The sequence below is a fragment of the Homarus americanus genome, unplaced genomic scaffold, assembly GCF_018991925.1.
Source record: "Homarus americanus isolate GMGI-L3 unplaced genomic scaffold, GMGI_Hamer_2.0 scaffold44579, whole genome shotgun sequence".
Classification (NCBI taxonomy): domain Eukaryota; kingdom Metazoa; phylum Arthropoda; class Malacostraca; order Decapoda; family Nephropidae; genus Homarus; species Homarus americanus.
In genome coordinates, this window is record NW_024740787.1 from 117,585 (window position 1) to 261,763 (window position 144,179).

The 144,179-nt window shown below is 39.5% G+C and overlaps 4 protein-coding genes across 16 annotated transcripts in view; 2 read left to right on the plus strand and 2 right to left on the minus strand.

Annotated features, from left to right (window-relative positions):
- Nucleotides 1–8,190: 8,190 nt before the first annotated feature.
- Nucleotides 8,191–38,632, minus strand: LOC121875528 (beta-1,3-galactosyltransferase 1-like). 3 transcript variants are annotated; one of them, XM_042380098.1, is made up of 7 exons: nucleotides 38,525–38,632; nucleotides 13,135–13,441; nucleotides 11,920–12,075; nucleotides 11,383–11,599; nucleotides 9,799–9,891; nucleotides 8,980–9,164; nucleotides 8,191–8,607 (listed from the first exon to the last, which is right to left on the minus strand). In XM_042380098.1, exons 1-7 carry the CDS (start codon nucleotides 38,563–38,565, stop codon nucleotides 8,512–8,514), a joined length of 1,095 nt encoding a protein of 364 aa, XP_042236032.1. In that variant the 5' UTR covers nucleotides 38,566–38,632; the 3' UTR covers nucleotides 8,191–8,511. The 3 variants fall into 3 exon arrangements, with proteins under 3 accessions (XP_042236032.1, XP_042236034.1, XP_042236033.1); XM_042380100.1 differs by having other exon boundaries at nucleotides 38,515–38,590; XM_042380099.1 differs by having other exon boundaries at nucleotides 38,477–38,579.
- A 2,357-nt stretch (nucleotides 38,633–40,989) lies between these two features.
- On the plus strand, nucleotides 40,990–52,346 carry LOC121875529. The gene is made up of 4 exons (XM_042380101.1): nucleotides 40,990–41,104; nucleotides 41,523–41,907; nucleotides 44,347–44,562; nucleotides 52,268–52,346. The coding sequence occupies exons 1-4, from the start codon at nucleotides 41,076–41,078 to the stop codon at nucleotides 52,310–52,312; spliced, it is 675 nt and encodes a 224-aa protein (XP_042236035.1). The 5' UTR covers nucleotides 40,990–41,075; the 3' UTR covers nucleotides 52,313–52,346.
- Nucleotides 52,347–59,050: 6,704 nt separating this feature from the next.
- LOC121875525 (germinal-center associated nuclear protein-like) lies at nucleotides 59,051–70,661 on the minus strand. 2 transcript variants are annotated; one of them, XM_042380093.1, is made up of 3 exons: nucleotides 70,534–70,661; nucleotides 66,523–66,649; nucleotides 59,051–64,284 (listed from the first exon to the last, which is right to left on the minus strand). In XM_042380093.1, exon 3 carries the CDS (start codon nucleotides 64,256–64,258, stop codon nucleotides 59,114–59,116), a length of 5,145 nt encoding a protein of 1,714 aa, XP_042236027.1. In that variant the 5' UTR covers nucleotides 64,259–64,284; nucleotides 66,523–66,649; nucleotides 70,534–70,661; the 3' UTR covers nucleotides 59,051–59,113. The 2 variants fall into 2 exon arrangements, with proteins under 2 accessions (XP_042236027.1, XP_042236026.1); XM_042380092.1 differs by lacking the exon at nucleotides 70,534–70,661 and adding an exon at nucleotides 70,257–70,356.
- Nucleotides 70,662–77,840: 7,179 nt separating this feature from the next.
- The window catches only part of LOC121875530 (protein transport protein Sec16A-like), a 107,350-nt gene continuing 41,011 nt past the window's right edge, over nucleotides 77,841–144,179 (plus strand). For 5 of the 10 annotated variants that reach the window (XM_042380108.1, XM_042380110.1, XM_042380102.1 and 2 more), the window contains exons 1-14: nucleotides 77,845–77,978; nucleotides 84,899–85,006; nucleotides 88,078–90,970; nucleotides 94,662–96,468; nucleotides 100,787–101,040; nucleotides 111,198–111,414; nucleotides 115,068–115,136; nucleotides 127,753–127,854; nucleotides 131,978–132,241; nucleotides 134,412–134,973; nucleotides 135,575–135,817; nucleotides 138,468–138,622; nucleotides 140,712–141,306; nucleotides 143,361–143,535. In XM_042380108.1, the coding sequence (XP_042236042.1) occupies nucleotides 84,911–85,006; nucleotides 88,078–90,970; nucleotides 94,662–96,468; nucleotides 100,787–101,040; nucleotides 111,198–111,414; nucleotides 115,068–115,136; nucleotides 127,753–127,854; nucleotides 131,978–132,241; nucleotides 134,412–134,973; nucleotides 135,575–135,817; nucleotides 138,468–138,622; nucleotides 140,712–141,306; nucleotides 143,361–143,535 (7,432 nt within the window). In that variant the 5' untranslated portion in view covers nucleotides 77,845–77,978; nucleotides 84,899–84,910. Of the gene's footprint in view, nucleotides 77,979–84,898; nucleotides 85,007–88,077; nucleotides 90,971–94,661; nucleotides 96,469–100,786; nucleotides 101,041–111,197; nucleotides 111,415–115,067; nucleotides 115,137–127,752; nucleotides 127,855–131,977; nucleotides 132,242–134,411; nucleotides 134,974–135,574; nucleotides 135,818–138,467; nucleotides 138,623–140,711; nucleotides 141,307–143,360; nucleotides 143,536–144,179 lie in introns of all 10 variants that reach the window. The other 5 variants (XM_042380103.1, XM_042380112.1, XM_042380106.1 and 2 more) reach the window with 5 other exon arrangements.

The window sequence follows — 144,179 nt, forward strand, 5'->3', positions numbered from 1 at the left end:
AGTAGGAGCTGGTGTCGAGGATGGTGTAGAAGCTTCACCAAATTTGCAGATGAGGTCGTGGTGAGGTATAAAGTGAGAGTCGAAAGGGTCATGTGTTGAGCGCTTCTTTTGATATGTGGAGTAGAAGGAGAGGAATTAATCTCATGCTCCCTTTTTGCACTTTTTCTAGGTGTTTACGTTGTGTGGCATTTAGGGAGGAAGACCAGGGGGTGTATAGGTGTGTTCAATAAAGCTGTGTGGGTTCCTCGTCGATGTAAGAACAGGAGGAGGAGGTGTCTGTGTGGCGATTTCAACTATACCTGCACACTGTCATCTAATCCATTATCATTTTATCATTTTCTCTCCTTATTTGTCTTTCACTTTATCTTCGTCTTTTATTATTTTATCCTCATCGACTTATTACTCAACCCAACTCAGCTCAGCCCAGCCTAACCAAATCTAACTTACCTAACCTAACTTGTTCCTCTCCTTATTTTTATCCCTGCTATCCTTCTTTCATTTCTCTGTCTCTCTTGTCTTTTATCATTATACTTCTGGTTAGTTAACTTATCAGACCTGGGGCTGTTTGTTTCAGGAGTCGGTATTGTGTGGAGTTTATATCCACCAAGGTGTTATTAATATACTGTACTGTACACAGATATATGCTACACCTGAGCTTATTTATTAGTGACGGTGGTCACAGGTGGTCTTAGTATGTTAATACAATTTTTCTTATATGTGCATTAATACATTCTTAGTATATGTGCATTAACACACCTTCTTAGTATGTGTTGACATATTTTCTTAGTATGTGCTTAATACACTTCTTAGTATGTGCGCTATACACTCTTAGTATGTGCGTTAATACACCTTCTAGTATGTTATTACACCTCTTAGTATGCATAATACACTTTCTTAGTATGTGCGTTAATTCACCTTTCTAGTATGTGCATTATCACACCTTCTTAGTATGTGCGTTAATACACTCTTCTTAGTATGTGAGTTATCACACTCTTAGTATGCACACACACCTTTAGTATGTGCATTACACACCTCTTAGTATGTGCGTTAATACACCCTTCTTAGTGTGTGCGTTAATACACTTTTCTTGTATGTGCATTACACACTTAGTGTGTGCATTAATATATCCTTCTTAGTATGTGTTATTACACCTTCTTAGTATAATACACCTTCTTAGTATGTATGCTAATACACCTTTCTTAGTATGTGCAGTGTTAATACACCTTTCTTAGTATATGTGCGTTAATACACTTTTCTTAGTATGTGCGTTAATACACACCTTTCTTAGTATGTGTGAGTTAATACACCTTCTTAGTATGTGAGCACACACCCTTTCTTAGTATGTAAGTACATTACACTTTTCTTAGTATGTGTGTTATTACACTCTTCTTAGTATGTGTTAATACATCTCTAGTGTTAATACATCCTTCTTAGTATGTGAGTAATACACCCTTCTTAGTGTTATCATCTCTTTATGTGAGTTATCACACTTTCTTAGTGTGTGAGTTAATACACCTCTTCGTATGAATGTTAATACACTTCTTAGTATGTGCGTTAATACACCTTTCTTAGTATGTGAGTTACACACCCTCTTAGTATGTGAGTTAATACACTTTCTAGTATGTGAGTTATTACACTTTCTTAGTATGTGAGTTATTGGATACACTCTTCTTAGTATGTGCGTTAATACACCTTCTTAGTATGTGTTATCAGCACACTTCTTAGTATGTGAGTTAATACACCTTTCTTAGTATGTGTTATTACACCTTTCTTAGTATGTGTGTTAACACCCTTCTTAGTATGTGTGTTAATACACCCTTCTTAGTATGTGGTAATTACACCCTTTCTATATGTGCGTTAATACACCCTTTCTTAGTATAAGCTTACACCTTCTAGTATGTGCGTTAATACCTTCTTAGTATGTGAGTTAATACACCCTTTTCTTAGTAGTATATGTGCGTTAATACACTTTCTTAGTATGTGTGTTAATACACCTTTCTTAGTATGTGAGTTAATACACCCTTCTTAGTATTGTGCGTTTAATATGTTCTTTTTGTATGTTGTGTTAATACAATTCTTCTTAGTATGTGCGTTATTACACCCTTCTTAGTATGTGCGTTAATACAATCCTGTACATATAATTCTGTCCCTGTACTTGTTTTATTATTGCCCATCTAAAAGGATTACTTTCTAAACAGAGTATAGATTTTTTTGAGAATATAAGTCTTTTCCTCCTGCTCCAGAGGTAGTGGGTTACTCGGCCCTCTTAGTGGTCAACAGGTAGTGGGTTACTCTCTTAGTGGTCAACAGGTAGTGGGTTATTCGGCCCTTTTGGTGGTCTACAGGTGGTGGTTTACTGGGCCTCTTAGTGGTCAACAGAGTAGTGTTACTCCGTTTCTTAGTGGTCAACAGGTAGTGGTTACTCGGCCTTTTGGTGGTCAACAGGTGGTGGGTTATTCAGCCTCTTAGTGGTCCAACAGGTAGTGGGGTTACTGGCCCTCTTAGTGGTCCAACAGGTAGTGGGTTACTCGGCCTCCTCTAGTGGTCAACAGGTAGTGGGTTACTCGGCCCTCTTAGTGGTCAGGGTAGTGGGTTACTCGGCCTCTTAGTGGTCAACAGGTAGTGGGTCACTGGGCCCTCTTAGTGGTCCAACAGGTAGTGTGTTACTCGGCCCTCTAGTGGTCAACAGGTAGTGGTTACTCGGCCTCTTAGTGGTCAACAGGTAGTGGGTTACTCGGCCTCTGGTGGTCAACAGGAAGTGGGTTACTCGGCCCTCTTAGTGGTCAACAGGTAGTGGGTTACTCGGCCTCTAGCAAGATACAGGTACACTGGCAGGCAGCTTCTCCATGGCCATCTCCACTCACCAAACATTGTGTTCATTTATTGGTGAACACACAGCATGGGAGCCCAGTCCTTGACTCCAGCCGGGAATAGAATATACATTTTTATACTTGTTAAATGCATGAAAGTTGGCAACGAGGTTGGGCTGCCATGGTTTGTGAATTTTGTATACTGAGGTTTAATACGGCTGGGTTAACTACAGATCCTTGCCACATTACTGAAATATAGACATTTTTGTTGTTGGTAATTAGTCAGTCCTGAGGAAAGTGCCGACAGTCATCACGTTATTCTTATATCTTCAATATAACTAAATAGTTGGAAACCTAAGTGAAAAATATTTTTTCTTAATGTCTTTTAATTCCTTCGTCCTTGACAGTGTTGTTTGTCACAAGTTTGTGACAAATCACTTTATTTCCTTCTTGATGTGTCTGGTCATCTGACATAGTTATTATCTTCTCTCTACACACTCGATGATTTACTTGTCCGGGCTGATTCATCTCTGTCAATGCACTCGGACGTGAGATCCCAAATCCCTGACACACGATTTTAAGTTAAAACAGACGGTTTACAGGGTCTGATGGGCGAATATTTGGCCGAGGGACGGTGTGAAATAAGAGCCCAAGGGTCATAATAGTCGTCCATATGTGTGTGTGTATGTGTGTGTGTGTGATCAATACAACTCTTGTTTGCCACGTGAGTCTTTTCACCACATCCCCCGTCTGGCCGCGTGTGTCTCCTCGTGTCGTGTGAACAGCGTCCTGGAGCCCTGGTTGGGAGTTGTTCTTTGCATAATAAAACAGCTGAGGGCCAGGCCAGACCACGTGTGCCCCCACCAGCTATTCTAGTCTTTTAGTCATATTGAGGAGTCATTCGGTTGGGGAAGTAAAAAGTAAGGGTTTTTGGCGCGAGTCACCGTTAGATGCATGGGTGGTGTGTGTGTTTGCTTGTAGTGATGGCTGTATACATTCTTGTTGTATGGGGGTGTATGGGTTCTTTCTATGTACAGACTGTTGAGTAGATTCTGTATACGACTTCACGGTGGTGTATATAGATGCTGTACAGTTGGTTACGTGATGAATGAAGATGGTGGCCATGATAGTGACAGGTAGGGGCCTTTTTCTTCCAAAATTAGCTCCTCCCTCTCAACACTATATTCTGCACATGGAGTCAAAATTGCGGCAGAAGTTTATCCAGAATTCTCTATCTTCGGTTTAGCTTGTATGGACATATATAATGGGGATAACATTTCACATAACAGTTGTAATTTAAGATTCGTCAAGTTACTGAATACAAGAACTTGACTTAGTAATCTGTAATGTTGGTTTTTTTTAGTAATGCGATTTCCAAAAAAGCCAAATAATATGTTTTTATAACCTTACGGTCATCTCGAGGGGTCCATGTTATACAGTCTTAGTCTACAGGGACAGACTCTTAGAACTAGTGACTGGACTAAAAAAATAACTGACAACAACTTTCAACTATAACCAAACTTGTGCAAAGAGATTTAGGAATATATTTTACCATTTAAAACAGAAGTCTAGCGAGTCTTACTGTTCAATCAACAATACTCATCACTCACATGCCTTTCTTTAGTCATAACATCATATAACAATATCAATCCAGCTTCCAGTCCTAACCTCTCGTTTGTAGGTGTGAACGGGATCATTTTGGCCGTATGTTAGGCAATCACAAACTCTTATATTTCGTGTATCTGATTTACCCCGGGAGAATCTATAAAGCAAGGGTAGATGTCTTATTATTTGGTGGTAATAGATCTACATAATACTTTCTTCCTCTTCTTGACTCTTCATCACATGGTTGGATAAGGTGCAGGTGGTCACTGTACTGACGAGTCCCTTCAAACCAGACTTGTGTTTCTTCTTCTCCTTTACTTTCGTTTAGATTCATTCCCTCGTTTTGGCTTGGAAACTTGGAACTGTAAAGAGGACTAGTTTATCTTGTCCAATTTGCTTGTGTGTGTTAATAGTTACTGCCTTGATACTAAATAAAATACATAGATTAAATCTTGGATAATAATCAGATAATGTTCCTTAGGATAGATGTTGTTAGTTTGACCTAAAATTGTGAATATGGTGTTACCACCCTCGCCTCTTCCTTCCTCCCTGTGTCACAAGCACCCCGACTACCCTCGTACTCCCTTCCCCCTGTATCACAAGCGCTCCTACCCTCACCCCTTCCCTCCCTTCCCTAAAAGAAACATAATGCCTCATTAATACTTATTCAATTATAGTCTTTGCTATTTTTCGTTCCATTATAATAAAGTTTAGTTCACTAATTCTTATTCAACGAAGAAAATGTTGCATCGGCATTTCTTATTAATAACTGGACCCAAATTTTCACTTTATCATCGCTGTTCAAGATTAACACACGATGGTCGTAGACTTCAGATAACAGCTTCAGTTATTGTTTTACTTTTTATGTTCATGCAGGTGATAATTTACTTTACTTTATCCTCTTCACCACTGATCGGCTCGTTAGCTGCTTGGGCGATCGGTCACGTCTCTGTCACGCACTATTGGCAAGTACTGGGTATGCACTGGCTCCTGAATGTACCTGAACCTGCTCCAGTGTTGGTCAAGTCTGGTCTTGAAAGAGCTCACACTCGGTGCCGTCACAACACTTTCTGGTAGACTTCATTTAGTTTACAACTCTCACTCCGAAAACGTTACCCCCCACAGTTTTCTGGGCTTGCGGCTTCTTCAACTCGACTGAGTAGTGCCCTTTAACATGTTTATACACCTCAATTAGGTCACCCCTTGCCCGTCTGTAGTAAACGCTGACAAGTTCAGGCGCTCCAATCTCTCAGGGTAGCTGAGGTGCCGAAGTGCAGGCACCAGTCTGGTGGCTCTACTTTGGACATTTTCAACCAACTGACAGTCCCTAGCATATCTCGGGGACCAGACGGGGTGACAGTACTCCAGATGGGGAAGCACTTCACTCTTGAAGATCGTTACGAGGGACGGACCGTCTAGATATCTGAACGACCTTCTTATAAGACCCAATAATTTAGTTGCCTGATTTACCTTCTTCTCGCAATGGCCCGAGAACTTCAGCTCATTGTCAACATACACACCTAAGTCCTTTTCACATTGTCTCAATTAATGCAGTTTCTTCATCCCGTTGGGACATATGATACGCCTCCTTACTGTTGGTACGTCCCAGGTGCAGCCTCTTACACTTCGTGACATTGAGTCTTAGCAGCCATTTTGAATCACTTTATTTTATCCTGTGCAACGTTAGAGAGTCAAGAGAGTAAAGAAGCGTTCAGTAGCCCCCTGCCAGTCTTTTTAAGTTTTACCTACAATCCATAGAACTCGAGCATTATTGAAGAGTAATAGAAAACAATCAATCACTCCTTAAGGAGTATAATTGTATTATTATTTTTGTTTTTTGACAAACAATACTTTCTGGGTTTCAGTGCCACGTTAAATATGTATAGTTTCTCAGGCACGCCTTCACGGTAACGTCTGTATACTGTACTGTACTAGGCGGTAGGCTAGATTCATTTAGCTGAAATGTGACAGAGGGTCCCACCGTGACGTCCCATAAGCCAGACAGCCTACTAGGAGCACTGAAAATACAATTAATTAATGTAGCTGATACTGCTCTCTACCGCCTCGCACTATCCCTACTGTAAGTCGAGGTACTATTCTGCAGGTATAGGGGGCCAGCTGCGGAACTTGAACTGGCAATCACTGGAGGAAGGAGCGAGTGTTATAGGAACGTGTTCACTAAATTATAAACAATTTAGACACTCGGGTATGAACACAAACCTCACCAGCCAAGTGCTTCAGGAAAAGTTATAGCCCTAAAAGGATTCACTGTTGTCAATATATTATGTCAACAGGTAGAGACTGAGAACTAAGGAGCTGATTGAATTATACTTTGTTAAAGAAAAATATATATTGACCCAGAGATACAGTTTAGACGTCAATGATGTACAGTTTCATGAGTATATAATAACTTAAGTGATTGAAATAACAGACCGAGATTATTATACAATATATTTTTTGTAGTCACATGACATTTCGTTTATATATGTAGTAATGGTGAAATACAAAATATAGTGGTATTACCTTATGGTTATCTTCTTACGTGTTATAATAAGTCAGAATAACGATGAATTTGAGGACTAAAGATGGGAATGATGTCTGACTAGAGTTTGCCTGTAATTTGAATATTATTATGGTGGTTATGAGCAGATGAGTTATGAGCGAGTCTCCCCCCACCATGAACACATGTAAAGAAAACGTTATTATCAAACAGCCCGAGGATGGTACTCTTAACTAAATCCCAAATATCTATCGTTGTGATCAGTGACATTTTACTATTTTAAAATTTGTACTATAAGTATTTTAATGAATTTTAATTGTCATTCCCTAATATTTGAAATAATAACTCGATAAAATCCCTAATATTTTCACACACTATTTGGGGTTAAGGTTGGTGTCGGGAGATACAACGTCACTCCCTAAGTTTCAAAATGCCATTCGTCTACTGTACATCTGTTTTTCTCTCTAGTTACAAACTCTATGATTTTAGCCTTTTTTTGTAATGGCTTTCTATTTACTATTAGTTTGTTAAGACCACACAATCCACGTCTTAACTGTTTTGTTGTTGTAACTGTCCAGTGGTTTTACACAGACACACACACACATGCCCAATCTCTCTCTCTCTCTCATCAACAGTACATATAACCTAACCAAAATACCTGCCTCTACTCTACAACTATTCTTTTTACTTCTCTATTCTTCCAACACTCGCCCCTGGTTCTTATAGTCCAGGTGTACAGTATAGAGACCTTGGAAGGGGATTTGGAAACCTTTATAAACGACTGTATCTTGGTGTTGGGTAGTCATTCTTCCCTCTCTTGACGTATCTGTATGAACGTTGTACTAAAGAGCTTTGGTTTTGTTCTGTGTGTGTGTGTGTGTGTGTGTGTGTGTTTTGTATAAGGCACTACAGATCACAGTGGCTATTTATCGACCAGATTGAGACAAATAATAAAGCATTATAAACAATAGCTACACACATACTAGCTACATAAACAATAGCAACATAATCAATAGATACATACCGGAATATTTCTTTGTGTTTTATTATCACAGAAACTCTTCACATATTTTCACTATGGAGATTTTTTTTTCTTGTTCTTTATTGTCGTATTAAGGGCCAATTGCAAGAACAGTCGTTTACGATGACCTTCTTGCCCTGATCTTGTTTCAGTTATACCACCCTTTTGAAGCTCTGGAGAGATCTCGAAGTTTCGATATTTTGAGTACAGCACTAGCTAATAATTCCCACCAGGAAACTTGTTTCGAGACCCCTCCAAAGTTTCGAAAAGTGCAGAATTCCATGTGTTAAAGGCGATATTGCTGAAAAAGACCAGGGCAAGGAGGTCATCGTAAATGGCGTCGTACACCCCATAACCGTTCTTGCAATTGGCCCTTAGAGTTACGATGGTCCGCTGCTGTTTGGACCAAGACAGTGTGGCTTCCTCGTGGACCTGATAACACACACAGTAACTCCAACCAAGACTGGGAAACAACCACGGTACCGTACACACTGTTCCTCGCTGTATGACTACCCAATATTCGTGTTACAAGCATATCAAAATAACCACTATAAATATTGTTCTAATCTTGTCATTCAGAAGTCGAAACAAGGACTAGTGATCCCGTTGGGGTTGAGTTTGTCCCAGATGTGGTACATTCTCTCCGGGGTGATCCTGTGACCCGTAAACACCTGCAAAAACGTAATATTAAGTTAGTCAATAACTGTAAGGATTCATTTAAGATAATATACTAATGTCACAGAGGCTGACAACAAGGAGCCCAGTTTCATGAATGAACAAATGAATAGGGAACATGTTAGAGGTGTAGCAGTGTACAGTAGATGTGGAGAAAATGTATGACAATAAGTGTGTTCCCTTGTTTAGTGAAAATGATGATAAAATATAAATAATAATATGTAAGAGTTACTGAACTTGGCTTTAAAGATCCCATCCTATGATTTAAAATCACGAATAAAATTACCAGAAATTAATAACAAAGGTAATCAGAGTGAGTGTAGCCACTTTTGCCATCGTAAACATGAGCAGCAAGCGGCTCAACTCACCTGCACAAGATCACAGTCATCATTGACCATCTCGCCACAGGTGAAGCGATTGTCGTGAACAGGAGGGTGAACACCGATACTACGCGCCAGGTGGGCCGTGACGTACACGTCCTCCACGGGAATGATGCGAGTGTTGAGTGAGGCGCTGTACAGATCCTTCACGATGTCTCCAGACATAATGTAACCTGTGGGAAAAAGGTATTTGTTGATTAATTGCGGAAGATTCAATGACGAAGGAACATCGTCGAAACGATCAGTAATATAAAAAAAAACACAACTTTAAACATTAAATTTTGTTAAAACTTTTTTTAAATGTTTCCACACAGTTTGCTCTTCCATGTTCCCCCGTCAGTGTCTTACCACTGATCTTACTTTCCGAATGAATCTGAGTCAAAGGTCTGCTGCACGTTTAAATCCCTCATGACATTTTCATTCTTGAATTACAACTGTCTGAAATATCAGAATAACTAACTACAATCGCAGAACACCATCTTGAACATATTTTAGGGGGGTTTAGGGGGGGGGGGCACACAGTTGTAAAATGGTGCATAACTTTACAACTTGGGGAAGTGAAGGCGGTCGAGTGCAGTGGCGGCCGTGCTGTTGTATCCACACTGCCCCGAACATACAGTCATGACTATGGGACCCACTCTCACAGTATTGAGGTTCATAATACTCTTCACTCGCGAGGCTGGTGCTTCAGACGGACTAAGGGGAACTTATAGTTTTGGGTTATGTCACCTTTCATCCACAAGCTGTACGGTACATGTTATGTTGTTACAGTGATCTAATATATAACACACACACAACAGGACGTACCAGCACCAGCGACAAAGGGCGGGTGTGCAGGGGGCAGAGGGAGGCCTGGGACAGCGTTCACTGGTAGGAAGGCCTTCTTTTGTTTGATGCAGCCTGTAAAACATATATTAAAATAGTACACAGAATATAAAGATGCCTTAACTACTTGTGTACGGAAACTCCTCTGTGCTGAATAAAGTCGTCTGTTGTGACTCGTGAACCAAATATTTCAAGATATTCTCACAATTAAATATTTATCGCCAGTAAGTTTTGATTGGATACAGAGAGAACAACCGGCTGAGTCCATTATAAAAACCGGAGCCAAATTATTTTAATAGTAGTGGAGGTTGTGGAACGTCTCTGTTGGGTAGTGAAGGGAAGCGGACGTTGTAGGTGTGTGTAGTGTAGTTATTTACTCTCTCTCTCTCTCTCTCTCTCTCTTAGCACTTTTCTCAGTATTTGAAACACAATTCCAATCCTCCTAATTTGTTCATAATCTTTATATATTATGAGACGATCAGTGTAGAAACGCGAAATAACACAAAGCCACATTCATCTTATTAACAAAACTCTCTTCTTATCTTCCTGCATTGACTAGCCTGACTGCGTGTGTGTGTTCTTAGTTCAGGTTTACACTTTATCTAACAAGTAAAAGTCTTCTGGTTCGAGACCCCCACACACACACACACAAAATGTTTACGTAAGCATGAAACTCTGGAGATCTTGTTTTTATTCTCAAGAAAAAAAACTCACTTCAGCTGTGTTGCTTATTGATGAACAGTTAGGGAGAAGTAACACGATATATTCAAGTTTTACTGGGCATTCGTTCGACTATTGTCCAGTTAGGAGCACCGAATATATTACCATTTAATGTCTCAGGAAGACATGACTCTCAGGAAGACATGTCTCTCAGGAAGACATGACTCAGGAAGACATGACTCTCAGGAAGACATGACTCTCAGGGAGACATGACTCAGGAAGACATGACTCTTGAGACACAGTCACTACACTGGTCTGTGTGTAATGAGTGATCGACACCTGTAGACTTATGGTGTCCAGGTAGCTTCCTGCAGGTATGTATAGTGTCTCTTATAATTAATAGTCTGGCGGCATCCTATTACCTGCATTAACCTGGTACTCTTTATGAAGTATAGTGAACTGTTTGTCCTTAGTGATATGGTGAACTGTTGGTCCTTAGTGGTATGGTGAACTGTTTGTCTTTAGTGGTATGGTGAACTGTTTGTCCTTAGTGGTATGGTGAACTGTTGGTCCTTAGTGGTATGGTGAACTGTTTGTCCTTAGTGATATGGTGAACTGTTGGTCTTTAGTAGTGTAGTGAACTGTTTGTCTTTAGTGGTATGGTGAACTGTTTGCCCTTAGTGGTATGGTGAACTGTTTGTCCTTAGTGGTATGGTGAACTGTTGGTCCTTAGTGGTATGGTGAACTGTTTGTCCTTAGTGATATGGTGAACTGTTGGTCTTTAGTAGTGTAGTGAACTGTTTGTCCTTAGTGGTATGGTGAACTGTTCGTCCTTAGTGGTATGGTGAACTGTTCGTCCTTAGAAGTAAGCGTATCTTTACCTGTGTGTCAGGATGATTAACTCACCTGTTATCCACCGTGACCTGCGGGACTCCTGTAGGTACGTTATGAGTGAGGGAATGTTCACGTACATGTCATCGTCGGTTTTCATGACATAATGGGCTTGTTGGCAGTAAGTGGAGGCCCACTTGAGGCCCATTACTGACTTAAGGGTGAGGTTCATATAGGAGTCGACGAAGTCCTCCTGCAGGATGTCGCCATAGGTCCTCGACTCCTCCACCACCTGGTAAAGTATCATCTAGTTGGTGAACATAACCCAATCAGCTATTTTCCACCTGTATATTTAAGATAACAGTAACGGGCCTCATGAAGATTAACACCCCGCTTGTTTCAACTGATGATTAAATACCCTGATACTAAATAAGGGAGTTAGGTTAGATTAGGTTAATTAGGTTAGACTTGCTTATGTTACGTTTGGTTAAGTTAATATTAAGGTGTTTAATCACCAGGTGAAACAAACGGGGGTTACCAATCTTCATAGGCCCCAAAAATAGATTAGTAGGCACACACACACACAGAGAGAACATGTTATTAACGCCTCACCTGTGTCTGCTGGCGTGAGTCGTGTGGATTGGCCAGCAGGAAGACGAGCTTGGCGTGTGAGGCAGTGAGGGGTGCCGAGCCTCCCCACGTGTCTCTAATAGCTCGACGACGATGGAAGTTGGCCACCGCGGAGCTGACCAACACCAGCAACCAAACCTGCAACACACACTGATATAATACTCCTCTGTGTATGTTAATGAGTGAGTGCGTGTGTGTTTGTGTTAGAGTGTGTGTGTGTGTGTGTGTGCGTGTGCGTGTGCGTGTGCTGAGATAAAATTAGCTTAAAATATTACAAATTCATCTGAATAATCAATATAACTCATCTCCTTGAAACACAATCTGATAACTAATTTATTTCCAGTTTTAGAATATCAACATTTCTCCCTCAACATCATCGTCGCTTTTAAGAAATCACACTGGCAAAAATAACTGTCTGGAACTTAGCAGTGAAGAAAGTTGTATGAGTGACGGTAAACACGTGTCATTTAATGGAAAGTTTAACTAAAAGTCGGAACATCACAGTCACTAGGTATGTGGTTGACTACTGTCGTGGGAGACTCTAGCTTTCACCACACGTCCTGATGGCGTGACGTGTTGGACTGAGTCGTTGGTAACCTGTGATTTGTATACAAAGAATTTAACAGCAGCCTCATGTTCCCCTTCTTTTCATTTGACTAAATTTTATGATTTGTACTCGCACCTATATTTATTTTATTTGTTATGGTGCACTATAACTCGTAGAGGTATTACAGAGCAAAGAATATTGGTGTTCGTAGAAATATGTAGTCGTCTAGTGGTTCCAGCTTAGCTTATCACCCCCCCCCCCCCTCCAGTTTATGAACCACTGGTCTACACGAAGCAGAACTGTCTCATCTGGAATTATATTATTAAAGTAGAGTTGAGATGAACTTTATGTAAAGAATTTTTTTGGAGAGATCTCATTAAAGGTGTGTGTGTGGGACCTGGTCCTCACCTCGTCCAGGCCTCCAGAGGCTGTACACTTAATGGTTCGGGATCATTTGTCATAATCTTGTTGACGCTCGTCTATTTTGTTGCTGCTTGTTTGCTTTCCTCTTGCCGCCTGCATACTGTAAGTAGTCATCACGCGGTATTTAGCGTGATGAAGGGAGTCGTTAGCAGCAACATACACTTTTCAGTCTCCGTTAGATTTTGTTTGTAGTTTATGAAGATACAAGAGACAGCAGGTACACTCACCGTGCTCTCACCGCTGCACACGTTGGCATTATTAATCATCATGTGGAAGTTATGAGGATTAGCGGGCAGGTCTTTGGTCCTTCCTCTTCTTTTGGTTCCTTTAATGCTGCGGGCCCCGAGAGAGGGCTCCTCGCCGGCCCCCTGGTTCCCGAGCTGAGGGTCCGCTGTCTGCTGCTGGGAATCCTGCTCTGAGTCCCTGACTGACACATACAGCAGAAGCACTAGACTCAGCAGGAGCAAGTAAGCTGCCAACGTAGGAAGTCTTGGCTTGCGGGGCATCCTGATGACTCCTCTCCACCTGCTACTGCTGTAACACAAGAGACAAATATTTGTGGTTTTATCATTCTATAACTGCCCGAGACTCAGTACCCCTAAGATGGTGTTGTACAGTTGTTAAGACCACAGACAGGAAGCTGACAATATTCCGATAATTACTAAGAAGAAGAAGAAGATGAACTAATACAAACATGTCAGTGTATAGTGCCAGAGTGATCATGGAGTTTACCCTAATGCTCTTTTTTCCCCGCAGTGTTCTCCTGTTGTTCTTGTCTTCATGATTTACCAGTGACTGACAGGTAGTCCCGGTACCCAGAGGTAGAAATTGTTGACGTAAATGTACCATTGTATATTACTGTACAGGTGCTGATATATTTACTTCTCTTACTTGTTTGGGTTATTTTTTTTTCTTCAAACAACGATGTAAAGTGACTTAGAAGATCCGGGTGAAGTTAGTGGGGGGGGGGGTGAATAGAAGGAAATTGCGTTCAATCATACATAATGAATGGTAGGAATGTTGACTCCTCCAGCACTAAACCTCGAGAACCTGTCTCTCTCTCTCCCCCAAAATAATATAATCATAATTTATCTTTACTGACGTTGTTATGAGTATGATCTAATTATTTGGTATAATTGAGTGAATTTTATATCAGTGTTTTAGTCAAAGACATGTGCGTCACAGGTTACACACATGGGCGTCACAGGGTACACACATGAGCGTCACAGGTTACAGACATGGGCGTCACAGGGTACACACATGTGCGTCACAGGTTACAGACATGGTTGTCACAGGGTACACACATGAGCGTCACAGGTTACAGATATGGGCGTCACGGGGTACAGATATGGACGTCACGGGGTACAGATATGGACGTCACAGGGTACACAAATGAGCGTCACAGGGTACACAAATGGGCGTCACAGTGTACACAAATGAGCGTCACAGGGTACACACATGAGCGTCACAGGTTACAGATATGGGCGTGCAGGATACAGTACAAGTGATGGTGCAGTTACAGTACACGAGTAAGGCAGCAAGAGGTGTGAGAGTGGGCAGGAACAAGGCGCTCACTGTACATCACTCGGGTCTGTTGTGATATGTTAAAAGGGAAGAGGAGGGTGGTGGGGGGTCATCTTGAGAGCTTTATGGATAATGGTATGATGGTGTGTATGTGTGTATGCCTGTCTGTTTGTTTGTCTGTGAGCGTGTTTGTCTGTCTGTGACTGTGTTAGGGAAAGGTGTAGTTGTAAGTTCATGTTTTTTTGCAACACGTTTGCCACTTACAAAATAATTCACCCATCACCACATTACTTCTCACTCACACACACACACACACACACACACACACACACACACACACACACACACACACACACACACTCACACTACAAGCAAACCAGGATACTCTACTGTACCAACAAAGCAAAACCTTCATACACCACAGATGGCATGCAATTGCTTCATGCTCATGTGGTGATGCTCCTTGTATGACAATTAACATCATAACATTGCAATTTGGTGTTATAGAAAGTTTGCAATGTCTGTAGGAACAAATTATATTACATTGCAATTTTGTAGTCTTCTATCACTCACTAAAGTCACATAGTGCTGAACTAAATGACCACATCATCACCACCACACCACTAACCATGACCACACCCTCTTCAATAGTGGTGGTAGTGGGGTTCGTTGTAGTGATAGTGGTGGGGTTGTAGTAATGGTGGTGGTAGTAGTGGTAGGGGTGTGGGTTGTAGTAGTGGTGAGGGTTGTAGTAATGGTGGTGGTAGTAGTGGTAGGGGTGTGGGTTGTAGTAATAGTGGTGGTGGTAGGGATGTGGGTTGTAGTAGTGGTGAGGGTTGTAGTAATGGTGGTGGTAGTAGTGGTAGGGGTGTGGGTTGTAGTAGTGGTGAGGGTTAGTAATAATGGTGGTGGTAGTAGTGGTAGTAGGGTTGTGGGTTGTAGTAATAGTGGTGGTGGTAGGGATGTGGGTTGTAGTAGTGGTAGGGTTGTAGTAAGTAGTGGTGGTGGTGGTGATGTGGGTTGTAGTAATGGTGGTGGTAGTAGTGGTAGGGGTGTGGGTTGTAGTAGTAGTAGTGGTGAGGTTGTAAGTAATAGTGGTGGTGGTAGTAAGTGGTAGGGATGTGGGTTGTAATAGTATGGTGAGGGTTGTAGTAATGGTGGTGGTGGTGGTGGTGGTAGGGGTGTGGGTTGTAGTAGTGGTGATGGTTGTAGTAATGGTGGTGGTGGTGGTGGTGGTAGTGGGGTTCGTTGTAGTGATAGTGGTGGGGTTGTAGTAATGGTGGTGGTGGTAGTGGTAGTAGGGGTGTGGGTTGTAGTAGTGGTGAGGGTTGTAGTAATGGTGGTGGTAGTAGTGGTAGGGGTGTGGGTTGTAGTAGTAGTAGTGGTGAGGGTTGTAGTAATAGTGGTGGTGGTAGTAGTGGTACGGGTGGTAGTGGTGGTTGTAGTACTAGTGGTGGTGGTAGTAGTGGTACAGGTGGTAGTGGTGGTTGTTGTAGTTGTAGTAGTCGTGGTGGTGGTGATGGTTGTGGTAGTGGCAAGAGAATGGAAAGCGAAAGTGGGTGCCGCTGGTCACTCGGGAGTTTCCACACGCCGCACATTAGGTAATAGTTTGACTAGTTTACTTAACGTTCCTTTATATGTCCCAGCCTCTTACTCCTTTACCCTCAGATGTTGAAGGGACTCATGTAAGTAAACAAGGATACACACACACACGCATATACTGAGTGTGTACTAGTAGGTGTGTGAGGGTCAACTGGTGGCGGCAGGCGCGGCTTTTTACGGTACCGAGAGTAAGGTGGGCTATACCTGTTCTCCTCTCACTTATTGGCTTGCTTTACACCTGGTTATCACTTACTTATTCTATTCTCTTCCTTACACATTCACGTATTCTCTCTCTCTCTCTCTCTCTCTATCTCTCTCTCTCTCTCTCTCTCTCAGGAACCTAACGCAATACTGTGCCTTCTTTCGTTTTTTTACTCTTACATTTATGTTTGCACGCAAGCACACACACACACACACTTGTAGTAGTGGTTGCATAATACAGCAGTTTGTGGTGGTGGGGGACACAAAACTAAGAGTTAGGTGAGACGACTGAGTGTAGGGCGGGGCGCTGACCTCCCCACCAGCTGAGTTTAGACGCGGAGCTGATGGTGGAGACTGAACAACTTTTTAAGACTTTTCATTAAAATTTCTGAATAAATGTTATATAATACTGGAAACAGCCCACAGCTATGTCCGACTAACCTAACCCAACGAAGAGCTTAAACACGTCAGTCAAGATTATATTACGATGCTAATATATGCACTTTAATGTTTTCTTCCAACACTTCCGTAAGAGTTATGTTTCCTCCTATTGCATGGTTTTACAAAATCCTTAAAGCAGATTAAAAACAAAATTAATCTAAAACCTTTAACTTAGAATTATCAAACCAAACACACCGTCGGTACATCTCCGACCCTTTTCACCATTAATAAATTTTTGTTTGGTCTGGTGACTCTCGTTGTGTAATTTAGTTTTTATTCAATATTCAGAAACGAGTCACAGCTTACCAACACGACTCGATGACCAGAATAGTGCCACTTAACCATGACCTCATCTGTCAGTATAACAACAGTCCTCACTCCCGCTGGACTGGGAGCTGGCAGTGCAGTATACGTACGCATCTGTGACTCTAGGTTCATCGTTGCTTCGTTGTCGGCTCCAGGGAGGGAGGCTGGGTGATGAATGGTCTCTCCTTGACACAACTTCATATTATCCTCAGTGACTCAATTTTACTAAATACGCTTCTATTTACTTCACCCCCCATATCTACAACCCATACACCATGACCCACACTTAACCAAGACCCACACTTATGCCTGATCCACACTCATCAGGGCCAGCACGGATCATTTGTGTTACCTGGGCTCTTGGAGTTTTAAATGTCACGAGCAGGTGAGCCAATCCATTGTTTTACCCTGTTTGGTGAAAGTTATATACCGGGTTAATGACTATTTTTCTCTCTCTCTCTCTCTCTCTCTCTCTCTCTCTCTCTCTCATCATTATGGTTGCATCGTACTTGTTAACAAAACAAAATAACCTGCTTCTGGTATTTATTTATAAAGTCAACGATCTGTGACGGACCAAAGCATCAAGGTAACCAAAAAACGATGGAATTAAGTTCATGTAAAGCACAACACACTGCAGGGTCTTCACTGTCTTGATCACATGTTGAGCCTCAGTCGCGCGACACCTGTGAGGGAATTATATAATGGGGACGTAGATACCCGGCTATATTTTATAATTGTCATACATCGTCCTTATGTAATATAACTAATGCTGGTGTATATATTTATAATACTTACGTATTTACTGTTGTTTTGTTTTTTTACTTAATTATATACAAGAGGAAACACAATTGGTTTTAGGGCATAGTTATAATTATTATTATGTGTGTACTCACTTTATACAACAACATTTTCATTCTTCATTTTACCTCATAACCTCACCTCACCTCACCTCACCGCACCTCACCTCACGTCACCTCACCTCACCTCATATGGGGAATATTAGAGGCTGGTTACGACTTACTTTATTATTAGGACAAGACATGTTGTTTGTGTATTATAAACTTGCAGAGCTACAAATAGTGTGTGTGTGTGTGTGTGTGAGTGATTTTGCCGCTTACAGCGGCTACTTTATTGTGCACCCCACTCATCCTGTGAGCGGAAGCGCAAAAGGATTACAGAGTAGAGTTTACAACGGGTCATAATAATTAACCCCCGTTGTCAGGGATATTATGGCACTGAATGTTACACAGTATTTCAATTACATTATTTGTTTAGTTCTATCCATAAAGGGTAACTTATTCACAAGTGCGTGAGTACAGGCGTGTGAGGTAGTCTGTCTGGCCTCACGCTTTGTTATTCACATTTACGTGAGAAGTATTCAAGCACATTGCGTATTTGGTTCTGTACATGAGAACTGATACAATTACTAAGTGCAAAAAAAGTGGATACAATCTTAATATGTCGGCTATCTTCCCATTAGAGATGAAGTGTTGTGCCATTTCACACACAGTGTGCTTGGACCTGTCCCTAAAAGGTTCTATCTTCACACAGTCGAGGACGTAGTGTTCAAGTGTGTGGCCATATGTCTGGCCACACACTTTACATTTAGTCTTGTTCACATCTGCTTGAGGAACATACTGCCAGGGGTACTTATCTCCTAACCTTAATCTAGACCAGTGGTTCTCAGCCCTTTTCACTCCATTTCCCCCTTGAGGAATTTTCAACATCCTCGTGGCCTCCTTCATTTTTCCCCCCCCATTCGGTCCTATCACCACTTGCAAAGGGATGACACACGGACACGTACTGAACAAGTCAGTTCAGCAGCTCGGTCCAGCGCCTGTCACACAGACAGGGACTGGACCTGTGAAATCTTAAATAATCCGTAAAAAAATAAAAAATAAAATAGCACTAGAGTATGTAAATATTAAAATTGTATTGTCGTTATGATTAAACAAAATGACAAAAAAAGAATGACAATTCTCTTCTGCCAAGTGAAAATAAGTAATACAAGTTTCGTTTAATTCAGATTCCCAACATTATTTGGAAACGTACAATTTTTAACAGCTCGCCGTGGCTCCCCTAAATTCTTGCCGTGGCTCCCTTGGGGGCCATGGCCCCCAGATTGAGAACCACTGATCTAGCGGTTACAACATCTTGTAATCTAGTGATCTTGTTACTTGCTCCATATACATGTTTCACTTGATACATCTCATCATGGTAAACTATGGATCGACTAGTGCCTGTTTGCACTTGTCTACTTGCGTCAAATTCATCAATAAGTTCTTTCCTAATTACAGTTTTAAGGGTTCCTTTTAACAGACCCAGATTGTATTCAACGGTGTCTTTGTTAGACGCGAGTTTGGCGAGGGCATCAACTCTGTCATGTTTTATGAGGCCTATGTGAGATCCACAACAAGTTTGACCTTGACACCCCGGTCAACAAGGTACGCATATTTGTGTCTGACTTCAGAGACACGCGCGTGACAACTTGAGTCGAGGGTGTCAAGGGCAAGTAGTGAGGATAGAGAGTCAGTGATGATGAGACTGTCAGTAACAGAGGTTTCAATAAATTTAACAGCTGTGAGTATGGCAACTAATTCAGTTTGTAGAGTGGATGCCCAGTTGTTAATTCTAACTCCTTTCTCAATTATATTACCGTCAGGTTGAATCACAACAATAGCACTTCCAGCCCTCCCACAGGCGGTGTTAAGAGATCCATCAGTGTAGATGGTCTGTGTGATATTATCATCAGTCTGTAGAGTGTGTATGTGTTCAAAAGCTCTCAATTTGGCAGTGTGTTGGAGATAAATGCTTTGTATAATTAATTTTTTAGGCGGATATGTCGGTATTGTGATATCGAAGGGAACTGTCCGCCAGGGTGGCAGGAAGCGCTGTTGTGTCTCAACTTTGTACAGGTGGTCTAGTCCAAACATCTTCATATGTGTAGCTGTAGTTTGGATCCATTTAGAGTCAACAGTCCCATGGTTCATACATTCTAGCAATTTTAAGGAAACAATGTTATGTGTGTGTAGGGGGGGGGGCGGTCCAGGGCCCACCAACATCAGTGACTGGGACTAAAAATAAATATCACTGTTAAATGTAGGGAACTGGCGAGTGGGTAACATCAACATGAGCTTGTACAGTCTGCACCTCCACCCTCACTCTGCTAGCTAGCGTCACCCCACATACCTCCGCCCACTTCTCTCTCTGTTTGCTTCAAGTTTTGGTTGGGGATTTATAAGCCTTTTGACTTGTATCAGTGTAAAGTCTTTGTATCTTGGGTATTTCATGATGTAATTGTGCGTTTACATTTGCTAAACGACCCAGTTGAGGTTACCCAGTTTGTTTGTTCCGGGGTTGATGATGCTGTGTCCAAGTTGTGAATGACGGGAAGCTCCAGTCCGGACACTTGACGGACACACAGCGTGGAAGTGCTCACACGTGTTTCATCTAAGTTTACCTGTCCACATATTATTTCAGGTTCCTTTACCAACTTTTATCAAGGTTTAGACTCATTTTCTCATATGTTTAAGCCAGACTCTTCAATACAGTACAGTAGGATCCCAGTGACTGGGTTTGGTACAAGACCCGGGCACCTCTGAGGTTCACAGGGGCTATGTTTCCTTGTTCCTGTTACACCTCACAATATGTTTACCTTCCTTATCTTGTTATGTGAAATATTATAAGTGAATTGTGTTGACTTTAATCTTGGAGTCTTTGTAAACATTTTGAGAGTGAATATTGCACTCTTGACTCCCTCACATAGCACTGACAATTTGGGCTATAAAGTTGCATTCTTTAATAAGTCAACAAGGTAAGTAAGTCAGTGTTCATGGCAATTGTAGTCAGCTGAGTTGTTTCGGTCGTAATGAATAACAAATTTGTTGTGAAGAAATTCATATCCCGGAGTGCTTGTACAAACACCTTACGCGACCCACTCGTATTTTTATCATCCCGTCGCTACTGAGGTTTTGACTCCCTATGGTAAACATTCATATTATTTTCTTCCCTTGGAAACAAGTAGTTATTTGTGATATAAACTTATCCTTAACAATCAGTATCCAGAATGTGTATACGGGTGAACTGTGTATGAAGAACACACCTCACTCTCACAGAAGCTCATAGTTATACTCCCTATCACTATCATCTCACTTCAACTCTGGTTAAAATATCTTCACATCTCATATGTGGTAACTGATGGTCTCGTGTTGTACAAAACTTGAGCTTCATTTCATCTCAAAATTCCCTTCCCTTTCCTTTTTTTTCCCCCTTTTACAAATTTTCCTCTCCCAGTACTGTAAAGTACTTCTGTTGTGTTTATTGTTCACTCACGTTGTTATTCTGTTATCTGAGTATTGTATTTATTTATCTTCAGCGGTATTGGCCACTATTGGCTCCCTACAAAAAGTTTATTTAGGTTTTCTTCATGTTCTCTCGCTGCTGTCATGCCGTCTAACTAACGCTTCTCGCATTAATCTCTAGTGTAAGACCCTCTCAAAAGCTTAACTAAAGTCAAAGTAAATGTTGTATTATCGTAACCATTCTCCACCGCTTTCAAAAGGCTTAAAAAAGAATGATAGGAAACTTGTCCGACGCGAGCACTCTCTCGTAATACCAGGTTTGAGAATCATTAATCAATTTGTGCTTTTTCAAGGTGACATTACGTACCATGATATAATAGAAGCCGTTGGGGAGAAACAATGACTGTTGCTCAAGAACTCCACATAACCAACGGCAGTCTCTACCCCACACCACCCTTCGTCCCTCCTTCTCCCTGGCCAGAACTCTCCAGGGACTGGAGGGCAGTAAAGGGGGAGAGGCGGGATGATGGGGAGGGTAGTGCCCCACCGCAAGTGAAAGTTGGTGATGGGGCAGGAGGAGCGGGACCCCACCTTCTGTTCCACGAGGAGAGGAGGAAGGGAGGTAGGGAGGCCATGGACGTGACTAATCTATAGTAAGTACAAGGAACAGCGAATAGAATCAATAGATCATCTTCTCTGATAATGTGTAGAGAAGAACTCGTGGCAGATTTACCGTAAACTGAAACCTGGAAATTATTTTATTCTGGTTATATTAATTATATACTAAGTATAATCGTTGTTGTCCTTAGAAGTATTGTGTATCTTTATATGCATTGAGCGTCTTGAATCAACATTTTTTGTCAGTTTTGCGTAACTTTAAACCGCAATCACATCAAAAATATAAAGTAAGGAATATCAATGAGTCATATAGTCTTATAGTGAGTAAATACGTGCATACTGATGACAGATCTGTGTTTAATTGACAACTGAGTAAAAATAGTAATGTAACTGCCATTCAGCACTGGTGAAGGCTGTGTCGTCACGGCTGGCCCTGACTGAGAGCCTTCGACATGGGACGGTATTGCAGCAGTCGACCGGGCTCAGGCGCTCATCTTAGTTACAACGCCACTGTTTCCAACGTGATAAGACGTCTCACTGAGCTAAGCTTTATACTCTTGGCCAATTTCATCAACTAGTTTCATGAAAAAAGTCACAATAATAGAATTTAAGCGTGTTTATGCACTCAGGAGGCAGACATAATGCAAGAGTAAGGTTGAGTTGGTAACAGGCGTTGTCATGGTGATATATTTTACCTGTCTGTTACTACTTATGGTAAACAGAAGGAAAATAACCAATACAAATATGAGATACTTGTCAATGAAATAATAAAATGAAATGGAGTTAAACACACACACACACAATCTCTGCAATTGACTCAAGTACGTTTTTGTGGTGTATTTTGTGCCCGTCTAAGTATAAACATTTCACTGACACAGTTTTCGCTGGTAAGTATTGACACTACCAGACTTAACATACTCTTGCGGCAACACAATCACCCGGGGGTAATTTTGTGGCAGTGAGCAGCAGGTAATTTAAGTAGGAAGTGAGGGGGGGCAGTAAGGTGAAGCTATAGCAGCGGGAGAGGGTGGATTAGGTGGGGCAAGAGGTGAGGGTGGTGTAGGTGGGGCAAGAGGTGAGGGTGGAGTGGGTGGGGCAAGAGGTGAGGGTGGAGTAGGTGGGGCAAGAGGTGAGGGTGGTGTAGGTGGGGCAAGAGGTGAGGGTGGAGTAGATGGGGCAAGAGGTGAGGGTGGTGTAGGTGGGGCAAGAAGTGAGGGTGGGGCAAGAGGTGGGAGTAGGGTGGGGCAAGAGGTGAGGTGGAGTAGGTGGGGCAAGAGGTGAGGGTGGGAGTAGGTGGGGCAGTAGGTGGGGCAAGAGGTGGGTGGTGTAGGTGGGGCAAGAGGTGAGGGTGGAGTGGGTGGGGCAAGAGGTGAGGGTGGAGTAGATGGGGCAAGAGGTGAGGGTGGTGTAGGTGGGGCAAGAAGTGAGGGTGGTGTAGGAGATGGGGCAAGAAATGAGGGTGTTAGGAGGGGCAAGAAGTGACGGTGGTGTAGGAGGAGGGGCAAGAAATGAGGGTGTTAGGAGGGGCAAGAAGTGAAGGGTGTTAGGAGGGGCAAGAAGTGAGGGTGGGGCAGGACTGTGATTTTTCGATGTCGAATTTTGGTGTTAGTGAACTGAAAATTTGTGGTCACGATGAAAAATCCGAAACCTCAGATATCCCAAACCGAGACCTAAGCTCCCGCAACCGAATCTAGGACCGAGCATTAGTGAGGCCACACATGGATTATGCGGTTCAGTTCTGGTGTCCTTATTATAGAATGGACATAGATTCTTTGGAGAGAGTACAAAGAAGAATGACAAAAATAATCCATAATATTAGAAACCTTCCATATGAAGAAAGACTGAAAAGCTTAGGCTTACATTCATTAGAGAGGCGTAGAGTTAGGGGAGATATGATAGAGGTGTACAGTGGGATTAACAAGGGTAAAATGGAAGATGTTCTGAAGCTCAGTAATAACGAAATAACTAGAACAAATGGCTTTAAATTAGATAAATTCCGATTCAGAAAGGATATAGGCAAGCACTGGTTTGGTAATAGAGTTGTGGATATGTGGAATAGGCTACCGAGTGCTATAGTAGGATCGGGGACGCTAGGGAGCTTCAAGACGAAGTTGGATAGGCACATGGAAGTGCTGGGATGGGTGTGAAAGGGATCTGCCCTGTATGGGCCAGTCGGCCTCCTGCAGTATCCCACTTTCTTATGTTCTTATGTTCTTACATCATCGGTTAAACATTACTGAGGTTAGGTTAAGTTAGGTTAGGTTAAATTTGGTTAGAATGGTAAGCGTTAAATTTGTATCAAGTAATATAATAAATCAAATTTTATGTAACAGATTAAGAAAAGATGAGTTTTTCAAAGTTTAGGGAATTATTGGTAGAGATATGGTTGAATATATCTGCCTTTTGACCGCCAGCCAAAATGACAAGGAAACTCGACTTGGATTCGGGACGTCATGTAGTTGTCACTAAGTGTGCTCCACCGGCTGCGTTGACGCCCTTTTCGTAAACAGGTAATGATTGTAATAGCTTATTTTCTGTGCTTATGTAAGAAAAAATAACAGACAATGCAATGTATCCGACTATTTATAGAATAAATTTAGTGCAGTTCGTTAACTTCCTGCCAGAAGAGTCGCGTCATGTCTGAGTCAGGTTAATATCCCCGTGTTCACTATTGTTACAACACACTGCTAGTTTCATATAATTATGACAGACGTGTATTTGGAATTGTGACTGTCTATTGTTTTGAATTTTGACTGAATATTATGTTGAATTTTGTCTCTTGTATTCTGAATTGTCTTGCTTGAATTATGAATTGCTACAGTCCTGTGTTTTGAACTGTGACGTATTTTTAGAACTAAATTTATAGGAAAGAACCTTTTAAGGCTTCAATGAATACCCATTAAACTTATGTGTGCCAAATCACACACACACACACACACACGGGTTAAGTACTTCCCGTGTGCATGCTCTAAATTTACATATGGACCACACATGCACCTGCGCCAGAGGGTCAATGGTGCAGGCTGTGCTTCCCGGGGTACAACCACATCAGTTAAGCTGAAGTTGTGTAGTTAATTAAATTATTTATGATGTGTGTATGTCACATTACGAGAGTAGCCAAGAATTTGTGGTCAGTTGTACTGTATAACTACTGTATATGATTGGTCGTACACCCGGCAGCGTCGTGGGAGTGAACGAGGGTGGACGTCTGCTTGGTTGCCCCATAGCTGGGGATGCAGGGGAGAGCTGGGGCGTGAGTGGGCTGTGATTTTTATTCTAAAACCAGAAATTCTGTCGCGGAATCTAAATCTTTGTATCTAAGCCCAACCAAACTTAAGCTAAAATATCATAACGTTGCTATTATCCACTAAATAATTTTTGCTTTAGGAGAAACTCTTCTTTCTGTGTGAAGAACACCCAGACCCAAGTTGTCCAGTATTGGTCGTGTAAAACAGTTATCGTGATAAAAACCAAAGAGGTCAAGGACTGGTGGTGGATTGCCCAATGACACAGTTAACGCACCACATACTGTATATACTGCAAGAAATGAGTTATTTTTGTAATTTTACACCGTGGCGAAAATTAACCGAGTCGAACAAAAACCAATAATATGATGAGCGAGAACCATGTCACCCACAGCCCTGGTAACGAAGGCAACTGTTACCTTGGATTAAAACTTCACTCACATTCTCTTTGAACAGTTTCTCAGGTTGTATTGAGAAATGTGATTATTATACAAGTGTTATAACAGCCCCAGGGTATTAATAATACTCTATTTCATCAATAAACTTGATGTCAATTGTGATTTCAGTGGATGGTTGTGATAAGAGTTAACGGATCACCTGAAGAATCGCCACCCCAGCTTATTTCACCTGAAGATTAACCACCCTAATGCTATTTGGAGGGATGAGGTTAGGTTACTTTAGCGTTAGGGTGGTGAAATAAGCTGGGGTGGAGATTCTTCAGGTGATCCGGGTTAACTCTTGACGTAACAAGTTCGCAGCCTGGCAGAAGTAGAGACTGAAGAGTAGGAGTAATAAAGTCTGCCGTGTACTGCACCCGAGTGGTGAGGGAACAGATGCCTGGGAGAAAGGGAAAGTTTTATTGCCGCATTTACCTGGTAACAGAACTGATCACTGAGTCACTGATAATACCGGGGCTGTGGCCGGCCCGGGAGAGTTGTTCTCGTATAATTATTCTCTCTCGCTTCTGTTGCTCCGTCTTTCATTATTTTTTCCCCCTGACAGCAACATATGAATAAGCCCTTAAGCTTATGAAACTGATTCTTTAATCTCAGTATTCGTGAGGGACTTGCCTCTCTACTAGGTTTTTATGACGCTGTCAAGCCTTGACCTCTTGCGTGACGCGACGCTCATGGCGGGGAATGAGACCTCGCTGTGATTTTTTTCTTCACGTGTACCGTATAATTTGAAGTGTAGTTTGTTCTACTGACAGTATAAAATAAATGTGTTTAAAGTTTTACAACTGTTCTACTGTACTGGATGTATTTCTTAATTATCTTTTACACATAGTTTCTATTTTTATATACCTTTGAGAATAACACGTTAAACAATGAGGCTGGGTGTGGCGCTATAGCAGGTATGTGTTCCTCTGGTGAGAGTTTGTGTAAGTGGACATTAGTAACACAGAACTCGTTATTCTTCCAGACTTGTGGTTCTTGGCCGCAACACATGTCTGTGCTTGTTAAGTGTCTTTCTCTTTGTTATTCATATTTTTACTAGGAATTGTTGTTTCTTAAGAGTAAACCAAAATTACTGGCAGAAATTCCCTTCTTGTAGCTATACTGTGTGGGGCTGATATACTGTGTGGGGCTGATATACGGTGTGTGGCTTATATACTGAGTGGGGCTGATATACGGTGTGTGGCTTATATACTGAGTGGGGCTGATATACTGCGTGGGGCTGATATACTGTGTGGGGCTGATATACGGTGTGTGGCTTATATACGATGTGGGGCTGATATACTGCGTGGGGCTGATATACTGGGTGGGGCTGATATACGGTGTGTGGCTATATACTGTGTGGGGCTGATATACTGTGTGGGGCTGATATACTGTGTGGGGCTGATATACGGTGTGTGGCTTATATACGATGTGGGGCTGATATACTGCGTGGGGCTGATATACTGGGTGGGGCTGATATACGGTGTGTGGCTTATATACGATGTGGGGCTGATATACTGCGTGGGGCTGATATACTGGGTGGGGCTGATATACTGTGTGCTTATATACGTGTGGGGCTGATATACGGTGTGGGGCTGATATACGGTGTGTGGCTAATACTGTGGGGCTATACTGTTTTGGGCTGATATAATGTGGGGCTATTATACTGTGGGGGTTGATATACTGTGTGGGGCTAATATACTGTGTGAGGCTGATATAATGGTGTTGTTGATATACTGTGGGGCTGATATACTGTGTGGGGCTGATATATGTGGGGCTAATATACTGTGTGGGGCTGATGTGTGGGGCTGATATAATGTGTGGGGCTGATATACTGTGTGGGCTGATATACTGTGTGGGGCTATACTGTGTGGGGCTGATATACTGTGTGGGGCTAATATACTGTGTGAGGCTGATATAATGGGTGTTGCTGATATACTGTGTGGGGCTGATATACTGTGTGGGGCTGATATTGTTAATCCAACTGTTTATTGTAACTGATTTATTACTGGGAGTCTAGGTGGTGAGTGTGGGCAGCCACTTGTTGTGTCAACCATATCTCTGTGGAAGAACACACACACACACACACACACACACACACACACACACACACACACACATTTTTTTTACTTTGTGATGGACTATAGGGGAGGCACGCAAGAGGCTGTGCCGCGACAAAGGTGTCTTACACTCAAGGTCAATCACGATACCTAGTGAGTACACCGTGAAGTTTACGAGTCTATCCAGGGCATGAGCCTCGTAGGCCTCCGGGGTCACAGACAGATGAAGATAGGAGAGGTGTATCTCCCCTGGACGGTTGTGAGCAAGTTGGGTGTTTTGCAACAAGTCTGGTGTATGGTTATACTAATGGTGCTGGCCAACACTGAATATTAATCGCACATTGGCCCCTTCAGTGGGTATTTCAACCTTCGACCAATGGACTGTACGACAACCGTCCCTTCGCGAACATATCAATAGTTGTCAGCAGAAGCATTTGTCTGGAAGATGTTAAAATTAAATACTAGTATGCCCCTGTATTATTTACCCTTAATTATCTAATGCGATCTTTCACTGTGTGGTAATCTCAGGTAACTCCGCTCTGAATTAATTTGAATAGTTATAAAATACGTCATTGTCACGTGTAATTATTAAAGGTACTGTTGCTGCTGAAGACTGAACAACTGGTGTGAACTACTACACCCTGTTGTGTCATGCTCCAGCGTATAAAATATTCTCCACCACAAGTGTTATACTCTTCACCAGACGTAACACACTCCACTTAGTGTGATCCCACGGTGGTGAGACCCACATGGTGTGGCCCACTGTCCCACGGTGGTAAGACCCACGTGGTGTGGCCCACGGTGGTGTGGTCTGAGAGAGAGGGAGCCACGCACGCTTCACCTGGCCCTCGGCCCCACCATGTGTCGCACACATCCTTAGAGCTCACGCTTTTTACCTCACTTAAAGATGGAAAGGTTAATAGCCATCACGCTGTGTCTAGTAGTATTAAAGATACTATACCTGAGTATTTCTACAAGGTAACACATAACAAGCGTAAATTCAAGGTTGATCTAGTGTGAGAATTATGATAGAACCTTTCCTGAGCAGTTGTTCGTAACTTCATCCGTGAGAATCTCACCCTCACATAGGGAAGGAAAAATTTAACATTGGGAAGTTTTACCTGGGAGAAAAACTTTCACCTGGACTGAACACCTTTTGTTTTATTTTCAATATTAAGAAGAACTAGAGTCGGCATACGTGACACCCGTGATGCTTCTGGTCAAGTGACTCATACCGCGGCGGAAAAATAAGATGAGAACACACGACAAGTATGATTAGTTGTATGATAAGAGGTGGAGTATATGACCTACATATAGATAATTATTGTTGGTTGTAAGTTGAAGGGAAGACGTGAGAGTGAAGGGTTGGGTAATGTGTGGATGAAGACTGAGGTTATCTTGAGGGAACTTGTAGGGAGTAGGAGTGACAGTGATAGGTTGTGTTGTGTTGTGCGATCTTGCTGAGAAGGAAGGAATTATTTAATGTGAGGGAGAAATAATTTACGTTCAGTAAGAGAAAAGGGAAACAACTTTGATTACTATATAAACAAATGGAAGTCATTAATTTCATGTATAATTATTTTTATCGCCCTAAACATTATTTCATTCGTTGTAAAAAAAATAATTTAATCATCTTTTGACGACGTAAGAATAGAAATTGTGGATAAATACAAGATTGTTCTCTCGTGAAGTTTAAGATACGTAGTGTCGTGTAAAACTTGTTTACGTTCCCGGCACTGTAGAGACAAGATACGAAGATGTTACACAGTGACAAGCTAGTAAACTAAGACGACTGTACAGGCTTGGACTATATTTTACGAAATACCATGCTGACTTTCCTGTACCTGAACACACACACACAGGAGACAACAGTAGTTATGGGTGGTCGCCTAAAGTTTTCTGGGTTTTTTCCAAGACTCCCTAACTGTAAATAATGGGTGGCTGCCAGCCTCACCCAGGTAAGTGAAAGTGTAGAGGATGTGGTCATCACGGGCCTAGAGTCGCACACGCACGCACACCACTCAGTTCTAGTGGCTGGATTTTATTTGTTTGTGAGTTGAGTCTGTGCCGATAAACGTTTTCTCAATAATACATCTCAAATTACCAAAAACAAGTTGTTTCTTAGAAGGAAGGTAAATGGAGTGACTGAGGTAACACGGTCAACACCAGCTCGTCCCTCTGTCCCGGGACCTTGAACTGGCGGAGGAGGCAGGTAATGGAAGTGTGGCCCAGGCCAGGTATTCACTCTTACACTGGTCTTAGTTTCATTTATATCCCCTGAAAAAAGACCACTTCTTATGTACTGTATTAGATAACCCAAAATCCACTTTAAAGTACAGGGTCTCCCTCTGATGAACTGGTAATTTGTATATACAAATAGTTGATTATATTGTAGTTTTATGCTCTGATATAAAAACAATATATGTATTTCTGTAGGTTCTTAATTCCAATACCATTTCTTATAACTTGTCGAGGATTAATCCTTTGAATGTCGTAGAGACCCAATTGGTAAGTTATATAGCTATCAGATGTAAGACTTTAGGTTAATCAGACGTGGATACGGGAGTAATTTGACAGGATTGTAATAATAATAATAATAATAATAATAATAATAATAATAATTAACGGTTTATTGAAAGAGCATGGCAACCGGAAGGCTGAAAATATACAGTTACATAATTGGGAAATGGGTCACTTGATTGACAAATAATATACAAGTAACATAAGTGATACAAATATGATATATAATAACAAGGTGGGGAGAAGGTCATACTACAGGTCATTTCAACATAGTAACAGTGCAAGAAGGTAAGATTGACTGGGAGTGAACACACAGGTTGATTACGAGTTGGTGATAATTTTTACATTGGTTGGGACTGGGCTGTTCTTATAGTGATCAGTACGTGCTCGTATGGGCTGGATGCGGTTGTGGTGTCGAACAGTAATTCGCGGACGAGGGATCGTGGGTGGAAGTAGGAGCCGGTGTCGAGGATGGTACAGACTCTTCTCACCAAATTTGCAGATGAGGTCGTGGTGATGGTCAGTGAGAGCCGAGAGGGTCAGTGTGCTGAGCGCTTCTTGATGTGTGGAATGTGTGGAGTAGGAGGGGGAGAGAATAATCTTGCATGCCCTCTTCTGCACTTTTTCTAGGTGTTTCCTGTGTAGCATTTAGGGAGGAAGACCAGGCAGGGGAGGCATAGGTGAGCTTGGGAAGTATGAATGTTGAGTAAACATTGAGGAGCACGGGCGCAGGAATTCCGAGGGACTTGAGTCGGCGGAGGAGGTGGAGACGAAAACTGGATAATTTGGCAATTGTAGTGACGGGTATTTTCCAAATTAATTTGCTATCTATAGTGACGCACAAATCACGTAAGAGATAACTAGGGATATGTCGTGTGAGCTTTTGGATACAATTTCATAATATCGTCCTCACCATAAGCCTTAGATTAACCTCTTAATTACAGCAGCATTAAGTTCATATTCTGTAAAAAGTAGATTACACTTAGTTTAAAAAAAAACATGAGCGTAAGATATCTGTATGGGAGACGTAGCCAGATTCTTGTAAAATTTTGTTGATTTTAGTTCAAGCTTTGTGAGGTGACATACAACGACTTAATTAATGCATCTTGGTAGGTCTTAAAGCTATAACTGCTCTGATAGTCTGTCCTGGAACCGCCTCAGAAACAAATTAACAAACAATGAATTTCAACGAACTATTTCCTCTCTCTCCTGGTCGTCCACACTTTACATCTGTACAACTGCTTACATTTACAGCAGCTATGTTATTGTTTACTGATGGCCATTGTTATCGTTTACTAAAAAATCTTTGTTATCACTTCAAGACCATTGTTATCAAGACCTATTGCCTTTGTTACAAATCCTACATCATTATCCTCATGGTAAATGTTTACATACAACGAGACTTTCTCACACGTCTCAAAATTTCAAAGCTCTTATAATAAAGACAAGACAGTCATGGTCACTGGTTGTGTTGGTCCGCCCGGTACAGTATATAACTCTAAGACGGACAATGGTAGGCTAGTCATCAACCATGGCATCTTAGTTTATGCTGACGTAGTTTACTTAAGGTCGCTAGTCAGGAGATATCGATGAAGGTCACCCCTCAATCGTAGGCCACATTTCTCCACTGACTACCTGAGGGAAGAGAAAGTCAAAGGGCGTTACAACTTCTCTGGCGTCAACGAAAATGATCCGATCTGTAATAACATTTCACAGTAGGTCGGTCTAGGCCTCCAAAAGGTACTTAATTTTGTTTGGTCGAGAGTACTGTACAGTAGCTAAACCAACTATCTGTGCAGGTGGGTCGATATACTCCGAAATTTTACGTGTGACTAGTGACAGCCCTCATATACCAATATTTATCGTCCATGGTCTCATATTGTTTCCCACAAAGTATGCACAGATAGTTGTTTTAGCTACTGTACATGTTAAAAGTCAGTAAAGGTGTGTGCCAAGACCTCGCCGGAGTGCAGTTTAGTTCCAGTTATCTTTATATACAATGTTCGGGCCTCCAGGAAGAAGTCGGTAGAGGCGGGTGCCATAAAACTTACAGTTCACACTAAAGCGACGGTACAAACGTGATGCCTCTGACTGCCAAGTGAGGCCGTGACCATCAGGTGAGTGAGGCCGTGATTGTCAGGTGAGGCTGTGACTGCCAAGTGAAGCCGTGACCATCAGATGAGGCTGTGACTGTCAGGTGAGTGAGGCCGGGACTGTCAGGTGAGGCCGGGACTGTCAGGTGAGGCCGCGACTGTCAGGTGAGGCCGTGACTGCCAGATGAGTGAGGCCGTGATTGTCAGGTGAGGCTGCGACTGTCAGGAGAACAGGACTGTCAGGTGAGGCCGTGACTGCAAGTGAAGCCGTGACCATCAGATGAGGCTGTGACTGTCCAGGTGGTGAGGCCGTGACTGTCAGGTGAGGCCGGGACTGTCAGGTGAGGAGGCCGGACTGTCAGGTGAGGCCGTGACTGCCAGATGCCGTGATTGTCAGTGAGGCTGCGACTGTCAGGTGAGGCTGGGACTGTGGTGAGGCCGTAACTGCAGATGAGTGAGGCCGTGATTGTCAGGTGAGGCTGCGACTGTCAGGTGAGGCCGTGACTGCCAGATGAGTGAGGCCGTGATTGTCAGGTGAGGCTGGACTGTCAGGTGAGTGAGGCCAGGACTGTCAGGTGAGGCCGTGACTGCCAGATAAGTGAGGCCGTGATTGTCAGGTGAGTGAGGCCGTGACTGTCAGGTAAGGCCGGGACTGTCTGGTGAGGCCGGGACTGTCAGGTGAGGCCGTGACTGCCAGATGAGTGAGGCCGTAATTGTCAGGTGAGGCTGCGACTGTCAGGTGAGGCTGTGACTGCCAGATGATTGAAGCCGTGACTGCCAGGTGAGTATGGCCGTGACTGCCAGGTGAGGCCGTGGCTGCCAGGTGACGCCGTAACTGCCAGATGAGTGAGGCCATGACTGCCAGGTGACGCCGTGACTGCCAGATGAGACTGTGGTTAGTAAAAGCAAGTGAAGATGTAACTGCCAGGTCTTGTTAAAAAGTTATGTAGTAGATGACCTGATGAGGTGGATGTCGGTGGCAGATGGAAGCAAGTTTTGTTTTGTTCCATTTTCAGGTTATGTTAAGAACCTGTAGGCGAGGGTGGTGGTGTGTTAACAGGGGGAGGGACGGTGGGAGAGAAGTCAAGGTCATATTGACAGGGCCCTCCCCTCCCCTCTCGTGCTGGGATGGTTCCTGCGAGCCGTCTGCTGGTTATCACGTGCTGTTTCTGCTGCTGTTTTATTGCTGTCATCTGGCCTGTCGTCCATCCTCTTCTTTCCGCTGTTAAAGTTTCTAACGTTGTGTCCTCTGTTTTCAGTAACTTTATCTTCTAGTTATTACTCTTCAGTGTGTTGCCCGGGGCAGCGGGTGCTCTCTCTCTCTCTCTCTCTCTCTCTCTCTCTGAGAAACAAATTGCTAATTTTGCAGATTTTGTTCCTCAATAAAATCTTGACTAGTCAGTCAATGAGACAATTTTTTATAGATATAATATTGTATGTTGTTCAAGATATAGTGCATTTATATCTTAAGGTAAAGACATAAAAGAATTGTAATTATTGTACACTTAATGAGTTGTGTTGGCAGATTTTTACTTTTATTTTTCCTGCATTATCAAGATGTGCTCTTCCATATCCATGCTTTTATACTTATAACCTTAAACAACCTTAACTATGTGTACGCTGTGATCATATTAACTTTGAGTTAATTGTATTTTCCAGATAACAAGGTGATGTGTTTATTCTCTATAAACACGGTGAAACACAACTATGACGATGAAACACTAAAATGACAACACTCCTCCCTTTATCAGATCTTCCTTTAACTTATTTTATAATAAATCATGAAAATAAATATAATGAAGCTGAAGCAAAACAAGAGTTCACCTCAACCCGCCAGCAGACCCCTGAGCAACGCCAGCAGACCCCTGAACGACGCCAGCAGACCCCTGAGCAACGCCAGCAGACCCCTGAACGACGCCAGCAGACCCCTGAACGACGCCAGCAGACCCCTGAACGACGCCAGCAGACCCCTGAACGACGCCAGCAGACCCCTGAACGACGCCAGCAGACCCCTGAACGACGCTAGTAATGGCAGCGGGTTAAAACTAACCCAGGGAGGTTGTCACAGTTGTTATAATTAGGCCAATTAGCCTGAGATAATGCCAGTCAACGCTGGTGGTCCTAAAACAACGTTAGAGCGACACCAGTCAGTGTCCGTGATCTTGTGGGACAATACCTGTGTGAGGGGAGGTGTGGTATACTCGTACTGTCATTAGGTGTAGACAAGCACAGTGTGACGAGCTTAAGTGTGTAGGAAACGGGTAATAAACCTGTCCTGTGGGTGTTGCCAGCAATAATAACTTGATCCTTTTATTGGGCGTTATGTCAACATTTTACATTTATTATGTTAATTATTTCATTATAACATCGTCAAGTTTTCAGGCGTCAGAATTAAAAAAAATATCACTAGTGAAGTAGTTTAGTTATGTATAGTGTAAGTGATCTCTAAAAAAAAGGGGTTTAACGCTTGAAGCCGAGGTGTGAGAGGTTGAAGTGTATGGGGTAGGGGTAGATATCTGTCTGAGGGCTAAGGTGTGGAGGTTAAGGTGATGGAGTTGTAAGAATGAATGGAACGGAGGTATAAATGGGGAGGGGTAGAGGTTTGTAGTGAGGGAGGAGGTTGTAGGGTATATAGTTTGGAGTAGTTTTTATTGAAGGGGGTGGAGATATGAGAGTCTAGGTGTGAGGGGGTCTTAAGAGGTGGTGTGAAGGAAAGTGTAACGTGGAGGTAGAGGTAGGCTACAGTGTGTGGTGGTAGAGGTACAGTGTGGGTGTGTGGTGGTAGAGGTACAGTGTGGGTGTGTGGTGGTAGAGGTACAGTGTGGGTGTGTGGTGGTAGAGGTACAGTGTGGGTGTGTGGTGGTAGAGGTACAGTGTGGACGTGTGCAGGTATGGGTTGAAGGTGTGGAAGTGTGATGTGGGGCTGAAGGTGGGTGTGGGGCTGCAGGTGGTGTGCGGGTGGAGGTGGGTGTGGGGCTGCAGGTGGTGTGGGGGTGGAGGTGGGTGTGGTAACAGAAACACTAGGATGTGGACTTATTGGAGACACCTTACCTAGTACAGTGGAATTTTCGGTAATACAATTGAAAAGGGAGTTAGAATTAACAACTGGGCATCCACTCTACAAACTGAATTAGTTACCATACTCACAGCTATCAAATTCATTGAAACCACTGTCACTGACAGTCTCATCATCGCTGATTCTCTATCCTCACTACTTGCTCTTGACACCCTCAACTCCAGTTGTCACGCGCTTGTGTCAAGGTCAAACTGTTGTGGATCCCCTCGCACATACGACTCAAAGAAAATGATAGAGTTGATGCCCTCGCCAATCTCGCGTCTAACAAAGACACTGTTGAATACAATCTGGGTCTGTCAAAAAGAACCCTTAAAACTGTAATTAGGAAGTACCTTATTGATGAATTTGACGCAAGCAAATAAGTGCAAACAGGCACTAGTCGATCCATAGTTTTCCTTGAGATGTATCGAGTGAAACGTGTGTGGAGCGGATAATAGGATCACTGGATTGCAATATGTTGTAGCCGCTAGACCGGGGTTGGGATATGGGTGCCTCTGGCAGTATGTTCCTCGAGCAGATGTGAGCAAGACTAAATGTGGAGTGTGTGGTCCAACGTATGGCCACACACTTGAACACTACGTGCTCGGCTGTGTGAAGATGGAACCTTTTAGGGGCGGGTCTAAGCACTTTGTGTGTGAAATGGCACAACACTTCATCTCTATGGCAAAATGGCTGACATATGAAGATTGTATCCAATTTTTTTTTGCACTTAGTAGTGATATCTGTTCCTATGTATAGAACCAAACACACACTGTGCTTGAATACCTCAGGCAAATGTGAATAACTGTGTGCGGCCAGACATATACTGCCTCACACTCCTGTACTCACGTGGTTGCTAATAAGTTACCCTGTATGTATAGAACTAAACAAAGAATTTATTTGAAATACTGTGTAACATTCAGTGCCATAATATCCTGACAACGAGGGTTGGATGCTTATATGAGCAATAGGGGTTGGGTGTAAATGGGACTGCCCAGTATAGGCCAATAGGCCCGCTGCAGTTTCCTCCATTCTTATGTTATGTTCTTATGTTAGTTATTCTGACTCTTTGTAAACCCTTCTCTGTAATCCTTTTGCGCTACCCCTCACAGGATGAGTACGGGGTGCACAGTAAACTAGCCGCTGTAAGTGGCAAATTATAAATTAAAATTTAATGTGGAATTCACAAGTTGACCTGATGTGTTACTGGCGTTGACCGTAATATATCACTGGCAGGTATAGATGTATGCGTACCTTCCTTGTGGTCTTGATACCTAATTAAGTTTTTAAGACAAGCTGGTAATGATGTGGTACTGGCCTACACCAGATGTTAACCACGCATTGCCTTTTTAATCGAGAATTCGAAACCAGGAGCACGTAATTGCCAGTCCATTATGATACAGAGTGAGTGGTTATTAAAGCTGGGGTCTGTATGAATTGTGTGAGAAGTGAGCCTTGTACGCGCGTGTGTGGAGGCGCTGAACAGTGGGAACCTTGTGTTGGGATAAATTTGGATTAGGTGCACGTAGTTAATGGTACAGTGTAGAGGATATAACAATGGAAGAGTAAGAAGTGAATGGAAGAGGTTGAGGAGTGGTAACTAAAGTTGGTAGATGGGTTACGGCCTGGAGTGGGGTGGCACCATAAGGTAAGTGTCAGCTGTTTGATCACCTCGTGAAGGTAGCCACGCTCGCCTGCCTCGTCGCCTAACTACACCGAGTGTGAAAACTACGTGCTTAAATCTCAGAGTAAAATAACAAAGTTAAGTCTGTTCAACCTTGATGTCACCAATAACCATGTCATATAAAGTGTTCAGTGACCATACTTATGTGAGGTACAGTATCTGTTATGGTCCACAGTAGTTGGAATAGTTTAACATCCCCGCAACGCGAAAAAGCAACTGACGGTTTTTGGTAAACAGAAATAACATTTTTCCTTTTATTACTAAAACTAATTGGAAATTAATTTGTTTGAGGTAAACTATAATTTATTTAATTTAAGTCGTCGTTTGTCATCATATGAGAGCCAAATTACTCAACGTAGATAAGTTAGTGGAGGTCCTTGGTTCGATCCCAGGCCAGATGGGAGACGTAGGTTTTCATCTTGTATATACTGTATACTTGCTCATTGAGAAAAAAAATAAATACAATGTGATACTCTTGACGAATGAGGTCCGGCCATTTAGAGGTTTATGTACACATAGACAAGTGTGACCTTGACGAGCACTGTGAGCCGGGCAACAACTCCCCGATCAAGTAAGATGCTACTCCTACATACAGCATAAAGACTCAACTAAACTACGATCTGTCTTGAGGGCACAACACAAACCATCCTCGTTGGTTGTATAATAATTTATCAAATAAGAATAATGGAATTACACACAACTATAGAAAAATCTTGATAAACATATTGCAGAAAAATTCATTCTTTCGGTGGACACTAGCAAACATCTGGTGTGAAGGCTTCATGTTAAAAATATAAGATGCTCATTACTTCACTGTAATAACCACACTTCTTGTCCTGGCGATGTTGAGGCGGCTTGGATGACTCGTGAGGTCGACATAATGAAGCTCTTCCCTGTGTGGCGGGACAGGTGGTGTGTGGTGGGACAGGTGGTGTATGGCGGGACAGGTGGTGTGTGGTGGGGATTAGTTTTGTATACCATGGTAAAACATCCCACTTGACCTACAATAATTGTCTGGGAATGTTGTAGCAGTTGAGTCACGTCAGATCAGGTGACCATGTGAACTGAGGATAGTTACTTGAAAAGGGTAGTTTTATACACCACACCACCCCCCCCCCTCCCTCTCTCAAGTGCCGACGTGTGTACGAAAGGCAGGGTAGCTCTTTAGTGCTTGCTCGCTTGTTCTGGGCGATGTCCGTGGCACTTTTTGAGCTAGGTAGCTGAAATTGTGACCAAGTGCTTTGGCAAACACTTGATCTTTCTAATTTTTTTCTTTTTTGTTTACTAATATTTTGAACATATCATGAGGGCCGGGGTACTTGTTTATTGTTTAGTTATTATTAAACACTGCGTCCCACTGTTTACCAGTGGATATATGAGGGATCCCTGACTTTGGGTTAGGTTAGTTTGGGTTAAGTTAGGTTAAAAGTAGTACACCATATTTCTCTCAGCTATATAAAAATAATAATTCATTGTACTTACCAATGATGAAGACAATAAGAGCCACTAACACGACTCACCGCTTCTTACCTGCCGGATTTGGCGTGCGCGCTGACAATACGTGTTATCATCACCACTGTTGAATTCACACTAACAACGCTCACCCGCTCAGGCAGTCACCCGCTCTGCCGCCGAACACCCGGGATTTGCCTCCCTCCCTCTCTCTCCACGTATTTAGGTTACTAACATGTGATTTGGACAAAGCTTCTATGCCTGTTTATCCTGATTTAAAGTGATTTTATAATACTAATCGTTGTTGAATGGAGTGGGGTAGTGGATTTACATCATATTCAATGCTCTTGAAATCGAATGCATCTTGATCTACCCCCTGTTTGTCCAGTCTTCTCTCAAAGGTCAACACGTTGAAAACACAGTTGTCTACTCAAATAAGCTGTTTTGTGTATATTAGTATTACGTAATGAGAAGCTGTTTTATCTCAGCTGCTGTGGACAGCACATGTATGATGATCAACTTGAAATTATAATTACGAATAAGGCCTTAAGCGATGTTTATCTTTAGCTAACAGAGACGGTCTTTATAAGTCAAATTGTTCAGCAGGGTTAACAGTTACGTAGCCCTTCTCCGAATACCTTGTACACACAGTAAACAAAGTATCGCGCAGGGGAGGTCTGCTGATTTCGGTAATGATTGATCCATACATCACCTGATGTGTCAGGAGGGTTGATATGCGTGCCTGTCTGGCAGAGGTTTCCATCTACTGTACCTATGGTAGGGCCATATTCGTTACGTCCCACAGGACCAGCTTAATACCATTAGCACTGTTACATTAATTATCTTAAACGCATATTCTACTATCCCTCGCCCGTGGTGTCATATTGTTTCACACATAATCCGCGCTGTACTTTTTTTTTAATGTGTGTACACCACCCCAAGTTTTCTGCTTCTAGATCCCCAGATCAGACGTACATAGATTTTTTTTTCTATTATCATTTCACCACCTGCCGGCTTACTTGCCGTTTGGGCGGATGGTCTATCCAGTGTTAGCACAGGAGGATACTGGAATCTGGAAAACCTGTGGTGTTTGGTAGTGAGGGTCACACAGGAGGGAGGGTGTAGGTTCAACATCAGGGAGAATAACACCACAGACAGTCAACCGCATTATGTACCTAACCAACAACAGACAGAATCCACATGAACTCTATTACACAGTTATCATATCATAAGCTACAATGAAGCAAGAACCGTGTTATACTGTACTGTATGTTGGACTAAAGGGAGACACTAAGGAGAGGGCCTGGATGGCAGATAGGGAATCACATATAAGCACCCCGTTTAATCTCTAGGTAGTGCTCGACCAGTTAGGAAGCTTTTTACTTTTACTTTTATCCTCTTCACCACTGATCGGCTCGTTAGCCGGTTGGGCGATCGGTCACGTCTCTGTTATGCACTGTTGGCAAGTACTGGGCATGCACCGGCTCCGGAATATACCTGAACCTGCTCCACTGTTGGTCAAGTCTTGTCTTGAAAGAGCTCACACTCGGTGCTGTCACATCACTTTCTGGTAGATTGTTCCAAGAGTTCACAACTCTCACTCCGAAAAAGTTTGCCCTCACAGTTTTCTGGCCCTGCGGCTTCTTCAATCTTGAGCTGTGACCCATTGTGGGGCGAGCGTCCGCCAGCTCCAAGTAAGAACACTCGACTGAGTAGTGCCCCTTGAGATGCTTATACACCTCAGTTAGGTCACCCCTTGCCCGTCTGTAGTATAAGCTAGGCAAGTTCAGGCGCTCCAATCTCTTAGGGTAGCTGAGGTGCCGAAGTGCAGGCACCAGTCTGGTGGCCCTCCTGCAGGCGGGTCCACGTCAGGTGACAAGATTATAGTTACAGTAAAGAAGGTATTGGGAGAGTGAAAACATTGGACACTGAAGAGAAGACATTAGCGTATTATTCTCTCAACATGGGGAAGGAAGATTTAAATCAGTTTGCATGTTGACTATTGTGGTGGAATAATTAGCAAATACACAATTTTATCTTAAAACTCTCTAAAAGATACACAGTTTGCCAAAAGAATAACTAAGAACTGTGTAGGCCTATACAGTATGTAAATTGTTAAAATTAAATGTCCTTTTGTAAGTTTTAGCCCCATGAAATGTGCGCGGGCACACACACACACACACACACACACACTTAAAACATCAAAACTACGTAGCCAAAGAATAAATATAAAAAATACCGCTGTAACTGAGGTAACTACCTTATGGTCATTTCCTGTTTGACATTCCTCCTAGAAGAACATTGAAAGGAAGATAGTCAAGGCGCTGCCGGAGCGATTGTTCCCGTACTTGACCAGGAAAAGCCGAGTATAATAGAGACGGAGGGGGGCGGGGGTATACAGTTTACGTAACGGGAAACTAAATGCTTTTAGAGAGTAATATTTGAAGGAGAATATTTAGAGTAAATATTAATTGATAAAAATGCATGATTAATTAATTAGGGATGTGTGTATAGTCAGTACTGTGTAATTGTTGGTGAAATAAATCAACAGGGCAGTTGCCTTGGGCGAAGCTCTTGGTGACGTACTCTGCGTTTATACTCGGCTGTGCAGTATTCAGAGTTATACCGTATGACAAACAGATCGATTATATTACCTCCGTGAATATTCCATTGTTGTTATAGGAGCGGTGTATGGTGTTGCTGGTTTTATAGGGGCAGTGCATAGTATTGGTGTTGTTATAGAAGTGGTGTATTGTGTTGATATTATAGCAGTGTATAGTAGTTGTGTTGTTTACAGGGACATAGTATATATATATATATATATATATATATATATATATATATATATATATATATATATATATATATATATATATATATATATATATATATATATATATATATATATATATATATATATATATGTGTGTGTGTGTGTATATTACTGTATAGAAATGGAGTTTACTGGTAATCATTTTACAACTATGGGACTCCTTGACAATATGGTTTTCGTGGCCATTGGTGTGTACAGTACTGTGTGTTCTTGACCAATGTTTCTTGACAATTATATTCACAGAGCTTCTTGTCGATATATACAGTATATAAATACCGTCAACCGGATGAGGTCTGCCAAAATACTTGTAACATTTACAATCGTGGTTGCTGTAGTTGTAATATTTAACTATGGGGCTATTGAAAAACACGACGTTCAAAAACAAATACCCAGAAATATGAAAAATGAACATCAAACGTGTAGAGATATATTTGAAATTGGAAGTAGATCGAAAAAGATGTCAAACATGACGGACTTACTAGTAAAAGTGATCTCACGGAAGAAAAAAAAGAGAGAATTCCTGCCAGAATTATTTTATGAGGTGGCGGCCCAAGAATCTCCCTCTATGATTCGTGACCACGTTCATGACGGCTCTGGTCTCCAGGGTACCAACCTCACACTCGCTAAGGTTAGTAGTACTACGTCTCACTTCACGCCTCTCTTTATACCCTCGATATGTAAGTCTCTGTCTTCACGTAATTCTGCATAAACTTTGTCTACACGCCTCTGTGAATATTCCAGTTCAGTATTGACGGATATGACTTATTTACGAACCTTTCTCAAGACACTTGCAAGAGGGGTGTGGTTATCTATGCTATAGGCAAGACCGTAGAGCCAGCCAGGCGAGGGTACAGGGAGAGGATGTTTTTGAAGAATTCAAGTGATGTAAAATTAAATTGTCGGGTGTATCTACAGATCCCCAAACTGTAGCTGAAAAGGAGTTCCAGAGGCTGGTTGCAAGCGAGGTCAAGTCAAATCCAAAGGCGTTTTACCGTTATGCAAAGTCAAAATTAAAAACAGGAGTAGGAGTATCGGACCTGAGGCTTGAAGATGGTAGTTATGCAGATTCTGACCAGGACAAAGCTGAGCATTGAACAGCTTATTTTCCTCGGTGTTCACAAGAGAGGATGCGATTAATCTTCCTGCGTTTGAGGACAGACGGTTCAACACATCACTGACCCACATTGTGTTCTCAGAAGAGGTTATAAGAAATAAATTGTCAAAGGTAGAGGTCCATTAGAGTCCCGGCCCTGACATGGTGCATCCCAGTGTGCTGAAAGAGTTGTGCAACGAGCTTGCTGATCCCCTGAAGATCCGGTTCTATAAATGCCTGGTTGAGCAAAAGGTCCCCAGTGATTGGAAAATGGCTTATGCGAGTCCTATCTTCAAGTAGGACGATCGTCACTCCACGAACAACTATAGACCGGTGAGCCTGATCAGCATAGTATGTAAAGTACTTGAGAGCATTATAAAAGATGCCATGACGGAACATCTGCAAAACAACCTTGTAAAGGATTGCCAACACGGTTTCATGCCGTGGCGCTCCTTTTTATCACACAATTGCTCAAGGTACCGGATATTTGGACCCATATTCTGGAACAGGGTGGTAATATTGACAATATATACCTAGATTTTGCCAAGGCTTTCGACAGTGTACCCCAAGAAAGGCTGAAAATTAAACTGGAAGGGTACGGAATTCGGGGAAATGTCCAAGCGTGGATCAAAGACTTTCTATGTGACCGCAAGCAGTGTGTGGTGATTAATGACACAAAATCATCATGTGTACCTGTCACATGCGGGGTACCACAGGGCAGTGTATTGGGCCCGCTGTTGTTTGTTTCATAAATGACATGCCTGATGCCGTACATTCCTCCATACAAATGTTTGCGGATGATGCCACGTTATTTCGTGAAATTAAAAACCAAGCAGACTGCGAAGAGCTGCAGAAGAATCTCTGTGTGCTCCAAGAATGGTCAAAGAAATGTCTGCTAAGATTCAATGTCACGAAGTGTAAGAGGATGCACCTGGGATGTACCAATGGTAAGGAGGCGTATCAGACGTCCCAACGGAACAAAGAAAGTGCTTCTCCATCTGGAGTACGGTCACCCCGTTTGGACCCCGAGATATGCAAGGGATTGTCAGTTGATTAAAATTGTCCAAAGCAGGGCCTCTAGACTGGTGCCTGCACTACGGCACCTCCGCTACCCTGAGAGATTGGGGCGCCTGAACTTGCCTAGCTTATACTACAGACGGGCAAGGGGCGACCAATTGAGGTGTATAAGCATCTCAACGGACACTACTCAGTCGAGTACCCTTACTTGGAGCTGGCGGACGCTCGCCCCACAAGGGGTCACAGCTCAAGGTTGAAGAAGCCGCAAGCCCAGAAAATTGTGAGGGGTAACTTTTATGGAGTGAGAGTTGTGAACTCTTGGAACAATCTGCCAGAGTGTGTTGTGACGGCACCGAGTGTGAGCTCTTTCAAGACCAGATTTGACAAGCACTGGAGCAGGTTCAGATACATTCAGGAGCCAGTGCATGCCCAGTACTTGCCAACAGTGGGCAACAGAGACGTGACCGATCGCCCTAGCGGCAAACGAGCCGATCAGTGGTGAAGAGGATAAAAGTAAAAGTAATACATGTATGTTTACGTGTTTCTGTTACCATTTTTTTACAAATTTCATACTTTATAACACAGATCATGTTCACATTTGTTTATACACCATTAGTATTTTTTTCGGGGAATAGCCCACCGGGGCACAAGACATTGACCCACAGCTGGGCCTAGGGGTCGAAAAAATAAGGCTAAAAATAAATTAAAAATAGAAAAGAAAAAATATTACGTATATTAATCTACACCACGAAGATGCCGGAAAACCAGCTTTTTAAAGTGAGACATTGTATGAGTATGGAAACACTGTATTATCACATGTGTATGAATCCTATCACCATACAGTACAGGCACAGCATTTGTTATTCTGAAATTCCACTGCTATGATACAAATGAACAATATTCACCCTCGTACAGTATTAGTATGCATAAGCCCTTGTTTCCGGATTCTTTTATCAGGAATGGAGGTTTGAGCAGGCGAAGGGACAACTGCCATATCTTGCATGTCAGATGAGGGAGTTCCGAGCTGAGGACCTTCATACATGTGTTAGGAGGAGAAGTGAAGTCTTGGGCTCTACGCACATCACCTATGTGGGTGACTCCCGAGTGAGGCAGCACGTGGAGGTCCTTCTCGACCTTATCCGGGACCTACAGCCTAAGATAACCACCCACCAGGTGAGGACCTGCCTATTCTTAAGTACACTATGTACACATTGTAATATGCTGTTTTGTAAAATAATAATGGTGATAAGTGTAGACAAACTAAGTTTTAGGAATGTTGTGTTTTTTATCAGTACACAAGTTTTTCTAGGTGTAGGACTTTGATGTGGCTGGAAAATTTATTGACATGACACTAATTTCTGATAAGTTATGTAATCCTGAATATTTCAATGTTTCACATAATGTACATAAATTTTAAATTTAAATGATGGTTAAAGTTGATAAAAAGTCACTTGACTGCGAAAAAGCTCTGTGATTGGTTGGGGCGAGCTTTCCAGCGGGAGGCAGCCAGCTGTGGTTGTCCAACCTTCTTGGCTGATCGGCTCTGTAAATAAATATTACTGTATTACTTTACTTACTTACTTTTATTAGATAATTAATTGTGTTTTACTGTGCAATACTATTTTGAATATATAGATATTACTAAGCACATAAACTAATTCAATGGATATTAGCTGCCCATACTACAAATTTCAATAGTAGGCTACTATATGAACATTCCAAACAATATTGGTATTATTTTGGTTTTGGTCATCTGGGGAACCTTAAGATTCTAACTATAGGATTAAGTACTTTAAACAATAAGACACATTTTGTCGCAAAACATTTTTCAATCGCATAAGAAAATACAGGTCATAGGTTAGGTTAGGTTAGGGTATGATGAGTTATAAGGTTAGCTTAATATACTTCGGTAAGGGGGAGGTAGTATCTCAAAACTAGTGATTTCCCATAGAAATGAAGGTCAAAATCGTTCATAACACATCGCAAACCACCAGAAAAAACATAGTCTGCATGTCGAAGTACAGGGATGACCAAAACTTAAAATTTACCCAATATAGCCTATCTCGAATTTAAACATCAAAATACTTATGGTAGTTAAAGTAAAATTTTACCCATTAATTTACTTTTCCTTTTTTACTTTTATCCTCTTCACCAGTGATCGGCTCGTTAGCCGCTTGGGCGATCGGTCACGTCTCTGATTACTTTTACTTTTCTTTTATCCTCTTCACCAAAGATCGGCTCGTTAGCCGCTTGGGTGATCGGTCACGTCTCTGTTATGCACTGTTGGCAAGTACTGGGCATGCACCGGCTCCTGAATGTACCTGAACCTGCTCCACTGTTGGTTAAGTCTGGTCTTGAAAGAGCTCACATTCAGTGCCGTCACAACACTTTCTGGTAGATTGTTCCAAGAGTTCACAACTCTCACTCCGAAAAAGTTTACCCTCACAGTTTTCTGTACTTGCGGCTTCTTGTGGGGCGAGCATCCGCCAGCTCCAAGTAAGGACACTCGACCGAGTAGTGCCCCTTGAGAGGCTTATACACCTCAATTAGGTCACCCCTTGCCCGTCTGTAGTATAAGCCATTCAAGTTCAGGCGCTCCAATCTCTCAGGGTAGCTGAGGTGCCGAAGTGCAGGCACCAGTCTGGTGGCCCTCCTTTGAACATTTTCAACCAACTGACAGTCCCTAGCATATCTCGGGGACCAGACGGGGTGACAGTACTACAGATGGGGAAGCACTTCACTCTTGAAGATCGTTACGAGGGACGGACCGTCTAGATATCTGAACGACCTTCTTATAAGACCCAATAATTTATTTGCCTGATTTACCTTCTTCTCGCAATGGCCCGAGAACTTCAGCTCATTGTCATCATACACACCTAGGTCCTTCTCACATTCAGTCTCAAATAGTGCAGTTTCTTCATCCCGTTGGGGCATATGATACGCCTCCTTACCGTTGGTACGTCCCAGGTGCATCCTCTTACACTTCATGACATTGAATCTCAGCAGCTATTTCCTCGACCATTCTTGGAGCCCACAGAAGTCCTTCTGCAGCTCTTCACAGTCCGCTTGGTTCTTGATTTCCCGAAATAACTTGGCGTCATCGGCAAACATTTGTATGGAGGAGTGTACAACGTCAGGCATGTCATTTATGAAACAGAAACAACAGAGCGCCCAATACACTGCCCTGTGGTACCCCGCTTGTGACAGGTACGGATGATGATTTCGTGCCATTAATCACCACACACTGCTTGCAGTCATGTAGAAAGTCTTCTATCCACGCTAGGACATTTCCCTGAATTCCGTACCCTTCCAGTTTAATTTTCAGCCTTTCGTGGGGTACACTGTTGAAAGCCTTAGCAAAATCTAGGTAAATATTGTCGATATTACCACCCCGTTCCAGAATATGGGTCCAAATATCCAATACCTTGAGCAATTGTGTTAAGCAGGAGCGCCTCGGCATAAAACCGTGTTGGCAATCCTTTGCAAGGTTGTTTTGCAGATGTTCCATCATGGCATCTTTTATAATGCTCTCAAGTACTTTACATACTATGCTGGTCAGGCTCACCGGTCTATAGTCGATCGTGGAGTGACGATCGCCCTTCTTGAAGATAGGACTCACATAAGCCACTTTCCATTCACTGGGGACCTTTTGTTCATCCAGGCATTTACAAAACAGGATCTTCAGGTGCTCGGTAAGCTCGTTGCACAACTCTCTTAGCACTCCAGGATGCACCATGTCAGGGCCGGGACTCTTATGGACCTTTAGCCTGGACAGTTTATTTCTAATACCCTCTTCTGTGAGCACAATGTGGGTTAGTGCTGTGTCAAACCGTCTGTCCTCCAACGCAGGGAGGTTAATTGCATCCTCTCTTGTGAACACCGAGGAAACGAAGCTGTTCAATGCCTCAGGTTTAACCTGGTCAGAATCTGCATAACTACCATCTTCAAGCCTCAGGTCTGATACTCCTACTCGTGTATTTAATTTCGACTTTGCATAGCAGTAAAACGCCTTTGGGTTTGACTTGACCTTGCTTGCAACCAGCCTCTGGAACTCCTTTTCAGCCCTTCTACACTTTATCTTTGCTTGGTTTCTGGCTCTTCCATACATCCTCCTGTCCTGCTCATCGTTTGACCCAACCCACGTCTTGAATTTCTGGGTTTTCTTCTTTACTCTGTTGACTGTCGCGTGGTTCATGTGTAGGGATCCCCTCGTATTCCTAGAGGCACTGGGTTTGGTCTTGGGTATATATTTATTGATCAAATGGGTCACTTTACTAGTTATGATATTCAGCGTAGTGTCTGCGTTCTTGTGCCTTAATGAGTCAGGCCAGGTGATACCTCTCATTTGTTCCCTCATCCCGTTGTAATTTCCCTTGTAATATTTGCACCTTGGCCTGGCCTTATCCTGAGCTAGGTAACAGTTAAATCTGAATGACAACACTATATGATGACTGGTGCCAACTGGGGCAAGGTGTTCCAGTTTGGCCACCATACCCTCCTCATTTGTTATGATGAGGTCATGTGGCTTCGGTGTTTGCTCCCCTCTGTAATGTGTCTGGTCTCTAACGTGTTGGAACAGAAAATTATCTCTTGGAGTTTCTACAAAAAGAGTAGCAGGGATATTCAAGTCATTTGGGGTGGACTCGTTTCTCCAGTTGATGTTGCCATAGCTAAAGTCCCCCATGATAAGGAGGTGGCTAGGGTTGAGCACCGCCACGTTGTCTATTAAGGCTCTTAAGTTCCTTTGATTTAGTGGGCCACAGTTTGGGGATCTGTTCATTAGTGAATCATCAAAACAATAACAGCGCTATGTTGTCATGTTAACTAGCATCGGGCATTATGAAAACAAACTCCAGACAATGTCATTACAGTAAGTCCTCGCTTAACGTTCCTAAAAACGCGACGTTATACGAAACAGCGTTAAGCAGGTCAATTTTCCCCATAAGAAATAGATAAAATACGGGAGTTATGTTCCTGGGTCTCCCTTTGCCCCATGAAATACATTACTGTACATATACAGAAAAGCATTGCCATTTCTATAGGAAAAAATGCATACATATACAACTACTGTACTACTGTAAGTTTGTATTGGTACTCACCGATGGGTGGAGGTGGTAGAATGAGTGTGTGGTGGGTAGTGAAGTGGAGGAGGTGAATGGCGGGAGGGGAGGAGTATGGCGGGAGCGGAGGAGTATGGCGGGATCGGAGGAGGGTGGCAAGTCACTAAAACTTTGCTGAGCCGAGAGAGCGTAGCGCGGCCAGACGAGAGAGGGCGATGCACCATAAAAAGTAGTCCGTGACAACGCAAAACGAAGTTGTACTGAGTCATCGGGACGCTAAAAGAATTTTTGGTATCTAAGGATTAGCAACGTAGTACCGAAACAATGTTAAGTGGGCCGACGTTATACGAGGACTTACTGTACTTCTAAATTTACTTGTATATCCATCTAGTACTGAAAAAATGGAGAAAGTCTACAAGATAAGAGTACTACATGACAGATGAGCTGATGTGAACATGGGAGTTTTCAATGTCCAAAAGAACATAAGAATGGAGAAAACTGCAGCGGGCCTATTGGCCCATACATGGCAGTCCCATTTACATCCAACCCCTATCACTCATATATCCATCCAACCTGTGTTTGAAGCTGCTCTTCACGGCACATTTCTTCATTTACGAAATGTCCATGACTTAGACCATAAAAAACTCCCTTAAAACTTACCCATACTGGGCAGTCCCATTTACACCCAACCCCTATCACTCATATATCCATCCAACCTATCGGGGCATGTTTGAAGCTGCTCTTCACGGCACATTTCTTCTCTTACGAAATGTCCATGACTTAGTCCATAAAAATACCCTTAAAACTTACCTGAACTTGGCATTTGGGGTCTGAATAGGCCATCCCTACTACTACCTCTGACTGCAGTGACGAGTTTGAAACTAGTGACGTCATTGCAAATAGCTGCCTTGTTTCTAGAGAAATAAACTTATTTCAACTATTATAGCAGGACTTTATACTTTTATTATAAATTATATATACCTTATCACTCTACGAACGTGGCAGAGTGTATTTCTTGTGTTTACCCTGAACTGTCAACTCGTCCATTCAGCACTTAGTTTTTTTTTATGTGGACTGTACTGTATTGCTGTCAGATCATCTCTGAGGCTTACTGACTCTACTGAGCACCTCCGTCAATCTTCAACCAATTTCCGCAATGTTGCTTGTAACAACAATCTTTTATGTAGAAAAATCCTAGTTACTCAATTGGTAAATATCGTGGAACTGCTTATTACATATGTAACCCTGGGTTGTGTTCTAAGTATATTGTTTACTGGAGTTTATATGCCAGGTTTACTCTAACATTAAAATGTTTTACACCTTTATCTTATGTAGTACTTTCTGAATATATAGTAGTCGCATTTTAACATAAATTTTGGTAATTGACTTACATTTTGAAATGCCACTGTGATCCTTTTCGTCACTGATCATCTTGTTAGATGCTTGGGCGGTCGGTCATGCCTCCATTAGGTAATGTTGGCAAGTACTAGGCATGCACTCGCTCCTGAATGTATCTGAACTTGCTCCAGTGTTGGTCAAGTCTGGGGATGCTACTTTTTGCTTTTACCACTTTGGTATGGTTCTTACTGTACATTATTAAGATTTTGTACTTTGTACATTTCAAGAAGTACACTATAATTTAACTTAGATAATTTCTTCCAGGATAAAATTTTTAAGTACTTTTAGACCATTGAAAGAACATAGTGGTTCTTGTTGTTCAGGGTGATGTCCTTACTGTTGAGAAGTTCCTGGGAGAGGAAGGCTCCAAGCATTGGAAGAAATACAAGTATAACTTTCGAGTCGAGTGTGCTAGAGCAGAAGGATTGATCATTGACTTCCACTGGGCGGCGCTCATTGACAAGAGTGAGAAGCCCCACACCAAGATGGAAGATGTTAAGATTGGGGCACTCCAGCTCTTTCATCGATGGCTTAATGCACCCAAGGAGCTTCTGCCAGATCTTATAATTTTAAGTGAGTTTCAAATCAACAACTTTTTCCTTAATATTAGATTGAAAAAGGCAGAACACATATAACCAAACCATGGTCAGTTACCATGAAGGTGTTCGGGCACTATTTATTTTTTATTTTAGCCATTTGAAAGTGAAAATTATTAAAAACTATTTTTGGGGGCTGAAAATTAGCAATCAAGACCAAAATGTCGAGTGATCACCAAGGTAACGTCTTGTGGTCATGGCCGAAACATTCACAGGTATAATTATGGAAGAAAGTGACTATACTGTACTACTGAATTATTCTTTTCCCATTAAGTTTAAACTTACTGAGTATGTGGCAAATGATGACCAAAGGTAGTTTTTGTTCCACTGTTAAGAGGTGTAGTGCAGGAATTAGTATACTATAGGTAAAATAACTGTTATGACTGATACATACATACAAGAGATGGGAAAGATGATAGAGATATGGGGTAAATGGGGTGCCATTCACGGGAGGGACTCAGAGGAAACATTCTGTAAATGTAATTTCTAACCATTGATGAGGAATTTAGCGCAGTCTAGGTAAAATTACTTAACACTGGCCAAAATTTTCATTATAAGTAAATAATTATTAACTATATAGGATGGACACTGACTTTATTAAGAGAGGTGATCTTAATAGGTCTAGGACATGTAAACATCTGAGGACACAAGTCAAAAGCCAAAGAAGTTATGAGTTAGAGTTACACAGAATGACTACACAAAAACATAAAAAATTAATATTACCTGTTTTTATCTATTGTAATCTCGGATTTAATGTATATTTTTTCACTGCAAAGTAGGTATTAAAAGGTAGTGTACATCCTTCACTCCTCCCTGGACATTTAGTCAGTTTAACATAACAGAAGTGAGTAAGATATATGACACGACTAAAAGTTAAGGTGCCATGGGTCACACAAATGTATCTCACCATTGAAACCAGAATGGATCTCATGAATTTATATGGTGTACAGGTGGATCAAAGTAGGTCCTGAAGAAGTGAGGAGAGGGGTGGAGTGTGAGACTCGGTGAGAATGACTAGGCCTCATCTAAGAGGTGACTGAGGCCAGTGGCTATGACTAGCTGAAGTTAAGACCTTAAGATTGCTCACAGAAAGGATAAATTAGGAGAAACAGAATTAAGGATAAATGGAGAAGATTAAATTATATAATAGGGCATAACATGAATTCAGTTGACTTCCTTTAAATCACAAAATACATCTTTCTCCTTGTCCTAATCTGGAGTAACCTGGAGTATGAAGGAGGAATTGACTAAACATGAGAGAGAAACACATATACAAGCTTAACTACCCCTTACCAGGAGATGCAGTGGCACCTTCTAACTCCTGTCCAGTTTTCCCACTGGTAAGAGACCTCTTTCAGCACTAGCTGCTCCAAGCTCTTAACCCCAAACATTCGCTCCTTCCACAAAACTGCATTTATTCACTCAAAATCAATACATAACTCCATCATTTCAAACAATCTGCCTTTCAAAGGCTAGTTCATCTAAACAGCCAGAAGTTTTATGTACAACAATTTTCATCCTTGGCTACAATGGACAATTTTAAAGTGAGCTTAATTTTCCCCACAAAGCACTTTCTCAAGATTTCATAGTGATGTTAAATTCGGATTCACAGAAATTTCACACATTCATTCTGATATCAGTCTTAGTCAATATTAATAATACTACTGAAATACTTAAAGCACCTTTTCTGAAAATCTCTCGTACATAAATAGAGGAAAAATGCTCCAAAGAAGGATTTCATGAGTGAAATACTGTTTATACACCAAGAGAAGGTAAAATGCACTTAACAGTAGAAAGGTTTTTAATTGATAAAGACTCTTGCAGATACAGGGGCATGGCAGTTGCTGGATATCAGGCCTACTGTGTTGAAGCAGATAGATGAGTCTGCAGTGCAAGTAATGACAACAATACGGCCGCTGCTGAAGAGCCTGGCCACCCGCACCACTGTGGTATGGGCACTTCCTGACCCTTTCAAGGAGCACATTAGTCATGACTTTGGTAAATTGCTAGTTTTGGTAACTTAACATACTCTTAACACGAGCTTTGGTAAAAACATGCATTCAACAATACCTTTAGTGTTAACATCTGTTTAATGACAGTTTAAGTGACATGCCGATAACTTTAGTATCTAGCATGCCTATAACAATAACTTTAGTATCTAACATGCCTATAACAATAACTTTAGTATCTAGCATGCATATAACAATAACTTTAGTATCTAACATGCATATAACAATAACTTTAGAGTCTAACATGCCTATAACAATAACTTTAGTATCTAACATGTATATAACAATAACTTAAGTTTAAGCCTTTAACAATAACTCAATAACAATAACTTTAGTATCTAACATGCTTTGCCTATAACTTTAGTATCTAATATAACAATAACTTTAGTATCTAACATGCCTATAACAATAACTTTAGTATAACATGCCTATAACAATAATTTTAGTATCTAGCATATAACAATAACTTTAGTATCTAACATGCCTATAACAATAACTTTAGTATCTAACATGCCTATAACAATAACTTTAGTATCTAACATGCATATAACAATAACGTATAACTTTAGTATCTAGCATGCCTATAACAATAACTTTAGTATCTAACATGCCTATAACAATAACTTTAGTATCTAGCATGCATATAACAATAACTTTAGTATCTAACATGCATATAACAATAACTTTAGAGTCTAACATGCCTATAACAATAACTTTAGTATCTAACATGTATATAACAATAACTTAAGTTTCAAAAAAGCCTTTAACTTTAGTATCAAACAGTATTAACTGAGACCAAATGTGAAAAGTACCTGGGTGTGTATGTTGACAACAAACTGAAGTTCTTGGATCATTGTGAGAAGGCGGATTAAGCAGCTAAGCTAATGGATCTTATAAGAAAGGCATTCAGATATCTTGTAACGCTCTTCAAAGGTGAGGACCGTGCTTCTCTTCATAGAGTACTGTCACCCCATCTGGTCTCTGAGATATTTTAAAGTCTGTAGTTAATAGAATATGTCCAAAAGAGAGCCACCAGACTGGCGCCTGCACGATGGCACCTCAGTTGCCCAGAGAGATTAGTACGCTTGCTTATCTTATACTGTAGGCATGCAAGGGGTGACTTTATAAAAGTTTATAAACATCTAGAGGGCGCTACTCAGTTAAATGTTCATACCTGGAGCTGGCTGATGCCCTTCCCACTAGGGGTCAGAGCTTAAGGTTGAAGGGAACCACAAGTTCAGAAAGCTGTCAGGGCAAACGTTTTTGGGGTGAGAGTTGTGAACTCTTTGATAAATCTACCAGAGAGCATTGTGATGTCACTGAGTGTGAGCTCATTCAGGACCAGACGTGTCCTTCATTGGTGCAGGTACAGATACATTCTGGAGCCAGTACTTGCCAACAGTGTGTAACAAAGATGTGACCAACTGTCCAAGCGGTTAATGAGCCGATCAGTGGCAAAGAGGATAAAGTAGATAACAATACCTTTTGTTTCTAATACCGGTAAGCCCTTAATGACACTTGATAATCAATATAAATGTACTGTAGTATTGGCAATGTCATCTTTCATGTTAGACATTTCCTCAAGAAAAAAAGAAAAACTTGACAGAAACTTTTTTATCATACCTTATTTACCTAATGGCCACCAAAACAAGAAGTGGCCATGCTGAGGAAGGGAGGCCAATGGCCGGTGTATGATCCCTCCATTGTTCTCGCTTCCATAGCTTGTGCTAGTAGACGATGACATAGGTCTACTAGACTACAGTACTATCTACTGTGTGAAGAAGCACTTCCTTATATTCGTCCTGCATGACACCTTGGCGAGCATAAAGTTGGTAGCACATGACATTATGAGAAAATGGCCTTGATTAACCTTTTATATCCTTCTCAAGATTTTGAATGCCTGTATGAAATCTGCCTTATTGTGTCTTGTCTGAAGAGTTGTTAGTGGACATTTGAGATGCTATAGTTCAAGAAACATCTTAGTGGCTTTAAACCTTTTCTGGAGGTAAGGTTTTCATGCCTTTATATGGTGTTTATATAAAAGAATGACTTATAATTCCTGAATCTCTGATGGATTTTTTCACTACTGATACTACCCGTTGCACAGTCTTCAGTGATTGGTCTATCATGACACCTAATTTTTTTTCTTTATCAACAGTATCCCAGAATGTGTTATTAAGAGAATAGTTGTGATTAGGGTTGTTTTATCCCTACATTTTATGTAGATGAGCATTTGCCAGTCTTGCGACATTTGAACAGGTCATGCAGATCTTTTTTTCATGGTTGTAACTTCACCTTGACTTTTTCCACCTTTCCAAATACCTTTGTATCATCTGCAAACTAGACAGTGTGACTCAATATAATTTCACAGATGTTGTTAATGTAAAAATTGCAAAGAGTGGATTGATCCTTGTGGTACTCCAGTGAGAACCTTTTCCATTCTGAATGTACAGTCTCGTTCAAGATTCTTCGAACACTGCTGGAGACAGCTGGCAACTCAAGGCCGTTTGTTTACTATAGTATGTAGTAAAAATTATGAATAAATTTAAAAGTGATCGGTGATTGGTTACTTAGTTCCCCGTTGCTTAATTAATGGTTGGGCTTTGTTTCGTATTATATTATACTACGTACAATAGTAAACAAACGGCCTTGAGTTGCCAGCTGTCTCCAACAGTATTCGAAGAATCTTGAACGAGACTGTGCATTACTCCATTTATGACTGCTCTTTGTTGCCTGTCTTCAAGTCAGTTGTTTATCCCCTAAAATATTTTGCCTGTGACGTCATGTGCCTGTCTTGTAGAGGCTAGCATCATGTGGGACTTCATCAAACACCATATAAAAATCTATGTACAGTCCCTCAAAAAAGGTATCTTTACTTTTTCTGTCTACAGTTTGAAACGCTGGACAAAGTGCTTTGATTTAGTCTCCAGTGCCCTGTCATATGTTGGCATGTCTGCTTGAAAGTATTCAAACACAGTATACACAACATCCCAGTGAATTTTAGGCTGAAAAATGCACATCCCTCAAAACACTTTAAGGGAAATGCACCCAAAATGCAATCTTTTGTGGGAGATAAATTTTGGGTTGTTTCAGCCATGATTGTGAAAATCACGAATTTTTTCAGAATTTCAATATACTGTAGGTACTCACGAACATGCTAATTAGTGATCTGTGGTTGAAAATGTTATACAGTATTTGGGTAATTTCTTGTCCTAATGACTCTCGGAAATTTGTATTTAGTTAAGCAATGCTAATTACCAGTACCACATGATTTTTCCATTGCATTCTTAGATGTTTTTGTTTTTCTTTATGAACTAAATTATTATTAATATTTTAATCCAATCCTACCAATTTGTAATGCTCTTTTAAAGAAAAAAACATACTTGTTAACATTAGATATAGTACATTTAAAACTAATCCACAGCGTGAATTACCATAAATATTTGGATAATTTACATTGAATATAATTTTATTAATATTACAGGTCATACTGGTCATTACACTCAGCAAACAAGCAGTATCTTAGAGTGGCTTCTATATGCACAGATTGCTCTTCAGCCAAATGAGGTAATTACGTGGGACTCCTTCTTACCAGTGGCCCATTCCTCAAAGATTGATTGCATGCAGTTTGCTGCAGAAAATATCAATGTGCATTTGCTGCCAATGTTCTCAACATTTCCAAGCCTTGTTTCATGGCACTGCACTGAGAGAATGCATGTTGGGCTTGAAGCTCTGACTGTGGCAGTACAGATGGTTCTCAACCATGTATGTAACCCTTATATGATTGGAGACTATTGCTGTTCCGAGTCCCATGAGTCATAGTGTGTGAGCCTTAAAAAACAAAAAAAAATCACTGAGTAATAGAAAACCCTCTGCTGAGCTAAGTTGGTGGCTGGGTATTGAGAGTATTGGTGAAGTTTTATGTTGAGGTAAGTTAAGTTGGTTTGAGCATATGGACAGAAGGGTCGAGAGATGAACAAATTTTAATGTGGAGGGGAGGGGAGCATGAATGCTGTATTGGAGAGAGGTTGCAAAAGATCATGCAGCCTGGAAACAGTAGAGCTGCCATCAGATATTCATGGCTAAACCAGCAAGTGTGAGAAAAGGCTAGAAAAAATTTATGATAATTATTATCAGCTACTTAACATATTTCTCCATTCAGCAAGGCATACCCCTTAGATTGTTTTAATAAAAAAATAATAATAATCAAAATACTTTTATTACAATCAAATTCCACATTACAATCCTGATACACATAAAAAATACTCTAATGCATTACAGCTGAAAAATAAAAGTTCAAGTTATGACCAAACATAAAACATTGAATCATGGATGCTAAATCTTATCAAACCTCTTATATTTATTTACTTTTTTTTACTATATCTGCATCCTAAAGTTTAACACTCATGGCCTTGGCAATTATTAAGAACATAAAAGCGACACATGCATTAAACATGAAATTTATCTGTTTTGAATACTGTATACTGATCTTGGCACATGAGTTGTATCGTCAGCCAAAGATCTCAGCGACCCCACCCTGAGTGTCGTACTGACAATACTTCTTAAAAGTAAGGTTGTATGTAAAGGTTTGGATTGGTGGATCTATTTTCGACTGCATTACTGTCAGGATAATCATTAAACAATCCAAAGGTAGAATTTTCATAACAAACTATTCTTTGTTATTTAAGATCATGAGAAGTTTCCAAAAGTTTGTATATTTGGTTAAATAATGTAGAAATTATATTAATGAATTTGCACCTCAACTACAACGAGGAACGAGGACTGCCACAAGATTCTCAGATCAAATTTTCTTCATTATTTAAGCAAATATTAGAACATTTGGAAACCTCTCATGATCTTAAATAACAAAGAATAGTTTATTATTATAAAAATTCTACCTTTGAATTGTTTAATATTTATCCTGACCGTAATGCAGCCAAAATTAGATCCACCAATCACCTTTACTTACAGCCTTACTTTACCAAGTATTGCCAGTACGAGACTCAGGGTGGGGTCACTGGATCTTTGTCTGACTGTACATGGTGTCTCATGGGTCACACATGAGTTGTATGGGGTGTCTCATGGGTCACACATGAGTTGTATGGGGTGTCTCATGGGTCACACATGAGTTGTATGGGGTGTCTCATGGGTCACACATGTTGTACGACGGGGTGTCTCATGGGTCACACATGTTGTACGACGGGGTGTCTCATGGGTCACACATGTTGTACGACGGGGTGTCTCATGGGTCACACATGTTGTACGACGGGGTGTCTCATGGGTCACACATGTTGTACGACGGGGTGTCTCATGGGTCACACATGTTGTACGACGGGGTGTCTCATGGGTCACACATGTTGTACGACGGGGTGTCTCATGGGTCACACATTGGACGGGGTGTCTCATGGGTCACACATGTTGTACGACGGGGTGTCTCATGGGTCACACATGTTGTACGACGGGGTGTCTCATGGGTCACACATGTTGTATGACGGGGTGTCTCATGGGTCACACATGAGTTGTACGGGGTGTCTCATGGGTCACACATGAGTTGTACAGGGTGTCTCATGTGTTGCACATGAATTGTACATAGGTCACACACCATAAGAAAATAAATGTTTTTCTCTATCTTTTTTCAGGCGAGGGAATTCTAACAAATTAACACAGATTGGGTGATGAATACCAAGTGAATGGCCAACGAGGTCTCCGGTGGCCTCACACCTCTTGATTTCTTACTCTGAGATCATCTGTTGTCTACCAAGATCATCAAAGAACATGTAAGGTAACCCCAGTGGAAAAAATCAAGAGGTGTGAGCTCCAAACGCTTCAGTGGTGATTTGATAGTTCTCATTGCCTATTGTGTATTAATTTGTTATGATTACCTCACCTAAAAAAAAAAGAGACCATTAATCTTGCAAGGGTATGCAAACTATGGGGTCTATACTGAGTATTCCAGACATGCCACACAGGACACACATTTTACACACCTGTCTCTTAATTATAAAAATTAACACCTCAGCCTTCTACTGCAACCTAACCTACAACATGATTTATGAATGCATACATCATCCTGTATTGTCATCATAAAATCAACTTAACCTACAATTCAACTCAATAGTACAGTATTATATACTGTACTGTACAGGACTGTGTATTGCTTCAGTTTTGTGTTGGATCATCCTCATCAATAAAGGGATATTTATTAACAGCTTAAAGCCAAATAAAGGCTTTCCCTGTTTTACAAAAATATTTTGTTCCAGAAAAAACATCATAAATTATTTTTCATAAATTTGATTACATTTTCTCAAAGCTTCCCATTATTAAAGCTGATATACAGTACTGTACATTCCTATGGAAAAAAATCACTAAAATGTCTTAAAATGGTACAAAAGATGTTTTTAATGAAAATTTTTGGCATGCACAGTTATGAGCTGAAGTCAAAATAAAGTGAAGGATATATAAAAGTTACTGAGAAACCGTGAGATTGTGAGGCCTAGCCAAGGAATATGGTTTTAATTTGGTAGTAATGCACCAACAGTAAAGTCTGCTGCATGATACATACATAAATTTACTCTTAAGGTTGTAAACACAATCTGTATTAACTCTGAGACAAAGATTTTTTTTTTTTTATCTTTGTAGTGTATTACTGTACATTAATGTACTAACTTTCAACATTAAAAAGTAAATTTAATTCCTCTTCACTTACAAGCAAACGTTCTAGTTTCTTTTCAAACTCCTTACACTTTTGCTTCTCATTCTCAATATCACCCAGAAATTTTGATGGGTCTTTTTTTTTTTTTATTTGCTCACTTGGAAATTCACCTTGCTTCTCAGCTTTACGCTTCCTTGTACATGGTGAGTAATTCTCTTTCGCATCCTCTGTCCATAATGGATCGGAAGTATCACAGGCACTCCACCAGGAATGTGGACTGGTAAATGATTGAAGTTTTTTGGGCTGGTAAAACACTGGAATATCAGGTAATTCCGATAGCTTGTATGATACACAGGCATACACTAGCTCAGTCCAAGGAAGCTGTAGAACATGAAGCTCCCAACCTTGGCAGGTGTCACTCTCATAACCAAGAATAGGACCCAAAATTTTCTGTGTATTAGAAAGAATGGCATTTAGGTGAGATACAAGCCTAATACCATCATCATGAGGACCAGAAACCTTAGTGACATAGGTGTAAAGAACCTCGGTGATGTTCTTCCAACTCATGATGCCTTCCATCCATAGTGTTGGTAACTTGATGTGACCGAGTATATCAGCCACATGTTTGGCATCAGTATTATTCCATGTTACAGGAGGAATTTGACCGAGGTGGTTCAGTTCTGGTGGTGGCCACTCCAGGTTCTTTAAATCTTCATTTTTCACTGTCTTAATCAGATAGTCAATCACACTGTTGTAAAGATCAATCAGTACAGAGGGAGGAATTGGAGACTTTCCATCCGCCTTTCTCTCATTATGCTTACGAAGTGCAGGTTCCACAAATTTTTCTGCAATGAAACCACATACAAAATTATTCATATGGGAAGAAACCAGTTTCCCCAGTGTTTCCTGCTGCTTCCAAAATCCCATCATAAGAAACTGAAGTTTAAGAGATGTTTCAGGTTTCAACAAATCTGCTTCAGTCAAATTCCAAGCATTTGCATCACAAGCCTCACAGTTATAATGTAACACATGCTGGGATGCTCTTACTTTCTTTGTTAGCAAGTCTTGAATCTTCCAGTATTGTGATTCTTTTTTATCTCTACAGGAGGTAACAAACAAGATGGCAGAAGTTCCCATAATGTCCTCAGCAGAAGTTGTAGCAACTAAAACTTCCTTCATCACCCAACCATACTCTACACCACTCTTCTTGGATACAAAACTGAAGCAGTTATTCAAAGGCACTCGGAGGTCAACATTTTTCTCACTTCCCAACTTAGCTCGTAGCCAATGCAATATTGTTGAGCCAGAAGACTCTGATGTGCAGACTATGAATTTAAAGTACTGACTTAACAAATTATGTGGTGGTAAGGACTTATCAACTTCCTTCATTACAAGATGCTTTAAGAGTAAAGGGTGCCAAGCATATTCTTTAATTAATTGGTTCCTGATAAGTACCTTCTCCATATTTCTTGAGATGCTAGATTCCAGTCGAGCTAGTTGAAGAGCCGATTTATCACTTGTCCTGCTTCTCTGATAACCCCATCCAAAGGCATCATTCTGTTGTGTGATAGATAAATGGGAACAATCTGCAGGAAACATCTCCTGAGATTGCTTTTGTCTCCGTGCCTTCAACACCCGTACACGCCATTTCCGGAAATACCCGCGTGTCTTTCGAAGAAGAATTTTTTGCTGTAATTCAAGCACTTTTGATTCTTGCTCAGCATTCATTTCTTCAATGACTTCTATGCTGATTTGCCTTAATTGTTCCATTATGATTTCATTTACAAATTGGGAGGGCAGTTCTTCCATTAGGTCTGTCAAAGTGGCATGTGTTTCAACTTCTTGTATAGATTCTTGGCAGATCTGCCTCATGTATCCATCAGTAAATTCATTGAGATAACTGGCATTAATTGAGCTGCCTACAGCATCATATAACTCCTTTAAAGCTTTGCATTTTCTCTCCTCCTCTTCCTTTTGTCTTCTTAGCATCTCCTGCTTTTCGCACTTAACTTCACAAAGTCCTTCACAGCTCAAAGTTCTAACTTCTTCTTGAATACTTTCTTCCAGAAGTTCAAGATTGACAGTGTGTGCAGCCTCTTTCACTGATAGCTCGTATTTGAATACTTCAATACACTCACTGCAAACTTGCTTTGTGACTTCCTCTATAATACTTGACTCAATCATGTTATACACATATTTCACTTGGGCCAACAATTCATAGTTTTGTAGCCTTTCAGACTGCTGAATCATTAAAACAGAATCCAACATCTCCGGAGGTTTGGGGGCATTTTCGCCCTTCTGGTCAGAAGCATCTTTTGCTTCAGGTTTCAGATAACCCTGGTCATCGAAGCTATTATGTGGGACATGTGTGTGTAGAGGGTTGTCAGGGATGGGCCCTCCCTGGATAACTTCTCCCACTGAACATGTCCGATTCACATCTATTAGCGTGATGGGTCTAACCAACTGTGGTATTTCTTCGGGATTTTGAATGAATGCATATTTGTCAAACACTACATTCTGATCCTCTACACTGATCCCATGGCACTTCAAGTAATTCACTGCATCAGTCTCATTCTCAAACCCAAGTATCTTAATCACAGTCTGTAAAGGAACTGTCTGTGGTGCCTTCGAGGGAACGTATGCCTTCATGAATATATCGAGAGCTTTGGATCGCACCTGTCTAAAGTACCTATGCAGGAGGCACCCCTGCAGGTATGTGGCACGTCTGATAAGCTTGAAAAACTTGACATAATTATTGAATGTTACAGAAAGAACAACCTTAAGTGCAAACTGGACATGGAGAGATTTTTGTACTTCCTCTCTAAACTGTGAATACCGTGTAACAATGGTCTCTCCGTCATTTAGATTTAAGAGCATTTCATAAGCTCTAAACTCAGCCTCACTTTCAAAATATTCTCCTCTTTCTCCAAGGTCATGATAGAGCTCCTTTAAAGTCTGCAAGCTCTTGATCAGGTGTTCTGTGTTCATCTTTGCATCAAAAAGATCTGAAGGTTCCTGACATAATTGTGCAGCAGCATGAATGTGAAAACGAGTGCATCTTTCCATAATGACAACCGCCACAGAATTTGTCAACTGCTGTTGCATTAAGTCATTGCGGACTGCTCGTGTTCTGTTCCATAGATAGTTATACCAAACATCCACCTCTGTATCTTCAGCATCACCTTGGTTAATTATGTTACACACTAAGAAGTTCATTGTTCTTAACAACACTGGCCCTGGTCTCAGCTCATGTGGCAGTGGCACATCTTTATCAGCACTGCTCCTGGAAAATTTCTTGGTAACAAGTCGATGATCAAGGACTCCATTTGTCATCTCATAGGAGCTAAGGTCATTTTGAACATCACGCATATATCGTTCAAGTTCCGGACACATGTCTGGGCAAGTGGCTGCCAAGTATGAGGCCATTTTTAAATCGGAGGTTCGTGTTCTTTCATTCCGCAATAATTTATCACGGGTCTTGAGTATTACGTGTTTCTCAAAATTATTTACTGCTTGGGAGTCAAGAATGGCCTTCATATCTTTACCCTCAATGGATAATGTTGGGTCTTTATTTTCCCTTGCTGGAGATATGGCTCGGCTTGGAATCTTATTGCTGGTAACACTTCTTCTGTTGACATTCAAATGTGTATCTTTTTGAAAGAGAGTCTTGGTAGAAGAATGCTTTAGTTGTTTGGCTTTTTCACTACAAGGACGCTCAAGAGGAATATATGGGTCAAGATCACTGGACTGCTGACCGTGTTGCAGAGTTTTAATGGCCTTTTTCTTGGACATCATAGCATCAGAATTTCCTTCTTCACTCTTACGACGCACTGGAGTACCATAAAAGATCTTTACTTCTGGCAGTTTTGGGTGAATTTTTTTTCCCTTTTTTTTGGCTTTAGAAGCTGCATGGTGATTACTATACTGAACTGTTGCCTGATTCACTTTTGGATTAAGCATAATCCTTTTCACGTCTCCAAATTTCCCAAAGTGATTCTTCAAAATTTCTTTGTCCATGCATCTATCTGGAATTTGGGCAATAATAATCTTTGTTAATTCTTTTTTGTGGTAGGTTGGTAAGCTACTACTAGAAGCATGTGCTTCATCTTTTTCAAAGAGCTCTGGTATTACCTTTGGTATTAAAGTGGGAACACTTTTAGACTCCGGTGCCCCTTGGTGAGGTTTTTCATCTGCCATTTGGCTACTTATTTTGTTTGTTTCAGTTTTACTAAGAAGGGCTTTTTTTTCCAAATTAGTAGGTGTTTTGCTGAATGGTTTTGCCACCAATGATGAACCACCAAACACAGAGGGAGTCTTGCTGGCAGGAGGCAAGGCTTGATGACCAGAGAAAGGCAAACTAGAACTGGAAGTGAGTGGAAACACTTTTGATTCCTTTGCTTGTTCATCTATAATATTACCAGAAATCAATGACTCTCCTGAAGTTGTAGTTTTATTCCCACTGAAGGGACGCTTAGATAGTGCAATACTACCTGACAGTGGAAATGTGGAACTTCCACCAAACACCTTGGGTACTTGTCGGGCCTCTACAACTCCAAATATACTAGAGGATGAAGCAGAGGAGGGCCAGCTATCTGTGTTGGTAACTGCTGGTGTGCTAGTGACTGTACCACCAAAGAGAGAGGGTGTTGGGGTGGCTGATGTTGTTATTGTCAAAGAGGCTGTATCATCTGACGACTGTATGGACACTTCAGATATAAAAGATTTTTTCAGTTCAGATTCTTTTACCTTCTCTGTAATTAATTCTTCTCCTCCAAATAATTTTGGAACTGTTGATGAACTTGCAATTGTACCACCAAAAATGTTTGTACCTTTATTAGATGAATCATTATTATCAACTCTACTGAAAGAATTGCATACTTCAGAACCAGTACTAAAAGGTACAGAAGTATCGGGTCCACCAAAAGGACTTGAAGAATTCCCCCAAGGACCCTGTACTGGGAATGATGTGCTAGGAAAAATATTTGATCTTGATGTACTAGTAGATGGCTTTGCTATTCCTTCAGACACTGAGCTTTGAGATTGGTCTGGGGTATCTTCATTCATGGTGGTAGAGGCAAACACCAAACCTGATGGTTCTGAAGGAGGTTGGAAGGACTTGGTTGGGAGACTTGATTCAGTATTATTGTTGTCCATCACTTCTGCCTTGATCTTGGTGCCTCCTGTAACAAAATGAACCAATACAAGAAATGCTTTATGTGGGTGGTAACATTAGCATACTGGAGAGAAAGAAATTTTAACTTTATTATGGACAATATTCATGTATTACAAATAATCTCAAATTTCGTATTGTATGTTAATTATACAGGTGGACTCCAACATTGGTGGACTACACTTCTGTGGTTTTGACTGTTCATGGTCATCTAAAATGAATATACTGTAGTAGTTACTGTGCCACTCTTAACATCTATGGTGGGAGTTTGGACAATTCACAGCCTAGAGTTCAAGCATGGCAAAGTTCTTCTAAATCAGATCTACAATAAACTGCTGTACTGTATATAAATATACAAAACCATAAATGCTCTATTACAGTACAGATATCCCCCATTATCCAAATGTTCGTTCTCCAAAAATCTCATTCTTACACCTCTTTTTCACTATCTGAAAGCAAACCTCACTTATCCAAAAGATGGTCCAATCGAAGATTCAAAACAGCTCACCCCCCTGTGGTGAGCCCTGATCACTCTTTTATAAAGTAATGTACAGTCTCACCCAAAAGTTTGTTAACTCTCCCGGCCAGCTATTGCTGCACTGCCTGCTTCAGATGTATGAACTTGAGTCTGTTACTTCGAACCTTTAGACTCATTCGTATCAGTTTCATGTTCTGGTTGGTACCGAGACAGTTTCAAACATCTGAAGTAGGCAGTGCAGCAATAGCTGGCTGGGGGAGTTAAAGAACTTTTGGGTGAGACTGTATCATTTGCACGGTATATTTTATTTAGTACAGTATAGCAATTATTGTACAATATTAATGAACAGTGAGTCGCAGTAATTCTCAAAATACAAATTCACATTCTTAAATTCACAGGTACTGTACCTCTATTACTACCATCTTTTTATCCTTTAAATTTGCAGTCAAATATTCATAATTTGTGGGTGAGCAGCAGCTGCCAGTGTTTATTTACATAAAGAACCATAAAGGTTGTGGAAATATAAATTTAATGCTCTTATCTGACTTAAAAATAAAGAAAATATAAAACTATAAAATAAGAAAAATTAAGTGGAAAGTGAATTCTGTGTGGAAGATATGGGAGGTAGGGTGGGTGGCTCGCTGGACTAACCGGAAAATCCCCACCCTCTCCCTCCGCTCTCAGAGCTCATCACCTTCAAACCTCTTTAAAATGACAGCATGCAAGTGCCAAATATCCTAAATATTCTGCACCCCGACAAGACAGTACACAATTATTAATGAAGAGCTGCTGTGTACATACATGCATGAAAACGAGAGATCATTAACTGCAAATAACCTGTCTGATTAGTCAACAATGGATGACAATGATACATGTATAGTAAACGAGAACTTTATTGGATAATGGTGCAAGTGTAGATAACTTGAGGCATAGGGATCAGGTATATTGGCTGCATGTTAAATATATTTTTATTTATGATGGTAGTGTTGTCTTGAACTCTTCTCGTTAATCCTATCTTACCAAATGTCTGGTCCAGATAAGATTTTTTGTTTTTGAAAAACATTTGCAATATTTGTTATTTGTGGTAATTTAGAGTATTTTTTAGTTCTGTTTTCATATACTGTATACGTATGTTCTTCTGCAATTCGTTGTAACAGAAATTAAATTTACTGTGTTTGGGGCAGCCATCTTTGACACGCCATTTTGGGTCCTCAACGGCCACAAATATATTGGGAACAGCAATTTTTTAGCTCAACATACAGAAATTGACTTGAAAATACAATTACCAGTAGCAACTTGTAAAAAAAAAAAGTACCTGAGGGTGATAAATTTCCTGAAATTGCCACCTGTCTAGTAAGCCCCTGGGCCAGGGCAACTGGATGCAACCAGTCGCTCAAAATGATATGAGAAGCTAAAAAATTTGTCTGAAGACAAAGAAATGGTACAAGTCGTGTTCCATGCAGTTCTTTCCTTCTACTGTAAAGATCACTCTTTTGATAAAGTCTTAAACCAGGCTTGCAGTAACACCAGTTCATCCATGTTAAGCTCTACAAAATCTGTGGGAGGCAGGTGAGATGTGAGTTGCTCCTCATTGGATATGCTTCAATATGTGCTTTCACGATTAAATCATCATTTATAATAAGATGCCAGTTCAGAGTGACCTATGAAACAGAAATCAGACAAGAAAATGAGGAAAGAGGCTTTATGTGGTGTGCACATGCAGTCCAATGGGAGTTTGTTTCCAACATAATGGGGGGAACAAGCACTCACCTTACAAACTCCCTGTTGCTTATATAGAATTTAGGTAATGTCCCAAGCTACAGGGATGCACTGCTCATACTCAAGAAGACACCTCATGATATGGAGGCCCCAGCAGAGTAGTCTTGTAGGACGAGTCCTAGGAAAGTGAACAGAAGTGTTAGGTGGTACATTGGAGTCTTGATACTATGCAGGTTAGGTACCAGAAGACACCAGGAATTATTAAATTGCAAATTATAGTTTAATTGATTTAAATGAAAATACTGTAATAAGTTTGGTTCTAGAGGCCAGGAAATACCCATAGACTGATCCAAAACTGCTTTAATGTATACACTACACATCATACATAATACATAAAAAAAATACAGTAACACATAGTGTACAAAAAGTAATTCTGTTACAGAAACAGCTCCTTTTCTTCTCATAATTTTGTATGGGTTATGCCAACACACAAACATGGAGACAGACAGACACACACACAATCGCCCATTTTTTTTAAACATTCAGTACAGCAAGTCAGAAGAGGAATCCTGAATATCAGGTTACTTTCAAGTAACCCGACAAATAATTTGTCACACTCAAATAACAGCTTTGATGAATCCATTTCTCGGGTCACTTTAAACTAACCTGATGTTCGGGATTCCTCTTCGGACTTACTGCCCCGGATGTTTAAAAAAAATGGACGAATGTCAACAAAGAACCAGGCATTTATTACCACACAATAACTTATTCTGGATCCTGCCCTAGAATCATAACATATGGTACGTAGAAAGCCTGAAAAAGTTAAAACTTTTCACACTGATGAAGAGAAGGTTCAGAGGAGATATGATTGAGTGCTTTAAGTATAGTAACATACAGTACAGTACTGCATATAACAAGAATCACATGAAAAAATATGTTTGATATTGCATATGATCTGACTAAATTACAAGAGGACATGAGAAAAAATTTATAATAAAAATCAAGACTGAACTTAAGGAAGTATAGAGTATCTTCTGTAACAGTGGCTCACAAATGTAAGAGCCTGCCTGCTACGTGGTCATCTATAAATCTGTCACACAATTCAGAAGTTAAGCAGCGGTCACACTAGTCGCTGGGACTAGCGATAGCACTAATTTTTCACCCAAACGTCCACTGGCTTTGGGATGTCTGTCTGGGCTAGTCCATCTTCACTGGTCAGTTATTGGATGGCAACTGAGACTAGCTACCTAGCCCACAGGTAGCATGACAGTGATACTTTTGCTACCTAGCCCACTATAGCATGGCAGTAACACTGCATTACGTTCTTCGAGAACAGAGACCAGTAAACATTCATTTTATGCCACAATGAGAACTTGATAATGGAAATAATTTTTTGTTTGTTTTTCAAGATGATTTGAATGAATATAACCTTTATTTCTGAGGAAAATGCATATGTAAGGAGATACGACCATGAATTGCACAAAATGGGCAGCGCTTTGAATATAAGGAAATGGGTTAACACACACACAAAAAAAGGAAATCCTGACCTAACCTTTCCTAACTTAGGAAAGTCCTAATCCTGTAAATACCTTGCCTTAATAAACCGATAGCAGAGGAAAAAGTGTTTATGTTTCTGGGTTTTATTACTGTTTGCGTCAATGATTCTCTTCTTGTTTTCATGTGTTTTTGGTGTTTAGGTTATGAGGGAGATATAAGAGACTGAATACATCACTGTATATAAAATTTTTGTGTATGCATAAATCTCCCAATAGATCTGAACTGTACTGCGATTTGTCAAAGCAGATCATGTGAAGTTCACATGAAAGAAATTTGAATATAATATCCTGCAAAACTGTGTTTAGTGAACTTAAAATCCGTCAATATTCTTTTACCGTCTTCTTGTCCTAATCACTTCCAAAAGATGTAAACACAATTGGTTGTGTACAAACCAGGTTCACCGATTCACTTTACGCTCGGCCATCACTTTAATGAGGTAAGGTAAGATTTTGGGTAAAATAGGTTATAATGCAGTGATATCTCCATTAGCAGGAACAATTGGTGTACTGTACTTGACAAAATATGAAAAGACAACCTAATTAAACCTAACATAACGACAGAAATGCAACAGCTGCCCACCACATGAACTTTAGCCTAATATCACAGCTTGTGGGCTCGGTAGCCATAATATTATGCCATGAGCCACTTTGTAAATTTTAAAACCACAATAGTAACAAAATGTTGAAGCCTGGAACAGTGTCATTATGGTAAACTTGCAGTTTCAGCCCCAACTACTGTTTGACCATATTTGTTTGTTTTTCCCATGGTATTTTGGCTGATTCACATGAATTTGACCTTTATTTCCATCGCAAATGAATGGTTACTAAGTTATCACCCCCCACTCCCCACACACACACACACACACACACACACACACAAAATTGCTCTAAACGAGTTGGGGCTGAAACTGCAATAATACCGTCATTGCCACGCAAACAAACATTAGGGACTGGTGATAGAGCCTCCACCAGAGGAATGTTTTGCTTACGTGAGTTTTAGGGGGAATAGCCCACCTGAGCACAGATCATTGACCCACAACGTGGCCGTGGGGGGGTAAATTTCCATTAGTTCACACAACTGTTAGAAAGTCAAAACTATGTTTTTCTAGTATATTTTTGTGTTTCGGTTGGTTCTGACCTAGATTTCCGTCGGAAATTGCCTGTTTTTTCAGTTATCGGGTGTTTTGGATGGGTAATTTTCCAACAAAAATAATGACCAAATGGATATAAAATACACAAAAAAAAACACGAGAAAAACATATAAACCGAACCTTTTATGGGGGGATGACCTGACCTGAACTAACCTGACCTAACTTAACCTAACCTAACAACCTAACTTAACTTAACCTGACCTGACCTGACCTAACCTAACTCTCACCTTATGATGGAATCACTTATTTCTTACCTTATTGGCCTGGTTCTGGTTTGTTGTAGGATTATTTGTTTTGGGAATAAGGAACGAGTTACTACAATGCCAACTATGTTGGTCTTGACGACATTTACAGTACACTCTTTCTTATACTTAGGATACTTTGCTGAGGTCTGGAGAACACCATGAACTCTAAAAAATGCTATAGCTTGTTCATTTTTTCCCCAAAACGCGCAATCAACACCATATAATTGAAGTGACACCCATCACAGACTTCCATGGTCGGAAATTAATTTGAATTTCGAAAAATGAGACCCAAAATCACAATCGAATCTGATTGGGCAAAAAATACTGCAAATTAAACCACAATTCATTTTAATTGGTGTAAAAAAAAACCTTTTGATTGGTCACATAACGTGTACGGGCACTCGTGCGCGTGTCAGGTAGGCGATAGTGGCGGAAGATTAATGGAAGAAAATAGAGAAATATGCGCTATCTCCGTTATTATAAGTTTGCGACAGTAATGTAATCGAAGAAAATTATCTTAAAATTATAAGTATTTTCGAATATGATAATATATTTGGGGCAGGAAAGTTGTGTGCTTTACTAATGCAAAAATACCAAAATAAGTAAAAATAAATTAAAATTAAAAATAGAAGAGAAAAAGACTACATTAATTTACACCACAAAGATACAGGAAAACCAGCTTTTAGAAGTGAGATAGATTATAAGAGTATGGAATCACAGAAGGCAGAACATAGTAACGGTGGGCAGCGTAACGTGCACTGTTTCTTTGTCATATCTATTATCCCTGTTGCATATGAGGGCATAAGCAACTAAATATCTTGAGGTATAATTACCGTCAGGTGGTGACAGTAGTCCACACAAGCTAATAAATAATTATAATGACAGTTTCCTCCAACAACCTTACTCAGTGTAAACAGTAAACACCATTGCATTCTACTACGCCATAAATTTCTCAAGTTAATAAATTCCTCGTGTCAACATAAAAATTAACAGTTTTCATTAATTTATTATTTATATATTTCTTTATTTTATAGCAAAAATGTATCAAGTTAATATACACTAAAAAATATTTGACTGCAAATTATTTATTTCGGGTAACAATGAACTCACTTTAGGGCACCCGTAGTCACCTCCATAAACTATAATATTATATCTTTACTTATATCCTCTTCACCACTGATCGGCTCGTTCGCCGCTTGGTCGATCAGTCACGTCTCTGTTACTTTTATTTTTCTAGTACAATATATTATTGTCTTTGGCAACCACAAGTAACTTGGACTTTTCACTAGTTAGGAATTCAGTTTAGAGCTTGGGTTAACTATTAAGATTTTATTATTTACAATAAGAAAAATATAGTATCGTTCATAATTATTCACGTATTGAAATAAAAATATTATATGATAAATCACTTTATAACTGAGTTCAGAATTTTGATTGATTAAGACTCTATAGTGACAGCAGGATGCCACCAGCCTGACGATGCCATATTTTTACTTTTTTTTTACTTTTATCCTCTTCGCCACTGATCGGCTTGTTAGCCGCTTGGGCGGTCGGTCACGTCTCTGTCACGCACTGTTGGCAAATACTGGGCATGTACCGGCTCCTGAATGTCACAACACTCTCTGGTAGATTGTTCCAAGAGTTTACAACCCTAAATCAACTGATTCCAAAATTCAATAATCGGTTCCGAGGTAGCTCGTCAGAACCGTTGAAATCGGTGTCCTTTTGCTGGTCATACGGACAGAACTAGATAATGTGATATAATTGTTGCCAGAATTAGGGCTAGGATGTAGACACATCTGGCAAGTTAGTAACGCTGTAGCCTGTACCCATACCGGAACACTCAGCATGTAAACTTTGTGATAAACCTTTAAAGTTTAAAGCATACACTTGAACACTATTGGATGCAACACTTCAATTTTATTTATAGTTGAGTTAATACTTATTCTGAATCTATCTGACCTTGGACTTAAAGAAGCCTATACACGCATTCTTGGACAGAACCATTATTTGAGTAGAGGTTTATCTGATTAATAATGCAAAGAATCATCTCTCTGTAATAACTAATAATATATTCTTTTCTGTGAAGTCTCTTGAAAATTTTTGACATGTGCGGTAGTAGCTATATCAGGGCTGGTCGACTTGAAACCACATGAATGACTCCAGTCATGTCTCACTTTTGTGTGTGTGTGTTGGGAATTTTTACACTATCAATAAATATACAGTTAATTAAAAAATTCTCAATGTTCTAATTTCCTCAATATAACTGCATATGGCTTAAAAATTCTCCAAAGAAGTGTTCAAATTTCAAAATTTTCCCGGGGGGCTTACAGCGCCCCCGGAACTCCCAGGTGTTTAGGCTCGCTTCACTCGCCACCCCACCCTCTTGGGTAGTTATAATGAGGGGGGCCTCCACAAAGAGGCTGCCCATGAGCCTCCACAGGTCTAAATCCGACACTGCTTATACACCTCAATTAGGTCGTCCCTTGCCCGTCTGTAGTCTAAGCTAGGCAAGTTCAGGCGCTCCAATCATTCAGGGTAGTTTAGGTGCCGAAGTGCAGTCTAGTGGCCCTCCTTTAAACATTTTCAACCAACTGACAGTCCCTAGTATATCTCGGGGAGCAGACGGGGTGACAGTACTCTAGATGGGGAAGCACTTCACTCTTGAAGATCGTTACGAAGGACGGACCGTCTAGATATCTGAACTACCTTCTTATAAGACCCAAAAATTTATTTGCCCAATTTACCTTCTTCTCGCAATGGCCCGAGAACTTCAGCTTATTGTCAACATACACACCTAGGTCCTTCTCACATTCAGTCTCAAATAGTGCAGTTTCTTCATCCAGTTGGGACATATGATACGCCTCCTTACCGTTGGTACGTCCCAGGTGCATCCTCTTACACTTCGTGACATTGAATCTCAGCAGCCATTTCTTCTACCGTTCTTGGAGCTCACAGAGATCCTTCTGCAGCTCTTCACAGTCCGCTTGGTTCTTGATTTCCTGAAATAACTTGGCGTCATCCGCAAACATTTGTATGGAAGAGTGTACAACGTCAGGCATGTCATTTATGAAACAAACACACAACAGTGTGCCCAACACACTGCCCTGTGGTACCCCACTTGTGACAGGTACAGATGTTGATTTTATGCCATTAATCACCACACACTGCTTGCGGTCATGGAGAAAGTCTTCTATCCACGCTTGGAAATTTCCCCGAATTTCGTACCCTTCCAGTTTGGTTTTCAGCCTTTCGTGGGGTACACTGTTGAAAGCCTTGGCAAAATCTAAGTATATACATTGTCGATATTACCACCCCGTTCCAGAATATGGGTCCACATATCCAATACCTTGAGCAATTGTGTTAAGCAGGAGCGCCCCGGCATAAAACCGTAGTAGATGTTCCATCGCAGCATCCCTGATAATACTCTCAAGTACTTTACATATTATGCTGGTCAGGCTCACCGGTCTATAGTTGTTCGTGGAGTGACAATCGCCCTTCTTAAAGATAGGACTCACATAAGCCATTTTCCAATCATTGGGGACCTTTTGTTCATCCAGGAATTTACAGAAAGGGATCTTCAGGGACTCGGCAAGCTCGTTGCACAACTCTCTTAGCATTCTGGGATGCACCATGTCAGGGCCGGGACTCTTATGGACCTTTAGCTTTGACAGTTTATTTCTTATACCCTCTTCTGCGAACACAATGTGGGTCAGTGCTGTGTCGAACCGTCTGTCCTCAAACGCAGGAAGGTGAATCGCATCCTCTTTTGTGAACACCAAGGAGAAGAAGCTCTTCAATGCGTCAGCTTTATCCTGGTCAGAATCTGCATAACTACCATCTTCAAGCCTCAGGTCTGATACTCCTACTCGCTTTTTTAATTTCGACTTTGCATAGCTGTAAAAAGCCTTTGGGTTTGACTTGACCCCGCTTGCAACCAGCCTCTGGAACTCCTTTTCAGCCATTCTACACTCTGCCTTTGCTTGGTTTCTGGTTCTTGCTTACATCCTCCTGTCCTGCTCATCGGTTGACCTAACCCACGTCTTGAATTTCTGGGTTTTCTTCTGTTCGGCATTCTTGGTAAATACCGGGCATGTATTGGCTCCAGAATATATCATTAACCTGTGCTAATGATGGCTATGTCTGGTCTTGCTGCTCTTGCATGAGCTCACACTCGGTGGTTTCTTCAGCCTTCCGATACATTCAGGAACCAGTCCGGACTGAGAGTTGTAAACTCTTGGAACAATCTACCAGAAAGTGTTGTTTACGGCACCGAGTGTGAGCTTTTTCAAGACCAGACTTGACCAACACTGGAGCAGGTTCAGGTACATTCAGGAGCCGGTGCATGCCCAGTACTTGCCAACAGTGTGTAGTGATCCCCTCGTATTCCTAGAGACACTGGGTTTGGTCTTGGGTATATTTATCGATCAAATGGGTCACTTTACTAGTTATGATATTCAGCGCAGTGTCTGCGTTCTTGTGCCGTAATCTCATCAAACGTTAGCTCTAGATATGAACAATCGACTGAGCAATGTCTTCTGAGGTGACTACAAACTTCTGTTAAATCACCCTTTGCCCGTCTATAGCATAAGCTCTCTTATTTAAGCAATGCAGATGTTCTAAACTTATGGTACCTGGGTGCAGGCACCAGTTTAGTGGCCCTCTTTGGAGACCAGAAAGGGTGACAGTACTCCAAGCGGAGAGCATGTATGTAACTTTTGAAGGACGTTATGAGAGACGGATATATATATATTTATTTATTTATTTATTTATTTATGTATTTATTTATTTATTTATTTACCACCTGACAATAGTCCCGTATCCTTTTCACATTTTGTCTCGGACCATTGTGAGAATAAGATAAATCATCATACAGTAGTAGATCTTATAAGAAGAACCTTGGTTTCCCGTTTGGAGTACTGTTACCTCGTCTGGTCCCCGAGATATGCTAGACTATCAGTTGATTGAAAACGTCCAAAGGTCGGATGGCCACTTGACTGGTGCCTGAACTACGGCATCTCAGGTACCCAGAGATTAGAACGCCTGCAACTGCCTGGCTTTTATAGGCGGGCAAGGGGTGACAATGAAAATTTATAAACATCTCAGAGGGCGCTACTCAATTGAATGTTCATACCTGCATGGAGGCTAAGAGAGTTGTGAAACGAGCATGTCGAGCCCCTGAAGATACTGTTTTGTAAATGCGTGGATGAACAAAAGGTCCCCAGTGAATGAAAAGTGGCTTATGTGAGGCTTATCTTCAAGAAGGGCGATCGTTAGTCCACGAACAACTATAGACCGGTGAGCCTGACCAGCATAACATGTAAAGTACTTGAGAGTTTTATCAGAGATGCAACGATGGAACATCTACTACGGTTTTATGCCGGGGCGCCCCTGCTTAACACAATTGCTCAAGGTATTGGATATTTGGACCCATGTTCTGGAACGGGGTGGTAATATCGACAATATTTACCTAGATTGTGCCAAGGCTTTCGACAGTGTACCTAACGAAAGGCTGAAAATTAAACTAGAAGGGTACGGAATTCGGGGAAATGTCCTAGCGTGGATAGAAGACTTTCTACATGACCGCAAGCAGTATGTGGTGATTAATGGCACAAAATCATCATCTGTACCTGTCACAAGCGGGGTACCACAGGGCAGTGTATTGGGCTCGCTGTTGTTTATTTGTTTCACAAATGACATGCCTGACGTTGTACACTCCTCCATACAAATGTTTGCCGATAACGCCAAGTTATTTCTGGAAATCAAGAACCAAGCGGACTGTGAAGAGCTGCAGAAGGACCTCTGTGAGCTCCAAGAATGGTCGAAGAAATGGCTGCTGAGATTCAATGTCACGAAGTGTAAGAGGATGCACCTGGGGCGTACCAACGGTAAGGAGGCGTATCATATGTCCCAACTGGATGAAGAAACTGCACTATTTGAGACTGAATGTGAGAAGGACCTAGGTGTGTATGTTGACAATGAACTGAAGTTCTCGGGCCATTGCGAGAAGAAGGTAAATCGGGCAAATAAATTATTGGGTCTTATAAGAAGGTAGTTCAGATATCTAGACGGTCCGTCCTTCGTAACGATCTTCAAGAGTGAAGTGCTTCCCCATCTAGAGTACTGTCATGTCCCCGAGATAGACTGTCAGTTGGTTAACAAAGGAGGCAAGGGTGAACTTCGATGAGTTGTGAACTCTTGGAACAATCTACCAGGAAGTGTTGTGACAGCACCGAGTGTGACTCTTTGAAGATCAGACTTGACCAACACTGGAGCAGGTTCAGGTACATTGAGACGGTGCATGCCCATTACTTGCCAACAGTGCGTAACAGAGACGTGACCGATCGCCGAAGCGGCTAACGAGCCGATCATTTGGTGAGGAGGACAAAAGAAAAAGAAAGTAACACGTGACCGATCGCCCGAGCGGCTAACGAGCCGATCAGTGGTGAAGAGGATAAAAGTAAAAGTTGAAAGGAGGATGGTATGGTCGACAGTATCGAAGGCTTTAGAGACGTCCAAGAATATACCGAGTGTGAACTGACTGTCATCAAAGGAATATAAGATGTCATTAGTAAAGGATAGCAGTGCACTCTCAGTCGATCTTCTAGCTCTAAATCCAAACTGGGAGTCTGTAATGATGTTATTGGCATTGCAGGAATTTAGTCTACTACATGCTAGCTTCTCCAGTATCTTACTCAAGGCTGGGAGGACTGATATGGAGCGGTAATTCTTGAAGAGACCTTTGCCCCCAGATTTTTTATATGGTGAACTTTAGCAATTTTCAGTTTATCCGAAAGACACCACTAGTGAAGGAGTTACAAATGTGTTGAACACAGTATACTTTTATCCTCTTCGCCACTGATCGGTTGTTAGCCGCTTGGGCGATCGGTCACGACTCTTTTCGCTATATTCTTCACCAGGTCGGCTCGCTAGCCGCCCGGGCGATCAGTCACGTCTCTGTCGCACTGTTGGCAAATACTGGGCATGCACCGGCTCCTGAATGTACCTGAACCCGCTCCAGTGTTGGTCAAGTCTTCTCTTGAAAGAGCTCACCTCGGTGCCGTCACCTTTTCTGGTAGATTGTTCCAGAGTTTACAACCCTCACTCCGAAAAAAGTTTGCCTCACGGTTTTTCCGGACTTGGCTTCTTCAATCTTGAGCTGGAGCCCTTCGAAGGCGAGCGTCCGCCAGCTCCAAGTAAGACACTCAACTGGGCCCTGAGATGCTTATAAACCTCAACTGGTCCCTTGCCCGTCTGTAGTATAAGCTAGGCAAGTTCAGGCGCTCCAATCTCGCAGGGTAGCTGAGATGCCGAAGTGCAGGCACCAGCAGTGGCCTCCTTTGAACATTTTCAACCAACTGATCCCTAGCATATCTCAGGGACCAGATGGGGTGACAGTACTCAGATGAAGCACTTCACTCCTGAAGATCGTCACGAGGACGGACCGTCTAGATATCTGAACGACCTTATAAACAATAATTTATTTTCTTCATCCTTTGATCATTATGAAGAACTAATTAACAGGCTAACACCTGACCTTCGCAGATGTTTCGTGCCATTATCTTCATTGCTGGGTCGTTAGAAGAATATCACCTTTCGTGGGTCTAAACGCCCCCGGCATAAAACCGTGTTGGCAATCTTTTACAAGGTTGTTTCGTAGTAGATGTTCCATCGCTGCATCTCTGATAATACTCTCAAGTACTTTACATATTATGCTGGTCAGGCTCACCGGTCTATAGTTGTTCGTGGAGTGCCTATCGCCCTTCTTGAAGATAGGACTCACATAAGCCACTTTCCATTCACTGGGGACCATTTGTTCATCCAGGCATTTACAAAACAGAATCTTCGGGGGCTCTGCAAGCTCGTTGCACAGCTCCCTTAGCACAGTTTACCTTTAGATTCATTTAATAGTATAAAACGCCACTGCCGATACTTGCACAACACCTGTTAGTCATTTGATATCAGAAGCAATTGATAGAAGTTAAAGAAGTATTCTATAAAAAATCAAATAATCTCATTCTTTGGCAAGAGCCTGTGCTGTCAAATTCTTTCTTTCAGGTTAGGGTTATTTTGGTAATATTGTACATTTAAAAAACTTACAAATATACCAAACGAAATATAATCGAATCAGGAGTTTCATAAAAAAATTATTAATTTCTAAACATAAAATAGATTTGGAAACACAAATATTAACTATATACAGGAAGTGAAATGAACCAACAGCCAAGTTGTTTCTTTGACAAATGTGTTCGATTCCTTGAGTGAAATAAAATGTCAATACCATTTTATGATCGAGTACTTTTAGTATTACGTCTATATATTTAGTACTTTAAGTGAGTCTATGATAATAATTTTTAAATCATATTTGTTAAATGTATTTCACTAATGTATCTGAAAGGACGGAGAAAGGCTGGAAATTTTGTTACCTTTTCGAACAAGTGATCCTAGTGAGTTAGTACACGTAAAGCTCAGTTATGGCTGTCCGGTCATCCTTATGTTGAGTGAGTTCCAATATCTCGGTAAAGGACTATATATCCTCTCTTCTTATCCTTGAGGTATAGTACCAGTAGAAGCTTTAAAAGTTGGAAATTGTTGTGTATAGATTAGGTGTGAGAGAAAATAAAGGTGGTGAATGTTGGGCTATCAGCTGCTGGTGCAGACGAAGCTCTACCTGTCAGCTGTTCTTGACCCTTGATGGGGAGAATTGTTGAAGATTTATTACTTGTATGAAATGGAAGAAAATAGTACTTAGGACTGTTTAATGGACTGTGATTCAAGACAATTGGTTACTTTTGTCGTAAGTGAATTGAACGTGAATTGAACGTCAATAATGGAATGAAGTAGTTTTGACTGCAGAATTTTACTTTATATTGAGGTGAGATGGATGGTTACTGTAAACTGATGTACAGTACAGGTATATATATATATATATATATATATATATATATATATATATATATATATATATATATATATATATATATATATATATATATATATATCACTTAATAATCAGCATTAATAGTTGTGTAAGATGTGGTGAGGTAGAATATCCATTACATGTACTGTATTTTACTTGTTTCCATAACAAAGAGATAATTAAATGGTTTAAAAATTTCATGAATACAGTCTGCAATGTCAATAGCAAATTATTTCTGCATTTCTTACTGTTTAATATTAACTGTAGTAATAAGGATAAGAATACAATGATCATGCTAATGTCAGATTATATTTACTGTATGTGGTTAAGTAGGAAGGGAAATTATAATGTTAAGGAAACTATAGCCTTTATTAAAAGCAGGGTATATTATAATAAATGGATGATCAAGTGTATTTTAAAAGAAAAGTCATCCAAATATTTCACGGACAAATATGTAATATTTATGTATACTGGTACTGTATGTGTAAATTGTAAAAAAAACAAAAAAATCAGCATTGGATAGAAGTATGGGTAGAATTTACAATGTCTCTATGGTGATATTCACAAAAATCATAGTGATGTTCACAATTATAATACGGTACTCTATATAATGCTTCTCACTTTTTAAAGCCAAACATTGGGGGACAACAAGAACTATGTATACCCTTTATTGTCATATGTTTGGCATCACTTAACTCAGTGTAAGTGGATATGAAGATAGGGCAAATATGGGTTATGGAGGAGAAGGCTAACAACAGAAAGTTTTTCTATTTCATTAATTTTCTCCAAAATGTTGTTTGGATGATAGTAATGAAAGTGATATGACAACTTTTTTTTGGTGAATTTATAGTCTTACACCGGTCTTTCTCGCTGTTATTAATATGTATTTTGTAATGTTTAGAGATTGCTAAGCAATTTTTTCTGTTATTTCCACCGGAAATTAAGGATAACTGAGATATTAATTTTTCAATATTATTACATTTGCTCGGTCTCAAATCTGACACCCCCTCACGCATCGCTCCTTACCTCCGTCTTCGCTTCTTAAGCATCTGCAGCGCATGTGCGTTAGGAGTATTATCATTGGGCAAGAGATGAACCTGATTCTTTTTCAGATTAAGGTAAGATGTGGGGGCATGAACAAAGGGGGGTCACTGATTAGGTTAGGTTAGGATAGGTCAGGTTAGGTTTGGTATTGTTGGTTGGTTGGTATATGTGATTTATTTTAAGAAAATAAACTTTTAATGTTATGATTGTTGGGGGGGAGGGTTATCTCAAAAACTAGTGATTTCCGGCATAAATGAATATAAAATTCGTTTGAAACTCATCAAATATCATAGGAAAAACCAGTTTTTAATGTCATAATAAAGACCAGTGCAATTCTACCGACTCCGCCAAAAGTAAACAAGACGTGGCGAAACTCGGTTATCCGTAATTTCCGGTGGAAATATCATAGAAAAAAAAATGTCTTAGAATTGTCTAAACATTACGAAATACATATTAATAACAGCAAAAGAATGACCAGTGTAAGACTATAAATTGAACACCTTTTCCTTTAATCATAAGTACAGTATTTTTTCAATATATCTTTGATTATAAATTACCTGAAGTTGGCAGGGCATGAAAGAAGAGGGAAATTATGGGGTAAAACATTGCAAAAAGCTGATATGGCAGTAATTTTGGAATTAGTTTCGGTCATCCGGGGAATTTTAAAATTTAGTTTAGGTTAGATATAGTTCCTGGGTTCTGTGGCTAGGTTAGGTTGATTGTTAGGTTAGGTTAGGTTAGGTTAAATCAGATCTAAATCATTTAAAAAAAAAAAGTCGGTAAAACGTAGGGATGACTGAAACCAAAATTTTGCCGGAATTCGTGTTGACGTGCTCTGTAGAAGAAATAAATTGTTTACTCTAAATTTTCCACCGATATTTTTCCCATTGTGTTGCATGTTTGCGTCCCTTCTTAAACTATAAATTTGTGATTCCGGTCTTTGTAAACATATACAACTAATGACGGAGCCTCACATTGGAGTTTTTATTCCCATAAATATTGGCTTGGTTGCCTTTTGGGTATTATTGTTTCGGTCATCCAGCGAATTTTAGGATTTTAAGTTACCACCGTCGGAGAGAGTTCCTCTGTGCTCGTTTGTTCGTTACTATGCTGCATTACACATGGTTAGTTTAGGTTAGGTTGAAATTATGTTTTTCCAATGGTTTTGGATGTGTTTTGAACAGTTCTGACCCTCATTTCTATTGCAAATTACTAGTACGTATTATTGAATTCCCCCACCCAAAGCACCTGGTTCCCACTAGATATTATCGTTGGATAAGGGGAGTTAGCTCAAAAAGTAGTGATTTGTGGTAGAAATGAAGGTCAGAATCCTTCAAAACACATAAAAAAACCATTGGAAAAACATAATTTCAACTTCCAAACAGGTGGATGACCAAAACGATAATTTTACCATCTTCTGTTTCAATTGTTTAGGCTTCACTTTCCTCGTTTCTTGTTTATGGCCTGTGCAAATCTTTTTCATGCATGTGGTTTTGAACCTATTCTTTTTATAAAGGGTGAAAGTCATGTATTGTACTGTACTGTACTAGTTGGATTCAAATCCCATAATATGGGTTTGGATACATTTCCAAATTCTTTTGAGTATCATCGGATTCTAAGTGAACTGTATGTTCATATACTGTAGCTACTTATCCTTCTTCCTCAAGGAGAAGCTAACCATCATATTTTTCAACTGTGTAGTTATGTTCAGTATTATATCGTTAGTTATCTGTGCTTGTGGAGGATGAAGACCGTTTGCAAGAGCTCCTTTGTCAATGTGGACTAGTTGGCAGAACATACAAGTGTTCAAAATGCGGCAGAGAACTGACAGTGAAGAAGAACTACAGTATTTGTTTCATTGCAACAACTGATCGTACTCTTACATCTACAAAGACATAAATTTATACAATACCGTTTTAAGAATAGTGCTTTCATTGGTACCTGATATCAAAGTAAGTTCTTTCTGCTTAATATTCCAGGGGGGTCTAGGGGGCAGAGCCTCACCAGTTATGTCATACATTGAATTCCAGTCTTCCAAAGTTTAAAGTAAATTGGTAACACAGGATCTGCTGGGGACAAAGCTGTGGTGGTACTGTAGTCTGTTAAGGTTCCATTAATTTTGACTAAATGTCAAGTGTACAGTCGGCAGCAGAAGTTTGTTCCAACTCACCTGCATGATATTAGGCAGGTGATCTGGTAACACTCTATGGGGAAGAGTTAACAGATACTGTCTTCTTTAAATGGCTAGTTAGTATTTAAGATTTCTGATGAGAGATTGCCTAAGAATACATCTCTTGTACTGTAGTATATAAATTAATTAGTATCATTGTGTAAAATGTGGGAAAATAATGTTATTGAAAAATATGACATTGATGCAGGATGATTAATAACTGGGGAACAAGACGTATTCGTCCTGCTGAAGCGAACGAATATTTTTAATATAAAGTAATGTCATAATGTACATATATCCCATTAACATTATTTTCCCACGTTTTATACACCTCACACCTGCAGGGAGGTGGCACCTGTGATCACCTACCCTAACTACCACTCACCCCTTATAATCTGGTGTCGGTGGCAGTAACACTTGTCATGTGAGGTCATAACTCATGTCAGTTCACATCTACAGCCTCCCAGCTTGGTGGTGCCTTTGATATGTTGACAACTTGACACCCATCACAGGTCACTAAATCTGGTACTGTACTCTGATAAGCTGCCTGTTGATGGACCTGCCAGGTTAAACATGTACAGTAGATATGGTGAGGTGGGGTCATGCAGCACCTGACAAATTTGCCTCATATGTTTTCCTCTCAAAATTTTAGCTTGTCCACCAGGCAAGTGCTGGGCATATGGACACGAAAAATCACTTGTCTAGCACCCACTCTGGACATGTTCAGGGCCAGGCTGCTGGGTACTGCTAGACTGCATATCTGCCTCATAGCTATGCATTACAGTCCTCCTCATTGTTTTTGTTATTGTTCTGGTACTGTACTGTATTATCATTATTACACTACTGTATTATAATCATTATTATTATTTATATATTTATTTGTTTTTATTTTATTTATTTTTTCATATGGTACAGTACAGTACTTATAACTTTCATTGAAAATATTAATTCTTCAGATGCATTTATTTTGTTTTTAAGTTAGGTAGACATTTTTATGCTCAGGGGAAGGGGTTAATATATGTGTCATGACACATGTCATTACAGTAAATGTATAATAATGGTTCCCCTCGTATAACGAGGGTTTAAGGTGTAGAAGCTGTCGCCAACACAACAACCACACCCTAAGTTAACGAGCTTCATGATCCAGTGTTAAGGAATAGTCCGAGAAGACCAGACAACTCGCCAAATGTACTGTCTAACTACAGTAGTACCTCGATTTACGCGGTCAATTGAACCCACAGGTTACCGCGGAAAGTGAAATCCGCGTAAATGGAACAACAGAACATATGGGATTAATTCCAATAGAGACTGGCCCGACCCCCAAACTCCACTTTTTCCGACACAATACCTATGTTGTAGTAAAAATAACATCTAAATTTTATGATGGTATGCTCACACAATTAATATTTAAGAGAAATACAGTCGCCAGGTTAATGTCCATTCAAATAATAGACTAAAATCCCCCCCACCCTCTTCCCAGCTCACTGGCCCCTACCTCTCTGAGAAATGATTGGGTGAAACACTAGATTTTAACGTTTAGAAATAAATAATACCTCAGACTAAAGTTAGGATAATATAATTGACATTTCTGGATTCCTTGCTGGTCAGGGAATATTTTGAATGTAAACTTCATATATTTTGCACAAAAGATAAAATACTTGCTTTGTGTAAACCAAATTATTACATTAGATCTAAAATTTGTATGTCTAATGCAAAATCCATGATGTTTATATTCAAAATGATCATCATAATGTAAGAATTCCAGCAATGTAAATTATATTCTGGTCCAGTAATTTGTATGAATTTTATGAGCTAAAACAAATATCTTCAGTTAATAAAAAAAAATATTCTTCCCAACACTATCTGTCAATCAAAGTACCCCAACTTGCCTCCCCCCCTCTTCCAACCGCGCCAGATGGTCGGTCGGTCCCAACCCTCCCCCCCACCCCCCACCTTCCCTCCCTACCAGAGAAATGTTGGGTGAAAAACTAATTTTAACTTTTAGTAACAAATAACACCTCAGACTTAAGTTAGGATAATATAATTGACATTGCTGGATTCCTTGTAAGACCAGGAACATTTTGAATATAAATGTCATATATTTTGCACAAAAGATAACATATTTACTCAGAGTAAACATTACATCTAAAATTTGTACAGTATGTCTAATGCAAAATCTATGATGTTTATATTCAAAATGATCATCAAATTGTAAGAATTCCAGCAATGTAAATTATATTCTGGCCGGGTAATTTGTATGAATTTTATGAGCTAAATAAAAAAAAAATTATACTTCACGCGTATATGGGTAGATGAACCGCGGAAAGTGAAAGTTCGGTTCTGGCGAGGCACCGAGAATATGAGAAATCGCGTAAAGCGGGGTAATACTGTATTACCCTGGAATATTATCCGCAAATTGATTAACATCCAGGTCCCCCAATTATACTGCTGGGTAGACAGAGGCAAATGGCGTAAAGAAACTTGCCCATAGTTTCACCCTGCCCGAGGATCGAACCCGGGTCTTCTCACTTGTGGAGCGAGCATGTTGACCATTACACCACAGGTCGCCATAGTAAATGTAGTATACAGTATTAAAGAGAAGCCTTTGTAGATTCAGAAAATGTTTCTAAGTGGAATTACCGGTACTTGCTTCTACATTTATTTAACTCATATGCAAGCTTTGTTTATCTTGAAACCATTTACAGTATACAGGTGCTCTTCTACTTAAGAACGTTCAACTTACAAACTTTCAGAGATACAAACATCATCACTAAGGGGGGTTACCTGCCAGAGCAATGTGGATGAGACTGGATTATTTTGAAGAAAATTCCAGGAGAAGAGTGAGCCAGGTTTTAAGGCTGTATTAAAGGGTATAGCTGTACTAAATATCCATAATCTTTTAATTTTTTACAATATTTTTGGTATCTACAAGAGTAAAGTTGGACTTACAAACAAGCCTCAGGAATGTAACTCATTCGTAAGTAAAGGAGCACTTGTAGTACTGTTACAGTTGCGGAAATGTGTTCCTACACCCCCCATGGTAACCTGTGTCTTCAAACGGCAACGTTACAGTAGAAATATCACTATTTATGAATGAATGGATATAGGTCGTGTAACGACGGACATGATTAATGGATAGATTTGTTATCGGTCATATAGGTTGGCTGTTTGGAGACACATTACCATAGTGGGTGTTGGAACACATTTCCGCAACTGTACCTGGATTATAAAATTGTACATTATCGGTACTGATTACTTTAGCTACAGTATAGTGCCTTGTTGCCCATCATACACTATTCAGTAAGCACTTTGAGTTATATTTCCTGGTATTTGTGTTTCAGGTGATTGGAGAAATGTTTCGTCATCGATTAAGGGGTGGCCACAAAGTAGGAGCTCCAAATAATGTGACACGATCTCTTCCTGACCAAACTAACCTTTCTCAGCAAACGGTGAGTTTATGTAATACAGTCCTGAAATCTGTTAGTAAGTCGCTTACATAATTAAAATCGTTTTTTTTTTATTATTGAAATTAAAATGAGAATACTTAGCATTTTATATAGTGAAATTGGGAATGCATCATTATAATCAGGTCTGCCATATTTGAGGTTACTGAATAAATGGATAGCTACATCATTGTGGTCCACATTCAGTGTATGAGAATACTGGCTATGATACATGAATGCATTGGTCTTTCATCTTTTCTGATTCCTTTGCTCTACTGCTAAACAAACCAGTGATATTATCAAAGTTGGGATGAAAGGCTTCCTGCTTTATTAAATATTACAAAAACATCTCAACTCCTATAGATGGTTCAGTCATACCAGTGCTATTGTTGTAGATATCCTGACAAAGTCTTTACATATACAGTCCATCAGTACAGACACTCGTTATATAAAACCGAGGCACACATGTGTTTTATGGAATTACAGTAATGGGTATGTACACATCTGTGTCGTCACATAATAGCAGAAGCATCAGCAGCAGAACCATGAACAACAAAAATGCATTGCAAAATAAAGAAAAACTTTAATTATTTGAGAGAACAAAAACATGTACCTCTTATAATTTGAATAAAACTGAATAGAGTACAGTACAGAGTATACCAAATTCACTGAGGTTGCCGGCAATCATTTGCTTTAGACTAACAGAATGTTTGCAGATAATGAGTTGTCAGAATCACTGGTGGAAGCCAGATCAGTTGCATTGTCCTGTGGCTCCTCATCACTGAGCTCATCATTAACATCTTCAATGCCACCCTGTGTCTGTTGCTTTGAATGATGGAACCATTTGTTGGGCCTTATTCTTTGCATAGTCTGGGCTCTTGCCATAAATACCTGATTGCCTCCAGAGCTGTACTGCCTTTTGGGAGGTTGAATGATACACATCAGATCATTGATAGCTGTGTTAGCAAGGGAGGACCTCCAATCAATCTTGGTAAGTTTCAGGGTGTTAAACTTATCTTGCACTCAGCAATGGAGGCTGGGAGACTTTACACTAACTACAGGTATGGGACCATTTGTTCAGTATCCTGGTATCTGGAATGCTTAAAAAATGGGCTACATTTGGGAATTAATTATTTAAAATGAATGCTAATTAATTTCTGGGCCGAGCAAGGAAATTTCCAACCATTCTCCATCTGTGAGCTTTACTGTATGTTGTGTTATGGTTATTTTTTTCCGATTCACTTTTGGGTTGATACAGTCATCCCTTAATTTTCGGAAATATGCTGTATGAAAGTTCACTATAATAGTGGATATGGTCAATTTAATACTAAAAATCAATAAACAGAAAGGAGAACTCACTGTAACGAAAATTTTGGTTAACTAAAAGTTTGAATACAGGTATATTTTAGAACTCTAAAATTATACTCAGTTAAAATTTTCCTCCTTCCTCCCTTCCAAAAAAAAGAAAAAAATATAATAAACCATAAAAATGATACATTGCTCATCATAAAGTACAATACTGTACTGTAGCACAGACAGTAATTTATGTAAAAAAAAATGTGGAGAGTGAGCCACACTGTTCAGCCAGCCAGTTGGCTCAGATGTGTGTGGCTGCCACTGTGTGTATGCCATGATGTCATATCAGGCTCCAGGGGAGGCATCTGCAGCCCACTGCCTCCACACATATGTTCACTTCCCTCACTTAGACACCCATGTTCTTTATTGTTTGTATTTTATAGTTTTTAGTATATTTTCATTATTTCTGGGTAACATTAAAATACAGTGTACATACTACTGTACTGAAGTGATTTTTCCCAAAACTTTGTAAATTCATTGCATGAAAAAATTGCAAAATGTACCCTATATCCATCACACAGGTGACTGGTGTCAGTATTTATAGTACAGTATTACTGTACAGGTATTACTTTCTTTCTCTGGTTTCATTGTTGCATTTTATGTTTGTTTATGGTCTTAATAGTTTTTATAATGTTTGTTATTGTGTTATTATGTGTGGTTGTTACATGGCAGAGTCAAGATTTTACTGTGTAGGAATCTATTTCCACTTACTGTATATAATGGGAGTACTGTACAGTAGTATATGGAAAAATTGGGTTCAATACCTTGTATATGGAATTTCGATAAACAGTATGGCAAGATTTTATGGAACCTATTTCTTCTGAAATTTGGGGATGTCTGTACAGTATAGTACATGTATTTTTTTTTTATTCAGTTATGTGCACACACAATCCTACATACAGAAAGTGCCTTAAAAATTGAATGAATAATTATCATAAGGTATAAAATTCTAAGTAAGTGCAATATACCTATGGGCAGGTTCCACAATGAAGCTGTGTAGCCAGTGTGTGTAGGTCTGAGGGTATGTGGCACAGAGCACCGTGCACATTAAGTTATATTATTTGGCTAACAAGACATTTTTAATACTTCCTACATTTCTTATATTGCAAGCCTTTGCAGCTATCCTTACTCACCAATAACTCAAAACAACAACATTGTTTTTCTCCAAGATTTTGAATACCAATGGTTGCCACAGCATCGTGCGAGGGATCTGTACTATGAGATTCAATATCAGGGCCTCATTTATGCTGCACCATGAGTGTACAGTAGTGTTACTGTTGCCTGTCACCTTTCTGACTATTGGTTCATTTTTTTTATTTTTTTTTAATTTTTTTTTTGCGATGGCACAATAAATGCAGAGGAGCTGAATTATCTCAATTTTATTTTATGTAACCTCACATACCTCACATTAAAAGTAAGTCAATATAACCTACGTTTTGGCACATTTTCACTTGTTAATTTTTTGGTTAACATTTAAATTTAGTTCATTTTAGGTGCTTAACCCTTTACTGTGGGGGACATTGCTTTTAATATTTTATTTGGTAATTGCCAGATGATTTTATTCGGTTCAGAGGGGAATTCGTACACAAGTGGCTAAGCCTTGTTTTATGTGTGCAAATTGGAGTATTCGTGTCCTAAGGACACAGTTATCAAAATTTTGTTTTGTATAATTTAGTGCCACATATTTCAAAACTTGAAGATGAATTAATTTTTCTTTTCAGGGTAATTTGGCCGGACCACAGTCACAGTATGGTGCCTCTATGCAGCCACCCCCTCAGTCTGGGCCAACTATGGATGCAAGGCAGGTTGGGCAACAACAGCAACAGCAGACAGGAAACAACAATTGGGCTTGGGGAGGTGGTAGTTCAGATGGTGCATGGAACTGGGGAGATAGTGCAGCTTGGTCCTTGAAAAACACAAATCAAACCACTAATCAGCACCAACAGCTGATTCAGCAGCAGCAGCAGCCTGTGCTGAGTCAGCAACTCCACCAACAGCCACCTCAGCAGTATAATCAGCATCATGCTTATTCTCATTTGCAACATACTTCACAACAGCAGTTCCCTGAAGCAGTTCAAGATGTCACATATAGTAATCCGCATGCAACTAGTACTACTAGTACAACATTTCATCAGGGCCATGTTCCTACTAATATTCCACTGCAGCCTCAGTTCCAGCAGTATGTAAATGGTGACAGTCAAAATGGCCAGGGGACTGATGAGTGGGGTGCAGATAATTGGGGTGATGACTGGGGCAATACAGAATCCTACAATAATAATAATAATAATATACCAGCTAATTATGTAAAAGAAGAAAATCGGCAAAAACAACACCAGGACTACCACAGTTACCCTCACCAAGAAGAAGAAGAAAAGGAACAGCAACAGGTGCATCATGGTTATCAACAACAACAAGAACACCAACACCAAGAGTACCATCATCAACAACAATATTTTCAACCTCATCAACAAGAGCATGAGCATCAGCAACAATCACCACCAGATGCTTGCCAACAGCAAATAGAAATTCGGTATGAGCACCATCCGCAGCAGGAGCTCCAACAACAACATAATACTCAGCATCACCAACACATGCATCCTCAGGAATACAACCAATCACTGCAGCAGTCTTCTGAGAAAACCCAGCAGTCTACTGAGGATGATTGGGGTTGGGGTAATGATGATTGGCAAGTAAATGGACAGACATCTGAACGGCATCAGGAAAACATTCATCAGTTAACCTCTCAGAAACCTGCTGACTCTCAACAGAACCTTCAGCTTACACACAGTAGTGATGAACTGGCTCTTCCTGGAGAAGCAGAATCAGGTAACCATTCGCAGAAAAGTGTATTGCCTCAGCGGACGGTGAGTAGAGATTCGCCTGGTGATGGATGGCCGGACTGGGAAGCAGAGCAACTTCAGGTACCAGAAGTGGTTTCAAAATTAGTGCAACAAAACCAAGTATCAGAAGAAAAGACAACAGATGATTCAGCTGAAAAAAATTCAACTTCATTACAAATTGATGAGAAACAAGGGGCACAGTCCCAGCAGCTGCAGCAATGGGATGATGGCTTAGGACACAATGAATTCAGTAAATGTGTGGAAGATGTGTGTGCTCCAGTGTCAGATGGTTATACAGCATTACAAGATAGTGGTACACTTCCTGCCAGTGTATCAAGGAGTAATTCTCTATCACCAAATAATACTGGATTGCACAATATTAATAACGACTCCTGGGGACAGAAATCTAATGGGACAAGTATTGTACAGGATATTACAGGTGATTATGTTGGAAATGAGGAACACCAATTGCATTTTTCTGAAAAACAGAATGTCCTCATGCAACAAACTCAGGTGCCAAGTAATAATACCACTGTTAGCAATGCCCCATTTTCTCCCTCAGAAAGTTGTAAAAGTCAATCAGATGTGATGGAAACTGCTGTATTAGATGAACCTCCAACACCTGTCATGCTAAATAACTTGGATGATAGATGGGGTGATGGATGGGGGGAGAGAGAGACACCTCAAAACCCAGAAGCAGTTGATAAAGTTGATGAGCAAAATGTACAGAAATCTGAAGATTATCCTGATTCTGAGCAAGTGCAGTTACATAAAGGAACTCTGCAGTTTGCTGAATTTCAGTTGTCAGACAATAAGATTGACACATCTGTTACTCCTGTACTTTGCAATTCTGAGCTGTATCCTCAGGATATTAACAAACACCAACCACGTGAATTTCAAGCTGGTGAAAATAAACCCAGTGAACAGCAAGAATTTATTGATGATGAATATAGTAGTAGAGATATGACTAAATCAGAAGGATGGGATGGTGAATGGGATCAAGAATTTGTAATTACTAAATCAATGGAAAGTACACAACAAGCAACTGTGACAGAATCTTGTATTCACGAAATCCCAAAATACAATGTAGAAATTGCATCAAAAACTCTTGATACTTTAACTCTCTTAGACAATCCAGAGGATGTAAAGGAATCCCATGGATATCCTGAGGAGTCTTTTGCACTTAAATATCCTGCACAGATGTCTCAACATCACCACTTATCCCATCAAGCACAAGAGTCCCAACTTTGTTCCACGTCGGAAGAAATTTCCATACTTGATTCAAAATCTCAGTTTCAACCAAGAGCTGAGGCATCATCTCAGAATTATCAACTGGGTCATGAATCATTTGGTGATTTGCAAACAGCTCAAGAATCTTGTAACCAGATTGAGTCAGCAGCCCAGCAAGGAACACAGTTTCATTATAACTCTCATCAAAGATCAGAAGAGCTTGTACATCAGTATGAGCCACAAAATTGCCAATTAAAGCAAATTTATGAACCTCAAACAACCTATACTTCAGAACCTGAATCAAGACCTTTACTCCTAAGTGAACCTAAACAGTCATATCAAGATAGCCAGTTTCAACCATCAACCACAGATCAACCTCTCAACCAGTGTGAAGCCCATTTGCCTACTGAGAGCAGCCGTAGTTATCAACAGTATCAAGAGGTGAACCGAGAGATTATGCCAGCACCTCCAGTGCCTGATCCTATTTTCTCAAGAATTCCTGATGGAGCATCATCCATTCCTGAAGCACCCACTGGTATTGCAGGTGAGCTTTTGTTGATCTTCATGCCTGTCCAGTTGTTGATTTTAACTTATGACCTTCAGGTGATCAATAAGATCCATACTACCTTAGAACCCCCTGTTTTAGATCTTTATACAATTAACAGTAGGTGAACATTGTCCTGTAGTCCCTTACATAGTTGACTCCTTCATTCAAACCTCTGGTTACCGGTACCTTGAAGAATGATGCTGCAGGTCTTGGATTGACGCTACAAACAAAGATGGGCACGTGCAACTTTTTTTTGCGCTGCAACCGCAACTCGCAACTTCAAAATAATAAATAAACAAATACTAAAATAAAAAAAAGCCTATTTACAAGTAAAACAAAATATAATTAATAAAAAAGTTAATATTATCAATATTTTATTCCAAAATTACAAAAAATGCCTCACTGCCACTGGCTTCAGTCTTAAGTGGACTGGCTGTCTACAGTTTCAGTCACTTCAACTTCCGTGTCCATGTCCTGGTCGGCAGGATCACTGCTGCCGGCCACAGACTCCTTCTCCTTCCTCCTCGTCACAAAACGATCCATAATATTAGTAATAACAAGGAACTGACGCCTTAACTGCAGTGCTACTGACTGCCTGACTGGTTATGATATGAATCATTCCTCCCTCCCCTTCTCTTGCTGTAGTTGCCAGATTTCATCTTTCACATTAACTCTAGTTTCTAGAGTTAATGTGAAAGATAAAGTCTGGCAACTACAACGAGGGAAGGGGAGTGAAAGCTCGGAGGGTGGGGGTCTCATCTGGTTTACAGTTCAGAAATATGCTGCCCGACCTGTATCATGTGTATGCTGAATCATTGTCAGAAACAGAAATTTTCATAATGCGCGGCTCTAGGGATGCCCGTTTGTTTATGCGGTCGTATTCCAATTTTCAATTACTGTATTGCCGAAAAATTTTGCACATTGCGCTTGCGCTTGAAAATGCTTGAGAAGTTGTGCCGCAACCAGTTCCGCAACTCTCTGGAAAAATGTGCGGCGCACCTACTCGCACAACCAAAAAAGTTGCGGCTCAACTGCCCACCTTTGACTACAAATAGGCATGTTTCAAACCACTGCTGGCTAGCAATAAAAAATGGATTTATACAGCTATTGCTTGCATAACATGTGTTTGCACACCAAGATTTTGTTTTTACACGATTCGGCATTTATTGAATACAGGCATCCCCCGCTTTACGGAAGGGTTGCGTCCCTGGAAAATTTACCGTATCGCGTAATTCTGTGACGCGAAACCTGTTTTCCCATTGACTTCCATTATAAAACTGGAGATGCGTTCCTAAGGAATTTTTTTCTGGCCCCAAAAAAGTAATTCAAGCAGTTTTATGAATGAAAATAAACATTTATAAACGCATACAATACAGTGGTCCCTTGGTTAACGAGCACAATTCGTTCTAGAAGATTGCTCGTAAACCGAAAAATTCGTTAACTGAAACCATTGTTTCAATGGGTTTTTGGGTAGTTGGTTCCAGCTCACCGAAAATTGCCTAAAGTCAACAAAAAAGGTAGTAAAGTACACTTACTTTGAGGTGTGTATGTAGAAGGCTCCTGGATGATGATGATGGGAATTAGAATGGGGGTGGAGGAGAAGGGAGAAGAGAAGGCATTGGGGTGGAAGAGAAGTCACCCCATGGCACCATTTCACCCATAAAATTTTAGTTCACTTGGTGTAATTCAAGATTATTTTCTTTAAATCAACACTGCACTGCATTATATATTGTCAATATGTAAAATAAATTTCAAAATGACCAATGATTTGACTGGAAACACAGAAAAAAAGCATTTATGTTGAAGAGAGTCTGAAGCAAGATGTTACCTCCACTGAAAAGACACAGAGACTGACGTCTGTATGGTGTGTTGACAGGCTGTTTGGCGCGCTAAAAACTAGTTTCCTTGTACCTGTACCTAAATTATGTTAAATAATTGTTAAAATGACTAAAAATTTTAATATACTAAGACTTTTAAAATTATTGAATAGTACAAACTTCTTGATATTGACTAAAATAGTAAGGAATTTAAGCCCTAGAACCAATTACTGTATTGGCGGACTAATATGACAGCTAGTGTGTAAGCGAAAACATGTTGAGGGGCGCTTGTAAGGAATTCGTTAATCGAGGGAATGCTCGTTAACCGAAGTTAAGAATCTTATGGAAGGTAATTCGTTAACTGAGGCACTCGTTAACCGAGAGATCACTGTACAGCACATTAAATCATTTATGATATACTCGTACATGTAATATGAAGAGAAATACAGTTGGAATAAATAAAAATATTGTACTGTACTCACCTTTGCTGCTTCTTTTTGCACTACTGCGGTCACTTCCACTTGATGGCCTCTTTCCAGTCATCTTGAATAAGGGTAATGTACTGTACTGTACTTACTGTATGTTTGTAAAGGTTAAATCCAACTGCTGAGGCAAGAAACATGCGCGCACACTGGATGTAAACAATGGAGTGACTCCGCATGGTGGCGGTAGCAAACACCAAGAAATCCACACCAAACAAATTATAATTTTTATCCCAAAATTTTAATTTTATATTGTGATTTTTTTTTTAAATTGTTAAAATTTACCCCAATTTCCATAAGGGCGGATTTACGGGCCGTATCGTGAAATTATTGGTCATAATTTACAAATTCCGTAAGAGTGAAATTCCGCATCTTGGGGTTCCGTAACGCAGGGGATGCCTGTACAGTACTGCATATGTACTGTACTTTTCACAAAATATGCCATTTCCAGTTTAAGAAGATTAATGGATGAACCTGTTCTGGACATATCTTGCACAAAGTGTCTTTGTAATCCCAGACTCCCCATTACAGTACCAGTACATAAACAGTTCTGCCCAGATCACCATTCACCTCATGTGCACATTGCATTGACTCACTAAACTTTCCTCTTCTTTCAAGATTTACCAGTAGTGTACCCCCTTACAAGTATACAGGGTATGTGAAAAGCTAATAGGCAGGGTATCCTTAAGCTGTGGAGTATTGTGGGTGGCTAGGAGCATTATCCAGCACTAACAAAATTTTAAGTTTTAGGTTTTTCTCCTCACAGTACAACTGCACAAGACAAAAATTTGAATTGATGCAACACCCTCATCACCTAGACCTTCTTCTCTGCTTGCCACATGAGAGGCAAAAGCTCTTTTGGCTATACTATAAATCATCTAGAGTTTTGTGTGATTTTATTAATCAATTATTGTACAATAATATTTATTAACCTGGTACCAAATAACCTAAATAATATGGGGATTATGGTGAAATTGCATATTATTTTATAAAGAGGTCACAGGGTGATGTGCTCTGAGAGCGGAGGGAGGGAGAGGGTGGGGATTTTCCAGTCAGTCCAGCGAGCCACCCACCCTACCTCCCACACACAATTCACTTTCCACATAGGGTAATTTTTCTTATTTTATTGTTTTATATTTTCTTTATTTCTAAGTCAGATTAGAGTATTGAACAAATATATCCACAACTTTTATGGTCCCTTATGTAAATAATCACTGGCAGGTTCTGCTTACCTACCAATTATGAATATTTGACTGAAAAAAAAAAAAGATAGTAATAGAGGTACCCTTGACTTTAAGAACGTGAATTTGTATTTTGGGAATTATCATGACTCCACTGTACATAAGTACTCATTGCTAGTCCATTCTATGAAAAAAATTTTCTTTTCAGGTGTAGCAGAGGATGGAAGCAATCAGGTATTAGAGGATGTTCATCAGCCTTTAGTAAAGAATACTAGCCAGGAGGTATCTGAACGACCATCCTCCTCTCATTCTGTTAGCTCTCCCTCTCATCCTGTCCGTCCTTCATCTTCACACACTTTACCAGATCGTCCGGCCTCCAACCAGTCTGCTCACTCAGTGCATTCCACTCATTCTGCTTGGTCATCTCAGTCAGCACACTCGACACACTCAGTTTTAAGTCAAAACCAAGAAGTTCCTTTAGATGAAAACTCTAAAGTGCATGTACATCAATCACCTATTAACCTAGCCACTCAAGGGAAAGAGAGTGCTATTGAAGTGCCTACAAATACAGCCTCATCTGTGGATGGTGATACAGACCCAACAGTCCTTCCTGCTAATAATCCTGAAGGTCCACCACCAGTGTCTGGACCTCTTGGTGTAGTGCCAAGTTTAAGAGCCAGGAAGGGTAGTCCTTTCCAACCACCCACAACTAAGCTTTCTTCACCTGGCTCTTTCTCGGTGCAGACATATCAACCAGAGGTTTTTTCTCCACCCCAGACTGCTACTAGTAATATATCCTCTGTGCCTCTTCCAGTCTGTCCTGATGTGGGTGCTAATCTTGAAACCCCTCCCGATAATAATGAGCAACCTTCTGCTCCACAAAAATCTGGAGTACCTCTGTGGTCCAGCTCAGAAAATGTTTCAGTGGGTGTTAAGCTAGTTGTTGCTGCCCCTATGATAGACACTCTAGCTCCAGTCCAACCTCCTCTCTCATCTAACGCCATTCCTTTAGTAGTTCCCACCATGATTAAGGAGGAAAAGACTGAAACGGACTCGTGTATAAACAATCAGCAAGCTACTATTGTTAATCCAGAACCTCCTGCTGCTCACAGTGCTAATTCACAAGCTTTAGTAGTAAAGCCAAAAATTCAGTCCCTTTCTAGCATGCCTGTTAATCCTACTTCTCCAGCTGTTTTAGACCTGTCGAGGTCATCCAGATCCAAAGTTGAATCCAGAGGTGATGGATCACAAGATATAACTAACACACCAAACTTCAGTCGTATGGTTCCAGGGGAATCCAGCAAAGGTGAATCCACTTCTGTATCTACTTACCAAGCTCCCTCTGTTGTTCCATCAATGCCATCAGAAAGGGTAGTAACAGGGAATGATAATCCACAACCAGTGCTTCCAGTACGAATTAAACAGGAACCATCAGAAATCAGGTCCCCACCTGATGGCCCATATACCAGTGACTTATCCAGTCAGGGGGCTTCTGTAGTGCCACCTGTTCGAAGTGAGACTATTGGTTCAGAGGAACCCACTTCACGTAACTTTGCATCGGCAAATTCAGGGAGCCGTTCTGACTTGGCCAGTGATCACAGAGTTGAAAGAAGTGGACGCTGGGAAAGAGACCACTCACGTGATGGGGAGAGTAGGAGCAGCGATCGGTATCATGACAGGAGCCGTGAGCACAGCCGAGACTATTATAGAGATAGAGATGATTCTCCACACAGCAGGCATTCTTATGATCGTGATTATGATAGGAAGTATGTTGACGACAGGAGACGCTGGAGAAGAGAGAGTGATGATGAAGAAGATGGTGATAGACGATACTATGAATCTCGAGATAGGCGCGAACGAGCATATAGGGATGAATTAGATCGTTATAGTGACCGACCCATAAAAGAAGATAAAGATAGATTGCATTCAAGAGACAAACGTCGAAACTACGGTGACAGATCAAAAGAGTATTATCGGAGCTATGATGAAGACCCTTACTATGGCAGAGGAGACAGGTTGGTGTTTTCTATTTATTATTTAGTTATGGGATCCCTTTTTGCTTAAAATGTTGATATACTTTACCAAATTACAGTTGAGTTTTTATCTTGTAATGTTTGAGACCAAACATTTATGGTAGAGTGTTGCCCCATCCCTTACAAGTAATTCTTTACACTTGTTTGTAAATGAATATTGATGAAAAATTAATGGTAGTATAATTCTGTAATATTGTATTGACCAGTTAGATTTCAAGTTAAACTTACTATAACTGTTGTGATAAATGTATTAGATGGGAATATTGGTTTGGCCTCAGCATGATAAATTTTTCAGATGAACTGCAGAGTATTTTTCCCATATACAGTACACAGTGGCGTTTCTAGCCTTCGGAAAGTGGGGGGGGGGGCACTTTGGGGCCAAGGTAAATGTTTCGGGGGCAAAACCAAACCTGTGTACAACTTGCAAGATGCATTTTTCAGCATTATTACACCAATTTGATTGACAAATGTGAAGTGACGTCTCTCATGACGCCAGCCTAAAATAATCAGCATATGGTGGTATAATGGCAACGCTCTTATTTCACTAATCATGATTCATTGGAGTATTGACACACTTGAACATATCTCTAAAACTGTATTATTGCTCACATAGTCACATAAAGGGTGGGTGTACCACATAACAAACATTGAAAAATATAGCAGTGTCTTTACAATGTATGTACCTGTACATACATCAGCGAAAAAATGAATGATCTCACGCTTCACACATAATGGAGATTATGGAGACAACGTTTACGTTTTCAGACATGGGCGCCGCATGCAACTGTTACATTATACCCAATGGCAAATGGCAATGGTGCGGTTTCAGTTCACAATGTACTGAGACGGTAGCAGTATATTCAGTGCAGCTTAATCCTACGATTATTATGTCGGCTGCCAAACTCGTCGACAAAACAATCTAAATCAATTCCCTCAGCGCATGCACTTTCAATCGATAGTAGCGTGATGTTCCTAAGTCTGTCACTGGACATGGAATTTCTTAGGAATGTTTTCACTAATTTAATTTTCGAAAGGCTTCTCTTGCATGAAGCACTGGTAACAGGGAGAGTTACAGCTATCAACAATAATTTATACAAACAGTCAAATGCAGCCTTATAAGGGCATATAAATGACATAAATTGCACGAGCGATGAAGGTTGTTTATGTTCCTTCACGAGCAATTTCTTCACCAGAGGTATCTCATGTTGTAAATCACTTTGATTGACTGAGTATGTAACTGCAAATGCCTTCAAATCTTCTTCAGACAAGAATGTCTGTCCTTCTGGACAAAGAGTTGAAATCCCACAGAAAATTGCACAGGAATCATTGGAGAAACGCCTGTCTAATTCACTAATCAAACAGTGTAGTTGAGCTGAGCTGTACAGTATAAGGTAAATCAGTACAGTCCATCAGTTATATTATTACAAAATGTAGGGTTTTTGGGTAATTGGTTCCAGCTCATCGAAAATTGCCTAAAATCAACAAAAAAGGTAGTAAAGTACACTTACTTTGAGGTGTGTATGTAGAAGGTTCCTGGATGATGATGATGATGGGAATTAGAATGGGGGTGGAGGAGAAGGGATAAGAGAAGGCATTGGGGTGGAAGAGAAGTCACCCCATGGCACCATTTCACCCATAAAATTTTAGTTCTCTTGGTGTAATTCAAGATTATTTTCTTTAAATCAACACTGCACTGCATTATATATTGTCAATATGTAAAATAAATTTCAAATTGACCAATGATTTGCTTGGAAACACAGAAAAAAAGCATTTAGTTGAAGAGTCTCAAGCAAGATGTTACCTCCACTGAAAAGACACAGAGACTGACGCCTGTATGGTGTGTTGACAGGCTGTTTGGCGTGCAAAAAACTAGCCTCCTATACTTCAATTATGTTCAATAATTGTTAAAATGACTAAAAAATTTAATATTTAACTTTTAAAATTATTGAATACGTAGTAAAAACTTCTTGATATTGACTAAATTAGTAAGGAATTTAAGCCCTAGAACCGATTACTGTATTGGCGGACTAATACTACAGCTAGTGGACCGCCAAATGCAAGCGAAAACATGTGGAGGGGCACTCGTTAAAAACTCGTTAATTGAGGGATTGCTCGTTAACCGAAGTTAAGAATCTTATGGAAGGTAATTCGTTAACCGAAATCTCGTTAACCGAGGCGCTCATTAACCGAGGGATCACTGCATTATGAAGCGTAGAATACTGAGACCCCACTATTTTCAATATTGTACTGTACAGGTATACTTGCTATATGTCATTTTGCTTATACAATACTGTACATTTTTGATGAATTAGAGAAAAAAAATTGCCACATGCAATAGTGGTTGACTATGTTGGTGCCGAGGAGCTGTGATGATGAAGCTTATGACCCCAGATTTGGGATCTCCTGATCTAGAGGATAACTCGTGTTCTAAAGTATTTTATTCTGGCAAATGAGTTGTTGACATTCTTAGAGTGTTTAACCTCTACAGTACTTGCCATGTTGACGAGAACAATTTGTGAGAAAGCAGACAAAGAATGAGCTTAAAGCAGAAGTGGAGTTAAGAAGATGAAGAGGCAATAATTCCACCATTATCTACCCCAGTCAGCCTCTAAATGTTTTCCTCAACCATCTTGGGTAACTGTTATCTTATCGACATAGTAAATAGTATCTTATATCTAAATATTTATTTTAACTTTTGATAATATAATTAAGGTACCGGTATTTACCTAGTATTTAATATTTTGGTTAGAAAATTTTGACCAGAAATGTCCCACAGGAAGATAACCCCTCTTTATATCATTATGTGCAGGTAAACCAGTGCTAACCATACATTGTTACACTGAATGTTACACTTTCCAAGAAGGCCTGTCCAACATATTGTGAGATATACCTGTACTGTACAGTACTTTGCTAATAATGTAGATACTGTACTTACATAAATCTTTTTATTTTTTACTCAACTAGAATTTTGTATGTACCTGAAATATAATTTATGTAACTCCTCTCAGAGTACAGTACTGTACAGTAAACTTTTAAGATCCAGCATTTAACAAATGGGATATACCTCAAGGGAGTGAAATTTTCAAAGAACTCCAACACAAATTTGTTTTTAAGAAACTGTATATTATCCATGTTGATTGTTTTTTCTATGCCGAGGAAGCTGTGTGATGGTTGTTTACTCTTGTGATAAAGATCTTACTGTACTGTGTATCACTGGTGTGTGAGTACTGGATCACTTATTTTTGTCACCATCTATTTTACAGTTGGCCTTTAATTTATATTTCTCTTATTTACATTGATGTGCTGGAATATTCTTGACAAATTACGAAACGTAATTGATTCATTATATTGTTGTTTTGAAAATAGGAAAATAAAAAATCTAAAGAAAACAATACATGTAAACTATTTTGGTCAGTGCACAGCATCAATGCCAGCTGTGTCTTACACATTCATTGTGAATTTTCACTTGTTAAACCTTAGTTAAACCCTGCAAACATATATTGTGCTGTACCAGCAAGAGATGTTGTTGCCTCAGCATCTAAGAAGGCTGGGAAGAAGACAATTAGATTAGAAGTAAAAATGGATGTCTTAAAGTAATTGCATGACAAAGAATGAGCAATGAACACTGGCAAGGTGCTTGGCCTATCATTTACAATGGTGATAAAAGTACTGTATGGGTTAACTTTGATAAAATAAAATAATGTGCTCAAAGTGTGAGACCACTTTGTGCTGCAGGAAAACAAAAGTCAGAAATAAGGTAATGAAAATACAGGATGGATCAATTGTTAAAGGTTTTAATCAAGGTCAAGGAAACTTCTTAAATTATACAGGGAAAAGAACTAAAACACTTAAAATACTTTAAAAGCAATCTACTCTACCATATCTATTGAGTATTAACTTGTTTTATTTATTGAAGGCTGTTATATTATATTTTTTGGTGCTTACTGTATTAATTAGTTTGTGCAAATTTTGACCAAATATTGTGCCATAGTGTATTCTATGTTATGGTCATTAAGTCAAATAGGGTTCAATATACTATATGTTGTGTTGCCTAATGTCGTGCAAGTTGATAGTAGGTTCTTCTAAGGTAGTACAGGGTACAGTTCTGTACTACACCTTAAAAGTTGTGATAGCACTTGTCCAACTATTTCAGTACACTACAGTACATCACTTCTGTGGCACTTATGTTAACCACTTTGTCTAATGCTGAAGATAGTACTTGAAATAACTTCCAGGATATTTAGACTTGTTTTATTTTTGTTTGTTATTTGTATTTACTATGCCTCTATATATGGTCCAGGTCCCAACCAGTATCACGGTCTAGTAGTATCAACAACCTAGACAATGACGGTGAACGGTCCGTTCACTCCCATCGATCTCGTCACGACTGTTACGACCGACACGACCGTCGGGACTCCCACTCAAGGGACTCAGATCCTAGGGACAGGGATGTCCCTTATACCAGAGATGGTAGAGAAAGAGACTTCCTTCAACGGGGATGGGAACCTAGAGAATCCCGAGATCGGCGAGATCCTCGCTACTATAATCAGAGGGGTGAGTACTAAATGACCATTATGTTGATCCAACATCCCCTCCACTAGAACACTTATTCTACATGTTATTGTTATACTCTCAGATGGGACAGTCCTTCCAGATGTCCATAAAGTGTAATGAGTTCAACTGGAAAACTAGGAAACTGATCCCCTCCAAACTCTGTATGCTTTATTATCAGCAAGTGATGATGCATGTGGTTAAGAAGTTGTACAGTACTTTTAAGTATTAATCCCAAAATTATGGTGTCTTCTTAATGGTCTGGGTTACCAGTTGTCTGCCACGGGACCACAGCTGACAGTGAAGCAGTACAGTAATGTAGACTAGAAAAGCTGTGTTGATGGGTGTTTGTAGTGTGTTGGTGTTAGTGTTTGTGGTGTGTTGGTGAGTGTAGTGTTAGTGTTTGTGGTGTGTTGGTGAGTGTAGTGTTAGTGTTTATGGTGTGTTGGTGAGTGTAGTGTTAGTGTTTATGGTGTGTTGGTGAGTGTTTGTGGTGTGTTGGTGAGTGTTTGTAGTGTTTGAGTTTGCAGTGTGATTTTGAGTATTTTTTGTGTGTTCTTGGATGTTTGTGATGTGTTGAGTGTTTTGTTATTGTGTTTGTGTTATGTTATTGAGTGATTTTGGTATTTTGAGTGTTTGTTTTTATGTTGTTTGTATTGTTGAGTGTTTGTTTTATGGTTTGAGTGTTTGCTGTCTGTTGAGTGTATGTCATATATTGAATATCTGTGTTATGTTATTAAATGTTTGTTCATGCTGTTGAGTGTTTGTGGTTGATGTTTAAATTTCCAGCAGAAAAAATCAAGCCTATAAAACTCTACTTTTTACTCATTGTATGGCTGGATTCTTACTTAGGCTTGTAAAGACTGGACACTACGTTTCCAATATCTAACAATTTGAACGCACAGTTCGACAGCGACTGCAGGCGAAGGAAACACGAATACAGTGGTCCCTTGGTTAACGAGCACAATCCGTTCTAGAAGGTTGCTCGTTAACCGAAAAACTCGTTAACCGAAACCATTGTTTCAATGGGTTTTTGGGTAATTGGTTCCAGCTCACCGAAAATTGCCTAAATTCAACAAAAAAGGTAGTAAAGTACACTTACTTTGAGGTGTGTATGTAGAAGGCTCCTGGATGATGATGATGGGAATTAGAATGGGGGTGGAGAAGGGAGAAGAGAAGGCATTGGGGTGGAAGAGAAGTCACCCCATGGTGCCATTTCACCCATAAAATTTTAGTTCTCTTGGTGCAATTCAAGATTATTTTCTTTAAATCAACACTGCACTGCATTATATATTGTCAATATGTAAAATAAATTTCAAAATGACCAATAATTTGCTTGCAAAAACAGAAAAAAAGCATTTAGTTGAAGAGAGTCTCAAGCAAGATGTTACCTCCACTGAAAAGACACAAAGACTGACGTCTGTATGGTGTGTTGAGAGGCTGGATGGCACGCATAAAACTAGTTTCATTACCTTCAATTATATTCAATAATTGTTAAAATAAGTAAAAAATTTAATATTAAACTTTTAAAATTATTGAATAGTATAAACTTCTTGATATTTGCTAAAATGATTAGGAATTTAAGCCCTAGAACCGATTACTGTATTGGCGGACTAATACTACAGCTGGTGGACCGCCAAATGCAAGCGAAATCATGTTCAGCTTGGCTCGTAAGAAACTCGTCAATCGAGGGATTGCTCGTTAACCAAAGTTAAGAATCTTATGGAAGGTAACTCATTAACCAAAATCTCGTTAACCGAGGCGCTTGTTAACCGAGGGACCACTGTACTGTGCTCATAAACGAGGTTGTGCTAAGGCTTCTTCGCATCTTTCAAAACAAGCGCCGCTGGACAAGAGCGCTCTCCTCTCACGCCGGCTGTTGCCATATGATGATGACCCATAAACAATCAGTCACTCACACAGCTGATCAGCGCCACCCACATTGTGATTCATTCATCTCATTTTAACTTTGTTTTTGCCGTTTCTTAGATACGTTATGGATGTTATAATGTCAAGGTATACTTTGTGAGTGTGTTATATTCAGGGGGAGGGTAGTGGAAGCAAGTGTGCTGATACAGGGTGAGGGGGCAGCAGCGCACCTTCCACCCGCTCTACCCCCCACACAGGAGGTGGCACCAGCTCCGCCTACCAGTCGGGAGGCGGCGAGCGCCGTGTAAACAGTGACTTTTCTAACCACACCCTGCAAAATAAAGTGTACTTAGCAAATGCTGCAGCTTCTGAGAATGGTGGGGGGGGGGGAGGAGTTACTACTAAGAGCAGAGACTTGACCGAGAACAAAATCTGGCTTGAATGTCATGTTCACTAATACTGACACGTTCCTTGATAAGAGAGAAGAATTTGAATCACTACTGAAGGTACACCAACCAGATATTGTAGAAGTTGTAGAACTGTTGTACAAGAACAGGAGAATCAACCCAGAGGAATGTGAGTTCAGTATTGCTAGATACGACTCATTTAGGAACCTTTCTCAAGAAAATTGCAAGAGGGGTGTGGTTATCTATGCTAGGCAAGACCTTAGAGCCAGCCAGGTGAGGGTACAGGGAGAGGATGTTTTTATGAGTCCAAGTGGTGTAAAATTAAATTAAAGGGAGGAGACTTACTTGTTGTCGGGTGTATCTACAGATCCCCAAACTGTGGCCCACTAAATCAAAGGAACTTAAGAGCCTTAATAGACAATGCAGCGATGCTCAACACTAGCCACCTCCTTATCATGGGGGACTTTAACTATGGCGACATTGACTGGAGAAACAAGTTCACCCCAAATGACTTGAATAACCCTGCTACTCTTTTTGTAGAAACTCTTGAGAGATAATTTTCTGTTCCAACATGTTAGAGTCCCGACACATTACAGAGGGGAGCAAACACCCAAGCCACTAGACCTCATCATAACAAACGGGGAGGGTATGGTGGCCAAACTGGAACACCTTACTCCAGTTTGCATCAGTCACCATATAGTGCTGTCATTCAGATTTAACTGTTACCTAGTTCAAGATAAGGCCAGGCCAAGGTGCAACTATTACAAGGGAAATTACAGCTGGATGAGGGAAGAGATGAGGGGTATCCACTGGCCTGACTCATTAAGGCACAAGAACGCAGACACTACGCTGAATATCATAACTAGTAAAGTGACCCATTTGATCGATAAATATACCCAAGACCAAACCCAGTGCCTCTAGGAATACGAGGGGATCCCTACACATGAACCATGCGGCGGTCGACAAAGTTAAGAAGAAAACCCAGACTTTCAAGACGTGGGTTGGGTCAAACGATGAGCAGGACAGGAGGATGTATGCAAGAGCCAGAAACCAAGCAAAGATAGAGTGTAGGAGGGCTGAAAAGGAGTTCCAGAGGCTGGTTGCAAGCGAGGTCAAGTCAAACCCAAAGGCAGTTTACCGCTATGCAAAGTCAAAATTAAAAATGCCAGTAGGAGTATCAGACCTGAGGCTTGAAGATGGTAGTTACGCAGATTCTAACCTGGATAAAACTGAGGCATTGAACAGCTTCTTTTCCTCGGTGTTCACAAGAGAGGATGCGATTAACCTTCCTGCGTTTGAGGACAGACGGTTCGACACAGCACTGACCCACATTGTGTTTGCAGAAGAGGGTATTAGAAATAAATTGTCAAAGCGAAAGGTCCATAAGAATTCCGACCCGGACATGGTGCATCCCAGAGTGCTAAGAGAGTTATGCAACGAGCTTGCCGAGCCCATGAAGATACTGTTTTGTAAATGCCTGGATGAACAAAAAGTCCCCAGTGATTGGAAAGTGGCCTATGTGAGTCCTATCTTCAAGAAGGGCGATCGTCACTCCACGAACAACTATAGACCGGTGAACCTGACCAGCATAATATGTAAAGTACTTGAGAGTATTATCAGGGATGCCACGATGGAACATCTACTAAACAACCTTGTAAAATATTGCTACACAAAGCTTCCGTGACACCTGCTGGACCACCACTTCACGACCCCCTCACGGAGACACGATGATCCTCCCCATTCTGGCCAGATATTATGTAAATAACATTGATTATGTGTTAAAGGAATATCCTGCTTCCTCTATCAAGGAATAAACAATTGAAATTGAATCCAAGGATTGCCAACACGGTTTTATGCTGAGGCGCTCCTGCTTAACACAATTGCTCAAGGTATTGAATATTTGGACCCATATTCTGGAACGGGGTGGTAATATTGAGGGTACCTAGATTTTGCCAGGGCTTTCGACAGTGTACCCCATGAAAGGCTGAAAATCAAACTGGAAGGGTTCGGAATTCGGGGAAATGCTCAAGCGTGGTACAAGACTTTCTACATGACCGCAAGCAGTGTGTGGTGATTAATGGCATGAAATCATTATCTGTACCTGTCACAAGTGGGGTATCACAAGGCAGTGTATTGGGCCCGCTGTTGTTTGTTTGTTTCATAAATGACATGCCTTACGTTGTACACTCCTCCATACAAATGTTTGCCGATGACGCAAAGTTATTTCGGGAAATCAAGAACCATGCGGACTGTGTAGAACTGCAGAAGGATCTCTGTGAGCTCCAAGAATGGTCGAAGAAATGGCTGCTGAGATTCAATGTCACGAAGTGTAAGAGGATGCACCTGGGGCGTACAAACGGTAAGGAGGCGTATCATATGTCCCAACGGGATGAAGAAACTGCACTATTTGAGACAATGTGAGAAGGACGTAGGTGTGTTTGTTGACAATGAGCTGAAGTTCTCGGGCCATTACGAGAAGGTAAATCAGGCACATAAATTATTGGGTCTTACAAAAAGGTCGTTAAGATATCTAGACGGTCTGTCCCTCGTAACGATCTTCAAGAATGAAGTGCTTCCCCATCTGGAGTACTGTTACCCCGTCTGGTCCCCGAGATATGCTAGGGACTGTCAGTTGGTCGAAAATGTTCAAAGGAGGGACACCAGACTGGTGCCTGCACTTGAGCACCTCAACTACCCTGAGAGATTGGAGCGCCTGAACTTGCCTATCTTATACTACAGATGGGCAAGGGGTGACCCAATTGAGGTGTATAAGCATCTCAAGGGGCACTACTCAGTCGAGTGTCCTTACTTGGAGCTGGCGGACGCTCGCCCCACAAGGGGTCACAGCTCAAGATTGAAGAAGCCGCAGTTCTAGAAAACTGTGAGGGCAAGCTTTTTGGGAGTGAGAGTTGTGAACTCTTGGAACAATCTACCAGGAAGTGCTGTGATGGCACCGAGTGTGAGCTCTTTCAAGATCAGACTTGACCAACACTGGAGCAGGTTCAGGAATATTCAGGAGCCGGTACATGCCCAGTACTTGCCAACAGTGCGTAACAGAGACGTGATCGATCGCCCAAGCGACTAACAAGCCAATCAGTGGTGAAGAGGATAAATGTAAAAGTTATATATTATGATGCCTAAATATAGATATAGGATAAAATATTATTTTCCTGACGTTTGTTTAAAAGTTGGCAACGCTGGCTGCATAGCTTACCCAACTTTTAAAGCTAGACTGATTTTTTTTCCACTATATTATCTTCCCATATTATTAGTATGTCGTAGTACAATGTTATAAGTTTAGTAATTGTACTGTTTTTGCTTTACCTTTGATCAAAAGACGTGACACAAATTTTTTGATAATTTGATAGAATATTACTTAAAAGATGTGTAAAAGAAATTAATTTTTTTCATTAATACAAAGCACTCATTCAAATACAAAATTGATATATTGTAATAATTGTTGGCAGTATAATAAACATTTGATATAGTTTTTGTTAATTTTAAGAGCAGATAATGTGGGCTAGATGTTACTAACACGGTCAGTTTATGGAGGGTAAGGTTGCGTCTGCCGAAAACCATGTTTTTTTCGCAAAACCGGAGACCAGGAAACCTGTGATGTTTATTAGGGTCAATGGATAATTCCCATCTCACACATACAGCAGTATATCAGGGCCGAGGCTCAAACCCTTGACATTATGGCGAGTTACTCGTTACCGTTATGACATGAAAACAAATCGTGACAGTATTGAGTGTAGCTCATCAGGAAACTCGATGAAAGATCTGTAGAGTAGAATGTGATAGGAATTTGACTAAATTTCATAGTTTTGTATGTGTGGAAGAAACGGTGTTGTCTGTCACAAATAATTGTCATGATGATATCGTCGTTGTGTTTGACCTTTGACAGCTTTAAGTCCTTAGTGCATTTAAGTTGGGTAAGTTTAAGTTTAGGAGGGAGATAGGAAGGAGCAGGTTCAAAAATAGGGTGGTAGACGAGTGGAAAACAAGCTTAGCAACTTGGTAATAAGTGCTAGAACGCTGGAAAGTTTGAAAAGGAGGCTAGATAGATTCTCGGATGATTGAGAGTGGTAGTAACTCTCGACAGGAGCTGCCATGCATAGGCCAACTGACCTATTACAGACTCCTTATTTTCTCATGTTCTTATAAGTGACTCCAGCAGACCGGTGACTGAGTCTGACCAGTCCAAGGGAGGTAGATGCCTACCTTGGACCAGTTAGCCTGCCGGAGGAAGGTTGTGTTGCCACGTACCACAACGCTTTACATTCTCGTAACTAGCCTGCTGTTACATATGGCTTCTGTAGTTCTTTGTACCCCAACTGTTACGCTGTTGAGTGTTTCTATGAAGTTAATCGTTAATTTCTGTATGGTTAACAAGCCGACCAGTGGCGAAGAGGATAAAGTATAAAATATTTTGTTTGGAAAAGATATCATATGCATTCTAGCCAATACCATTTATGGGTAAACGTAGTGTGTATTTACGCTATAATTTTATATTTAACACCGTTAAATATAGAAAAATCCTTATTTTTTAAACAGTAATAGAATTAAATATCGTAACAGCTAGAACGCAGGCGCAATGTTTTTGTTGTTGGTGTTCAGCTAACTGTGACGTCACTGCCACGTGTCCTGTCAGTGTTGTCTTGACGGTGGAGTGGAGTAGACGTGCTCATTTGTGTTCCAGATACAATCGTTTTGCGTTGACAGAATTGGAATCATATACTGTACAGTATTGTTTGAATTCATATTTTGTGGAATATAGTTTTTTAATATAAATGTTTATTTATTCATATTAGAATGTGAAGATATTGTATTGAATTTCCCTCAAAACATATCTGTAACCGATTTCGTGTTGACATACCATTTACTGATTTTGCGAAGATATAAGTTAAATGAGAGTGACAATATGGTTCAGTTATCAGAAAACGGGGAAATGCAAGGGACCATTCAGCCCCTCCACCCCCCACCCGTGTCGATGACGCAATCCGTCCAGCTGACTGGAGACACAATCACCACAACACTGCCTCACCGTCGTGCAGTCGACACACAAGACCACCAGCTGGCCACCAATAGTAGCCACAGAAAGCATGAGGGACTTGACAACATGGAATCCTGGAATGGATATTCTGATGATAGGGCCCCACAGTCGCTTGGTATACCAAATACTGATGTGTTAAGGGTTAGAGCAGAGACAGACCCTAACAGAATCCCAAGCTCTTCCTACCATGGGCACGACTACCACCAACAACATTTAAAGAAAAGAACTTGTGGTACTTCCCCACTGGATCAAAAGCCACCTGTTCCTTGTGACCGCTGGAGTAGCTATGGCGATTCTAGAAATAGATCTGATAGAATATTTCATAGATCCCCTCCTGACCGGCAGGAACCCAGGATTGATAGACGAGAACCAAGAGATGATCGATGGAATGTCAGGGGTGACTGGAAGGAGAGATCAAGTGATGGTGATCTCGGCAGAGAGCGGCAACGAGAACAAGAGAGGTATCGCCATGATGACAGGGACCAAGATATAGATACTAGTAGAGATAGAGGAAAATTTCAGAGCCACGGTGATAAGGGACGTTATAGTTTAAGGGAAGATAGTGCTGTTGTGGGAAGGCAGCGAGATGTTTACCGTGAACATTACCATAGACGTGATAGGGGCCAGGAACATGTTAGAGACGGAGACCAGGAAAGTGAAGTTAGACAGGACAGAGACGCTGAACGAAAATTTGCACACGCGCAGTTTATGAAGAAAGAGAGAGACCGAGACCTGGGACGAGGTTATAATCGCGAGCCCCGTCGCCGCGAGCCCGTCGGAGAGGAGACGGGCTATGATTCTGACCACTCTCGGGTCTCGAGGTCCACGACTGTGAGTCACTCCACGAAGTCATTGCCCAGGAGGCCACGAGCAGATTCTGCAGCCTCTCATACCTCAGTGGCTTCTAGTAGGCTGCTTCCAACCTCCAAAGGCAGGACCACTAGGGGCACTGGCAGTAAGTTGTACATCACTGTACAGTATTATACTTGTCATCATGTCACAACACAATGGACTTTGCAGTATTGTTCAAATTGGTCAATTTGAGTAGATAATACTGTACTTTTAACAGACTACAGTAATTAGGGAATATTCATAAACTTCTTATTAGTTATTGTAAATAATTATCTGGTGGGGAAATTATTATCCCACAAGATTGCAATTAAAATTATTGGGGTCTTTAGAAGAAAACTAGGATAGGTACAGTACTAGTTAACAAGTGTGCATTACTATGGGCCATTTAATAAAACTGTAGAAGAAAACTTGTCTTACCTTTCAAATCTCAATAAAAGTTTGGAGGAATTTCATCTTGCCTACTTTCGTTTTTCCGACATTTTTGTGATGGAGACAGGCCTTGATGGATCCACTGCCATTATGGGTTGTTTATGAGAGTTAAAAGAATAACTCTTCCATTCTGTACACATGAAAACTGGCAGCAACAACAATTTCCTCCACTTCATTTATCTTATTTGATACTGTATAGTACAAGTATATTGTATGATTTCATTGTTTAATTAATGTTTTTCACCATTGTATGTGTATTAAAAGAAACCCTACTGAAATATCATATACAGTACTGTACAGTACAGTTGTGTTATGAGTATCTCAAACATAATGTACAAACTGGTTCAATATGCCCACTGTATATACTGTACCATAGTACAGGGGTGTCAAACTCATTTGCCAAGGCAGGCCAGATTTAATATGAGTACACAGTATGCGGGCCAAGTAACATAATTATGAGCACTTCGTAATCACCTCTAATCAAATCAAGTGTTTACTTACCTTGATCAATCTTATTGTTTGCTGCTTCCTGATAATTGGCACCTCTTGGTATGGACCAGTGCATCAAAGTTCGGCACTAACGACTGAGCTGTAGCAACTTTCAGTAATGAATTAAGGTGCCCATCAGTAAGTTGAGACCGAAGTCGAGACTTGTTCAAGTTCATCACAGAAAAGAGTTGTTCACAGACATATGTACTTCCGAACATTGACATAATCTTTGAGGCAAAACATTTAATCCTGGGATAATTTGATCCAAAATATTGATAAAATGTGCCAACATCAACACTCGAAAACTTGTTCCTCAACACAGAATCACACTGGAGCTCAATTATTTTATTCAGCTGAGGGATACACTCACTATTTAGTTTTAGCTCCTCATGGTAAGGCTGGAGCAGCAAATGGGCCGCGGGCTGCATGCAAGAGTGTGTCGGGCCGCATGTTTGACACCCCTGCCATAGTATGTATTGTATATTGTAAGTGTATGTCATTATTTGATTAATGTTTTACACTAAATTGTATTGTATGTATATTTCAAGAAAAAATATTTTGAAATACAGTATGGGTGTGTTTTTGGGTGACTCAAGTATCTCAGACATACAACAATATGGACACTAATACTGTTTGTGGATTTTGGCACTTCTGGGGGGAGGACCTAACCCCTGTGAATACTGAGGATCTACTGTGCAGTACAGTACCTGAAGACATAAGTTGATTAAATTTTTTTTAAGAGATTTTAAATTTTCAGGGTTGTCTAAAAAAATACAAAAATAAGTTATTTTATCATAAAATTTCAGTTGCAGGTCATTTGGTGTCCATTATAGGCAGCATCAATGTCTTGAACACATTTAAGAACCACCTCCCAGATTGTGTCATGTTTCTGCTATGGTCATAATACAACTGAACTGTACAAGGTCACTGGGTTCTCTTATTATCAACTTAGTTTTTTTTCTTCTGCTTCACACACTGATTGTTAATATCCGTGTACTCTTTGAATATAGAGTTGGTATATACTATAGACTGTGCTTAAAAATTTAAAAATTTTGTTTCAGGCGGTTATCAAGAGGCATATGGTTCAAGAGAGATGTATGACCAATATCAATATTATTATCATTATTATCGAGATCATCCATACTATAAAGAGTATTATAGACAATGGATGAAGCAGTATGGCCAGGCTTACCCATCTGAGTCCTTTTATGATGACCGCACCAGCATCCACTCAGGTCGTTCCTCTGTAAATGATGAACTGAAGAAGTCAGTCAGCAGGTTAGTAAAGGAGTGTTCTGGTTGGGATTTTGCCAAGCTGTGTGCATTAGAAATTAGTAAGAGTGTGTATTGTTGTTGAGTGTGCATTTAATGTAACAACAAATCTAGCTTACCGGTATTGTTTTATTTATTTATTTTTTTAAAGATGTACCTACATGATCATTTTATGGTCCTGGGGGGGGGAGTGACCACTAAAATTCCAGCACCCTGATTGCCCCATTACATAGCTCACCAATTACAGTATTCAACAGCAGGATACATGGGGGTACAGTGGTTCAACGGCAGGATACATGGGGGTACAGTGGTTCAACGACAGGATACATGGGGGTACAGTGGTTCAACGACAGGATACATGGGGGTACAGTGGTTCAACGGCAGGATGGGTACAGTGGTTCAACGACAGGATACATGGGGGTACAGTGGTTCAGCAGGATACATGGGGTACAGTGGTTCAACGGCAAGGGGGGTACAGTGGTTCAACATACATGGGGTACATGGCAGGATACACATGGGTACAGTGGTTCAATGACAGGATACATCAATGGCAGGATGTAGGGTGCAAGTTCAACGGCAGGATACATGGGGTACAATAGTTCAATGGCAGGATACATGGGGTACAATAGTTCAATGGCAGGATACATGGGGTACAGTAGTTCAACGGCAGGATACATGGGGTACAATAGTTCAATGGCAGGATACATGGGGTACAGTAGTTCAACGGCAGGATACATGGGGTACAATAGTTCAATGGCAGGATACATGGGGTACAGTAGTTCAATGGCAGGATACATGGGGTACAATAGTTCAATGGCAGGATACATGGGGTACAGTAGTTCAACGGCAGGATACATGGGGTACAGTAGTTCAATGGCAGGATACATGGGGTACAGTAGTTCAATGGCAGGATACATGGGGTACAATAGTTCAATGGCAGGATACATGGGGTACAGTAGTTCAATGGCAGGATACATGGGGTACAATAGTTCAATGGCAGGATACATGGGGTACAGTACTGTAGTTTAACAGCAAAATACATTTTTAATGTTAAAAACATTTTATAACTTATCCAATGGATTAGGCACCTCACTTACACCATTTGTCCCAATAAATTTATGGGTTAAATTCTAAGGTTATAGTCCAGATCGGACTATATGTATGTATATATATATATATAATATATATATATATATATATATATATATATATATATATATATATATATATATATATATATATATATATATATATATATATATATATATATATATATATATATATATATATATATATATATATATATATATATATATATATATATATATATATATATATATATATATATATATATATATATATATATATATATATATATATATATATATATATATATATATATATATATATATATATATATATATATATATATATATATACACACACACACATACTGTGGGGTATGCTATAACGAATCTAATTGGTTCTAGAACTTTGTTCGTTATAGCATTCGTTCGTTATAGGATTAATCCGTTCCAGGCCCCCAAATACAACCACTTAACACTGAAAAATATAATATAAAATTGTAAAAAAGTGCATAAATATGCATCTAAACCCCTGAAATAAAGAATATCATTAATACATGTAATAAAAAAACAAACAATAAATTAGTAAAAAAATAAATATATATATAAATTTTTTAAATACAGCAGTACCCCGATTTACGCGGTCAATTGAACCCACAGGGTACCGCGTAAAGTGAACAACAGAACATATGGGATTAATTCCAACAGAGACTGGCCCGACCCCCAAACTCCACTTTTTCAGACACAATACCTACGTTGTAGTAAAAATTACATCTTAATTTTATGATGGTATGCACACACAATTAATAATTAAGAGAAATATCAATAATAATAGTTTTTTTAACACTTACATTAGTAGAAAAGATGGCTGGGCACACAGGGATGGGGGGTTGGTTCCGAGGCAGAGGGCAGATTATTGGCCCTCACCTGTATCAATTGTATCACTATCCACCGCATAGGCTTGCAGGGCCTCTTTGTCAAACCCCTCAAAGTCCATATAAGTTCATATTCTCACTATTACTGACTTGGGCCGGCTGTGGTGGGTGGTGTTTTGATGACTGGGCGACCTTGTGCGCATCCTGCCCGCGCCGCTTCCCGCGTATATGAGTAGATGCACCTCGTAAAGTGAAAGTCCGGTTCTGGCGAGGTACCGCGTAAATGCGAAATCGCGGAAAGTGAAACCGCGTAAAGCGGGGTAATACTGTGTATGGCCAATTTTAAATCTTTTTAACTCTGTAAGTTCATTTTAAGTCCAATTACATTTAGATTTTATTTTCTTTAAGCCAGAAGATTTATGTATTTTTTTTGGTACAGTGGTACCATGACTACTCTTGTACCTCTCCACCATCAGGAGTCATTAATAATTGGGATTTTGAATTGATGCCAGATTTTTCTCAATTATATAGCAATAGATATTTATAATTTGAGGTGATTATCAGATTTCAATGGAAATTTCTACTGAGGGATGCCAACATCTTCGTTTTCATGCTCACAGCTCAATCTCAGGCGTGTTGCCAAATTTCAAGTATTAATTACAGGCAGTGAAATCCAGTTTATTTGATGGTAGTGCTACTGCAATAGTAGTTACATTGACATATTTTGCGTGAAGCGGGTTAATGTTAACTTCTTATTGATATCAGTACTTGTCGTCATAGCTTTGGGAAATTTGATGCTTAAATGACTTTCTGAAAATATCTGGCATTTTTTGCCTCTGCTGATGACGTTAAGGTTCTGATGTCACCCAGACACCTAAATGACTGAAAATGGTACTTATGTTGCCATACTTTTTTATTATGTTCGTGTTCCCTTTATGTTACTAGTAAATTTCACATGCTATTTTTCGCTTCTCTCCAAGTACAAATATTATCACAACCCAACACAGAAAATGTATCATCGCTTAAAATGTCCGAATATAAATACTATAGATTAATTACTGTAATAAAGAACTGTAGAGTGACTCTTCATGTGTCCATCCGCCGGCTACCGATTATAGTTTATTTATTGTCTTTAAAAAATTCCTAGTGATAGTATCTTTCAAATGTATATCTCCATTACTTACTTGGCTTGTGATGCCAGTGAAAGTGTATTTTTAATTAAATTTACCACAAATTAATTTAAAAAATTATATTGTACACAAAAATGCTTGAATACTGTACTATATACTGTATATCCCTACCAACCACTACACTATACCTTCATAGGCTCTTGGTGTGACAGGGGGGTGAAGAGCTCCTTAACCACTAGTATTGTTCACATAAAAAGTGGATTCTGCAGCTGAATAGTTGTACAGTACTCTTCAACTGGTGTGCTTTGTCATGGGGTGTTCAGTGTGTTGGTTTCTCACAGGACACTTTCTTGGCTCTATGCTATTGAATGGGATTTCATACTTAAAAAGTTTTAAGATTTCATTCCGTAGTTACTAAGACTCATAAGAGAAATTACCAAATATTGTAAATGCAGTAATTAATTGATACTAATTTAATGAATAAAGACATAATTATTCCCACATAATTAATGTTTCGTACTGGTGTTCTATTTCGTGTCCTCACTGGTATGTACATTATTTGCAAACAGTCCACGTGCAGCCTATGATCCTTATGGATACTATTACGGCCACATGAGTCAGCCCCCGTATAACTCAAGGTAAACAATTTGTGTACTAGCATGTGGAAGTAACTGCTCCATTAGCGTTATGTCGCATCATTATTTTTGTTGTAATTTTTATCCTTCTAGAATTCATGGTTATGGAGTAGTGTATTATTCATCCCTTATTTTCATTTTAACATTATCCTGTCTAGATCAAAAGTTCTAATTGTAGTTGACTTGGTAGTTTTGAAAGTACCACTTGCTTATGAGTTACATTAACCATGTTAAGGTTTTGTTTAGGACTTTTTCCTATGGTCTCTTTGATCACATGCCAGACCTAATTACTGTAGCTTCTTGATTGTTGAAAACTTCATTTGATTTTTTATTGTCTTCTTTTGAAAATCAATTGAAAATTGAAAGCAATAATTCTCTTTGAATTGATATTTTTAATCACATAAATATCAACCATAAATTTCTTACAAAAAATGTGCATCCTTATTTATAAAAATTTGTCGTAATATAGAATTAGAATACAGGTATAGTATACCAGTAGGCCCTTCAATCCTGGATGCTTGGGACCAAGACCAAACCAGTTTTGAGAATTTTCACATTTCTTGGTGTCAGTTTAAATTTCCTCCCTGGGGTCATCCATCTGTTACTCGAGGCTCAGCAGAAGGCTACATCAGGTTTGCAGCTACTCACACAAACTCAATTCAGTGTTTTACATCTTGAATAACAATATAAAGAAAGTATAGTATATGTTTTCTTTAGATAAAAAGAATAACATTAAATACAATAGACAGTTTTGAAAATGTAGAATTATGTAGCTACCTGTACTGTTTTACCATTTCAAAAAACATTTGCTACCACATAACTGTTCTTTTCAAGATCGTAGGTTAAACGAATATAACTATTCTTTTCAAGATAGTAGGTTAAACGAATGCCTGTGTTGCTGAAAGGTCATCATAATCGATTCCGAGTGACAGCAAAGTAATAGTAGTAGGGTGTAGTAGTTATTGAAAGGAAACCATCAAGCCTTAAAACTTGTGGCAGGACCATCAATCAGCACTGCACCATCATATCAAAGGTTCCCATGTGATAAGCAGTATCTGGCAACCATTACCTCGCATCTTTGGTTTAATTTGACCAATATTATCTGATAAAGCTATGTCAACTATTTTATTAATACAAATACATAATTAAAGAAAATCAAGGTATTTATAATCTCTCTACTTCTTGCAAAGGCTCATGATTGGCCAGAAGCTGCTGGGAAGTAATCAAGTTTATTTAACTCATTTTTAGGGAACTCTTAACTTCTGAAAAGACTGAATTTAGTAATGTACTTTTTATTTGGGTTATTTCACGACATTTTATTTTGTATTGGAAGTAAAACCAACGTTCAACTAAGTTTATATGCGTGTGTGGAAGCCAAATTGTAGGCCTTGGCCCTGGGATAACAGATGGATTGGACTTTCCTGGGTGGGTGGGGGGGGGTGTTACAGTATTGTATCTGGTTTCAAAAACCTAGATTTGAGGGTTTGTACCCGTATTAGTGTTTGAGGACTTAAGTACAGTAAAGCCCCGAATGACGACGGTAATGTGTCCTCCAATATTGTTGTGTAAGGTGAATCATCGTATCATGAATCATTAATTACCATTATTAAAATAAAGCAATAATAATGAGATGCGCCCCCTAGTGACCTCTTCATAACTTTTGTGTGGTTTTTACCCCCTTTTCCCCCAAAACAATACAGTAAAGCTTTCGATAACAACGGTTCGACCAATAACTTTTCATATTTAAAACCCTAGTTAATTTAGGACCCAATTCAAATTACGTCCTTATTTCATTTGTATTTACGACCAAAATATAATAAAAAAAAATGAAATTACATTTTCAAATAAATAATAACTAAATCCTGATATGTATTATAAAAAAAATTAAGAGCGCCTTGCGCAAAGAAGCTGCCATGCTAATGAGTGGTAAACAACAGTCGGAGTTTGGCGGGCCATTTGTTTTCACTCATCTGGAACAGGAACAGGAGAAAAACCTTCTCAGGTTTCTTACACCATTTTTGCATCCCAATTTAACATGAGCAAGTGATGGTAGTGTTGTTTTAAAGGCTAATGGAAAGTGTATAAGCTTAGCCGAGAAACTAGATGTGTTAAAATGATATGAAAAAGGTGAGAGGTCTGGATATTATATGGAGAAAGCAATGAACATATTTTCTGAAGTGGATCCATTAACATAACAAAGCATTAAAATTTAAATAAATGCAAATGACCTCTACATAAAGATGTATAATGAGAAAATAAAGCAGCTGTGCAAGGTTCTTTTGACAGCTTTATTATTCAAAGGCCTAAACCATCAAATTCAGCATCATAACAGTTTCAACATCAATTTCAGGTTCAGTAACAGTTTCAGCAGCAGCTTTATGGAAAGCTACAGCTTCAGCCAGAGTTGAACCTGTTGACTTTGTCATCTGAGTAAAAACTCGCACAATATTCATTGGCTGTCTTTATGTTTTAGACTTTACCACCATTGGTGAGTAGAATTTTTGTTTTACATTCGTAAATATTATTTAAAACATATACCGGTATGAACAGTAAATAAGTGTTGCTCTCATATTCATATGTAGAGATATGATGATATGTTTTCACATGTACGCACTTATTGTTCATATGTTGGCGTTCCCAATCCTCTCGCTTTAGTTCTTTACCATTAGTGGTTAGCTACTTCTAGTGTTCCATTTATTAACATTAAATAACATTACTTAAAGCATACATACAGGTATTAAATTTTTTAAAATTAAGTTCACTACAGCTACAACCAGGGTCTTACTTTTTTCATTTTCTTATGTAGAACCATCGTCACTCACGAAAACAATGCCGTCTTGTCTCCTCGTGTGTGTTTTAATATTCTACGTATTATTAATGAATTGCATTGATCATTTCACATATGTAAACATTAGTTCAATCAAATACATATTCAGTAATAAACAATAATGAATCATTTGTAAATATTCTTAAGATAAATGACCATGTTTCCTTGAGTATGCACGTATACATTGGTGTTCCACTATCAGTCTCACTTTTTCTTTAATATCAGTGGTTACTTCTACTGTACATTAAATAACATTAATTAAAACATACATATTTGTTACATTAATTTTACTACAACAACAACCAGGGTCTTATTTTCTTCAGTTTCAGGTGGATAACTGACATTATGGGTGTAAACACTGACAACAATGCCGTCTCTTATCCTCTTGTGTGTTTTAATATTTTACGTATTATTAATGAATTGTATTGTTCATTTCAATATTAAGATTAATTCAATCAATACTGTACATATTCAGTAATAAACAATAATGAATCTTTTGCACATATTCTTAAAAAGATAAATGACGCGGTATCCTTAAATGCGCACGTATAAGTTGGCGTTCCTAATCCATCTTTTTTTTTATTTGCCATTTTTGGTTAGCTACTTCTATTGTTCCATTTATTAACATTAAATAACATTACTTAAAACATATACAGTATATTAATTTTTTACATTAATTTTACTGCAGCTACAAACAGGGTCTTATTTTGTATATGTTGGCATTCCTAATCCATCTCTTTTTTTTTTGCCATTAGTGGTTAGCTACTTCTATTGTTCCATTTATTAACATTAAATAACGTTACTTAAAACATATACGTACGGTATATTAATTTTACTACAGCTACAACCTGGGTCTTATTTTCTTCATTTTCTCGTGTAGAACTGTCGTCCCGGACTCCCAGTTGTAAACATAAACATGGCGTCCCATCTTCTCTTGTGTGACCATATTATTATTCATTTATATTGTATAAGGTGCATTCAGAAACATTATTTAAAGAATATAGTTCGCAATTTTCATTAATTGTATTGTTTTTTGGGGAAAAGAGGGTAAAAAGCCACACACAAGATATGAAAAGGTCACACATGGGAACACATCTCATTATTATTGCTTTATTTTAGTGGTAATTAATGATTCGCGATACAATGATTCACCTTACACTGCAATATTGGAGGACACATTAACGTCGTTATTTGAGGCTTTACTATACAATTAATGAAAAATGCAAACTATATTCATTAAATAATGTTTATGAATGCACCTTATACAATCAATAATAATGTCACACAAGAGATGGGACGCCATTGTTGTTGTCGGTGTTTACACGCATAATGTCAGTTATCCATCTGAAACTGAAGAAAATCGTACCCTGGTTTTTGTTTAACGTACAGTAAAAGTAATCACTGATGTTAAAAAAGAAGAGTGATGGTGGAACGGCAATGTATATGTGAGCACTCAAGGAGACATACCATCATTTATCTTATTAAGAATACTGTATGTACAAAAGATTAATTTTTGTTTATTACTGAATATGTATTTGATTGAATTAATGTTTATATATTGTTTTTGCGAGTGTTTACACCAGTGACGATGGTTCTGTACATAAGAAACAGAAGAAAATAAGACCCTGGTTGTAGCTGTGGTAAAAATAATGTAAGAAAAATTAATATATATGTTTTAAGTAATGTTATTTAATGTTAATAAATAGAACAATAGAAGTAGCTAACCACTAATGGTAAAGAAAAAACGAAATGGATTGGGAACGCCAACGTATGTAAGTGCGTACATGTGAAAACATCGTTATTTCTCTACATAAGAATATGAAAGCAACACTTATTACTGTTCACATATGTTTTAAGTAATACTTAATTATGTAAAACAAAAATACTACTTACCAATGGTGGCAAAGTCTAAAACATAGGACAGGCAATGAATGTTGTGCAAGTTTTTACTCAGATGACAAAGTCATCAGGTTCAACTCTGGCTTAAGCTGAAACAATCCATAAAGATGTCATAGCTGTTGCTGAAACTGATACTGAACCTGAAGCTTTTGCTGAAGTTACTTATGATGCCAAATTTGATGGTGTCGCTGAAGTTGATGGTTTAGGTCTTCGAATAATAAAGCTGTCGAATGAACCTTTCACAGCCGCTTTCTTTTCTCATTTTACATCTTTATGTAGTCATATGCATTTTTCACATCCCTGTTAATCTTAATGCTTTGTTCTGTTAATGGATTCGCTTCAGAAAATATGTTCATTGCTTGCTCCATATACCATCCACAGACGTCTCACCCTTTTCATATCGGCTGAGGTTATACACATTCTTTTAACTTTTGATCCAGCACTACCATCACTTGCTCTCTTGCTCGTGATGAATAGGGACACAAAAATGCCGTAAGAAACCTGAATGTTTTTCTCCTTTTCCTGTTCAGATGCGTGAAAACAAAATCCCTGCCAAGCTGCGACTGTTTATACTAGTGATGCTGGCGTCACCACTCACAAGCCTGGCAGCCTCCGTGCGCAAGGCGTGTTTTTATTTAATACATATCGGGATTTCGTTATTATTTATATGAAAATTTAATTTTGCTTTATTTTTTATTCTATTTTCGTCGTAAATACAAAGAAAATAATGGTGCAAATTGAATTGGGCCCTAAATTAACCAGTGTCTTAAATGCGACTCGTCGTTAGTAGAACCGTCGTTATCGGAGGCTTTCCTGTAAAGGCGTTAGAACTCATTGTAATATACTTATAGTATTACTGTTGGTTTCATAGTACTGTACATACTGTACTTTCTACTTAAATTTTATTTATGTAATATACCATCAATATGCAAGGCTGCCCTATCTGATCTGGCACTCTGTGAACCTGCAACTTATGTACAGTACAGTACGTAGTTTGCCATAATTTGTGATTGGCATTAATTCACGAGATTGCTTGGTGAGGGTGACATCCTTATTCCTTGCTCTCCTTCAAAGTTTATGTCTTCCTTATTGCATTCTTTGGGTAGCCACCTACACCTGAACTGAACTTGGTCAGTATTCTTAGTGCAGGTTCGTGCAAGTTCATAATGCCTATTTACCAAAAGTATGGCTGCTGCCATGGTGAACGAGTACTGAATTAGGCAGTAGTCAAGCCCTCTGCTTTTGAGACCAATTCATAATAGAGGTTAGGAAAGGGTGACCATTTTCTCCAAAAGGATTGCCTCTCATTAAGGACATATCCTATAAAACAATGATTTAAAAAATTATGTAGGTCTCCGAGCCTGATTTTTTAAAATCATGTGTTGAAAATATAGCCTTTTTGTCCATTTGGGGTACATTTGGCTCATATACAGTAAAAGTATATCATACGTAAATTGGGCTTAAAGTATGCTATTTTTTGCATTAGCAGTCAGTTTGTGGTAAAATGGATTTTGTAAGCAAACTCCAAAGAAAACCGGACTTACTCTGCAAAATTACAATTGCTATATTTAAATTTATAGGCCAAAAAGTGAAAATCTGTCAGGCTTTTTATGAATATACAGTGACCCCTCGTTTAACGAACACCTCGGTTAACGTAATTTCGATTAACGAACTGCCTTCCATAAGGATCTTCAATTCGGTTAACGAAAAAAAATTCGGTTAACGAAGTTCTTACGAACCGACCTCAACATGTTTACGCTTGCACTGACCGGGCAACCAGCTTTAGTATCAGTCCGCCAATACATTAATCGGTTCTAGGGCTTAAATTCCTTACTATTTTAGTAAATATCAAGAAGTTTATACTATTCAATAATTTTAAAAGTTTAATATTCAATTTTTTAGTCATTTTAACAATTATTGAACATAATTGAAGGTAAAGTGACTAGTTTAATGCGCGGCATCCAGCCTCTTAACACAGCAAACAGGCGTTAGTCTCTCTCTGTTTTCACTGGAGGTAACATCTTGCTTGAGACTCTCTTCAACTAAACGCTTTTTTTCTGTGTTTCCAAGCAAATTATTGGTCATTTTGAAATATATTTTATATATTGACAATATATAATGCAGTGCAGTGTTGATTTAAAGAAAATAATCTTGAATTACACCAGAGAGCTAAAATTTTATGGGTGAAATGGCACCATGGGGTGACTTCTCTTCCACCCCAATGCCTTCTCTTCTTCCTTCTCCTCCACCCCCATTCTAAATCCCATCATCATCATCATCATCCAGGAGCCTTCTACATACACACCTCAAAGTAAGTGAACTTTTCTACCATTTTTGTTGAATTTAGGAAATTTTCAGTGAGCTGGAACCAATTACCCAAAAACCCATTGAAACAATGGTTTCGGTTAACGAACGACCTTCTGGAACGGATTGAGTTCGTTAACGGAGGGGTCACTGTATATGAAAATATTTACCCTTACTTTCATTAGCTGTACATTAAACCGATGATGGTAAAATACCGTAATGGCTCATACACCCATAACAACACTGTCAGTCTCTCCAGATGAAACAGTTTAGTATGAACACCAATATTACTGTATACAGTATATTAAAAGACTAATCAGCAGTTAAATCTACAAATTATAGTGACTTAAGTAGCAACTGTTTTCTCCTGGCAATGCGGGTGGAGTTGCGCACTGGCAGTTATCGAGATTGTGTTTAAATTACGTAGTACAGTACTGTATTATGTGAGGTGCCTGGCTTCAGGCTTTGTCTGAAAATGGGATATTAGGATCAGTCTTCCTCATTTTTTATATGTAATTTATTGTTAAGCATGCTGAAGTATTAGCATTGTTTGGGGCCAGAAAGAGGCGAGTCAAATCTTGAAAGATGAGGCAGATATTTTGTAGTCTTTTGCAGGGAAGCTTAAGAGACCTCATCACTTTACAACAACTCCCATTGCTCAGAATTGTAAATAATCTCTGGTTGCAGAGTACAATATGCCCCAGTGATTTGGAATAAGTACTGTATTATGAACACTCACTGATGACCAATAATTGTACTGTAAAAATGTAAAAATACTGTGTGTTCAAGAGACCCACGAGCAAGATGTTTCCTCCACTGAACAGAGATACAAACTGAGGCCTTGGTGGGTGAGTGAAGTGGCTGATGGGTGCACCAAAAACTAGTTTTCTGTACTTGGTTTATATACTTTCATTCACAAGATCTGGGTCATGACTTATTTTCAGGATGGTGCATGTAACTTTTTTCTACAGTTTGATGGTTTGTCTATTATCAGCTGACTATATTACAGTACAGAGCTTAAAATTTAGTGTTAAAATGACTAAAAATTTTAATTTAAAACTTGGAAAATTATTGAATAGTACAACCTTCTTGATATTTACTCCAATTTTAAAGAATGTAAGCCCTAGAACCGATTTCTGTATTGGCGGACTAATCTTCCAGCTGGTGAGCAAGCCAGAGCATGTCAAAACATTTTCGTGAGAATTTCGTTAACCGAATTTTTCTTCGTCAACCGAAATGAAGATTCTTATGGAAGGTAATTCGTTAACCGAGGGACCACCACATTTCATCTCCCCTCCTTGGCTTTAGAATGACATTTCTTGCTTTAGTCATCCATTTATATACAGTATATATTTATTAATTTATAGTAACCCCTGATTAGTTTAGTTAGAATATTGGATTAATGTACAATGTTCATAAAAATGGTCTTCCAGTAACATACAGAATAAGCCTTACTATCTGGCATGAACCAGACCTAGGTAGTACAGTACTGGATATGAAAATATGATGGTTATGGCATCATTTCCCTTAGTCATTTTGCTGGAAATTATTTTGTCACCATGTCAGTGTTGTAAAGTACTGTACTGCTTTTCTGTAACGACTGTAGTACTAAGTTTTGAAAGCTGTTATAAAACAAGAAGTGTGTGAAAACATCAGTAAAGTATATTGGATAAATATATACTCACCAATTAATGGCAATTGCATAACTTTGTTCATTCTTTGTACGTATTGGGAAAGGTTTAAATTTCTGGATACTGTGCTAGAGCTGGATAATAAAATTTTAATGGCACTTCGGTTTATATATATATATATATATATATATATATATATATATATATATATATATATATATATATATATATATATATATATATATATATATATATATATATATATATCTTGATAAAATCACACAGGAAAAGGGAAACTGCGGAGCACCTTAGCTTTTGTCTTTATTCAAGACATCTTCAGAGGCAACTGGATTACATGGACAGAGAGAGGCTTGAATATACAGGATGACCTTAAAAACATGGTCAGGTCATAATGATTTCATCCACTAATCCCCACACCACACGCACGTAGAGAGCTTAAGAGAAGGGGGGTGACGTGACTAGTCAGGTCAGGTCAAAAATAAGGGACCCACAAAATAACTATCATACATCTAGATCAAAGGTTTTCAAAGCATTTTTAACCTTGGGCCACTGACAAATAAATTTATGTAACATATTATCAGTTTTGAACTGACCATCACTAAGGTTTATTGATTTTAATTCCTTAATCAAACTAGCTTCAACCAGAAGTCTTTCTGTGACACAAGATGATTTAAATACTTCTAAGCTTTTTTCCCAAGCAATGGGGTGATTATTATTCCTAACATGAACGAACAAGGCACTGCTTTCAGATGCTGTTCTGATATTATACTTATGTTGTTTGATTCTGAGCTGCAGTGTTTTTCCTGTCTGTCCTACATAATTACAATTACATTTGTTACATGGAATACAATAAACACTTCCATTTACATTCAAACTTGGGCTATTTCTTATTAACATATTGGTAATGGTTGAGTCATACTTGAAAACAACATTAATATTTAGAAGCTTGAGGGACCGAACTAACGGGACAAATTCATTACGATAGGGCAGTCAAAATATTCTTAAGTGTAGGAATTTGTCTGGTTTGAGAGGAATGAAAGGATTTTTTAGCCCTTTTAAAACAACGATCAACAAACACAGAAGGGTACCCGAGTTTCTGTGCAATGGAACGAATGTGTTTCAATTCATCGTCAATAAATTCAGAGTCACAAATACGCAGACATCTTAAGAACATAGCAGAAAAAACTGACATTTTGGTAGACTCCAGGTGATTCGATAAAAAGTGAATGAAACTGTCTACCTGTGTGGGCTTTCTGTATACCTTAAATTTGTAGTTTTGAAGCTAGTTTGATTAAGGAAAAAAATCAATAAACCTTAGTGATGGTCAGTTCAAAACTGATAATATGTTACATAAATTTATTTGTCAGTACCCCAAGGTTAAAAATGCTTTGAAAACCTTTGATCTAGATGTATGATAGTTATTCTATGGGTCCCTTATTTTTGACCTGACCTGACTAGTCACGTCACCCCCTTCTCTTAAGCTCCTCTACGTGTGTGTTGGTGTGGGGATTAGTGGATGACATCATTATGACCTGACCTCATGTTTTTAAGGTCACCCTGTATATTTAAGCCTCTCTCTGTCCATGTAATCCAGTTGCCTCTGAAGATGTCTTGAATAAAGACGAAAGCTAAGGTGCTCCGCTGTTTCCCTTTTCCCTTGTGATTTTATCAAGATTTATCTTATCCACGATTGTGGATCTCATGAAATATATATAAATATATATATATATATATATATATATATATATATATATATATATATATATATATATATATATATATATATATATATATATATATATATATATATATATATATATATATATATATATATATATATATGTGTATATGTATATATATATATATATATATATATATATATATATATATATATATATATATATATATATATATATTTATTTATTTTCGGGGGTTAGGTTCTCAAAATGGCCACGAATCGCCAAATCCGCGAATAACATTGCTGACGGTGGGAGGGGGGGGGGGACATTTTTACTTGTGTACAAAGATATGTATATTCCCTTTGTGTTTGCCCTTAGGACAATTATTTATTTTACCTGTATTGTATATACAGTATGTGTGTGTGTGAGTAGACACACACACAAAACACATACAAATACAGGTGCTCCCCGACTTATGACTGGGTTAGAGACCCAAATCCAGGTCGTAAGTCCGACATAGATAAACACAAAATTAAAAAAAAAATTTCAAATTACAGTATTTAAAAAAAAAAAATCTACAATGAAATACAGTACAGTGAAACCTCGCTTTACGCAGTCAATTGAACCCACGGAGGCCCGCGTAAAGTGAACAAAAGAACATATGGGATTAATTGAAATAGAGACTGGGCCGACCCCCAAACTCCACTTTTTCAGACACAATACCTACGCTTTAGTAAAAATAACTAATTAATTTTATGATGGTATGCACACACAATTAATAATTAGGAGAAATATCAATAATATTCGGGTTTTTTAACACTTACATTAGTAGAAAAGATGGCTGGGCACATTGGGATGGGGGTTGGTTCAGATGCAGAGGGCAGATTATTGGCCCTCACCTGTATCAATTGTATCACTATCCACCACAGAGGCTTGCAAGGCCTCTTTATCAAACCCCTCAAAGTCCATATAAGTCCATATCCTCACTATCACTGACTTGGGCCGGCTGTGGTGGGTGGCGGGTGAAGAACTCGGTAATGTTTTGATGACTGGGCGACCTTGTGCGTGCCCGCGCCGCTCTCCGCGTAAAAGAGTACATGCACCGCGTAAAGTGAGCATTCCGGGTCTGGCAGGGTACTGCGTAAACGTGGAAACTTGTAAAAAAAACCACGTAAAGCGGGGTAATACTGTACAGTAAAAGTAATAAATAATGAGGAATGGATACAGTGTGACTGAGCACTTACCTTTAATGTAGTCAACTGAATGCACATGGGGCCCCCATTTAATTTTCTAATTATACATGGAGACTACATTAATTGGAAACGTTTTGGTATAGAAAATGCGCGCGTCATTTGAAAAAAATTAAAAATTTTGATCACAACTGCGGCGGTCGTAAGGTCAGAGCAGGTCGTAAGTACCGATGGACGTAAGTCCAAGCAGTCGTAAGTTGGGGACTACCTGTAAATAATAATGGAAAAATATTCTCACAAATAATCAGAAACAAATTTATTAACTCTCAAGCCCCAGCTTAGGGTGCTGCTGGCAGCCCCCTCTCCCCCCGTGCGGGGATAAATCGAGAAAAAATCAACTTTTCCAAAAATAATAAAAAAAAAAGGCTGGAATAGGCGGACCTGGGGCTCGCTGGTCGGACGTTCTGGAACGTCACCCGGGGCCTTAGGGTTAAAAATGTGACGGTCTACCCTCAAGTTTGTGCTCTATTACAGTACTTTATTAATAGAGCAAGGACTTGAAGGAAGGCTGTCACATTTTTAATAAATTTGTTTCTGATTATTTGTGAGATGATATTCCAATTATTATTTATTTGTATGTGTTTTGTGTGTAATAATAATAATAATTAACTGTTTATTGAAAAAGTTCTGCAGCCCGAAGACTGTGTGTGTGTGTCTACACACACACATATACAATACTACAGATAAAATAAACAATTGTTCTAAGGGCAAACACATAAAGGGAATATACATTTCTTTGCATACAAGCAAAAATGTAACCCCGTCCGCAAATGTTATTCGCGGATTTGATGATTCGCGACCATTTTGGGAAACAAGCCCCCGCGATTTTGGGGGCCCCCCTGTATATATACTGTTTGGTGTAGTGTATGTTTTATTTAGATTTCAGTTGTGTTTTGTTTAAGGTAAATTTTTTGTTGTATGTGTAACTTTGCATGGATATGCTTAGCCTGCATGTTATTTATGGCACTGTTTTTTTTTTTCCTTTGTGTGGATATATTTGTTGTGCAGCCAATTCACCCAAGATTTCCATGGAAGGTCTTCTGTGGGGGCTTATGAGCCCTCTTTCATATACCCTGAAGGGTCCTTCTCCCAGCTGAAGTCCTATGCCAGGTAGGTTTCTATCCCTGTCCTAAATCCATGCTGCATCATTTCCAAGTGGTTATGATAGTTTTAGAGTTATGGAAATGGCCTAATTTTTTTTAGTTACTACGTAGTAATCTCCCCGTTAGCCGGAATAATTGGTGCAGAGTGGTTCCTGGTTTGAGAGGTATCCAGGTATGGAGTTGAATTTTCTCATCCCCAGAATTTTTCCAGGTGCGCAGGAAAGTTTTCCGAGAGTCTATACTAGGCATCCCCAACGGACAAACAGGTGTATCTATTTATGCAAACACCGCTTTACACACAATATATTGTAAAGAAACAAAATATAGTATAATACTACTTTACTGTATGTACTGTACTCGCCAGAATATACAGTGAACCCTCACTTTATGCAGTTAATTCAACCCACAGGGTACCGCGGAAAGTGAGAAACGCGTAAAGTGAACATAACATAACATATGGGATTAATTGAAATAGAGACCGGGCCGACCCCCAAACTCCACTTTTTCTGACACAATACCTACGTTGTAGTAAAAATAACTTCTTAATTTTATGATGGTATGCACACACAATTAATAATTAAGAGAAATATCAATAATATTAGGTTTTTTAACACTTACATTAGTAGAAAAGATGACTGGGCACACAGGGATTGGGGGTTGGTTCCGAGGCAGAGGGCAGATTATTGGCCCTCACCTGTTTCACTTGTATCAATTGTATCACTATCCACCACAGAGGCTTGCAGGGCCTCTTTGTCAAACCCCTCAAAGTTCATATAAGTCCATATCCTCACTATAATTATCACTATCGCTGACTTGGGCCGGCTGTGGCGGGTGAAGAACTCGGTAATGTTTTGATGACTGGGCGACCTTGTGCGCACCCTGCTCGCGCCGCTTACACAACATGGCGGAGGGCGGGAGGTTTGGATCCAAAAATGGCGCGGCTCGCCAGCTGCTCTCCGCTTAAAGGGGTACACGCACCGCGGAATGTGAGCATTCCGGTTTCGGCAGGGTACCGCGTAAACGTGGAAACGCGGAATGTGGGACCTCGTAAAGCAAGGGTTGACTGTACTGTCATCTTGAGCTTGTGATACAGGTAGGCCAAATGGTAATATGATACAGGATGGCCTGCCTTTTTCCTGTACCATCTCCTGTAGCAAGTGTTGCTGTCACTCTCCTCTCCCTCAATGAAGGAGGGATTGTACATGCACTGTATACTGTATCTACACACTCAGTGGTGGGCACTGTTTCGCTAATTAGCGAAGCTAACTTTCTTGTCAGTGGATTAGCATTTTCTCTAACTTTGGAAACCATTAGCGGACCAATTAGCTTCTGCTAAATTTAGTTCTGCTAACTTTAAGTCCGCTAACAAAATTTATCCATGTTTGTTTCAATCTTGTAAGCGTGTGACTCCGCGACGCGTGTCTCCAACAGCCAGTCAGGCACGCTTGGCTGACTGCGTGTTAGTACGTGTAAAGTTTAAAGTTTTCTGTTTATTTACATGACTAAGACCAACAACAAGTTATATAAACATGCACTGGTATAATGACTAAGACCAACAATAAGTTATATAAAAATGCACTGGTATAATGTGTATGTGGTTGGTATTGCATATTTACATGAATAATGATTAAGGCCGATAGGTTGTATGAGAATGCAAATTAATTATTTGTGAAATTGTGTACAGTGTACACCTTGATAAGTTGATCATCATCTGATCTTGGCATGATGCTATTTGCTACCTATGCTGTACAGTACTATAGTTTTTGGATTCGTTTAATACTTTGTCTTTTCGTACAGTAAATAAAGATTATAAAGTATATGTTGAAACTTAAATGTAAACTTATGTTTAATTTCATTTGTTCATTTAAGTATTTGTGTACACCTTGATCATCATCTGATCTTGGATGCTAAACCTTTTTGGAAAGCTCTGTGTCTAAGCTACAAGACAACATATGAAAATTTCAGCTCTCTAGGTCTGTTTTTAAGGGTTTTAGAGCCCCCCCAAAAAACGAAGCTAAATTCATATACTGTAATAAAAGTTAGCGGTTAGCATTAGCTTCCGCTAATTTTTTTAGCTGTCTAGCGTTAGCGAAGTTAACTTTTTAGATAGCAGATTAGCGGTTAGCGAAGCTAACTTTTCGTTTAGCTGTGCCCACCACTGTACACACTTGCATACACTGTCCACTATGTACTGTACAATACTGTACATAAGGTGCTTTCACACTTAATGAATGTTCAGTACAATTTACATAACTGTAATCACTTTTTGTATCTTGCCACTGCTTTAATAGTATTCTTGACTTATTTATACTGGTACAATAATGTACAGTACTGCATAACACAGGTCATATGCAAAAACAGCGGTGAGCCAGTGAGCGAGCATCTAAAATGGCTGCTGGCAATGAACTAATAGTGTCATGAAGCAAGAGTTTGAGGAGATAGGCTGCAAGATACATCAGATACATGACAGTGTTAGCCAATCATAGCTCATGGGCACTCTGTCACTCTGAACCTACCTACCCAGGTGTCCCCGCATCCAAAACATGATGCAATCTCTTGAAAATTTGTTCCCATGCCCAGGACGGAGAGATTTTTTTGTATGGAAATGGGCTTGATGCAATCCTTAGAAAGGAGAGATTTTTCCCAGAATGTTTTGTTATGCTCAAAAAAAGAAGTGGCTGTTGGAGAGTTCCTAGGATCAAAGATTCCGGCTAACTGAGAGATAACTGTACAGTAGTCAATAATGATAAGAGGATGGAGTTGACTATCTTTAAACCTCATACAAATTCACTAACACCTTGCAGTCTGGACTAATTCAGCTTGAGGATTGTCCTGTTAATTAAAGACGTTTGGTTGGAGCCACACAAGTTTTTGCAACAAATGCAGAAATTACCTGTAGGTAGTTAAAAATAGCTAGAAATTATGTGTCAGGTAAAATACTCATCAGACAGTTGAGATATGAAGGTAAAGCTTTCTGTTATACTGTTTATTAAACTGAAAGGTACAGGTATGCAGTACTATGCCATAGATGTATTGGCGTTAGTTTGAGAGTGTCACAGTTAAGCAATTGTAGATTGTCCAAAAGCCTGTTAAAGTTTGGCCAAGGACTGTTATTGTTAGGTCAAGAACCTGTCATGGGTGGAGAATCTGTCATTGTTAGCACAAGAACCACTCATTGGTTTAGGGTGTCATGGCTAGCATAAGAACCTTTCATAGGTTTCGAGTGTCATGGTTAGGATGAGAACCTGTCATAAATAGATTTTGCTTTTTGCTTTCACCCCCCTGTCCTAACTCCTTGCTTTCTTCCCTCCTGTCCTAACTCCTTGCTTTCATCCCTCCTGTCCTAACTCCTTGCTTTCCTCCCTCCTGTCCTAACTCCTTGCTTTCCTCCCTCCTGTCCTAACTCCTTGCTTTCTTCCCTCCTGTCCTAACTCCTTGCTTTCATCCCTCCTGTCCTAACTCCTTGCTTTCATCCCTCCTGTCCTAACTCCTTGCTTTCATCCCTCCTGTCATAACTCCTTGCTTTCCTCCCTCCTGTCATAACTCCTTGCTTTCATCCCTCCTGTCCTAACTCCTTGCTTTCATCCCTCCTGTCCTAACTCCTTGCTTTCATCCCTCCTGTCATAACTCCTTGCTTTCATCCCTCCTGTCCTAACTCCTTGCTTTCATCCCTCCTGTCCTAACTCCTTGCTTTCATCCCTCCTGTCATAACTCCTTGCTTTCATCCCTCCTGTTATAACTCCTTGCTTTCATCCCTCCTGTTCTAGCTTGTTTTGCTTTAGCGTCCTCTGACCTTGCCAATTCTACGTTAGCCTCTTATACCTTATATCTTGCTATTAGCACTTCAAACTTATCCCACATACTTTTCAGTTACTTTAACATCTATGCACGCCTTGCCTATAGTGTGACACACCTTTGCCTTAAATGTGTTATTTCTGAAGTTGTAATATGAGGATGGTGTTTTCTTTGTATGCTTTATAATTATGTGGTCTGAATTTTATATTTTAAGGTTTTATTTCCTGTGGGGGTAAAATTAATCGTAAATGCAGTTTATAAACTTTTTAAAAATTTATTATATTTGTTAAAAAAGTTTTTGGAGATATGTTACATTAATTTTGTTCTTATTCCAGTGGTGAATTAAGTGGAGTCCCATCAGTGGCAGATGATACCACAAGTGAAGCTCCCCAGCGTATGACTCCAGTCCAGTTTGGCAGACCACACATAAATGCCCAATTCACCTTTGGTGGTCAGCTGGCCTTGGTGCTGCCAAAAGACCCAAGGGATGGAGAAAAGGCCTTAGTACAATTGCGTGATGTGCAGAAGATGCTGTGCATGGACCCTGGAATGAACAGAACTATTCAGCAGATGAAAAACTATCCAGGACCACTTACATTGTAAGATAATCTTGGGATGATTAGGAATGTACTTTTGCTGCATATTCTTTTGATAAGTATATTATAATGTAGTTACTTGTAAGGTCTGTGACAATTACTGTCATTTCTTCAAAACCACTTGACTGATCTTGGTGATGTTTTAAATGATTGTGCTACTTAATCAGACATTGTGCAGAAGGCTAAATTCAGGTCTTCATATCAAAGTCATGGGAAAGTCAAAGGTCAACTCCATTTTCACGGCAAGACTCTAGTATGGAAGCAAACATTATATACATGCTGTACACAATAACCTTCATAATTTTTGCCTGTGTATTTCGTAAATTTATGTAATTCATATATTTTCAGAAATCCCAAATCTCAAACCCTAAGATGATCTTTTCCCAATTATAGCAAATACCCTCTGAAATGGGCCACATGGTGCTGTCTTACCCAGAGGTAGCATCCATCAATTAGTGTTTGTGTTTTAGAATGGGTAGATGTCTGGACTGTCACTTTGACTAACATACAGTATTGTAATTTGTGTATTTTGGACGCCTTAAGTATTTCATTATGTTTTCTGATGAAGGTCCTAGCACTTACACAGAAGCTATTAAGAAAACTGTATTAAAACTAAGAGGAAAATACAAAAGTGTGTTGATTGCTGGTAAATTGAAAGTTCTTGAATGGGATCAATTCTCAAGACTTTTGTTTGACGATTTAAAGATCAGCGCAAGTCCATTTTATGATATCGAGGAGCATGGATAAATTATGGGTTATGCCTGTGCTATGCACAGGTTTACATAAATCTTGATAAGAGGTTGTATAAAAACCATCACAACAATACAAATCAAGGTTTAACTTCTCTAAATAGTAATTACTTAGAGGGTAAAGTTTCTGGGCACATGAATTACAACATTACATGATACAATTTAAGTTACAAATGAAGTAAATTAATTTGGGATGTAATATATGGGATACAAAATTTCCTGAGTCTGGCACTGCAGCAGAAGTTTTGATAGTGAACTTAAGGCACAGGGCCTCATGCTTATGTCCCAGTGTAGTTATCTCAAATATGTCAGGGCATTTTGACACCTAGTGTACCAACCCACTGCTATTTTCATTACCCAATGTTGAATCCATTCTATCTGCTTTGCCTGTTGTATTGTAAGCCCAGTGTGGAAGATTGGTTAGCATTGGTTGGATATACTGTATGTAATGTATGCTTTGATCAGTTATTGTGGTCTTGCCATGAGTGATGGAGACTCCTTTCAGTTTACAGCTTTTCACTCCCGGGATGCTGGTGTCAGCTATAGTTAGATCCGGGTGGATTAGGGGTTTCTTACTGGTAAATTTGTGCATAACTTGGCACTTTTGTATGATGATGATCATGCTGTTTCCTGAGACCCTGGGTGACTTCCTCGAGTGGGCATGCCTTGTAGATCGTTGACTTACTTGAGGCATCTGTGGGAGTCTTGCAACACCATTGATCATGGCCAGGAAGGTGATGGGTCCACACATAGTACCCTGAGGCACACCACATGTTGTTCTGCTCCATTTACTAAGCTTCCTAGAGGCACCTGAAGCTCTGTGTCTGGTAGCTAAGGAAGCTTCAGAACCAGCGGAAAAGTGTGAATTACTGTCCTAATTTGAAGAGTCCCTGGATGACAATGAAGTGATCTTTAAGGTCGAAGCCTTTCAAAAAGTCATCCGTGATCAAAGAAAATGGCTTTCCGGGTTTATCAGTGTCGGTGAGCATGTCATGAAAAAGACGGACACTGTAGTGCGTGGTGGAGCATTATTTTTTCCGTGTTAACATATTGTCTAGGGTCTATATAGGGGTGGATGTCTGACCTATGTGGAGTTAGTAATTTTGGATAGAGTTCTGTTAAATTTAATTTGCCTTTGAAGTGAGGAAGATTTATTGTATTGTATTAACAGTACTATTCAAAAGTTAAATGGTAAATGTTAGCTCTAGTTTGTCATTAACATTAGTTTATATGAATAAAACTATTTCAGCTGTCTTGAGTACATAATGTTTTAAACTGAAATTTATGGTCTAACAAGGAAAATAATAAAATGAGTTTTTAAATGTGCTTAAAAAATTTGCAAGTTTCATTAATTTTATCATTAAATTTTAGAATGTTATCATGTACAATACTTAAACAAATATTAAGATGACTCCTCTCCACAGATCAGATACTCACAAGGATGTGGTGGTCAAGTACTGTGAGCAACAGGTTGCTGAGGCTGCTAGAAACCTAAGCTTACCAGATAAGGAATCAGTTATGCTCACTTGGGAGTATCTAGCTTTGTTGGTTAAACAGAACGGTAAACTTTATGGTAGTGATGTAGCGGGACTGTTACTGAAGGGCCGGGAAGTAACTGCTCAGCCACAACACAATAATACACATGTGCAACCAGAGAATCTGGCCCCAGAGAATCTGGCCTCTGAGGCAGGTCCACAGGACGAAGGTACAGATGTGCAGTCTCAAGCTGTGATCTCAACACCAGAGAGAGATGAAGCATTACTGGTCAAAAAATTCACGGAGTACCTGTGTCTGGGCCGAAAACGAGAAGCTGTGGACTATGCTGTGCAAGAAGGATTATGGGGTCATGCTCTTGCCCTGTCGTACAAGATGGACACTACCACCCACACCCGTGTGTTAGCTGCGTTCTCTAGCTCCATCCCATCTACCGATGTTTTGTTAACACTCTTTCAACAGTTATCAGGAAAGAGGCCAGAAATCACCAAGGTATGAAATATTAGTTATTTTGTAATTTAATTTTATGTATCATTAACCGTCATGGGATTTTTTTGCAGTACAGTACTGTATAAGTTTACATTATTGCCTAGCATTTTCAACATGCCATCTGTTTCACACACATCTTTTTAATTATCAAATTTTTTTTAAAAATCCGTCTTCTCTCATTTGTATATACGTTTGTGTTTTTCTTACATAATTTTGTAACAACTATGAATCTAACCGTCATGGGATTTTTTTGCAGTACAGTACTGTATAAGTTTACATTATTGCCTAGCATTTTCAACATGCCATCTGTTTCACACACATCTTTTTAATTATCAAATTTTTTTTAAAAATCCGTCTTCTCTCATTTGTATATACGTTTGTGTTTTTCTTACATAAGAAGTTTACAACTTGAATCTTCTTATATTTAAACACCATCACTCATTCTCTGTTCTAGAATAGATTAATGTACACTGAAGGGTGCCTCAAATCCTTACATTATTATTGTTGTATTGTTATAAAATAATGTTAGTTTTACCAGACCACTGAGTCTTTACATGGATGGGCTAGGTGACCTATTATATATTTAAATTTTGTGCATCGTCAGACTTACACTCCACTTCAATGGGGTGATTGGCGGCAACATCTGGCAGTAATGATCTCCAACCCAACGGGACATACACAACGAGATCGGGCATCCATAGTAACCCTAGGGGACACTCTGGCCACTCAAGGACAGCTTTATGCTGCCCATTTTTGTTACCTTATGGCTGAAGTTGAATGGGGTTCATACTCTAGTAAGGACTCTAAACTTGTCCTCATAGGAGCTTCTCATCAACTTCCTTTCCAGGTAATTATTTGGTATTATTTTATAGTACTGTTTAACAGGCAGTTAATTTGTGTGTCACAACATAAGTTACACAAACCTTATTATAATACTTAATGTTATTAATAGCTTCCACTTCTATCTAAAAGCATTCACATAACTTTTTATATGTCTATGTACTGGTAAGCAGCGCATGTAAGATATGATCATGTCTTTCAACCTGTATATTAACCTATATATTGCTGCGACCTGTGGTGTAATGGTCAGCATCCTCGCCTCGCAAGCGAGTGGAACTGAATTCGATCCCCGGGCAGGGTGAAACTATGGGCAAGTTTCTTTATGCCATTTGCCTCTGTCTACCCAGTAGTAATTGGGAACCTGGATGTTAATCGATTTATGGATCGTATTTCGGGGTAATGGTTAGCCAGTGCAGTTGACGAGTTGTTCAGTCTTCTCGGACTATTCCTTGACACTGGGTCATATAGCTCGTTAACTTGGGGTGTGGTTGTTGTGTCGGCGACAGCTTCTACACCTCAAAAATTCACGCCTAGGAAGCCCTTGGGCCTGCCATCCTCGATTTCGAGGGGCTTCCAATTATATTGCTGTCACACAATAACATGAGAATCCATGTACAGGAAAGCCTCCAATAATGACAGTTCTACTAACAATGATTCATAATTAAGACACTGGTTAATTAAGGACCCAATTCAATTTACACCATTATTTTATTCTTATTTACTATGAAAATGAAAAAAAAAATAGAATGAAATTAAATTTTCATATAAGTAGTAACTAAATCCAGATATGTAGTATACAAATAAAAAAAACACGCCTTGTGCACGGAGGCTGCCGGGCTTGTGAGTGGGGACGTCAGCATCACTAATATAAACAGTGTCAGCTTGGCGGGCCCTTTGTTTTCACTCATCTGAACAGGAACAGGAGAAAAACTTTCTCAGGTTTCTTATGGCATTTTTGTGCCCCTATTTAACTTGAGCAAGTGATGGTAGTGCTGGTTCAAAAGCTAAAAGAAAGTGTATAAGCTCAGCCGAGAAACTAGATGTGATAAAACGATAGGAAAAAGGCGAGAGGTCTGTGGATTTTTCACATGCTTTGGGGATGGCGGAATCAACAATGAAACTATCTGTAAAAATGAAGAAAGTTTTAAGAAAGTGTTCAGTTGATGATGAGAATATTTAGGAGCTATTAAACAGTGAGGGAGAAGACCTAACAAATGAGCAACTTATGCAATTTGAACGAGCGCGAAACACGCCAACAGATTACCCCAACTTCACATTTTCACAAATTTATGACATTGGCTGTGTCCTTAAGTTTTTACTTTATCACCATTGGTGAGTAGAATTTTTGTTTTACATTCAAAAGCATGAACAGTAATAAGTGTTGTTTTCATGTTCCTATGTAGAGAAATGATGCTATGTTTTCATGTGTGTGTATGTACATATGATGGCCTTGCGCACTCGATTTCACTTTATTTCTTTACCATCAGTGGTCACTTGTACTGTACATACATTAAATAATATTAATTAAAACATATAATTTTTAACATTAATCTTATTACATCAACAATCAGGTTTATAATTTCTTCATTTTCAGATGGATAACTGACATTATGGGTGTAAACACTGACAACAACAATGACATCCCATCTCCTCTTTTGACCATATAATTATTGATTTATATTTTATAAGGTGCATTCACAAACATTATTTAGAGAATATAGTTTGCATTTTTCATTAATTTTATTGTTTTATTGGGAAAAGAGGTTAAAAAGCCTCACACAAGATATGAAAAGGTCACTAGGGAATGCATCTCATCAATATTGTTTTATTTTAATGGTAATTAATGATTCACGATACAATGATTCACTTTACACTGTAATATTGGAGGACACATTACTGTCGTTGCTCAAGGCTTCACCCTACTCTGAAATATTGGAGGACACATTACTGTTGTTATTCAAGGCTTCACCTTACACTGAAATATTGGAGGACACATTACTGTTGTTATTCAAGGCTTCACCCTACACTGAAATATTGGAGGACACATTACGATTGCTATTCGAGGCTTTACTGTACACTTGTCAGGTCATAATCTGTTTTTGTTCTCCTTGTGGGCTATTCTGATGACATACTCTGGCATGGGAGGACTAATTTCTTGTATATCAACATTAACTTGGAAGTGCCTGCTACCACTATCCATTCTCATTAAGGCACCTGTTAACTTTGTGTATTACTATGTATTATAGTCACTGTGAACTTATATAAAGTAAAGGAAGATGAAAAATCAAGGTTTTTATGTGTATTATGTATATATTAATGCAGAATAACAATAATTTTACTTAACACCAAGTTGTGGTGGTATCAAAATGTAATATGTTCACACCACTGATGGTGGTATAAAATATAATTACAGGTAGTTCACAGCTCTGTAATTACCAACTGCCTACTTCTGATCATAAAATGGGATTTCAGGATTGATCCCCATTTCACAGTTATCATTTTCACTTGGTGTTACTCAGTCTTGAATATTTCACCAACTAATCAGTTCTGTTTACACAGTATAAAAGTTATTTCTCTGTGCCCTCTTGACTTTTTCATATTTGCTCTCTTATTGGATATTCTTGAAAAATTTGCTTAACAAATTTTTTAATCCACAGGCCTTTGCTACTAATGAAGCCATACAGTGCACTGAAGTGTACGAGTTTGCTCGATCCCTTGACAGCAGCAACCCGTTACTGGAAACATTCCAGCCATACAAACTTGTTTATGCACTTAGGTTGACAGAGTATGGCTTTCCAACTGAAGCTCTAAGGTATTTATTACTATCATCTGCCCTCATATTTTGTCATATATATATATATATATATATATATATATATATATATATATATATATATATATATATATATATATATATATATATATATATATATATATATATATATATATATATATATATATATATATATATATATATATATATATATATATATATATATATATATATATATATATATATATATATATATATATATATATATATAATATATATATATATATATATATATATATGTATGTATGTATGTATGTATGTATGTATGTATGTATGTATGTATGTATTTTGTTCTGGCATGGAAGGCAGCAGGCAAGATACATTTTCCAAGCTGACAATATACTGTGCTGTATAATCGTTACTCACACAAGGGAACTAGGTCAAACCATTGCTTTGAACAACAAGTATGGTGGTAATTTCAAGAGTGTGTTGAGTTTGAAAGTACCAAGTAAAAATCTTGTGATGGGTTCAAGTTGAACTCATCCAGACATGAACAGAGCTTCATTGTTCAGTTTGTTCATGTTCACAAGAACTTCCTGTTATTACTGAAGCAGCTCTCTCCTTTTTTAATTATTTTAAAAATTAGTGTTCTCTTTCCCTTTTTAGAAAAGTGATGGAATGCATGATATGAGTGTATAGGTTATGTATGAAGTGGAAGGGTTAGGTTAGAGGAATCATAATTCTGTTCAAAAACAGAAGTTTCAACAGTTGAATTGAGCAAGATCCTGGCTTTTGTGGGGCTCTAGGACACTTTGGCATTGTATTGGAGTGTGATACATTTTCTCAAGGTTGCTGAAGCCCTTACCAAAGATTCAATTACAATAACAGAACAAACAGAAAATGTATATGAGCAGTTGTGTAGGCAAATTAAAGACATGTTGATATGAATGCTTGGAGCCTCACACATTTAATGCCTCTGCTCCCACATTGCATTGTGCTTCCCACAATACTCAGCTTGGCACTTATTTTGATTGTTACACAGACTGGGCCTTGGCCCATGAATTTGGGAATCACTGCCATACATACTTAAATTTTGCAAAATAAACCATATAGTGGCAACTGTATGCAGAGTGAATTCATGCAAAGCAAGGGAGGGAAGTGTAGATACATTTCACAGGGGGATTGGAAGATATCTATTGATTTTGAGAGCAATGGGTCAGAAGTTAGTGACTGTTTCTAAAATTAGTTTCATAATCCCACAATTTACACATTACATAAGTGTGGCAATGTCTGTTTGTCTCCTTCCGATAACTTTTATTATTTATGAGCTATCACAAGAGATACAAACTTTTTTTTCAATACTTTTCAGTCTACAAGAGTAGGTTGCTGTAAGGGTAAAAAAGATTTTTGTGATTTGGATTCAGGTTTAAAATCAGTCTTTCGTACTAAAAATAAATTTTCAGTTCCTTATTCGCTTTAAATTGCCCTTAAACTGAACACTTCGATGGTTTAATGTTCTTGAGGAGAGGGAAAATTAAGGTTTTTTTTTTCATAGGGTAAAAAAGTTCACTGGTGCTAAAATTAATTTATTCCTTGATAATGCCATGTCAAATCTACATGAAGCTTTAATACAGTAGTACTGTACAGTCTTTCCTTGACTTAAGACGAGGTTCCGTCCCGACCACCAGGTCGTAAGTCGAATTGGTCGTAAGTCGAAAAGGCGAAAATAATAAATAGCAATTCTAAAATGGGTGTCTCCGTTTCTTCTCAGCACCAAGAGAACTCTCACTTTTATGCTTGCCAGCAAATTTAAAGGGAATTACAACCAAAAATGTTGTCAGTACACAGTGCAATCACTAACGTCAGGACTTGAGAAAACGTAATGTGAAAAATATTTTATACGACCATGGCCGTCGTAAGTTGAGGAGAGACTGTATATTGATTTTGGTTTGAGGAAGGAACCTCTCTTTCAGTGAAAGATTAATAATGTTAAAAATATTACTTCATTTGCCACACCATGTCTTTTTCTACGCTGGGGTCTAGTGTAGGTATATTATACAGTGTTATCAGAACTGTTGTTATTATATATATTGATTTCTCTTAAGTTTATGAAAGTTTTAATTTACAGATACTGTGAGGTGATCAGTCAGTTGGTAAGCAAAACTCCAGCATCACATCAGACAGACTTCCTTTCCCAGGTGTATGACCTGGCCTCCCGTCTCAAGTATCATGATCTTCACTATCAGATGTGTCAGGGAGAAGTATCAGAAATGCCAGATCCACAATGGCTTACTAATCTTAAAAGTGTTATCAATTTATCAAAAGCACATATATCTCAAACAGCAACAGAGCAAGATAACCCTCAAACTCTTCAAGACCATCAGGTGGTTCAGGATTCTGGTCTTCAATTAGCCGATACAACTGACCATAATCAGCAAGTACCATATTCATCTTCTGGAGTGTACCCATCATCTTTTACTAATTCAGATAAATCCTATCATCACAATATAGATAATACCAGTGGAAATTCGTACTCACAAGAGCAAGACATAGGACGAGATGCCTTTGTTGGACAAGCTCCCCCTGCTAATGCAGTGGATGGCGTGCATCAAAACATGTATGCTTCAAATCACCTATTAGATTCTCAGTCACCAGTAGAACGAGTAGATGCTCAGTTACCTAGTGAAGCTGGACAACCAAGTGATATGGTGAATCCTTCCAAGGTTTGTTAAATATCTGTACTGCAGTTTTATTTCTATACTATATTAATTTATTGTGTGTGTGTGTGTGTTTGTGAGAGTTTATTTCTCAATCACTGGTCTTTTGTCTTAGATGGTACATGGTGGCTGGTATCGAGAGCACCACAGATTCTCCCATCACTTGGTCATTTATTCTCTCACTTTGTTTTGATTTGATGTTCCAATCCACAACACAACCTCAAGATTTCTTTATGGTTTAATTGTTACTTCATACAATCAAAATGACTCGCCAAACAACTGTTCACCTGACCACAGACAATTAAATCACATAAGTGTTCCAACACCAGAAAATTGAGGTTTAGAAAACTTTGTTCAATTCTTGTACAGTGGAGGGTTTGCATGTAAAAAATGGAGTGAAAAAAATTAAAAACTACACTTGGGTGTGTAACAGGGAGGGAGTGCTGGCTGGACTGAGAGGACAACTTTCCTGCAAATCCCACACTCAATTTCAGATGAGTTATTGTGTTATAGTATATTCACAGTCTTGTTTAAAGAGCAGTGACAGCTGATTGTTCATGTTCTCCCTAACAATGTTGCCAGCACTTCCCATCTTTCAAACTCCGTTGTTGTCACTGCTCAAGAGGGTTGGTGCCTACCACAGGATCTCTGTTCAGCACTTAGTAAATAATATTATAGCATATTTATCAGAACTTAAAAAATATTGTTGTGGTGTATAATGCCTCTTCATATGCCCTGGTTTATTCACTAATTAGTTGTCTTAATTTCATAGTTTGCCAAATTGAGCCACCATCTATCACTCAAGGTCAACAAATAACATTTTGAACATATCTCCATATCAAATACTATATAGTACAGTATGTTATAGTGACCCCATTGTGAGCTGATTTGCTGAAGGTTCTCTCTGCAGGAACACCTGAGCTTTCAACGGGTATTACTGTACACGTTGGAATGAATATACAGTCAATCCTCGACTTACGACGGGGTTAGGGACCGACAACCAGGTTGTAAGTCGAAAGTGCGAAAATAATACATAAAAAATCTAAAATGGGTGTCTCTCTTTCTTCTGAGCACCACTAGAACTCTCACTTTTACGCTTGCCAGCCATTTTAAAGGGAATTACAAACAAAAATTTTGTCATTACACAGCGCGATCACTAACATCGGGATTCGAAAATACGTAATTTGAAATATATTTTATATGACTGCGGCAGTGCGGCAGTCGTATGTCCGGGTGGTTGTAAGTCGAGGAGTACCTTGCATTACTCCTAATTACGTTAATTCTTCTGGAGGAAAATTCCTCATTATGAGACATTTGACTATAAGTTGCATTTCTGTGGAACACATCCTTGACATATAATGAAGACCCTCTGTATACTGTATGTATTTATCATAATCCATTTCATCTCTACTGAAAATGAAAGTGGTTCCCATACACACCTGCATAACACGCATTGCCGCAGCTGTGGCCTTGAGATGACTACATTGCCACTGTTTCATGTATTGAAATTATAAAATTTGTGGGAAAATCATTTCAGTAGCCTAATGTGACTTGGCATTAGAAGAAATTATTTTAAAAAATTATAAAAAAGAAAAGTGAAGAGCATGAGTGTGAACAATATTCTGTCTCACCCATACACAGTTATGATACACTGCATTATGGATAACTAAATGTTGGATAATTGAGTTCCAGTATTTCCATAAGTTTATGAAAATGTGCAAAAGGTCAGGTAAAATCATTACACTTTATTTTCTTAACTGACATCACATCCAAGTACAGAACTTGAGTTTCTTAACCTCTTCCAGTATCTCATTTTTCATGATGATCATTCACTTTGGTTTTCTAAAGGTGGGTACAGTATGATTTATGAAAATCCATTTTGTCAAACTGATATTACTTGTTAACAGCAATAAGTGTGACTTAATAACAGTGAATGAAGAAAGGAAAAATATGTTTGCTTATGTTTCTGGCTTTACTACACTAACACTTGTAAGCATGAAAAAAAGACATTTATTTACTGTAGTACTATTATTTTTATCTGTACTTATCTGTACTTACAGGAGAATGCATCACTTGGTGAAGTTTCTATGATGCAACCTCCTCCTCAGGATCAGATGCAGTACATGTACAGTGGTGGATACTTGTCAGGATACCCTGAACAGGAACCTATTGCTTCACTGTACATGCAGAGAAGTTCCTTAGAAGTGACACATGGCAGCCTTCCACCATCTTCTGGTTAGCTCTCTTTTATGCTTAGTTTTTAAATTGTATGTTATGTTCATTGTATTGTAAAAAAATTTTTTATGGGGATTAGCTCACCCACGCACAGGTCACTGACCCACATCATGTCCTGGAGGGCGAAAATATAACAATAAATAATAAAATAAATAAAAAATTATAATAAAAATAATAACCATACTGTAAATATATTAAAACATTAAAAAATAAATCAAGAGTGAGAAACGACATTATGTATGTTGTGTTGTCAATAGTAAGAGAAACAATTGAGACCCTGCAATTGTGTGTAAATGAGGCAGAAAGTCAGATCAGCAACCCTGGACTTAGTCACAATTTTTGTGATGCCATATGGCAGAAGGGTCTGCCATTAGACAACACATATAGGCAGACTTTGAAGGGATCGCAGTACATTTTTATCTATTCCTATGTTGCTTTCAGCTTGTTATTATGTACTGTAATACAGGATAATTTTTTTTTATCCAAGAACCCCAAATAATACTACATTTTAGGGAGTAAAATAAACAGGAAAACACCAAAATGACTTTGAAATGTGATTTTACAGTTCTTAGCTGAAGCATTTTTGATGTGATGCTGGATGAGAAAAACACTTTCTTCCACAGTAACTGAAACAAAACTAAAAA

What these genes read in the sequence shown, in the direction of transcription:
- LOC121875528 (XM_042380098.1), bottom strand. Translation starts at nt 38,565, where the DNA reads ATGATAACACGTATTGTCAGCGCGCACGCCAAATCCGGCAG. An exon ending in GCCCTTTGTCGCTGGTGCTG is followed by an intron (nt 9,165 to 9,798) that starts GTACGTCCTGTT and finishes TTTTTCCCACAG; the next exon opens with GTTACATTATGTCTGGAGAC. An exon ending in ATGACTGTGATCTTGTGCAG is followed by an intron (nt 8,608 to 8,979) that starts GTGAGTTGAGCC and finishes ACGTTTTTGCAG; the next exon opens with GTGTTTACGGGTCACAGGAT.
- LOC121875529 (XM_042380101.1), top strand. Translation starts at nt 41,076, where the DNA reads ATGACAAACAGATCGATTATATTACCTCC. An exon ending in AGATCGATTATATTACCTCC is followed by an intron (nt 41,105 to 41,522) that starts GTGAATATTCCA and finishes TTATATTCACAG; the next exon opens with AGCTTCTTGTCGATATATAC. An exon ending in CTAAGATAACCACCCACCAG is followed by an intron (nt 44,563 to 52,267) that starts GTGAGGACCTGC and finishes AGACTCTTGCAG; the next exon opens with ATACAGGGGCATGGCAGTTG.
- LOC121875525 (XM_042380093.1), bottom strand. Translation starts at nt 64,258, where the DNA reads ATGGACAACAATAATACTGAATCAAGTCTCCCAACCAAGTCCTTCCAA.